The 144,179-nt window shown below is 37.2% G+C and overlaps 1 protein-coding gene across 2 annotated transcripts; it reads left to right on the top strand.

The window, feature by feature from the left end:
- The first annotated feature begins 35,626 nt into the window (after positions 1-35,626).
- On the top strand, positions 35,627-127,485 carry PIK3CA (phosphatidylinositol-4,5-bisphosphate 3-kinase catalytic subunit alpha). 2 transcript variants are annotated; one of them, XM_066347899.1, is made up of 22 exons: positions 35,627-36,039; positions 87,175-87,341; positions 88,398-88,826; positions 89,331-89,540; positions 91,191-91,441; positions 93,123-93,368; positions 94,087-94,172; positions 104,795-104,900; positions 105,411-105,563; positions 105,647-105,781; positions 109,485-109,609; positions 110,570-110,651; positions 111,354-111,518; positions 111,746-111,849; positions 113,614-113,785; positions 117,582-117,688; positions 118,330-118,451; positions 119,259-119,337; positions 123,376-123,546; positions 124,080-124,197; positions 124,305-124,456; positions 125,183-127,485. In XM_066347899.1, exons 3-22 carry the CDS (start codon positions 88,475-88,477, stop codon positions 125,451-125,453), a joined length of 3,207 nt encoding a protein of 1,068 aa, XP_066203996.1. In that variant the 5' UTR covers positions 35,627-36,039; positions 87,175-87,341; positions 88,398-88,474; the 3' UTR covers positions 125,454-127,485. The 2 variants fall into 2 exon arrangements, with proteins under 2 accessions (XP_066203996.1, XP_066203995.1); XM_066347898.1 differs by lacking the exon at positions 87,175-87,341.
- Positions 127,486-144,179: the final 16,694 nt, after the last annotated feature.

Here is a 144,179-nt window from a genome sequence, read left to right as displayed (position 1 = left end):
TAATTGGCTTTAGTCTTGCTGGTAGTCAAGGCTTATTGGCGTTTGCAGGGTCCAACGATGAGAGAGTTTGCTTTCGTGGATTCTCTCTTCTAGTCCCCCCTTCCTGAATTAGCAGCCTGGTGATCCAGCTATAAGGCTGCCACTGCTTCTGCCTGGGGAGTAAGAGGCTCAAAGAGCTGGGAAATCCCCACTCTATCCCCACTCAGTGCAAGGCTTTGGGAAGGGCTCTGACAGTCAGGGCCTCCAGTGTAATCAGGCGGGGGTGGGAGTCAATTGTTGTCAAGGTGACTGTTCAGCGCCTAGCATTCCGTTGGACCTCTCAACCCAGGCTTTCCACACTTTGTAGCCTGTTTTGGCTGGTAAGAAGAGGCACTAGTCTCTGCTTGCGACTAGTGTGGTATAGATCTTATTATCTGCCAAGTCCTTCTTGTTAGCGTTTATCCCTGAATATGGAGGCTCTATCAATCAGAAGTTGCCCCCGCCCCTTTAGCGAGAGGCACTAAAAAATATCACGCCTCTTGTCTTGGGTCAGTGAACTGAGAGAGATCTTATCAATTAGAACCGAGGGTGCGCAGATTTCACGGGTTAAGTTAATTTTAGTAATTGGGTCGCAGCTGTGATCCCGAAGGTATTTCAGGCTGCCTGCGCGCGCCCCTCCCCCAACGCTTGATTGTTAGCTTGAATGGCTGGGTGAGGTGCCCCGCCCGCGGAGAGAATCTCCCAAGTAGGGAATACCGCCCTGGGGCCTCTCCCGCTCCCCGTGCGCGGGCCGCTGGGAACGTTAGTGGTGCTCGGTCTGCAATGCTCGGTCTGCAACCAGACCGGGCGCGCGCCAGCGGCTGCTCGCCGCTCCGGAGTGTGGGCAGTGCTCGCTTTGCAACCGACCCGGGCGCTGCTGGCGGCTCGCGGCGGCGGCTCGCGGCAGCGGCTGGTGGCTGGCGGCGGCCGCTCGCGGCTGCTGCTCGCGGCTCCCGAGTGCGGGATGACTTACCACAGGCACACTTCCTCGCGGCTTGAATGAACGTCCCTGCGGTAGCTTCCTCCACACCCTCGTCTCTCAGATTCGAGTGATAACAGTCCTTTTGCTTTCAGTTTGTGTGGAACTCCGGAATGCTCCGAAGATAAATTTTCCTGTTTCTAGTTGATAAATTTGTTGTGATTTTGGGGAGATCTGTCGAACGCGCTGCTCACGGCGCCATTTCCGTGACGTCACCCCTACTTTTTTTTTTTAATGATACACTTATTTAATGTTGGAAAGGAGGAAGCACACTAACTTGTAATAAGAGTCCACGGCGTCAGGCATTGCACCAGTGGCTTTCACACCCTATTTGATATAAATCTCACAACTCCAATGAGGTATATATTAATTCACCCATTGTAGAGATGAGGTAAACAATTCTGAAATGTTAGATTATAGTTTATACTTATTCCGTTTAGCTCTCTCTGCCCCCGTGGCCTTGGTGTTCACTCAATCAGAACTTCTCAAGACTGCACACAGATTACCTAGGCACCTTATTAAAATGCAGATAATATCTCCACAGCTCTGAAATCGGCACTGAGATTCTGCACTTCTAACAAGTTCCCAGTGATGCTAGCACTGCTCTATACCACACTTTGAGTAACAAAACAGATCATATAAAATTTAAGACAACGTGACTTGTTGAAAGGAGTACAGCCTTTAGAATTTGACCATCTAAATTCAAATTTGAATGCAGATACTTACTAGCCTTCTAACCTATCATGGGTTCTTTCTGAACCTCAGTTCCGTAGTCCGAAATATGAAGAAAAATAAGACCAGCTTTATAGAATTGTTAAGATAAAAAATAATATATCTCCATTACTTAACACATAGTAGAAGTTCAGTATTGATTTGCTTCCCCTTGGGAACTTAGAATATTGCTATAAACCTTAGAGTCATTCAGCCCTGACCAGTTGGCTCAGGGGTAAACCATTGGCCCTGGCATGTGGAAGTCCCAGTTTAATTCCTAGTCCCAGGGCACACATGAGAAGCGATCATCTGCTTCTCTACCTCTCCCCCTTCTTTCTTTCTATCTCTCTCTTTTTCTCCCCTCCCATCCTGTAGCCATGGCTCAAATAGTTCAAGCAATTTGGTCCCAGGCATTGAGGATGGCCCCATGGCCTCACCTCAGGCACTGAAATAGCTCAGTTGCCAAGCAACAGAGCAGCAGCCCCAGATGGGCAGAGCATCACCCTGTAGGAGGCTTGCCAAGTGGATCCTGATCTGGGTGCATGTGGGAGTCTTTCTCTCTGCCTCCCTGTCTCCACACCTCTCACTTAATTAAAAAAAAACAACTTAGAGTCATTCAATATGTGTATTTCTTGGTGGCATTAACAAGAAAACAACTAAAACTGATTGGGCAAAAGACATGGAAGCATCTTAAAGATTGTCTAGTAGCCCAACTTTGAAAAAGGCAGTTGGGCTCCTGGAACCAAGGACTCAGATGCTACCCAGAATATCTCTCTCTCCCTTTCTCTCTCTCTCTTTCTCATTTTCTTCATCTTTTTTCTCCTAGAACAAATGAACAAATGGATTTAATTCTGTTTTGCTGCAGTCTTATTTTTCACAAGTAGGAAGACGGATGCCAATAGTTCCCAAGCCTTACTACAAGATTTCCACCATCATGAAAGACAATCTCAGGCTCTATCTTTCTGTACCAAATTTTAAAACACTTGAGAGAATTTTCTTGGACAAGAGAGGCTAGGTGTCCACCCCTAGATTCATCATCTCTGGTCAGAGAGGAAGGGGCTAAGAGAAGGTGATGTTGCTGTGAAGTACTAGGTATTTCAGTGGGTCAGTTGTAGACTACTACCGTGAAAGCCATTCTAATGCCAAAAGGAAGAATTGGACTAAGAGTCCAGAAACCTGGATGGTTGTCCTGATTGTGGCACTCATTCTTAAGTAACTGGATAAATAACATAATAACTTTGGCCATCATCTTTCCTATTTACATAGTAAGCACTTTAGATTAAATAATATCTTAGGTCATATCAAAATATAAAATTTTATGAGCCTATAACTATATGGTAAAAATGTAAAATATCTTCAAATTTAAGTGTTAGCTTTAAAATATCTATCTAACTGAACCATCTTCAATTAGTATTTTCTAAGCTATTGAAGAACGGACCATTCCAGGATTAGTGTTCTTTAGCATCAGTCCATGTGGCTTGTCAATTGCATTTGAAAGGAGGGTGCCCTTGAAGTTAATGAAACTATTTGTGATTTATTATAACCTCTTCATAGATTTAATGTCAACTTTTTAAAAACAAGACAATCCTACCCTCCTTCTGCTAAACAAAACACAGGCTTGGAAAACAACAACCGCAGGTAATAAAAAGATATCCTTGGTTGCCAAGTTTCAGGTGGAAATGTGTAAATAGAAAATGTGTAAATAGTCCTGCTGACTAGCTTCCAAGAGGTTCCTGTTACTTTAGGGAAATCTATCATTTCATTTATGGATTCATTCATCTGACATATATCAGTTGAAGTCTGGTATGTTTCCAACACTGGTTGAAGTGCTAGAGATAGAGAACAAGACAAATGATTTCTCCGAGTTCTGTGTGTTTATATGATAATTAAGAAGATAAATAATAAATGCCTAATGAAGACATGGATAAACTACAAACATTCTGGCTTGCCCAATCTCTCCCCTCCTCTACCATCAGCCATGCTAATTTAAGCATTTCAACTTCATTTGTCAAGGGACATTGCCTTCTTCAAGCTTCTAAAAGTCACACTAGCAATGAGTTTGTACCATCTTCTGGGTCCTTGTCAGGATGTTAGATCTCAAGTTCCAATAGATAACCTAAAGTCAATAACTTCTTTCTTATCAAGTCTTAAATTTTAGCCACATTGATCAAGAACCTTCCCTGGCTCCTGCTAATACATTCTTGACTAATTTTATAGCTCCTTTGGGGTATGGTCTCTTCCTTCTCATGTCAAGTCCAGCATATCCCTGACAGGTTATACTGTGACTTTGTCTTTAGTTACTGGACTGGAAGCCAGGAGAAAAAGCAAGTGTACATCGTGAGGGAGCCTCTGATGCCTTGCAGAGTAGAGGCCTCAGTAGTGTTCTCCTCCATGAGGAATAGGGGAGTAGGAGACAGGACTGCTAGCTCTGACAGGGAGGGCCACCTCTGCATGCTCTGGGGGTTCAAAAAACTCTGGGGTTATCCACACAAATGTCCTCATCCCATGTGTCAGAGACCCATGTTTCCCACAGCCCTGACCTTGGCATAGCAGTCCTGCCTTAGCTGAACAGTCAATTATCTTTGAAGATTGGTGACTCAAACTATTAAGTCCTGAGTATGGTTTTCAGCAACTTCTGCTCTTTCAATGCAAGAAATAAAGACATTGTGTAGTTACAAAGAGACCCTATGACCTTCACACTTGGTTTTAATGTGTTTGTTAAGTGCCAACATTTCATTATGTAGGGCGTCAATGCAACTTAATGCCAACTAGTCAATTTCCTGTCCCTGTATGCATTGTCTGCCACCACCACCTTGGAACTTTTCAAAATCCTCAATTATTGTACCAGCCAAGGTATTAACAGTTTCACCACTGGGGAAAGTGTCAGTGACTTTGCTGCCATCTTGTGCCAGAAATTACCGTTGCTTCACATACCACCTGAGACTGGGCTGTTACTGCCAGACTAATGGTGAATGATCCAGTCCCCAATCTTCACTGCTAGTGCCTTACTACATCACTTCTGGTCCTTGAGGAAGCAGATACTAAGTGGTATTAGGAATGCAAGAGGTTCTATGAAAGTCAAAGGAAATGAAGCAAAATTGGGCAGAAAAAGCCTTCAAACAACTATGCAGATATGACAATCTTGGCCAATCCAATGGGGATCTCTAAATTAAACCTGCCTTTTTGAACTCTTGCATCTTTCTTTGTTTGTTTGAATATAGAAACAATGTTTTAAATTAGTTATTGCCAGGGAAGGCCCTGGTCGGTTGGTTCAGTGGTAGATCAGCAGCCTAGTGTTTGGATGTCCTGGGTTCAATTCCCAGCCAGGACACACAGGAGAAGCGTCCATCTGCTTCTCTACCCTTCCCCCTCTCCTTTCTCTCTGTATCTCTCTTCCTCTCCCGCAGCCAAGGCTCCACTGGAGCAAAGCTGGCCTGGGCCCTGAGGATGGCTCCATGGCCTTCACCTCAGCAGCTAGAATAGCTCTGATCGCAAAGGAGCAACAGCACAGATGGACAGAGCATCGCCCCCTAGTGGGCATGCTGGATGGATCCCATTCCGGCACATGGAGTCTGTCTCTCTGCATCCCTGCTTCTCACTTCAGAAAAATACAAAAAGAAAACAAAAACAAACAAACAAAACAAAACAAAGGGTAACATAAAAAATTACATATAACTCATATTAGAGCTCTTTTAGGTACATTGTTAAGAGATTTTTTTGTAATATTATATAAAGTCACCTATATATAGTTCTATGAAATAAATTTATTTCATATCTCAGCCTAGAGGAGGAAGTTTTCCTTTCCCCATAAAACTGCTTTGTTTCTAAAGTTAATAAAACTGAATCTTTTAAATTTGATCCTTGTGAAGCCATCCAATAAGGTCGTCCCAATGATCCCCATCTCCTGATATTCACATTCTTGTGTACATCCCACAGTGTAATACAGTTGGTCTGTGTGACCAACAGAATCCTGCAGAAGTGATAATATGTCATTTACAAGAGTAGCTCATAAAAGGTAATATGGCTTCCTCTCTTGCCTTCTCTCTTAAGTCACTAACTCTGGGAAAACCAACTCCCATGTTATAAGAACACTCAGGCAACTCTGTGGAGAGGCATGGTGAACAATTACTGCCTTCTGCCAACAGCCAGTGAGAAACCAAGACCATCAGCCCCAGCAAACAGCCATGTGATGAACTATCTTAGAAGTGAATCCTGGCCCTGGCCAGTTGGCTCAGCAATAGAGCGTCGGCCTAGCATGTGGAAGTCCCAGGTTCAATTCCCAATCAGGGCACACAGGAGCAGCACCCATCTGCTTCTTCACCCTTTCCCCTCTCTTTTCTCTCTGTCTCTCTCTTCCCCTCCCACAGCCAAGGCTCCATTGGAGCAAAAGTTGACCCGGGTGCTGAGGATGGCTCCGTGGCCTCTGCCTGAGGAGCTAGAGAAGCCCCAGCCACAGCAGAGCAACGCCCCAGATGGGCAGAGCATCACTCGCTAGTGGGTATGCTGGGTGGATCCCAGTCGGGCGCATGTGGGAGTCTGTCTGGTTGCCTCCCGCTTCTAACTTTGGGGGAAAAAAAAAGTGAATCCTGAAACCCCAGCTAATATCTTAACTTCAGCCTCATGAAAGACTCTGAGCCAGAACCATCCAGCTACACCACTCTGGGATTCCTGACCCTCAGCAATAAGAAATGTCTGTTCTTGGCCCTGGCCGGTTGGCTCAGTGGTAGAGTGTCGGCCTGGCGTGCGGGGGACCCGGGTTCGATTCCCGGCCAGGGCACATGGGAGAAGCGCCAATTTGCTTCTCCACCCCACCCTCCTTCCTCTCTGTCTCTCTCTTCCCCTCCCGCAGCCAAGGCTCCATTGGAGCAAAGATGGCCCGGGTGCTGGGGATGGCTCCTTGGCCTCTGCCCCAGGCGCTAGAGTGGCTCTGGTCGCGGCAGAGCGATGCCCCAGAGTGGCAGAGCATTGCCCCCTGGTGGGCAGAGCTTCGCCCCTGGTGGGCGTGCTGGGTGGATCCCGGTCGGGCACATGCGGGAGTCTGTCTGACTGTCTCTCCCCGTTTCCAGCTTCAGAAAAATACAAAAAAAAAGAAAAAGAAATGTCTGTTCTTTTAAGCAGCTCAGTTTTGAGGTATTGTTATACTATAGTAAATAATTTATCAACCTGCTTCCTTCTTTGTTTTGGCTGTTAGGAATCCTAGATTCAAATTCAAATGAGACTCTTCTCTAAAATTTATACAATACTCTTAGCATATATTTTTCTGTTCCAATGTTATTTCCTTATATTTTTATTTTTTTCTTATTTCAATTTCCCCTTCTATTTATTTAATTTTATAATATGTGCTATAAATCACCCCAAATAGTTTTTTTTTTTGGGGGGGGGGGGAATAAGCCAAAGTATTTTTATGACCAAATTAAGAAATATAACCAGAGGAAGCTAAAAGGATATAAGCAAAGAAATAAGCATTGCATGTTAGATCTAATTTTAAAGCTATCTTCAAATGGGAAGAAATATCGTTATCTGAGGCTTTCTTAATGGAACATAAATTCTAAGTAGAAAAATTAAAATATTCAACAAAATTGTTATTTGAAACAATGATTATACATTCATCCTGAGAACTGATTCTGAATCACTATTTCATAAAGTAATTTTATCCAGTCTTCTAGAAAGCAAGAAAATTCAGGACAATGCAGTCCATTTTCCATTAAATTAAATTTATTTGCCTTAAATTTGTTCATGTTGAGATTATGTTTTTTCTAATCTCAATGTATCTTCTTTTAGACTATTAAAATGATACTGTTTGTTTTTTAATGTTTCTGATCACATATTTTCCCCCATTTACCCTAGCATTTACATGTTTTTAGCAGTTTTGTCTTATTAAATATTCCCCATGCATGAAACCTCTAAGTAATTGCAGGAACGACTGTTCCTAAAGAAGTACTGAGAGGTGGCAGGGGGTAGGAGGTGGGGGGGGGGGGTAGGGCTGTTAAAGCAATACAAAAATCTCAAGGCAGGGGAATGTTTGAGGAGGGTAAACATACATATTTTCAATACACCCTTTGTTTTCATAACACTAACTACAGAAGGAATGCTTAACCAACTTGTATCTCAGGTCCCTCACTCCTCCTCAACCTGGTTGAGTTTCATTGTTATAGAGCAGTAGATAGGTATCTCACTTTGGACCTTAATGTCCTGTAGTAATACAAGAGATTAGCCAATCCTTTTGTTCACTTATCATATCTATAGTCTGAAGAGTATCTTCAGATAATATATACACTATATTTTAAATGTGTAGAACTGATAAGCATAATTAATCAAATTCCATTAATGGTGGACATCCATTATTATTCCTAAATTTATGTCAGGTTTTTATATACTATGTCATCTTCAAATTACTAGATACAATAACATCATTACTATGAGATGGGCGTCTTATATATATATTTTTGTTTTTGTTTTTTAAAGGGGCACTTAAAATAGTAGGGAACCACTGGTGTTAAATAAATGTGTTGGGGTAGATTAGAGAGGCCTGAAAGGAGAAAATAGAAAAGAAAGAATGATGTGCTTGTATTTTCTTTCACACAATACAAGCTCCTGGGAAAGGTTCTTAGCAGTGATAGGCTCTAAGTCTGAAACATAACTCTTTTTATATTCTTTATAAAGCTAAGTGGTTCTTTACTGCTACTCCAAATAAAGTAAAATTGCCTCTTTTTTAATGGTGAAAGTCTTTTTTTAGACGAACCGAAGAAAGTGCACCTTAAGTCTAGTATCCTATTTATGAGACAGTAATACCAATTTTCATAAATCATAGTAGAAATCAGTAATTACTCCATAAAAATCAAACAAACTCCCATTTCCCCAAGTCATGTAAGTAGATGGTGACAGCCTGCAGCTCCTGAGAGGAGCCAGAATCTCCCCCTCTCATGTGGTGTTCTGAATCCTTAACCATGCTCCTTACGTTTCCTGTCATCTCACCCAGCTTTAGGTTCCCTCATGATAAACTGGATGTGGTCAACTTACACCTATTGTATCATACAGAAACACATTTCAGACTCAATGGGACCAGTTTTGTTTTGTTTTTAATCATGAAAGGATAAGGGATAGGTCTGAAACTATTCTGCTACCTTGAAGCAGATGAACCTAAAAGAAGAATGGCAACCACTTAACTTCCTTATTTCTCCAACAACACTTCTATTTATTTCCCTGCCTCTTCAGGAACTGTTTTCTAATGAAGTTTTGCATTCCCTTCAAATCCAGAAAATAAAAGTTAAGCAAAGGAAATAGCAAGAAAAATCACTGCGTCTTACAACTGGAAAGAACAACAAAATACAAACTCAATGCTTGAATGTGTAAAAAATGAGAGTGAGGCTCAGGATAGCATATGTGTTTTAACTAATGTTGTACCACCACTTAATAAACAGGAACCAGAGTTAGAATCCTGGTCTTCTGGTACCAGCTTAGATTTCTTCTATGTAGGAATTCATGGTGTTAATGGTTCATCTGGAGAAATGGGAAAAAGAATAAAGATAAAATATTCTAATAAAGCATTCCATTCTAACTTGGTAACTATCAAAGGAAATTTTGAGGGGTCCTAAGCCTGGAAGGACATGAAGTCCTCTTCCCAGAGTCTCTTCCATCACAGCAAGTGCTAGCTTCAAAAACAACTTAATGTTACATTGTCTCAAAAGTCTAGTAATGATGCCATGGCAGACCTACCCAGCCAACATTTTCTTCAGGGCCACAAGTTTTCTAAAAGTGAAATAAAAACTAAAACAGTATTTTCCTTCACAGAAAATAATAATAATAATAATAATAATAATAATAATAATAATAATAATAAGAAGAAGAAGAAGGAGAAGAAGAAAGAAAGAAAATAAAGAAAAAGGAAAGAAAGGGGAGCCATGGAAGAAGAAAGAGAGAATGACATAATAGGTATATGACAATTACAGCCACTGAATAAATTAAATGGTATTTTTCCCTGGCCAAGTAGCTCTGTTGGTCAGAGCATCGTCCCAGTATACCATGATTGAAGGTTCAATCCCAGGAAAGGGCACATACTAGAATCAAACAATGAATACATAAATTTAAAAATAATTAAAATAAATTTAATTAAATTTTTATCACTCAATTCACTTAGGGTATTTTAAACGATTGATAAATGATGTAGTACCTCATTTGTAAACATTAAAAATCTTTACCAGGTATACATTAATGAACTTTGAGCAGAGAAAGTATAGGAGCCTAGAAGGCAGCAACACAGGACAGAGCATGTTCCAAATTATATCACATTTCATTGCACTATCTCAGAGTGTTTTAACTTTTTTACTTATACTGGTTACCTTTTCAGTACATACCACTTCTTAAATTTTATATTAGTTGCTTTTACTGACTTAGCTTTAGTACATAGAATCTAATCTAGAAAATCATCATTACATATTATTAAATAACAATATAATTATGATATTTTTTCACTTTTTATTCAAATTTTAATCATGGTTTAAATTTTTAAATGAATTATGAAGGGAAGTACTCAAAAACCAACAGAGTATCATGTTAACTAAAAGCATTACAAAAGAGTTAGGTGAAAGGCCAACAGGTACTTGAAAAGATGCTCAACATCACTCGTCATTAGGGAAATGCAAATTAAAACCACAATGATGCATCACCTCACTCCTGTTAGAATGGCTATCATGAAAGGAGTAAATATAACAAAGTCTGATGTGGAGAAAAGAGAACCTTTGTGCACTATTGGTAGTGCTTTATATTGGTACAACCACTATGGAAAATAATATAGAGGACCCTAAATAAATTAAAAATAGAACCATATGATTCTTCCACTTCTGGGAAGATATCTGCACGTCCATGTTCATAGCAGTATTAGTAACAATAGGCAAGACTTGAAACAACCTAAGAGTCCACTGATGAATAAATAGATAAAGCAGTTAAAGACAAGTATATAAATATGACTCAACCATAAATCCTATCATTTGTAACAACCTTGAAAGCATTACATTAAACAAAATAACTTAGAAAAAGACAAATGCTATATGATGACACTTAATGCGGAATCTAAAAACAAAGCAAAGCAAACAAAAAACTAAAAAAAGAGATCAGACTTGTGACTCCCAGAGGCAAAGGGTAGGGGGAAGGAAGAAAGAGAGGAAAGTGATCAAAAAATAAAAATTCCAGTTGTAAGTAAGTACTAGAGGTGTAATGTACAACATGGTGGTTATAGCTAACACTGCTGTACAATACATAGGAAAGTTATTAAGAGAATAAATCCTAAGAATTCTCATCACAAGAAAAATGTTTCCTGTTCTTTTTCTTTCTTTTATTGTATCTATATGAGAAGACAGATGTTAGCTATTGTGATAATTACTTCACAATATATGTAAATCAAACCATCATGCTGTATGCCTCTAAATTTATATAGAGATGTCAACTATTTCTCAGCAAAACTGAAAAGAAAATCAACATTACAACATCAATTTTATCACACTATATGACAGCAAATAATTAGAAGGGCTAAATGAAGAAAAATATTTGTGTAAAATTGAAGCACTGGAGTGAGTAGAGAAAAATTGGTAAAAATCTGAGAAATAAAACTAGCACCTGGCTGACTCCTGAACATTCTTTAAGATTTACCTTTTAGAAGAACTTGGTTGCTGAGCAATGGAGCAATGCCCCAGACTGGCAAAGCATCGCCCTCTAGTGGGTTTGCCAGGTAGATCTTGATCAGGTCGCAGGAGTCTGTCTCTGCCCCCCACCTCCTCTCACTGTATAAAAAAAATTATTCTATCTTTTATTGTTTCTTCACCCAACAAATTATTAAACAAGTAGACTAGTATAAAGTTCTATGGGAGTACTTCCTCTATGCTGACTGTATAATCTCAGAAAATAGGAAGATTTAATTTGCTGCTGTTGTACAGGCAAGAACCATGTTTTGGTCATTGAAGGCTCCATGTTTATTTACTATGTAACTTTGAAACATCGTAGGTCTTCAGATCTTACATTCAGTTACTTGCTAGATTCCAATGATAACATGCACTCTCATACCTCTGTAGTTTTGCATATGTTGTTCTTTATATCTGGAATTATGCCCAACACCCAACCCCACCACACACACACACACACACACACAAAACCCCTTTCAAGTGCTTTGTCTTTGCCAACCCTTCAGTGACCATCATAACCATATCAGAGTTCCCTCTTCTATGTTCCCAGCATTCTGAGAATGCCTATAATAATGGGGAGTTCTGTGTTATATTTGACTGTCTCCTCTAGACTATAAGTAGTACATCATATTTTTATATAGCCACTACCCAGCTCAGTTTCTCTCACAGAATAGGACTTCCAGCAACATTTGTTGAGTGATTTAGATTTGTTACAGGGAATCAAACTTCTGTTGAGCTCTGATCATAACTTAACAAATGTAGGTATCAATATCATAATTTGGCATGGTAGCATTATGGATGACTTGTAAAAGTGGTCAATAAGCCAGAAGTGTCTACAAGACAAATTAAAGGTCCATGATAATGGGCTCATCCAGCTTGAGTGCAGGCTCACCAACTTGACAAGGGGTTGCTGGCTTGATATGGACTCATCAAAATAATCCCATGGTCACTTTCTTGAGCCCAAAGGTCACTGGCTTGAAGCCCAAGGTTGCTGGCTTGAGCCAAAGGTTGCTGGCTTGAGCAAGGGATCATTGGTATCCCCTGGCTTGGCTTGAGCCCCTAGTCAAGGCATGAATGAGAAGCAATCAAGAAACAACTAAAGTGACTCAACTATAAGTTGATGTGTCTCATCTCTCTCCCTCTCTCTCTCTGTCTCTAAAAATTAAAAATAAAATTAAAAAATGGAGAGAAGAGGAAATAAAAGGAGAAGAAGAAAAAAGATGGTAAACACTGTGCCAACTACTGTTCTAAGCACCTTATCTCATTAAATCTTTATAACAACCTGAGGGTAGATACTATAAATATTCTCATTTTACAAAATAAGTTCTTAAAATTTGAGAAACTTACTCAAAGTCACAGACAGTAGGTAATGGAATCTACAATGACTCCATTGACATTTAGCTTTGTCAGAAAACTACTGTCAGACTATTAAACACCCAATCTACTTGTTATATAATAATATGTAGGTTTTCTTAATGCAGCCTTATAACTTCTTGATTTACCTATCATATAGTTTTTGGAAAAGGAAAATTCAAGTAAAACAGTATAGAATCACCACTGAGTACTCCTAATTTACACTATATTAGAAATCTTTGCCAAAGATGGTGTGGATTAAGGAATTTGAGTACTGGTGATAGTTGACAAAGTCATGAGCAAAACAAACAAAAGGACCTCTAGTAAAACATATCCACAGTAGGCTCTGGAGAGGAGAGAAAGCAGAGGACTGGATTTTTCTCTCTCCTTGCTGGACTCAGGGAGAGTGTTTTATTCTGAGCCAGAAGAGGCAGATAGACTGGGGTGCAGGGGAGAAGAGCTGAACTAAGGTGGGTATAATCAGACTCAGGGTTACTGAGGACTGCTCACATTGCTTGGCTTGCAATTAGCATGTGTGGCCAGTGCTCAGCTTGAGCACTTGCTTCATGGGCAAGTGCTGAGCCCAAAGTGCCTGGCTCTCCCAGCAAGCATGAGCTCCATTGGTGGGTGCTTAACCCCAAAGATCAGCCAATGTGGCTCTGTGCACTTGCTACAGCTAGAGCCAGCACTCTACCAGCTGCCCATGCTCTGTGCCATGTCAGGGAAAACAAAAGTGTGCACACCCAACCTCCCAGATCCCACCTCCCTCCCTAAGCAGAACCAAGAGGGACAGTGGTGGGAGCCTCACAGCTGACTGTCTGGGGCTACTCTCTCCCCTGAGAGGTGCAAGTGCTCTGCTGAGACATGGGGAAGAACAATGGGGAACCTGAAACCGCCACTGCTAAAGCCATAAAGCCCAACAAAAAGCAGCCCCCACAGCACACCCCACCCACCAAAGCCACTGCAACCCTACCTACATCACTGCAACAGGGAAGGTCTGCCCAAGAATTTCACAAAGCCAAACTAGTAGTATAGCAATGGGGAAAAAAATGCTTCCTTGTAGGGTTCTTAATAATACCACTCTCAAATGCCATCAAGGAGGAAGAAATCATACATCATAAAAACACAAGACAGAGACATAGTTCAGATAGATAATAAAAAATCCCTAGGAAAAAAATCTCAATTATATTGAAACCTTGGAGTTAAATAACAGAGAATTCACAATTCAAGTTCTTAAAAACCTCAATAAGAAACAAGAAAACACAACAGGCAATTTAATGAGATCAAAAAACAAATTAATTAACAAAAGGAGTACTTCACCAAGGAGACTGAAACTTTAAAAAGGAACCAAACAGAGATGAACTCAATGCATGAACCGAAAAGTGAAGTAACAAGTTTAGCTAATAGCACAGGCCAGGTAGAGGAGAGAATCAGAGATATTGAAGACAGCCAACTATAGATACTACAGAGAAAAGAAGAGAGAGACTCACACATTAAAAACATGAGAGAGCTCTACAAGAACTTTCTGACTCCATCAGAAAGAGCAATATAAGAATACTGGGTATATCAGAAGAAGAAGAAGAGAGGGAAAACGAAATGGAAACCTATTTAAACAAATAATTGAGAACTTTCCAAGCCTGTGGAAAGAGTTAGAGCCTTGAATCCAAGAAGCAAACAGAACACCAAATTACCTTAACCCAAACAGACCAGCTCCAAGGCACATCATAATGAAATTGTCACAAATCAATGACAAAGAAAGAATCCTCAAGGCAGCTAGGGAAAAGAAGAACATAACATATAAGGGAAAGCCCATTAGTTTATCATCAGATTTCTCAGAAGAAACCCTAAAAGCCAGAATAGAGTGGACCCAAACATTCAAATTACTGAGAGGAAATACCAGCCAAGAATACTATATCCATCAAAGCTATCCTTCAAATATAAAGCAGAAATAAAAACTTTTACAGACATCCAGAAGCTGAGAGAATTTATCACCAGAAAACCCACACTGCAGGAAGTACTAAAGGGGGTTATTTGACCAGACACAAAGAACAAAACAAATCAAAACTAGAAGTAAATGCTCCAACAAGATCACAATAAAAGCAAGGATAATCTGTGACAACAATAACATAAAAAGACAGAGGATAAAGATCAGCAGTAGCAAAGGCAGATAGAGTATAGAAGCATTCATGAGATAATGGACTCCTGTAAATATGACAATTTTTCTTTTAATAACCTAAAGATAACCACTCACAAAAATGCCACTACTAAAACATGTAGCTTAAAAAAATAAAAAATGGGGGAAAATATGGAATACCACACACACACACACATACACACACAGAAAAAAAACCTGACAAAAACAAAAAAGAGAAGAATCAAATAAAATGCAGACCTATCAGAAAACAATACATAAAATGAGTATAGGAAACCCTCAAGTGTCAATAATTACCCTAAATATAAATGGGTTGAACTCACCAATAAAGAGAAAAAGAGTAGCAGATTGGATCAAAAAGCAAAACTCAACCATATATTGCCTTAAAGAGACACATCTAAGCTACAAGGACAAAAGTATGCTCAAAGTGAAAGGTTGGAAAACAATTCTCCAAGCAAATAATACCCAAAGAAAAGCAGGTGAAGCCATACCCATATCTGACAATGCAGACTTCAAGACAATAAATGTAACCAGAGACAAAGATGATCATTTCATAATGATAAAGGGGACATTGTATCTAGAAGACATAACACTTTTTAATATATACACACTGAATCAGGGAGCACCAAAATATATAAGACATCTACTAATTGGTCTAAAAATAGAAACAGACAAAAACATATTTATACTTGGAGATCTCAATACACCACTGACAGCTCTAGGAAAATCAAGAAAAAATTATCAGCCTTAAATGACACACTAGACCAAATGGACATAATAGATATTTACAGGGCATTTTATCCCAGGACTTCAGACTACACATTTTTCTCCAGTGTACATGGAACATTCTCAAGAATAGACCATATGTTGGGTCACAAAACTAACATCAACAAATTCTGGAAGACTGGTATTATACCAAGCATATTCTCTGACCATAAGGCTTTAATATTAGAATTCAACTGCAAAAAAGAAGTAAATAAACCCACAAAAATGTGGAAATAAAACAACATACTTCTAAGAAATAGCTGGGTCAAAGAAAAAATAAAAGCAGAGATCAAAAGATATACTCAGACTAACAAACATGACAATATGACATATCAAAATTTCTGGGATGCAGCAAAAGCAATAATAAGAGGGAAGTTTATATCATTACAGGCTTATCTCAAGAAATAAGAAAGATCCCAAATAAACAGCTTAACATCCCATTTAAGGAACTAGAAAAAGAACAAAAGCAATCCAAAATCAGCAGGAGAAATGAAATAGTAAAAATTAAAAAGGAAATAAATGAGAGAAAAGAAAAACTATAGAAAAAATTAATACAACAAAGAGCTAGTTCTTTGAAAAGATCAATAAAATTGATAAACCCCTGGATAGACTCACTAAGGATTAAAGAGAAAGGACTCATATAAACAAAATCCAAAATGAGAGAGGAAAAATTACCACAGACATCATAGATATACAAAGGATCACTGTAGAATACTATGAAAAATTACATGCCACCAAATTCAACAATCTAGAAGAAATGAATAGATTCCTAAAACTATACAATCTTCCTAGACCGAGTTATGAAGAGTGGAAAGCCGAAATAAACTCATAAGCAGGGAGTAAATAAAAACAACTATCAAAAACCTCCCCCAAAATTAAAGTCCAGGGCCAGACGGCTACACTAGTGAATTCTACCTAACATTCACAGAAGAGTTGGTTCCTATTCTTCTCAAAGCCTTCCAAAAAATAAAAAAAAGAAGCAATACTCCCTAATGCATTTTATGAGGCCAAAATACCCCTCATTCCAAAACCTGGCAAGGACAACTTACACAACAAAAACTACAGACCAATATCTCTAATGAATACAGACGCAAAAATCCTAAACAAAATACTAGTAAATAGAATACAACACATTTAAAAAATAATACATCACAATCAAGTGGAATTCATTACAGGAGCATAAGGATGGTTCCAGGAGCATAAGCATATCAATTAACATTATACACCATATTAACAAAACAAAGAAGGAAACTCATGTGATCCTATAAATAGACGAAGAGAAGGAATTCAATACGATACAACATCCCAGAGTGGCAAGATGGTGATGAAGTAGGCAGACGTACCAACTATCACCTCCCAGAACCAAAGTGGGTTACAACTTAATTTTAAGAACCATCATCTGAAAAAACCAACTTTGGACTAAACTAAGAGGACTCTTTAACCAGGGAACGCCAAAGAAGACACACTGAGACCGGTAGGAAAAACAGAAACGCGGAGAGGGCTGCCCAGCTCCCTGGAGCAAATGGCAGCCCAGAGAGACTCGTGTGGCGGGAAGTGAGTTTAGTGGAAAGGGGAGGGTCCTGAACCCCAGGAACAAAGCTCCAGCCTGCAGCCCCAGAGCCTAGAAGAGGCGTACAGACAGTAGTTAGCTACGAAACAAGTCAGGATACTGTTTGTGAGAAAGAGACTGATTTCTCAGACCCAGGATTCTTCTTAAAGGGACCACGCAGAAAACCTCTCCACAACCACCCACCCAGAGCTCCAGGAAATGAGAGAGAGGAGAGAGGACTGGAGCAGTAGGAAGAGAGTATAATCTAGGAGGCACAGGGAGAAACACTTTGAGGGACAGCCACCATAACCCTGGGCTGAGTCACTCACCAACTCTGAAGTGAATATTTCCCCTGGAAACAGTAATACCAGCAAAGGGAAACAGGACATCAGCCAAACAAGCTCTTCTGTGGCACTCAGAGCAGAGTCAATTAGAAGGAGGGAGCTTTCCGGACTACAGTATGGAGTGTTAGGGTCTGAGCTGTAGCACCACCACCCATAATGCAGAGGGCTCACCGAGGGTGGGTGGCAGCAGGACGCAGAAACATGGTACTGTCAGCAAGGGCAGAAGCCAGTCGACCATGACTGAGGCCCTGGTGTGAGTTCAGTCTTGCCCAGAGGGGGTGGAGGGGATGTGCAAAAGTATGCCCAGCTGTGGGCCCACCTGCAATCCTGCCTGTGGTCAAAGGGCGGGAACCCGGAAGAGGCAGAGACCTGCCACTGAGCAAGGGCGGGCAGGCACGCAATCTCACCCAGCCACCGGAACCGAGGCTTGTGGCCCGATGCACAAGCCAGCTCCTCCCGTGGGGTTGGGGCAAAGCCCAGAATAGGCAGAGTCCCATAACTGAGCATGGGCACACAGCCCTGCCCAGCTGGCAAAGCCAAGGCATGCAGCCGACACAGGAGTACGCTCCACCCACGGGAGCAGGGTGAAAGCTGGGAATCAGGCAGAGACCCGCAGCTGAGCAAAGGAGCTCACCCCTGCATGCGGTGCTGAGGCTTGCGGCATGGGCGGGAGTAGGGCGAAGGCTGAGGCCACCGAGGCTTATAGACCCTGGCACGTGATCACACCCTCTTCCATGGAGGAGAGACGGAAACCACAGCAACAGCCCCAGTGGGCTGGCACCAGCAACGCCCATACCCAAACGCCTTAGGCAGCAATGGCAGAGGGGTGGCAGGCCTGCACACCTAGGGAAGACAGAGGCCACACTCATTGGACTCCAGTGGCCAAAACCTTCTTATACACAGACAAAATGAGAAGTCAGAGAAATGCAACACAAATGAATCAAGAGAAATCTGCAAAAAGGACCTGAATGAGTCAGTTATAATCAAATTACCGGATGCAGAGTTTAAAGTAATGATTGTCAGGATGCTCAAAGATCTTAGAACAATAATAGATGGTCATTACAAACACCTAAATAAAGAGATAGCAAATATAAAAAAGGACATTGAAATAATAAAAAAGAATCAGTCAGAAATGACAAATACAATATCAGAAATGAAGACCAAAATGGAAGGAATTAAGAGCAGGATGGATGAAGCTGAAGATCAAATCAGACTTAGAGGACAAGACAAATAAAGGCAAGAAAGCATAGCAGAAAAAAGAAGAGACTCAAAAAGTCTGAGGAAACTCTAAGAGAGCTCTATGACAACATGGAGAGAAATAACATCACATCATAGGGGTTCCTGAAAAAGAGAAAGAACAAGGGATAGAGACTTTGTTCAATCATATCATAGCTGAAAACTTCCCAAAATTGATACAGGAAAACGTCTCAAAAGTTCAAGAAGTACAGAGAACTCCATTAAAGAGAAACCCAAAAAAATCTACACCAAGACACATCATAATTAAAATATCAAAGCTAAGTGATAAAGAAAAAATATTAAAAGCTGCTAGAGAAAATAAGGCTATCACCTACAAAGGAACCCCCATAAGAATGACATCCAACTTCTCAACAGAAACACTTGAGGCCAGATGGGAATGGCAAGAAATATTCAAAGTAATGCAGAACAAGAGCCTACAACCAAGACTACTTTATCCAGCAAGATTATCATTTACAATTGAAGGAGAAATAAAAACCTTACCGGACCAAAAAAAAACAAACAAAAAAAACCTCAAGAAATTCACTACAACCAAATCAATGCTACAAGAAATGCTAAGGGGCCTGTTGTAAACAGATCAAAGGGGGGAAATAATATAGCAAAAGAGGAATACAGCTTCAAAGAATAAAATGGCAATAAACAACTACATATCAATAATAACCTTAAATGTAAATGGCTTAAATGATCTGATCAAAAGACAAGGGTAGCTGCATGGATAAGAAAACAGGACCCATACATATGCTGTCTACAAGAGAAACACCGTAAAACAAAAGATGCACATAGACTGAAGGTAAAAGGATAAAAAAAATATTTCATGCAAATGGAAATGAAAGAAAAAGCTGGGGTAGCAATACTTATATCAGACAAAATGGACTTTAATACACAGGCTATAGTAAGAAATAAAGAAGGTCACTACATAATGATAAGGGAGCAATCCAACAGGAAGATATAATCATTATAAATATCTACGCACCTAATAAAGGAGCACTTAAATATATAAAGCAGACTTTGATGGACATTAAGGGCAAAATCAACAGTAATACAATAATAGTAGGAGATTTCAATACCCCACTAACATCACTAGATAGATCCTCAAGAAAGAAAATTAACAAAGAAACAGCAGACTTAAAGGACACACTAGATCAACTCGACTTAATAGATATCTTCAGAACCTTTCACCCTAAAGCAGCAGAATATACATTCTTTTCAAGTGCTCATGGTACATTCTCTAGGATAGACCACATGTGAGGGCACAAAAGAGGTCTCAACAAACTTAAGAGGATTGAAATCATATCAAGCATTTTCTCTGATCACAATGGCATGAAATAGAAATCAACCACAACAGAAAAACTGAAAAATACTCAAACACTTGAAAACTAAATAGCATATTATTAAATAACAAATGGGTAAACAATGAGATCAAAGAAGAAAAAAAATTCCTAGAAATGAATGATAATGAGCAAACATCAACTCAAAATTTATGGGACACAGCAAAAGCAGTCCTGAGAGGGAAGTTCACAGCATTATAAGCTTACCTTAAGAAGCTACCAAAAGCTCAAATAAACAATTTGACCCTGCATCTAAAAGAACTAGAAAAAGAACAGCAAGTAAAGCCCAGAGGTAGTAGAAGGAAGGAAATAATAAAGATCAGAGTGGAAATAAATGACATAGAGGCTAAAGAAACAATACAGAGGATCAATGAAACAAGGAACTGGTTCTTTGAAAAGGTAAACAAGATCGACAAACCTTTAACCAGACTCACCAAGAAAAAAAGAGAGGACTCAAATAAATAAAATAAGAAATGAGAGTGGAGAAATAACAACTGACATAACAGAAATACAAAATATTGTAAGAAAATACTATGAAGAACTATATGCCAAAAAATTAGACAACCTAGATGAAACAGACAAATACGTTGACACATATAATCTTCCAAAAGTTCATCTGAAAGAATCAGAAAACCTAAACAGACGAATTACAAGAAATGAGATCAAAACAGTTATCAAAAAACTCCCAACAAAGAGAAGTCCTGGGCCTGATGGCTTTACAAGTAAATTCTATGAAATATTCAAAGAAGAACTTACTCCTATCCTTCTCAAGCTATTTCAAAAAATTCAAGAAGAAGGAAGACTTCCAAGCTCCTTTTATGAGGCGAGCATAATTCTGATTCCAAAACCAGGCAAAGACAACACAAATTTATAGGCCAATATCCCTGATGAATTTAGATGCTAAAATCCTCAACAAAATATTAGCAAACCTGATCTAGCAATATATGAAAATAATCATACATCATGATCAATTGGGATTTATTCTCGGGAGGCAGGGCTAGTACAATATTTGCAAATCAATCAATGTGATTGATCACATAAACATAAGGAAGTAGAAAAACGACATGATAATTTCAATAGTTGCAGAAAAAGCATTTGAAAAAATCCAGCACCCATTCATGATCAAAACTCTCAGCAAAGTGGGAATACAGGGAACATACCTCAACATGATAAAGACCATCTATGACAAACCCACAGCCAACATTATACTCAATGGACAAACATTAAAAGCAGTCCTCTTAAGATAAGGAACAAGGCAGGGGTGCCCCCTTTCACCACTGCTATTCAACATAGTTCTAGAAGTCCTAGCCACAGTAATTATACAAGAAGAAGAGATAAAAGGCATCCAAATTGAAAAGAAGTAAAACTATCATTATTTGCAGATGATATGATATTGTATATAGAAAACCCAAAAGTCTCAGTCAAAAAACTACTAGACCTGATATATGAATTCAGCAAGGTGGCAGGATATAAAATTAATACTCAGAAATCAGAGGCATTTTTATACACTAACAATGAACTGTCAGAAGAGAAATTAAGGAAACAATCCCCTTCACTATTGCAACCAAAAAAATAAAGTACCTAGGACTAAATTTAACCAGGGAGATTAAAAACTTGTGCTCGGAAAATTATAAAACATTAATAAAAGAAATCAAGGAAGATACAAATAAGTGGAAGCATGTACCATGCTCATGGTTAGGAAGAATAAACATCATTAAAATGTCTATATTACCCAAAGAAATTTATAAATTCAATGCAATACCAATTAAAATACCAATGACATACTTCAAAGATATAGAACACATAATCCAAAAATTTATATGGTTCCAAAAGAGAGCACGAATAGCCTCAGCAATCTTGAAAAGGAAGAATAAAGTGGGAGGTATCACACTTCATGATATCAAGTTATACTACAAGGCCTTTTTACTCAAAACAGCCTGGTACTGGCATAAGTACAGGTATATAGATCAATGGAACAGATCAGAGAACCCAGAAATAAACCCACACCTTTATGGACTATTGATATTTGACAAAGGAGGTAAGAGCATACAATGTCTTTGACAGCCTCTTTAACAAATGGTGTTGGGAAAATTGGACAGCTACTTGAAAAAAAATGAGACTAGACCACTAACTTACACCATTCACAAAAATAAACTCAAATTGGATAAAAGACTTCAATGTAAGCTGTAAAACCATAAGCATCTTAGAAGAAAACATAGGCAGAAAGCTCTCCGAAATCTGTCGCAACAATATACATATTTGCAAATTTATCTCCAAGTGAAATAAAAGAAAGGATAAACAAATGGGACTATATCAAACTAAAAAGCTTTTGCACAGCTAAAGACAATAAGAACAGAATAAAAAGACAAACTATACAATGGAAGAACATACTTGACAATATGTCTGATAAGAGGTCAATAACCAAAATTTATAAAGAACTTGTAAAACTCAACACCAGGAAGATAAACAATCCAATCAAAAAGTGGGCAAAAGAAATGAATAGACACTTCTTCAAAGAGGACACTCAGATGTCCAATAGACATATGAAAAAATGTTCAACATCACTAATCATTAGAGAAATGCAAATTAAAACCACAATGAGATATCACCTCACACCAGTCAGAATGGTGCTCATCAACAAAACAACACAGAATAAGTGCTGGAGAGGATGTGGAGAAAAGGGAAACCTCTTACACTGCTGGTGGGAATGCAGACTGGTGCAGCCACTGTGGAAAACAGTATGGAGATTCCTCAAGAAATTAAAAATTGAACTGCCTTTGACCCAGCTATCCCACTTTTAGGAATATACCCCAAATTTCTCCTTTCAAAAGGAGAAATGCGGCCCTGGCTTGTTTGTTCAGTGGTAGAGTGTCGGCCTGGCGTGCAGGAGTCCTGGGTTCGATTCCTGGCCAGGGCACACAGGAGAAGCACCCATCTGTTTCTCCACCCCTCCCCCTCTTCTTCCTCTCTGTCTCTTCCCCTGCCACAGCCAAGGCTCCATTGGAGCAAAGTTGGCCCGGGCACTGGGGGTGGCTCCATGGCCCCTGCCTCACGTGCTAGAATGGCCCTGGTTGCATCAGAGCAACGCCCCAGATGGGCAGAGCATCGCCCCCTGGTGGGCATGCCTGGTGGATCCCAGTCAGGCGCCTGCAGGAGTCTGTCTGACTGCGTCCCCATTAACAACTTCAGAAAAAATACAAAAAAAAATTTTCAAAAGGAGAAGTGCACCTGCATGTTTATGGCAGCATTGTTCACAATAGCAAAGATCTGGAAACAGCCCAAGTGTCCGTCAGTGGACAAGTGGATTAAAAAGCTTTGGTACATATACACTATGGAATACTACTCAGCCATAAGAAATGATGACATCGGATCATTTACAACAACATGGATGGACCTTGATAACATTATACTGAGTGAAATAACTTAATCAGAAAATCTGGGAGATGACGTCAGAGTAATGGCGGGGTAGGAAGCGATACCGGTAAATCTTCCCCAAAACTCAACAAGATCTTCAACCAGAAACAGAAAAACCTATCCTTGGAGCCTCCAGATGTTTCGCAATACACCCAAAGGTATGATCGAGCGAAAAATTGGCTAAATATATAACCAAACCACGAAGGAAATAGGGAGTAAGTAATGCTCTGCCTTCCTCACTAACCTAAACAGGGTGGCTTTCACTGGAAACTGAGAATATAGAAACTAAGGCAGGTAAAGGGGGTGAATAGATCCAGGCCATGGCACAAACGGCCGAACCAGGCTGTGGCACGGAGATCCAAACCGAAGAAAAACTGTTCCTGTGACAATACAGCTAACACTCACACCAAACCCAGACAAAGAAAGACAAGCGGGGCAGCCATTTTACCCGATCTCCTGGTCGGGGCACACAGATAGTGGGCGAGAGATTCCTTCCAAAGCCCCAGGAGGGTGCGCCCGTGTTACCCCACAGAGAGGCAGAGTCAGAGGCCTTTGTGTGGGCCGAAAGCCTCCGGGCCACCCCAGCGCGCTGAGAGAGCCGCACACAGGGAGGGAGTGAGAACGAATTCCAACGCTGGAACTTTTCTGTACGGGCGGGGTTTTCACTCAGAGGGTGAGGCCGCTGGTCTGATATCCTGGTCTGTGCACGCAGATAGTGAGCGAGAGATTCCTCCGAGTGCCTCAGCAGTGCCTGCCCGTGTTATCCCATCGAAGGGCAGAGTCAGGGGCCTTTGTGTGGGCCAAAAAGCAAAATCTCGGGCCGCCCCAGTGCCCTGAGGGAGCCGCACACGGGAAGGGAGCGAGAGCTAATTCCAACGTTGGAACTTTTCAGTGCGGGTGGGGGTTTCACTCAGAGGGCAAGATTCCGGCCTGACATCCTGGTCTGCGCGCACGGAGAGTGGGCAGGAGACTCCTCCCAGCACCTCGGGAGTGGGAGCCCGTGTTGTCACGAAGGGGCAGAGTCGGGGGCTTTTGTGTGGGGCGAGGGTGGAGTCTCAGGCCGCCCCAGCGCCTTGAAAAAGCCGCACATGGAGACGGAGCGAGAGCCAATATCAACGCTGGAACTTTTCAGTGTGGGCGGGGGGTTTCACTCAGAGGGCGAAACTTCCAGCCTGACATCTTGGTCTGCGTGCGCAGATAGTGAGCGAGAGTTTCCTCCAAGCACCCCGGAAGTGGGTGCCCGCCCGTGTTACCAGACAGAGTGGCAAAGGCCAGAGGTCTTTGAGTGGGCGGAAGCCCCGCCTGATTATGCTAGTGGCTTTGACTGACTGAGCCTTACCCAGAGCCCTGCGCTGAGTGGGAAAAGAGTGGGAGTTGCCAGCTCTTTGAGCCTCTTACTATCCAAGCAGAGGCAGCAGCAACCCCATAGCTGGATTATCAGGCTACTAATTGAGGAAGGAAAGACTAGGAGAAAGGCTCCAGGAACACGGACTCTCTCACTGTCAGAGCCTATAAATGCTAATGAGCCTCGACTGCCAACGAGACTGAAGCACAATACATGACATCGCCATAGAGACTTATCAACTGCAAACCTCTACCTGAGCGTGCCAAAGGGGCAGAACCTGGGGTACAGAGTCATCGACCAGGAAGAGGGAGAGAAAAGAAAAAGCAAGAAGATAACCTCTCAAAATCAAGAATAATCTGCAGACTTTATAACCTATCCCATTTTATTATATTTGTTCATTTGTTTCTCTTATCTTCATCCTTGATTTTTTTTTTTTCCTCCTCCAATTTGGTCGTTTAACTCTCTACCGGTCTTACTCTCTCCTCTCCTTGAACTACACTACCCATAAGTGTTACATCTCCTATTATCTTTTCTTTCCTCTTCCTTTCTCTCTATGAGGGTTCCACTCCAAAACCCTTAACTCTCTCTCTTTCTCTCTTTCTTTTTCTTTTTTCTTCTTTTAGTGGTTCCCTCTTTTTGTTCTCTCTCTCTCTTTCTTTTCCCCCTCTATATTAGTTTCTTCCTTTCTCCTTTACGTCTCCTCTCACTCAAACTTCAATAACAAACAAATTATCTTATCTGGGACTCAAACTTATGTTTGTGGCATTTTGGGGGGCTTTTACTTCATCTTTTTAAATCACTAGCAGTGCTCCCATCCCTGGCTCTCCGTTTTATCAAGCTCTTGTTCCACTAAATACAATAGTAATTTTTTAATTTGTCCCCCCATTTTCCTGTTTCCCTCTTATTCCTCTAATCATAACTCTTAGTCAACCAACACCTAAACACAAATCATTTTATTCTTGATCCAAATTTTTTCATTATTTGCTTTTTGTGGGTCCATACACCCCCCTTTTTTTATTTTTTATTTTATTTTATTTTTTTATTATTTTTTTTCTTGCCCCTTTATTACTTTTCCCCAATTCAGGCCCTCCATTACAGGCATTGTTTGTTCTATTAAATACAATATAATTCACAGTTCACCACAAGATTTTTCTCAAGAAAAAGGGGAGAGGAGAGAAGAGGAAAAAAGGAGGGGGGAATAATTTCATTTTTTTAAATTATAACTTTATTTTATTTCTATTTATTTCATTATTAATTTAAAAAAACACAACTTTTTTCAATTTTTTATTTTTTTAACTTCTTATTCTTTATTAAATCTCATTAATACTATCAACAAAACCACCCTCAGATGCCATTAAGGAAGATAAAATCGAATATCATGGATACAAAAGAAAGAGAGTTAACACAGATAGATGAGGAAAAATCTATGGAGAAAAAATTTAATATATTGGAAACCTTGGAGCTAAATGACAGAGAATTCAAGATAGAAATCCTAAAAATACTCAGAGATATACAAGAAAACACAGAAAGGCAATTTAGGGAGCTCAGAAAACAACTCAATGAACACAAAGAATATATGTTCAAGGAAATTGAAACTATAAAAACAAATCAAACAGAGATGAAAAACTCAATTCATGAACTGAAAAACGAGGTAACAAGCTTAGCTAATAGAACAGGCCAGATAGAAGAGAGGATTAGTGAAATAGAAGACAAGCAACTTGAGGCACAACAGAGAGAAGAAAGAGACTCAAAAATTAAAAAAAAAATGAGATAGCCCTACAAGTATTATCTGACTCCATCAGAAAGAATAACATAAGAATAATAGGTATATCAGAGGGAGAAGAGAGAGAAAATGGAATGGAGAACATACTCAAACAAATAATAGATGAGAACTTCCCAAGCCTGTGGAAAGAACTAAAGCCTCAAGTTCAAGAAGCAAACAGAACTCCGAGTTTTCTTAACCCCAACAAACCTACTCCAAGGCACATCATAATAAAATTGGCACAAACCAATGGCAAAGAAAAAATTCTCAAGGCAGCCAGGGAAAAGAAGAATACAACATATAAAGGAAGGCCCATTAGATTATCATCAGATTTCTCAGCAGAAACTCTACAAGCTAGAAGAGAGTGGACCCCAATATTTAAAGTCCTGAAAGAGAGGAACTTTCAGCCACGAATACTATACCCATCAAAGCTATCCTTCAAATATGAAGGAGAAATAAAAACATTCACAGATACAGAAAAGATGAGGGAATTTATCATCAGAAAACCCCCACTCCAGGAATAACTAAAGGGGGTTCTCCAATCAGATACAAAGAACAAAAAAAAACAAAGCCACAAGTAAAAGCTCCAAGAAGAACACAATAAAACCAAATTTAAACTGTGACAACAACAAAAAGAAAGGGGGGAGAGGATGAAGATTAACAGTAGCAAAGGACGATGGAGTGCAAAAGTACTCACAAAATAGTGCACTACAATGAACAGGGTAGGAGCCCTTTTCATTACTTAAAGGTAACCACCATTGAAAAAACCACCACAGAAGCACATGAGATAAAAAAGATAGCAACAGAGGAAAGATGTATGGAATACAACCAAATAAAAACAAAAGATAGAAAAACAAAAGAGAAGGATCAAACAAGACACAAAACTAACAGAAAGCAATCTAAAGAATGGAATAGGGAACTCACAAGTGTCAATAATTACACTAAATGTAAACGGATTAAACTCACGAATAAAAAGACACAGAGTAGCAGAATGGATTAAAAAAGAAAATCCAACTGTATGCTGCCTACAGGAAACTCATCGAAGTAACAAAGATAAAAACAAATTCAAAGTGAAAGGCTGGAAAACAATACTCCAAGCAAATAACATCCAAAAAAAAGCAGGCGTAGCAATACTCATATCTGATAATGCTGACTACAAGACAACAAAAGTACTCAGAGACAAAAATGGTCATTTCATAATGGCTAAGGGGACACTGAATCAAGAAGACATAACAATTCTTAATATATATGCACCAAACCAAGGAGCACCAAAATATATAAGACAGCTACTTATTGACCTTAAAACAAAAACTGACAAAAATACAATCATACTTGGAGACCTCAATACACCGCTGACGGCTCTAGATCGGTCATCCAAACAGAGAATCAACAAAGACATAGTGGCCTTAAACAAAACAGCATGGCATTGGCAGAAAAATAGATGCACGGACCAATGGAACAAAATCAAGAGCCCCGAAACAAAACCACATGTATATGGTCAAATCATTTTTGACAGAAAAGCCAAAAACACACAATGGAGAAAAGAAATTCTCTTCAATAAATGGTGCTGGGAAAATTAAGAAACCACATGCAAAAGAATAAAACTTGATTATAATTTGTCCCCCTGCACATAAAATCAATTCAAAATGGATCAAAGATGTAAACATAAGATCTGAAACAATAAATTACATAGAAGAAAACATAGACACTAAACTCATGGACGTTGGCCATAGAGAACAATTTATGATTTTGAACCCAAAGGCAAGGGAAGTAAAGGCAAAAATAAATGAATGGGATTATAGCAAACTAAAAAGCTTCTGCATGGCAAAAGAAACTGACAATAAAACACAAAGACAGCCAACAAAATTGGAACTGATATTCACAAACAACAGATCTGATAAAGGGTTAATATTCAAAATATACAAAGAACTCACAAAGCTCAGCAACAAACAAGCAAGTGATCCAATTAAAAAATGGGGAGAGGACATTAACAGACACTTCTCTCAAGAAGACATACAAATGGCCAACAGATAAATGAAAAGATACTCATCTTCAGTAGCTATTAGAGAAATGCAAATCAAAACTACAATGAGATACCACCTCACACCTGTTAGATTAGCTATTATCATAAGACAGGTAATAACAAGTGTTGGAGAGGCTGTAAAGAAAAAGAAACCCTCATTCACTGCTGATGGGAATGTAAATTATTACAACTATTATGGAAGAAAGTATGGAGATTCCTCAAAAAATTAAGAATAGAACTACCTTATGACCCAGCAATCCCTCTACTGGGTATCTATCGCCAAAACTTGAAAACATTGGTATGTAAAAACACATGCATTCCCATGGTCATCACAGTATTATTCACAGTGGCCAAGACATGGAAACAACCAAAGTGTACCTCAACAGAGGACTGGACAAAGAAGATATGGTACATATACACAATTGAATACTACTCAGCCAAAGAAATGATGACATAGGGTCATTTATGACAACATGGATGGACCTTGAGAACATTATACGAAGTGAAATAAGTAAATCAGAAAGAGCTAAAAACTGTATATTTTTACACATAGGTGTGATACAAAGCTGAGACTCATGAACATAGATAAGAGTGCAGTGGTTACGAGGGAAGGGGAGACATAGAGGAAGGGAAGGGAGTTGGGAGAAGGGTGTAAAAAGAGACAAATATAAGGTGACAGAAAATGATTTGGCTTTAGGTGACGGATATACAACATAATTGACTATTCAAATGATGGAGTAATGTTTGCCTGAAATCTATGTACACTTATTGATCAATGTCACCCTGTTAAAATTAATTTCCTAAATAAAACAAAAAAGATCTCGAATATATTCACAGATATGTTTCTCTTATAAGATGTTTAATCTTTTTCTTCAATTCACTTTTTTAAATTTTTGTAGCAGGCATTTGTCATTTGTTTGCCTCCTCTCTCACCACCTCACTCCCAGAATCTGTGTCCACTGTCCACTGTCCACTTCCATCTCTTTGGATTTTTATCAACTATCCTGAATAAAAAAAAAAAAAAAAAAGAAAGAAAGAAACTCAGAAGAATTAGAGATGATACAGTGAGGAAAAGAAACAAATAAAAATTACTAACGTCCTGTGAAATTATGGAAGATAGGGCATCTATAAAACAAGAACAGGATGTTATAAAAAAGAATATTCAGAGTGGATAGGTTACTTATCTATTGTTGTATCACAAATTATTCCAAAACTTAGCAACTTACAACAAACATTTACTATATCACAATTTCTGTGGGTCAAGAATCTTGGAGTAACTTAGCTGGACAGTCTGGCTGAAGTTCTCTCATAAGATTTCTGTCAAGCTATCACCTGGAATGCAGTTTTCTGAAGACCTGACAAGAACTGGAGGGTCCTCCAGAGATGTCTCATTACATGGCTGTTGACAGGAGACCTCAGTTTCTCACTGCATGGAACTCTTCATAACATCATTGCATGTTCTTACAACATGGCCCTGGCTTCCCTCAGAACAAATAAACCAGAAGAGCTCCTGGAACACCTCAAAATATTTTAAATTGCATAGGAAGCATTTTTAAATGGGGTATACTGTATAGGTAAACAATGGTTGTAAATTAAACAAGTCAGGGCTATGGAAAACCCAAGATGGCCTTTTGGTTCTTCCTGGCTCCCTGAAATCATCACAGTGTATTTAAGCTGGCTGTATATGAAGGAGCTTATGAGCTGACACTATTGAAAGAGACATCTTACACTATTGCCAAGGTTTGGTAGAGTCACTTCAAGAAAATGTCAAGTTGGTAACCACTTCGTTTTACAGAGAGCTCCTAGGAGAAAAAGACTTTAAAGATCATTTATGTTGCTCCTGAAGAGGACAGTGACATCACCATTTCCCTGCCCACCTCTGTGAAGTCTCAAGCAATTAGTATAAAGGGCTCAAACCTTAAACCTCCAGCACAACACACAGATACAGAGAGAGAATAAACACAGAAGATCTTGGGAGAGGAAAGAAAAAAATATAATTTAATTGCTACCTGGAGATTTTGCATGTTGGAAAAGACATGAAATAAAAGACACTCTCCAATCTCATTGGAAGGGACCTTATTAGGCTCCTAACCTCTAATAGACATCTGGCTACCAACATCAAAGACTCCTTGAGAACAAGAAGCTGTTGATACAGAGGTAGACAGCAATCCTAAGGCATTGATAAGCCCTGAATACTGATGGATTAAATCCATTTTGTTTGATTGTCTTTAATGATATTAGTCATAATACTTATACTTGTCTGAGTTTTTCTATATTGTCCAACTGTTTATAATTATTGAACATGTATAATTGTTAGAGCTCTTTTCATGATTTATGTAAATGCTATACTACTTGCCAGATATAGAAAAGTGAGCCAGAAGGCAAAACTCAGGTCATGATAGTTCACAGGATAGAAATGACTTCAACAATTTTCACACTGAAGGCCTTAAGACCTGATTGCCTTTCGTTTTCCTGTCTATGTCTTTTGGGAAAAATTAAGCCTCAACTCAGATCCCACGGTTATAGTATTGCCCCATCCCCAATAGTCAACAACATGACATCAATACTGACACGCCCTAGGAATGCAGCTTCCTAGGCCTGTGAGAACAAACTAGTGGACCAAAAAGTTCCTCACCAATGCATCCTTCAGATTGATTTATGATCAAAAGGGGTAAGTGTGAATGAAAAAAATAGGTTCTATAGAAAGTAACCTCACAGGGTGATCTGACTATAAATAGTTAACTAGGCAGGTCATAGTGGGTAGTCACAACTCAGTCTTACAACTTCTGTAGTGAAAGGCTTTAAGCCAGCCCTGCCCATTGTTCTTGTGCATCTGAGTTAACATACCTTTGATATACCAGAAGTAATACCCCTCAAAGGGGGTATTAAGCCTCAAGAGAGCAGTTAATCTTGTTAACTATCCTGTAATCCAACCCCCACCTTGTTTTCTCCCGCCTTCATGTATATTCCGTCCTTATTTTCAAAAGCATAAAAGAAGCTGCAAAACTGCTACTCTCTAGAGCATTTGAGATCTTGCTCCCTGGCATACATCATAAGTTTGGCTCAAATAAACTCTGACATAAAAGTTTTTAAGATAAATAAATATAATGCATATACCAACTATGACATAAAGGTCAGTGAAGGGAAGGGAAATAGAGTGACCTATATAATAGCAAGGTGTCTTTCTACATTTTACTTGAAACGATGTAATGTTAACACTCAGTACACTGTGAAAGTTTAGATATGTATACTGTAAGCCATAGAGCAACTGCAAAAAAGAGAGAGAGAGAGAGCTATAACCAAAAAGAACAATATACATAAAAATATAATATTAAGAAATATTCAAACAAGTAAAAAAACTGAAAATAGAAAACAAAGAAAATCAGAAAATAAATAATAAAATAATAGGCCTAAATCCAACCATATCAATAATTACACTAAAAATAAAAATCATATAAACACAGAAATTGTCAGAATGAACTTTTTAAAAAATCCTATGTATTGTCTACAAGTAACCCATTTTAAATATAACAATACAGAAAGATGAATATGAAGAAAGAAAAAGATTGTCACAGAAAAACTAATCAAAAGAAAGCTGGAGTGTCTATATTAATATAAGATAAAATAGATTTCAGAACAATGCTATTACAAGGGGAAAGAAGAAATAGTTCATAAAGATAAAGAGACAATTCATAAAACATACTCTATTTAAGATTTTATTTATTAATTTTAGAGAGAGGAAGAGAGAGAGAGAAGGGGGGCAATAAGCAGGAAGCATCAACTTGTAGTAGTTGCATTTCCCGAGTGTGCCTTGACCAGGCACAAGCCCAGGCTTTCGCACCAGGGACCTCAGCATTCCTTGATCCACAGAGCCATCACAGGTCAGGCAAAACAAACCTATCATGCTAAATGTGTGCATCCTAACAACAGAGCTTCAAAACATACGAAATGAAAAATCCATAGAAGTGAAAGGAGAAATAGACAAATACACAATTATAGTTGGAGACACCAATGCTCCTCTCCCAAAAGCTGTAGAATTAGTAGAGAAACCAGTAAGAAGACCTAACAATATAACCAAGTTATATTAATGTCAATTAAGTTTAATTGACATTTATAGAACATTACACTCAAAAGACACATGTTTGTTTGTTTGTTTGTTTTTTAAATAAGTGCACATAGGGCATTCTGGGGCAAGCCAAACTTTAACAAGTTGAAAAAAACTGAAATCTTAAAAGTATGTTTTCTGACCATAACTGAATTATGTGCTATAAAGTAGTTCACTCTCTTATCCTTTGGTATATTTTTACTCTTTGACTTGGCAATTTTATTCACTCAAAGTATATTGCTTCATAACCAAGTTGACTTGTTTCCAAATTACTTCTAGATTGGTAGTTACTTAAATGCTACTAGAGAATGGGTTGGTGAACATACACATTTGAATATATTATCTTTATTTCCAGTGGAAATAAATTCAAAAGGCAAAAAACTGTTATCATATTTGCAATGTGTTAGAATGGAATAGTGGTGGGCCTGGCTGGTTGCTCAATGGATAGAACTTCAGCCCAGAATGCGGACACCCTGGGTTCCATCCCCAGTCAGAGCACACATGAAAAGCGATCATCTGGTCCCTCCCTCTCCCCTCCTGCTATAGCTCTTCTCCCAGGGCCAGTGGTTCGGTTGGTTGGTTGTGTTGTCAGCCTCAGGCACAGAGGATAGCTTGGTTGATTTGAGTATAGTCCCCAGATGGGGATTGCTAGGTGGATCCTGGTTGGGTTCATGCAGGACTCTGTCTATCTCCCCTCCTCTCTCATTAAAAAAAAAAAAAAAAAAAAAAAAAAAAAAAAAAAAAGGAACAATAGTTTCATCTTGGACATTTAGAAAATTTAGGCTGCAATTCTTTAATTCTGAAGCATTCCCTTTTTTTGTTTGATGTACGGTCTAATAATCCCTATTTCAACTTTACCCGTTAAACATTCTTCTTGCATAGGGCCCTGAGCAATGAGTTTTGTCATAATAGCGCAAATACCTTCGGCAGCAAGATCAAGCACATGATAGATCAATGGTCACTAAATAAACCAAATGCATCAAGTGTGAATTGGGTAGTAAATGCTATTCTTGCACCAGTGAATAATCATATATTTGAGTAACAGATACGTCATTTTCTGCTGACACAATTTCTTAAAGATTATCACATAACAAAAATCATAATATAATTATAATTTTCATTTTTTAAAGATTTTATTTGTCCATTTTGGAGAGAAAAGAGAAGGGGGCGCAGGAAACATCAACTCCCATAAATGCCTTGAGCAAGCCAGCCCAGAGTTTGAACTGGGGACCTCAGCGTTCCAGGTTGACACTTTATCCATTGCACCACCACAGGTAAGGAAAATTATCATATTCTTATTAAAAATTATTTTCTGGAGTATGATTGGTGGGGGGTACAGGGGGAATAAATGCTGATGGACAAAGACTTGACTTGGCAGGGCAGTGAAAATACCATAAGGTGTACAGATATATGTGTTGTAGAATGTGGTTCCTGAAACCTGACTAATTTTGTTAACCAGTTTCACCCCAATAAATTCATTTTTTTTAAAATTGTATAAGGAAAAATATACCTACCAGAATTTTTCCCTACCAAGGACTACCTAGTAATCTTTCATGAAACTGCCTGGAAGCACAATTTGGGAAATGTTGCCTTAAGGTTTACTTTGACTAGTAATTCAACTGAAAAAATAAATAAATTTACTGTTCTGGAGTAACACAGTGTTCTTAAACACTGGTTCAAGAAAAATATTTAGAAACACAGACCTCTGGAATGTGAGATGAAAACCAGAGCTTAAGAAAACACAAGATATACAGAAATATAGCCATGAAACTATGACCACATAATGGAATTGATCTCGTTCACGACGGGCTATGAACGTGTGGTGTCAGGATTCAGCTCTTCTTGATTAGGTGCATTGTAACATTTCTGGGCTGGGTCACTTTCAAGTCCTCTGTTCCTGAAATATTCAAGGGAGAGCCGACGTTTGAGGACTTGTATCACTCCAGTGCCTTTTCAATACAATGAAATACCACAAGGGGGAGAAATACAGCAAAAATTGGCCCTAATCAGCTGTACTCTTAAAAGACAACAGATCCCATTACTCAAGAAAAAAGGATTGTGTGGTATGCAGTACCAAAGCACCACCTTGAATCTGATGAATAACCAAGATGGCTTTTTTGAACTCTCTGTGGGCACCACGCGAAAATTCCACGCCTTCTGAATAGTCAGAATTGAATCCTACAAGCTGATTCATATCTGGGAAAAAAAGAAAAAGAAAAAAAGGCGGGGCAGAGGGCATTTCAAAAGGTCTCCCCTGAGTCAAGGATTGAAGAAGGCTGTCGCTGTGCATTCCTTTTTTGGGATGGGCTACAACTTAACCTTACGTTGCCAGAAGGACGCGCAGTAACGCTTCGTAAAAGGCCTTCTTTCTAGTATCTATTACCACTTCTGGTTAGCCACTGACAAGCCGCGGTTAGCCACCGCGCCCCACTTCTCTAGCCCCCAAACGAGAGGAAATTTCATTTCCTCCGTGGGTGTCAAGTGAATGAACTCACGAGCTCCCGATACCTACAACTTTCTTTATTTCTACCTCAGCCCGCCTGATGCTCGTAGAAACCGACATACGACACCTTTGCCATCCTAGGATGACACACAACTTCATCACCGCAAAAGACGGAGCATTAAACATACGCACGCCAGAAAAACATCCTCAACAACACCCGAACTTCGGGCGGAAACGCAAGGCGCAGCCGCACCAGCACATTGTTACCCGATTTGCCCACTTCCCCTCCTGGTCACGGCAATTTCACTTCCGCCTTTGCACATCTGCTTCCGGGGCTGTGAGAGGCCCAGCCCCTCCTCAGCTCCTACCCTCCTCTGCCGAGGAGGGGGGGAGTCAAGGGGGTGGGGATGAGTTCGTTGTTTGTTTACACGATGTGAGCGGAAAAGGAGACCAATAAAGTTTATTCTGGAAACAAAAGGGAAAAAAACACAGGGGTGACAGAGAAAGGAGACGGGGGCGGGGGCGTGTGGCGGGGGCTAGCGAGTCGAGGGAACGAGAAGGAGAAAGCGGCAGTTCCGGTGCCGCCGCTGCGGCCGCTGAGGTCTCGGGCAGCTGCTGCCGCCGCGGCCGCTGGGCCTGGGGCCGCCGGCGAGGCAGGGCTCGGCCCGGCCGGGCAGCTCCGGAGCGGCGGGGGAGAGGGGCCAGGAGGCGGGAGCCGTGCCGCCCGCTCGCCTCTCCCTCGGCGGCGCCGCCGCCGCCGCCGCCCGCGGGGCTGGGACCCGATGCGGCTAGAGCCGCGGATCCTGGAGGAGCTCGGAGCGTGAGTAGAGCGCGGACTTGGCCGGGCGCGGTCGGGATGGGGACCGGGTGGGTGCCGGGGACTGTCGGGCGCGCCCGCCGAGCTGGGCGGGGGCTATCGCGGGCTGTCTCCCTCTGCGTCGGCCGGCGGCGGAGTTCGCCTGGATCGCCGAGCCCTCTCCCCGGCCTGCCACTGGCCTCACCCCGATGCCGAGACCAGGGCTCCTTTTCTCCCTGTGGCCGCTGTCTCGCTCCTTGTTTCCTTCCTTTCCCATTTTTGGTGATGGGGCGGCTGGGAACTGAGGAAGTGCGCCGTGGGCCGCCGCCCCGGCCACGGTAGCGGGGTCCCCGCGCCCTTGCACGCCCACCCGGCCCGCGGTGGCCCGGCTGCCGCGAGCAGCGCGGCGAGAGGGGTCCCGGCGCGGAGCCGCTACTGGTCCTGAGGGGCTGTCATGCACGAGGACGCTGGCCCCGCCGGCCCGCGCCCCTGCGTTTGCCTCCTACTGGGTTTAAATCGCCCGGCTGGGGCTTGAAAGAAAACCGGTCCCCCTACCCCGCAGTTCCCCTCTCACCCTTCCTCTCGAGATTGTTTTTTTTCCTTTTGACGGTGACAATCAAATGCATTGGATCTTTCATTCATAGACCTGAGACATCGTCTCGTGATTCTTGTCTTTGCTAAGTCTATTCTGTGATGCGGGTTTCGGCTCCGAAGTGGTTCGGGGAGACCGGGTGCGCCCAGGACCGCGGCGGGAGTGGTTTATTTTAGGATGCTGAGGGAGTAGTGGCGACGGCGGCTGGTTACCAGACTCGGGAATCGAAAGCTACTTTCTTAAATGTCAATAACTGGGGAGCTGTTTACATAGCTACTTAAAGGGAAGGGTAAGGGGAGCGCAACAAGAGGAAGCTTTGTGAAAACAACCTGCCTATTGTTGAATGAATTAGAGTTTTGATTTTGTTTTTTGGTGAAGCTTCCTCATTTTAGCGCTGCGCCTTTGTGCACGTGCAGGACATTAGCTGGCGTGATGATGTTTTGAATCGTAGTGTGTGAAACCTGGGAGAACCCCTAGAAAACTTAGGTAGGTAAATTCCTGGTAACTCAAATCGGGTGTTTTCTACGGCTACATTTAAACCACTGCGGGCAATATTGGTGGCACGTTTCCCTGCTGAGAGAGTAGATTCACTGGTTATTTGCTTTCATTGCCCTGAGTAAAATTTATGTGCTGATTGCCTGTTAAGAAAAGACCTGGTAATACTTAGGATACCATGTTGCCAACTTAATTTGCATAAGTTAGAACACGTTATGTCTTTGTTAATCGACTCTTGAAGCAACTGCAGCCTAAGAATTTGTCAGTATGTCTCTGTTCGATTTTGAAGATTTTTTTTTTTAACTAAAGCGTTGAATTCTGGTTGACAGCATAGATCTCTATCTAAATATGACATGTTCTGGAAATTTTTAAATATCAGATTAACTGTAGTGTCATCAGCCAGAATTATCTGAAGAGGGCCCAGCATTATGCGTGTTGTTGTTTGAAGTTTTCTCATCTCGTGTTGTGAGATAAAATTAAATAAAATTTCATCAATAACTTTTTCCAAAAGTTTCTTGTAGGTTTTTCACCATTGCGAATTAGGTGATTTAAATAAATGATAGCACATCATAAGAGTGATAGCATCATGGTGAACAAAGCAAGAAAATAAATGAATATTAACTTAATATTTTATCATTGACTATGAGCATAAAGTTTGAAAAGCATTGCTAACAGTTTTAGTTAAAGAATTAAAAATGAACCACAAGTAAATGTAAAACAGTGTTTTTATATATCTGTTTTTTAAAATTATAAGTAAATTGGACATAGCATTAAAGACCTGTCACTAAATACAAATACTGTACTAGAACTGAAAAATTACATGAAAATGTATATTCTCACAGGGCTAGATCTATATAAAAGGGAGACTGCGAGAGCGGTGGCTTTGCCTGGCCCTGTGTATGGAACGGTCCTGGAGGCAAGGCTTCCATCCTGTCAGGATGAGATCCTCTCCATCCCAAATAAGTATTCCCTTAAAAAAAAAAAAAAAACTAAATTTATATATAAAATACTAATATAATAAAGTATATCATAATAACATTTTCCTAAAACAGTTTACTTTGCGTGTAACTTTCCTTATTAGTAGTACCCTTTATTAAGTAAAAAATTTTTAACTTTTGCTATTACCATTTTAAAAAGGCATTTACTCTGTTGATCAGTTATTTGAAAAGAACTAACTTAATCCCTTTTCATCTCTTTAACAACTAGAGTAGCATTAAATGATCAGTTCTTTATTTTATTATTTTAATATCTTGAATGCCAAGGCTGGCATTGTTTCTTTAAATAAAGCATCATAAAAGATTTCATCTCTGGTGAAAATATTTATGACCTTAAAAATTGTGCAACTTCAGCCTGACCTGTGGTGGTGCAGTGGATAGAACATCGATCTGGAATGCTGAGGTTGCAGGTTCAAAACCCCAGGCTTGCCTGGTCAAGGCACATACGAGAAACTACTATGAGCTGATGCTTCCCGCTCCTGCCTCCTTCTCTCTTTCTCCTCTCTCTAGAATCAGTCAATAAAATCTGGGGGGAAAAATAATTGTGCAACTTTAGCAGCCTAAATCTTGAACTATCATGGTTTATATTTTATTAGCACAGTTATCAAACTGCTTTCTTAAATAATATTTATCTTGAGCTATACAACAGTCTCATAAACAAAGCAGTATTACTATGTCTGAGAAATGATATTTAAATCTATGGTCAGACAGGTGTCAGATGACAGATTCATTGACAAAAACCAATGTTTTCTGACTGCTTTCACTATATCATGCCACTTCTAACTTATTCCAGCCTGCTTTTTAATAGATAAAAAATGTAAGACCCACAGAAGTTTAGTTACTTATGTTAACCTTATATTTGCCATGCATTTTTAATTTCCTATATAGCTTAAAGAGTAGTTTTCGATCCTGGCTACATACAGGCAGTCCCCAGGTTACAAACAAGATAGGCTCTGCTGGTTTGAAAATATTTAAGTATTTATATGCACAGAAAGGTAAAAATAAATACTATGTTAAGACAAAAACCTGTTTAAGTTGCATTTAATATGTAAATGTACCTGTTCCAACTTACATACAAATTCAACTTAAGAACAAAGTTTCTACTGAACCTACCTCATTCATAACCTGAGGACTGCCTGTATTAGATTCACCTAGTAAGCTTTTTAAGAAAACCAGTGCCAGGGTCTCATCCCCAAAATTCTGATTTTATTGGTTTAAGATAGAGCCCAGGCATCTGTAATTTTTTTTTTTTTAAAGTTCACAGGTAATTCTAACAGGTAAGATGATAAAGACCTTGCTTTTAAGGGCCCGTATGATTTGGTTCTTCTCTTCTCTGGTACGGTTCTCCGATCTCCTGCAGCTCCCCTGCTGCATTATATGTCCACTCCGTAACCCATTCTTAACTAGCTGACTCCTACTTACCTTTCATGTCACCTGCTTTGAAAATTCTAGCCTGGGTTAGGTATCCCTGCTTCCTGTTACCATAGCATCTTGTACTCCCGCCATCACAGCATTGACTCACTGCATTATAATTGCCTATTTATTTGTCTTTGTCCTTCACCAGGATGTAAATTCCATGAGAACGATAGGGACTCCTGTCTCAAATACAGTTCTATTCTTATTGCCAAGCACAGTAGCCAGTGCATGAAAGGCACTTTATTAACTGAGTAAACAAGCATACTGGCAACAGACTTCTTTACAAATATGTAATTATGTATTTTAAAAACTTTTTATTCCTGCCAAACATATTTAATAATTTGGTCATTAAAAATGTACATCCCTGAACTTACCACTCTTATGAATTTCACTTGGAGACAGTTGTGTTGTTATAAATTATATACAAATTATATTAAGAGTGACAATCTTAAACACACACACATGCAAAAATAAGGATCATTGTTAACACACAAACAGCACTGGAAATCAGGAGACGAATTCAAATCCCAGTTTCACCATAATTGTTGTGGACTTGGGCAAGTCTCATTCTCTTTGGGCCTCAGTTTTCTCACCTGTAGCACAAAGGAATTGTACTGGTGCTTTATGTGGTATTAGTGTTCTGGCCTTAAAATCCTATAAGCCAGCGGTTCTCAACCTGTGGGTCGCGACCCCGGCGGGGGTCGAACGACCAAAACAGGGGTCGCCTAAAGCCATGGCTTTTTTTGTGTCATTATCTTACCTTTTATTTATTTGGTAATTGAGAGTAACATTGCACACAGTGTAATAATAATGCCTCTGCTGAAGTTTCTTTCTTTTTTTTAATTAAAATTTTTATTGATTTTTAGAGAGAGAGATGAAAGGGGCAGGGAGAAAAGGAGGGAAACATCGATATATTGTTCCATTTATTTATACATTCATTGGTTGATTCTTCTGTGTGCTTTGGGTGGGACTCAAACTAGCAACCTTGGCATATCTGGACGATGCTCTAACCAACTGAGCTATCATCAGGGCAGGACCTGAAGTTTCTTGCTGTAAATCTTATTTTTGTATACATTAAATTGACTTGCCTCCATTTTTTCTTAAGTTTATGTTTAAAGGGAATCTTATTAACAATCTTTTGGGGAAAAGAGTACTGTAATAGAAATTTAAAACTGTGGGCAGAAGACACTGAAATATTAGGGTATAAAAAAGAAATATCGGCCCTGGCCGGTTGGCTCAGTGGTAGAACGTCGGCCTGGTATGCAGGGGTCCCGGGTTCGATTCCCGGCCAGGGCACACAGGGGAAGCGCCCATCTGCTTCTCCACCCCTCCCCCTCTCCTTCCTCTCTGTCTCTCTCTTCCCCTCCCGCAGCGAGGCTCCATTGGAGCAAAGATGGCCCCGGTGCTGGGGATGGCTCCTTGGCCTCTGCCCCAGGCGCTAGAGTGGCTCTGGTCGCAGTAGAGCGACGCCCAGAGGGGCAGAGCATCGCCCCTTGGTGGGCAGAGCGTCGCCCCCTGGTGGGCATGCCGGGTGGATCCCGGTCGGGTGCATGCGGCAGTCTGTCTGACTGTCTCTCCCTGTTTCCAGCTTAAAAAAAAAAAAAAGAAAGAAATATCAGGTAAAATGTGAAGTCTGAGGATTCAGTTTGAAGGCTTGGGAGTTCCCTCATTCTATAGATTTCTCAACCTTAGATATACTGATAATGTTTTATATCTATGTATCATTTACATTTAATCCTTTATTATTTGAATCAACTGATTCTGATTAAGGAAGTTTTAGGTGTTCTTTCTTCCTCTCCTCTACTATACAGTTTGGGAAGTTTCAAGTTATAAAGCTCCAATGGAGAGTTTGTATATTTGTAATAAAAGTGGTAGCTTAGAACTTTTTCCTCAAGTTTATTTTTTTTAAGTGAAATTCTTTTTAGTAAAGATTATAGAGCTCTGGTCTGGCTGGTTGAGAGACTAAATTCCAATCCCAAACTGCTACTTTGTTTTTGTGTATAGGAGATTATATCACATCTTGCCTCTTTTTCTGCATTGACCGATAGGAATTGTAATATGTTACTTGTTAAGTAACTCATATAATTAATTAATAAGATAATTTAAATGATCCCAAATTGCATAAAATTATTTATGGTATAATGTGTATATAGTAATTATTGTTTTAAATTTGTATCTAATACAAGAATATAACGTGTTTCATATTTGGCCTGACAAATATTCATTTCTTCTGTATCATTTTAGTATTTAGCTTGATAATTTATCTAAATTGAACTCATTTATAAAAGGTTAAGTTTTAGTAACTTTGAGCATATAATTACAATTGTTGACAAAGGAATCTTTGTATCAGGACCAGCATTGCCATTTGAAATAAACATGGGGTTTAAAAAATAATAAGAATTCTTACAGACCATGCTTATCTAGTACACTTACGAGTTTAAATATTTGTTTAGCAGAAACCAAAGAAGTCAGTCTGCGATGTGAAAAAGGCTGCATCAGGATGGAATCATTCTGCTCAGATCACAACTCCCTTGCCTAACTCTCCAGGATTTAATGAGACTCAGTGGACAGATATATCTTTTTTTTTTTTTTTTTTTTTTTTATTCATTTTAGAGAGGAGAGGGAGAAACAGAAGGAGAGAGAGGAGAGGAGAGACAGAGAGTGAGAAGGGTGGAGGCGCTGGAAGCATCAACTCCTATATGTGCCTTGACCAGGCAAGCCCAGGGTTTTGAACTGGCAACCTCAGCATTTCCAGGTCGACGCTTTATCCACTGCGCCACCACAGGTCAGGCCCAGATATATCTTTTAAAGTATTATAGAAATCTAAAGCAATATTATGAAGATAATTTTAAGCATGAATTTTTAAACAGGAGAAGGCCATGTTTATATTTATTCTTGTATTCTCAGCACCTAGTATGGTGACCAATAAGCATTGATGGTTTTGGAGTACATCATAACTGGGAATCAAAATACTTCTCTGTCATTTACTAGCTATATTCTTTAAACTATCTGAAAAATAGGTAAATTGCTATGTGGCAATCTCATTTGATCACTTATTAAGTATAGAATTGAAGTATATAAGAACTATATTTCCATAAGTTGTTAACTAGTTACATATTTTTCTTGATATTTGGAGACTTTTTTACAAAGACTGATAGGTTATGGAGAGGCTGTGTGCTGTGGTGAGAACACTGAATCAGGGAACTGAAAAACTGGGTTCCCTATTGCACTGCTAACTAGCTCTTTCGCCTTAGATCTTAACCTTTCAGCACTGGTTTGTTTACGTGCAAAATTTCCAAGTTTCTTTACAAACCCCAAAATTTGAGATTACTAGTATTGTAAAGTTTATGTCTGATTTCAGGGAAGATGAAAGTAAGCCGCTCTTTTGAAGGAGGACAGTTTATCTGTTTGTGGTATTTTCAGAAGCTAAAATCATTTTGTGTGGCTGTTCATAAAGTTGCACAGATTTGAAGGCCCTTGTGTGAAATTCTGTAGTCAAGACATGCTCCCATCAGAAAAGAATGGACTGGAAATATTTTGCCTTCCTTTCTGAAACCACCAGTGACTTTGGAAACTCAGACTTAATGCAGGCATGGCCATTTTGCTTACTAGCACTGAGAGCAACTTAATGACTCATGGACATTGAGAGCAGATCATCCATTGCACACCGGTCGCCAGGGTTATGAAGGCTAGCAAACTTGTCGCAGCACTCTTAATAGCCACTGGCTACAATCCGTGTTAAAGACTCTAGGAAAACACATCCCATAATTTCCTTTGGTAACCAATCCTGCTTCATGATTATGAGAAAATGTGTGGAAATGTTAGAAACCTAATTCCAGAGGCATAGTAAGCCTCTTTTTTTCTAGATATATCCTCTGTTGTGCAGACAAATATAGGGTTAACAAAGATCATTGTCCTTGATTGAAGGTATTTTGCTATTGATTTGTTGCTTCTATAAATGTTCAAATTATTCATCGTCAACTTTTGAATATTTAAACCTGCAAATTGTTAGGTAATGAGATATTATTTAAAGTTATTATGAGTATGTACTCATTTTCAATAAGCTAAGCATATTCCGTGGCTTATTTTTCTTTAAAAGGTTATATTTTTGCAAGTACCTTTCTGATGGACTGATTACAGGTCTAGAGTTGAAAGTACTGTTGCATTTTAAAACTATTTACTACCTATAGCCTAAAAGCAAGTGAATTGTGTTTGCTTTTCCTTAGGAAGTTAATGTCTTTGCAAGTGAAAAACCCTCGGAGTTTTTTTGCTAAATAAATTACTATTCTGTGAGTATAGATTTACGGAGCACGTCACCAACTGTAAAGCAACATTAATGTGGAATATTGTAGGGAAAAAGATTGAAATTAGAAATTATGATAAAGCCCAATCTAAAATCAAACCATACATGACAGCAGAAGGGAAAATTATATTTTCAAACTGTCATTTTTATAGTTACAAATATTAGAAATAATATCTTTTTAATTTAAATCATTTTTGTTTTTCAATTACAGTTGACATACAATATTGTATTAGTCTCGGGTGTACATCCTTAAACATTATGTAAGTTATGAAGTGATCAATAAATCTCGTACCCATCTGACACCATGCATAGTTATTAGAATATTACTGACTATATTCCTTATGCTGTACTTCATATCCCCATGACTGTTCTGTAACTACCAATTTGTACTTCTTAATCTTTTCACCTTCTTCATCCATCCCCCCAACCCACCTCCCATCTGGCAACCTTCAAAGTGTTCCCTGTATCTATGAGTCTGTTTCTGTTCTTCTTTTTTTTTTTTGTAGATTAATTTATTTAAATTTTTATTGAATTTATTGGGTGACATTGGTTAATAAAATTATATAGGTTTCAGATATGCAATTCTATAATGCATCATCTGTATATTGTATTGTGTGTTAATCACCCCAAATAGAGTATTCTCTCACCATTTACCCCTCCTTTATCCTCTGCCTCTCTCGCCTCCTTTCCCTCTTGTAACCCCCATACTGTTGTCCATGTCTATGGGGTATTTTATTTATGTTTTTGCTTAAAGATTCAGTTGTTGGTAACTATGTATTGCCATTTTATTATTCATATTTTTTTAATCTTTTTTTTCTTCTTCTTAAGGAAGACCCTTTAACTTTTCATGTAGAACTAATTTTATTTTTCCTTGTCTGGAAAGTTCTTTATAGTCCTTCAATTGTAAATGACAGCTTTGCTGGGCAGAGTCATCTTGGTTGTAGGTCCTTACTTTTCATCACTTTGAATATTTCTTGCCACTTCCTCTAGCCTGCAAAGTTTCTGTTGAGAAATCAGCTGACAATCTTATGGGATCTCCCTTTAAGGTGACTAACTGCTTTTCCCTAGTGGCTTTTAAATTCTCTCTTTGCCTTTAAACACATTGTGATGTGTTTTGGTGTGGACCTTTTTTGGGACTCTCTCTTCTTGGACATGTATGTCTATTTCCTTAACCAGGATAGGGAAGTTTTTAGTCATTATTTTTTAAAGGTTTGCAATTTCTTGCTCTCTCGCTTCTCCTTCTGGCACCCTCCTGATGTGAATGTTGGTACTATTGAAGTTGTCCCACAGGCTCCTTACACTATCACTTTTTTGTTCTTTTTTTTCTTTTTGCTGTTCTGATATTTCAAATCACTGTTTTGATTTTTGGCGTCATGTACTCTGCTGTTGATTCCCTTCCTTTCACTTCCGCTGGTTCTTTTTTGTAGTGTCCTTTTTTATGCTGTCAAAGTCCTCACTATGTTCACTGAGCATCCCTATATCCAGCCTCTATTTTGCTTAGTTCTTTTTCTGGACTTTTGTTCTGTTCTTTCATTTGGGACATGTTCCTTTGTCTCCTCATTTTGGCAGCCTCCCTGTATGTGTTTCTATGTATCAAGTAGAGCTGCTCTGTCTCCCAGGTCTGGTAGAGGGGCATGATGTAGAAGGTGTTCTATAGTGTCTACTAGCAGAGCCTCCCAGTCACTCAGGCGAAGCACCCCAGGTGCCCCCCCCCCCACTGTGTGGGCTGTGTACACCCTCCTGTTGTAGTTGAGCCTTGATTGCTGTTGGCCTTTCAAGGGGAGAGATTTACCCCCATGCTCATCAGCTTCAAGGACTGGCTGCCACCACCGACCACTGTGGAGGATAAACTGGAGGTGGCTGGGTAGTGATGCTTTGACTTGCTCTGAAACTATCCACTAGTGAGCTGCCTCTGGGGCCTCCCAGGAGGTGCAGGCTTGGCTCAACTGCTACCTGTGTTCTACCTGAGGCCAACCAGCATGATCTACAAAGTGATCTGCAGATTGCTGTTACTTGTGCTGGGTTTAGAGGTGCTCAGGTGAGGCCAGGCTGCAAACCGAGGCCAGCTGCTGATAGTGCCAGGCCTGAGGCTACTTAGCAAGAGCTATAGAGATCGCTCAGGCCAGATGCTGCCTGTTTGAAAGATTGTAGGAAAATCTGAATCATGAGCCAAGACAGGCCGTTTGTATGAAAAGCCACTGGAATCAGCTTGGGCCAGCAAGTTGGGTGGGTCTCAGGGGATCACCAGTGCAGATAGAATAGTGTGAGTCAGGTTGATGGAAATTCAGCTATGGCCCTAGCCTGCTGCCTCTGTGGGGGTGGGAGAGTGTCTCAGACAAGGAATAATAGCCTCTGCCAGCACTTTTGTTTGGCAGAATGCTACCCCTCTCAGCCCTTCAGTTTTTCACTGTGTATCCATGGTTCTTTTAAAGCTGCTCCCCCAGCACTGGAGCTCAGAGCAGGTGAGTCTGAGTGAGTCCATGTATGGGCCCTTTAAAAGGAACTGCCTGGGACTCTAGCAGTCCTCTGTGTCACTCAGCCACAATCCCTTCTGGTTTTAACAGCCAGAATTTATGAGGAGTTCTCTTTCTGGCACTGGAACCCTGGCCTTGGGTGCATGGTGTTGGGCTGGGACTCCTCCCTCCTCATAGGGGATGGCCATACCAAGACACCCCCTCCTGATTTTTATCCTCCACTTGTGGGTGTGGCACTAGCCTATTCTGCATCTCTGCCCCTCCTACCAGTCTCAATGTGGCTTCTTTTTTAAATCCCCTTATTGTAAGACTTCCATTCAGCATGGTTCTGATGATAGTTCTGTAATTTTGATGTGGTTGTGGGATGATGCAAATGCCACATTTACCAATGCTGCCATCTTGACTGGAAGTCCGAGTAACATAATTTTAAGTTATTTTCCATATAAAGATTTTCTTAAAATCTAGTGGCTATTATTTACAGTTGAGATCCTGATACACAGCATCCTAAAGTATTTATGAGATATTTGTATTCTTTCTATATACTAGTTGTAAAAGTTGAACATGACTTTTTCAAAGCACTTGCTATATTTGATCATTACAATAGTAGTAAAACTCAAAGCAATTTAGAATATTAGCAATTTTATAGTGTAGAAGCTGGTTGCTTCTTTGTATTCTCTTCACTACCAATAATCAACTTTCATCTTTCTTAGTATTATTATAGACCTCCAGATTTTCAAAATCACTGAATAATTTTGACTATTTCAATACAAGCCAGATCTTTTTATACTTATGTGATGTTCACAAACACTACTCATATACCAGGGGTCTCAAACTCAACTCAGCATGTGGGCCGCAGAGCAAGATCACAGCCGTTCGGAGGGCCGCACTAGGTCTACAAAAGGCAACTGTTACGCAACACTTTTCTCACTGCAGTTGAAAACAAAAAAATATCAGTACAACAAGCACAATCGTACATGCAGTTTACTCAGTGTCACAAAACGACCAGAAACTGTAGTTCGCATCACAACTGCTGTTAACTAAGCTAATATCTAGCTAGGATGCTAGAGAAATGAAAAATACAAGTAGGCCCTAGGCTTACTTAATTTTATCCAAAATATTTTGAACTTCATGGATTAGTCTGCGGGCCGCACAAAATTGTTCGGCGGGCCGCATGCGGCCCGCAGGCCGTGAGTTTGAGACCCCTGTCATATACAACTAAACACATCTACTAATGTATAGCTACTAACACACAGCTAAATGTATCATGATATGGTTTTTTTTCTTAAGTGTAAATATCAGACATTTAAATGAGTGCATTCCTTCTCCAAATCATTTGTTTCCCAACCAAAATGGGGCAAGTAATTTGAAACAGGACAGAATATTTGAAGTCAGGACAGTCTTGGAAAATCCACAAAATAGGATCAGTGTACTTAAGCTTCTTTTCTTTTCCTTTTCTTCTCCTAAATCTATTTCCATAGTGGTTAAGAGTGTCTGCTCTGGAGCCAGACTGTTGAGATGACTAGTTTTGTAACTTAGAGCAAGATATTTAAGTTATCTGGGTTAAATAGTCTCTGAGTTAGTACGTATTTTCTCATTTGTAAAAGAGGGACACTAATAGTACCTGTGTCATAATATTATGATGAAGATAAAGTGACTAATACATGAAAGCATTTAGAATAATGCCTAGCATTACATATTATTATGGTAAGCACTCAAATACCTGCAGGCTCCCTGACAGCAAGAACCATGTAATCTCAATTTATTTGGGAAATTTAATATTATATTATGAACTGGATTCTCTCTATTCTGTAGATTTACTAATGGACCCAATCTCTGAAGAGTAAACAATAAAGTTGCCTTCTAACAAGCTTCTTGACATAATGCTTGCTTTTTTTGTTTTATTATAACTTTTGAAGTTTTATTATAGCTCTGGAAATCTGAATTGTTTCATACCTAATTCTAAAAGAAGTTAGCACATGGAGATTAAGGTTGATAGGAATGAGGGATTAATGGACAGAGGTATTAAGGTATTACATATAGTCTGATCTTCCTGTGGATTGATTTTACCTATCCATTCCTGGAATCTCAAAGTCCCGAACAGATACCTAAAAGCACTGTGACTTTGAAGCAATATTTGTTTTGTGCTACTAAGCATTTCCTTTCCCTAACTTTCTTCATGTACTAAAGACAGTAGTTGTGTCATATTGTCACATAGTCCGTATGTTACCAGGCTCTTATAGATTTTTCATGTCATGTTTTTTTAAGGTTCTTTGTATCTCACTTGCCCATAATACTTGTTATGAAGGCTTTATTGAATACAGTATGTATTCTTTTGTATATCATTGTTTGCTACCTAGTTTATGCTAATTGAACATTATATAAATCTTATTCATTTATGTGAAAATAAGGAAAGCAACTATATGTTTTGATTATTTTCATCAGTTTAATCTCTAAGTCTTTGCCTTTAATCACTAAGGTAAGCTACCTAGCATCACTGATACAAGTTTCTGTGGCACCATCTACCTGGTTTCAGTACTATTGTTGGTAGTTTATATAAATGAGACTATTTATATTTTATTTAAGTTTTGGTAACTATATATGAGATTACATTGTCTTACCTCTTACTTTTTAGCAGTGTTGTTTAGACTGCTTTTGATAGGCTTATAAGATAACTTGTTCTTTTTAACTTGATGATTCCATAGTTTATATCTCTCATCTGCAAGGCTAATAATAATTTTTAAAACCCATACACTTTTAAAACCTACATATATTGTTATGAATTTATATGGAGATTGCTTTAGAAAGGCTCTGTAATTTTTGGCATAATTGTTCAAAATATTTCATTGTTACTTTAAAATAATTATCAATCATACTTTCATTCAAACATTTTTAATGCATGTACAACTATATAAAATTTAGTCTCTTTTGGGGGATAGTATGCACAGTAAAAAAATCAAACCTGACTGTAGTACCGTTGAAGAGTTTATTGTCCTACTATGTGGTTATGAGTAACCTAGGCATTGAAGTTAAGAATTAACTACTTATTTTTAAATGGCATCATAAAGAATTATACAATAGTTGACAACCTGTGGGGGAAAAATTCCTTTATTCTCTAAATCAAGTTGGGAACCTATGGCTCACGAGCCAGATGTGGCTCTTTTGATGGCTGCATCTGGCTCGCAGACAAATCTTTTTTTTTTTTTGTATTTTTCTGAAGCTGGAAACGGGGAGAGACAGTCAGACAGACTCCCGCATGCGCCCGACCCGGATCCACCCGGCACGCCCACCAGCGGTGAGGCTCTGCCCCTCCAGGGCATCGCTCTGCCATGACCAGAGCCACTCTAGCGCCTGGGGCAGAGGCCAAGGAGCCATCCCCAGCGCCCGGGCCATCTTTGCTCCAATGGAGCCTCGGCTGCAGGAGGGGAAGAAAGAGACAGAGAGGAAGGAGGGTGGGGGGTGGAGAAGCAAATGGGCGCTTCTCCTATGTGCCCTGGCCGGGAATCGAACCCGGGTCCCCCGCACGCAGGCCGGTGCTCTACCGCTGAGCCAACCGGCCAGGGCCGCAGACGAATCTTTAATAGAAAAAAATATTCTCATGTATTACAATCCATTCATTTCCTACCGCTCATGTTCATGGTTGCGGGTGGCTGGAGCCAATCATAGCTGTCCTCCGGACAACACCAAATTTTTATTGGATAATGCTTAACGTACACGGGTCATTGTATGGCTCTCATGGAATTACTTTTTAAAATATATTGCGTTTATGGCTCTCTCAGCCAAAAAGGTTCCTGACCCCTGCTCTAAATGTACACGTTAGTGTGTATATTGTGAGTTACCTCAAACCCAAACTTTAATATCATTATTCTGGGAAAAGGGGACTATTATGGACTTTACCTATGTTATATCCCTTAATCCTCACAATAGTACTTCTATACATAAGTAATATCTCAGATTTCACAGATTAGAAAACTGCAGTTCCACATCTAATCGGTACAGCAGAGTCTCATCGCATTACTTTATATGAATTCTACTATATGTACCCGGCCAAAAGTAAAACCATGATTGAAAGTAATCATTTAAATATTGTAGCGACATCCCACTGCTGAGCTTTTGCTTCAGAGTAAATATGAAATTAAAGGTGTGTATTTGTTGTTGCTTCAACTGGTTTCAATGTGTAGCTGTGAAAACCCCACTGTGTTGACTGTGGTTCTGTTATTCAGACATATTTAATGTTCAGACAACACGGCTTCTCCTACCAAGCATCTAGTTTTTGACCAAAGAAACAGCAACTTTTTCTAGTGCTGGAGGAAAAACTGCTATTTTAGACTTACTGAGAAATTGTATTGCTTTCCAAGTTGGCCATGCTGTTACAGCCACAGCAAGCTATCATCTGTGCATGTACGTTCTCTCTGACACAGGCATACACGTGCATAAGCCCACTTCTTTGCAATACTACCTATATTTTAATTGCATATATAATTTTAGTGTGTGTTCTGGATTGCTATATATGTAATATTTTTCTATGAAACATTTCTTTAAAAGGTGGTGTAGAAAGAAAAGGTGTACATTGTAATTTGATTTAAGAGATTTTTCAAGGAAAAATGTTGACTTTGTACATCCACAGACTGTTGTTTTCATATACCCAGGTTCTAGCACATTGCCATGCACAAGATTTATTGAATAAAGGAGAAAAAAATGTTTAATCACTCAGCTACTTATTTTTAAAAATGTAAATATGCATACAGTGATCATATGTTTCTCAGCTGAAATTTTGAAGGCTCTTTTGAAAAACCTGCTTTATTCCCTAGGTTACTTTTTTTTTTTTTTCTAGATTGGTTACTTTTTAAGCCCTATTAGAACAGTATGGAAATAGAATATTAGAAACTACAACTCTCACAATATCTGGCCCTAATGTGACAACTTGACTTACTGTTATATATGTTTCTTTCCTTTCTTTTTATTCTTTTGTATGTATAAGGATTCATTGAAGAAAAGTCAACCATACTAAGCAGGAGTTATTTTATGAAAACTTGGTGTTTGCTCTTTCACCTAGATAAATGGAAAGGCTAGAAGATAGAAAATGTAAATAATGTTACAAATCTGTATGTTACTCTCACCGCTTTATGTTATATTCATTCCCTTTATACAAACCCACTTTTTGAATGTTCTTTCTAATCTGTGTGGGGAAGTAGAACTTCACCTAGAGCCTTGGAAAGAGAAAACTGTGCTCTGACTCCCATGTGCCATTCTTTCTACCTGGCCAGAAGACATATCTAGCAGGTCAAAAAAACATGATCTCACTTAGGTTGCTGGAGAAAGAAAGGTTTGATGCAGGGAAATGGGACATTTGCTAATAATTCTACATCAGACCCAGAATAGCTAAACTACCTGCTAACAACGTGACACTGAATAAACGACATGTTTTATGAGCCTAAACGTTGCTGCTGAATGGCTAGGGACTGCAAGAGATGTTTCTAGAGTGATGTGTTCCAGAAATGAGCTTGGGCACACAAACTACAGATTTGGAATTCAGATAAAATAGTAACTGAATAAAATAGGAGTAAAAATAATTCAACAGTACATTGTCCTATTTTATGATTACATGTAGGAATGATCCTAAGAATGCACAGATGGCTTAATAAGAAATTTTATAATGCATAGGTGAATAAACCTGATGAGGGAAATAAAGATTATGTCAGTAAATATGGAGAAGAAATTAATAATTTCCTTTTCTCTTTTTAAAAATACCAAGAATGAGTAGAACTTTCCTTACTAAAATATATCAAACTAAAAGCTAAAGTAATAATTACTGTTGAAACACTAGAGAAGTAATCATTATAAAACACTCTGAAACCCATTATCGTACATTATTATATAACATTGTTCTGGAAGTTTTGACCAATAAAATAAGACCAGAATATATAAATTAGAAAAGGAGTAAATATAGAAAAAGCCGAACAATTCCATTTTTAGGGTAATACGATTTCATTTTTAGGAAAACCAAGAGTCAACTGAGAAATTATTAGAATAAAAGTGTAGAGGCCCTTCCTCTCCCCTTTCTCTCCTTCTTCCCCTCCAGCAGCCAGTGGCTCAGTTGGTTTGAGCTTCCTCCCTGGGTGCTGAGGATAGCTTGGCTGATTGGAGCGTCGACCCCAGACAGAGCTGCCAGGCGGATCCCGGGTCAGGAAGTATGCGCCAGTCTGTCTCACTATCCTCCTCTCACTTAAGAAAAGAAAAGAAAAGAAAAAAAGAACATAGAGTAACTAGATTTAAGACAAATACTTTAAAATCAATAGTTCTTAGCAGTAATTATTTAGAAAATGTAATAGGAAAAGCAATCATTTTTAAACAATAATAGAAAATATAAAATTATTTTAATAAGAAATATGTGAGCCTATGTAAAAAGACCTAAAAACTTTAGGGTCATGAGCAGGGCTGAGGGAGGTACCATACAGAGAGATATAAGAAGAATATCATGTTTCTGAATGAGAAACCCAACTATTACAAATATCAGTTTTTCTTAAATTAACTTACAGATTTAGCATAATTCTAATTTTTTAATGTGTTTGAGATATTAATGAGATAATTAATTTTGTCCAAGACACTAAACAGGTAGAAGTGAGATAACTTTTAAGTGAAAAACTAAGAACAGTGACAAAGAGCTAACTAGTTCTACAACTCTATCAGACATCAAAACATACTATAAAATTATGGTAAATAAAATAGTTGGATACTGACATAAGCATTGGTAGTAATATTGGTGAAAGGGGATCAAAATCCCAGAAATAGACATTCTATTTATAATAAATAGTATAATAAAAGCATAATCGGAAGTTAGTAGAAAAAGGAAAACATCCGGTAAACATTTTTTCAGTGTTAGTTGGAAAAACAAAGCTGATTTGAATCTTTATCTCATCTTAAATAGTAAGATAAATTCCAGTAAATTAAAGAGTTGGTTGAAATAAATATGCTTATGCTAATCTCATTTAAGAAAGATATTTATCTAGGTGGGGAAATACTTTTTTTTCCTCTTCTTTTCCAAGTGAGAGGAGGGGAGATAGACAGATTCCCACATGCACTCCCAACGGGATCCATCCAGCAACCCCCGTCTGGGGCCCATGCTCTGCCTGTCTGGGGCCATGCTTACAACCGAGCTATTTTTTTTTTTTTTTTAATTTTATTTATTATTTTTACAGAGACAGAGAGAGAGTCAGAGAGAGGGATAGACAGGGACAGACAGACAGGAACAGAGAGAGATGAGAAGCATTAATCATTAGTTTTTCATTGTGCATTGCAACACCTTAGCTGTTCATTGACTGCCCTCTCATATGTGCCTTGACTGCGGGCCTTCAGCAGACTGAGTAACCCCTTGCTGGAGCCAGCGACCTTGGGTTCAAGCTGGTGGGCTTTTTGCTCAAACCAGATGAGCCCACGCTCAAGCCGGTGACCTCAGGGTCTCGAACCTGGGTCCTCCGCATCCCAGTCTGACGCTCTATCCACTGCGCCATTGCCTGGCCAGGCACAGCCAAGCTATTTTTGAAGGTAGAGGCTCCAGAGAGCCATCCTCGTTGCCTGGGGCTAACACGCTCAAACCATTCAAGCCATGGCTTCTAGAGGGGAAGAGAGAGAGAAGTGTGGGGGGAGTGGAGAAGCAGGTCATCGCTTCTACTGTTGCCCTGACTAGAAATCAAACCTGGGACATCCACATGCAGGGCTGACACTCTGCCACTGAGCCAACCAGCCCGGGCCAATACTTTTCAAACTTCAAAGAATTGGAAGGACTTGTGAGAGGAAAGTTCATTACATTTGACTCAAAACATTGACATTTATTCTGTCTTTTTCTTCTACCCCCCTCTCTTCCCAGTACAAATGAACAGATTAAAAGATGTGCAAACCAGGATTAGGAATTTGTTTTAAAAAATGTAATAGACAAATGTTAATGCCAATTTTATTATTTTGGGGGTGATCAAACCACTTTATTGAGGGGCTTCTGAGGAGGGTCCAAGGACTGAGAAGCCAATGAGATCAAATATCCTCGGTCCAATGGGATCTCTCCAGCTTCACAAGTGCAGAAAGCCATATATTTATTTTTATATTTTTATAGTATATTTTGTTGATTTTAGAAAGAGAGGAAGGAAAGGAGAGAGAGAGAGAGCGCGCGCGCAATATCGATCTGTTCCTGTATGTGTCCTGACCCCCCTGATCAAACTGGCAACCTCTGTGCCTTGGGAAGACACTCTAACCAACTGAATTATCCAGCCAGGGCTTTATCTTTAAATTTTAACATGTTCATACAAATACTTTCAAAAACACCAAGATTAAAAGAAACCACGATCCAAAACCAAAAAAGTACTGTGATTTGTGTAGATCAGTGAGCAAAGAACTGAGATAACAAGTTCATTTTCTAAAGAGGACATAAAAGCATATAGGAAATGTTTTCCCTGACAGGTCATCAAAGAAGTGAACTTCTTTAAGATGCAGTGAAACAGTTTGACTTTTTTGAGTTAGCAATAAGTTTTTCCTGATGGCAGTGTTGCTAGTGAAGGTGCCATGAAATATACTTGCCCATATATTTCTATTGGCAGTCTGAATTGATTCAGTTCTTTTGGAAAGCAATTCAGCAGTTTTTGTGCCTTTACAAATAACATATGCTCACAAAAATTAGGGGATATTTTATAGCTTCATATTTATCTTGAAATATCCTGTAATCTTTGTGAGCAGTATACCGTATTTTTCGCTCCGTGAAAAATGCACCTGACCATAAGACGCACCTAGGATTTTTAAGGAGGAAAATGAGAAAAAAATATTCTGAACCAAATGGTGTGTTAAAATATTTAATAAAATATACCACAATATTTCAACAATGTAAACTCAACAGCAATATTAACAACCATTAGCATTGTTATTAACAAATGAGAAGAGACTTTAATTGTTCAAATACTCTTCTGGTTGTCCGGAAACCCCAGGAACTCATCTTTGCTAGTGTCAGGATTTACAAAGCTCAGTTGCTCACAATCACTGGTATCACTTTCTTCGCTATTTTCACATATGATAGCATCTTCAGTGCCATCTAAAATTGCTAATGCCACATTTTTTGAATGATGTACCACAGTTTCATTTATACCATGGCAGGTATGATTACACTCCCGCTGGTGCTCATTCTACATATGTTTACTGACACAGTGCCCTGCAGCAGCTAAAAACAATGAACATTCACTCCATAACATGCACAGGCATTTTCCCATCCACTTTGGGGGGAGGGGTGCATCTTATGGAGCGAAAAATAAGGTATATATATCTGAGATTGCTGGTTCAGAACCCTGGCTTACCTGGTCAAGGCACATACAGGAAGCAACTACTATGAGCTGATGCTTCCAGCTTCTACCCCCTCTTCTCTCTCTCTCCTCTCTCTCTAAAAATTAATAAATAAAATTTAAAAAAATTTAAATGAACATTTCAGATCCAAATTACATCTAAACTATAGAACAGCCATCATTCAGAACCACCTGAAATCTGACTGAATGGAAGTCCTTCAACTAGGGAATTCAAGAAGAGCCACATTGAGACTGGTAGGAGAGGAGAGATGCAGAATGGTCTGGCCTCCCACACACGTGGCAGATATCTCGGCTGCAAAGATCCCCTCTGAGAAGCGAGAGGTCCCAGCACACACCAGGCCCCCAGCCCACCCAAGCTGTTCCCAGTGGCTTTTCCATATGAGTGGCCAGTCTTGGCTCATGCTTCAGATTTTCCTAGATTAACATTTTAATCTTGTATTTCCATTGCAGCATTATATATAATGAAGGAAATTTTAAAATAGTTCAAGTATTCAACAAGTAAACTTTGTAGTGTCTCCTAGCAATAGGTTAGTCATAAAAGACTTTTGAGTATGAAGAGTTTACAATTATTTGAAGAAATATTTTTTATTTGGAAAGATGAAAATACAAAGTTATACTATATAAGTACAATTACATAAACCAATATGCAGAGGAAAAAAAGCTGTGAAAGAATATATCAAACAATGTTAATAATGGTTGTTTCAGACACAGTTTTAACTATTTTGTTTTCCTCGTTCTTCTGTGCCCCCTTGTATTTCGAGTAGGTATTTCGAACACAGTCCTAGATCTTAATAGACACTTCAGTCCTTATTTAAGTGAATGAATTTCTGTTAATAATTATGAGTTTTACATTGAAAGAAATATGAATACAGTCCATATCTAAGTTAAGAAAAGTGTGAGAAGCTCTTTAGAAAGGAACCTGATTAATATTATCTTACACTTAGATTTTCCAAATTCAGAATTTCTGAATTCTATTTTGTATAATCCTTTTTTCTATTAATAACATCACTTGCCTAAGTTAGAAATTTCTGTTAACCTTTACTCTCTGCTCTCTGACCTGTCAAAATCAACTGTTAACCAAGTTTTGGATATTCTTTGTTAGAAAGGTCTCTTGATGCCATCTCCACCTTTTCTTGTAGTCACTGCCTTAGTTTAGTCCTCCACTATATCACTGACTATCCCAATCAGTTCACTTTTCTCTTTTACTTTCCACACTGCTGACAAAATTATTAGACATGTAAGTAACTAGCAGGATCTTGTGAATGTGCTATAATAAATAGGTTCTGTGGAAGAACAATTGACAGTGCTTTTGCACTGCTGCCAAAACACCACTCAAAAATACAGAATTCAAACTCAGTAATTCCCAGTGGCCTATGTTGCTACTTCTCAAGCTTCGTGTATATAAGAATCACCTAGGGAGCCTGTCAAAACATGAATTACCCAGACCCTAACAATATCTGATTCATTGAGCCCTAGCCAGCTGTCTCAGTGGTAGAGTGTCAGCCTGGTGTGTGGAAGTCCTGGGTTCGATTCCCGGCCAGGGCACACAGGAGAAGCGTCCATCTGTTTCTCCACCCTTCCCCCTCTCCTTTCTCTCTGTCTCTCTCTTCCCCTCCCGCAGCCATTGGAGCAAAGGCTCCTTTAGAGCAAAGTTTGCCCGGGCACTGAGGATGGCTCTGTGACCTCTGCCTCAGGCGTTAGAATGGCTCTGGTTGCAGCAGAGCAACGCCCCAGATGGGCAGAGCATCCCCTCTAGTGGGCATGCCGGGTGGATCCTGATCGGGCGCATGCGGGAGTCTGATTAATTGGATCTATGGGCCTGAGAACATGCATTTTAACAAGATTTCCTGTTCTTGATCCTCATTTATGTGATCCCAGGACAAGATTTGGAGGAACACTGACCCTGGAATAAAGTGCAATCTCATTAATTTACTTTAATTCTCCTCATAATTTGGTACCAGCTCAGTTTTCTGTATGTGATCCATTTTTTTATACTTCCCCTCACTGAACACCTTGCAACCCAGCCATTTTGAACTGCCTCAGACTCACATAGGCCTTTCTAGACTCAGTGCTTGTGCTCATGTTGTTCCTGCCGCTCGGCACCCCTTTCGCTGTGGCTGCTGCTACTCGATAACTTGTTGACTTGATAGACACTCTTCAGCTTCTGTTTAATCTGTACAAAGTATTCCTGGATTCCCTCTCCTAGGCAGAGTCAATTACTCCTTTCTCTCTATTTTTCTAGTTCTATTTATTAAAACAAACACATATGTACTAAGTTTTGCTTGCTTATTTACGTATGTGTCTTCTTCAATAGACTATGAGCCTCTTTGAAGTCAGGGATGTCATTTTATTTGTCTTGTCCCTCTAGCATAATCCTGGCACATACTTATTGCTTAATAAATGTTTGTCATGTGATTTAACAATTCCAATAAAGAAGGCAAGGAAGGAGTGATTAGCTCCATATTTAACTCCAGTTACCCAGTTTGTAAGTGTAGACTTGAGATTCACACATACAAAAACTGGCTTCCTTTCTGATTTTGAACTTTATAGGAAAGGTAGAATATATCACAGTAAAATTAGACACACACACACACATACACACTCCTTTTTAAGCATTTCTCTCCCCCTCTCTGGTCACATATTAGTTGATCTTTCATCATTTTGGTGAGAGAGGGTATTTTAATAAACTTTATCATCATAGTTCTACTTTATAAAATAATATCTATTCCTCCAAGGAAAGAACCAATTATTGGACATTAAGCTGTTTGTCTCGGTTTCACATCCAACCTCCTATACTCTGCTTTGTGATACTTATGTGGCTCTCCTGCAGAAACCATATTATAGTACCCCATGGGGTAGCCACAAATACTTTATTTAAATTTAACTGGTATTTATGTAGGTAGCATCTTATTCTGTAACAATTAAAACAAAAGGGTACATATGTATAAGTATTAACAGGGTTTTCCATCATATTTTTTAAAGCTTAATTTCAAGAGTTTAGATGTGTTTTAGCCTTGCTGTAGACTTCAGTCTTTAGGCGTTGATTGAAATCAACCACCAGCTGCAAAGTTCAGATCCACTATGCCACAGAAAACTGAAGCTATGGCTTAGGCCAAATGTTCGCAATGAAATATTTAGTAGCAACTGTTCTTTTAAAAGAAACATTTTAGATAATTAGAGTCATCTTGTAATATCCTTATACCCAGCTGTCAGCTTTTTATTTTTTCTGCCAATATTTCTAGAACGGAAGTTAAGAAAATGGAAATTAGGATAGCATACTTTGAAATACACTCAACGCTTGAAAAACTATTATATCTTTAAAGATTTTTAAGTAGTTTGTCAGTATCTCAAAAAATTTTATACAAAGCAAATAGCTATAACCTCAAATATTGAGCTGAAATATATACACACACATATGTAGTAATAGGAACATTTGAGAAATTGAAGAATTGCCTCTATGATAGCCACTGGACTTGAAGATTATTAAAGTAAACTTGAGGGTTTTAATTTCACTTTTGACACTTTCTGTTTCTTCATTTTATTGCCATGTTTCACCAGCATCTCACTATCTTTCCATTTACCCTTTAGCTTTTGATAATATCATTCTACTTTAACATACTCGTATCTTCATTTTCTATTACATCAACTTCAGTGATATTCCTGATTCCCCACTATGTTATACAATGATAATAGCACATACACACTCCTTTTTAAGCATTCACGTGTGTGTATGTGTGTGTGTGTGTGTGTGTGTGTGTGTGTGTGTGTGTGTGTATACAGTTACCTTTTACAGTGTCAAGTAATGGTAACATTTACATTCTTTTCTGTAACCATACTTACATCCTCTCATTTTTAAACTATGTAATTTTAATAGTTGAAACTCATAGTATTTACATCAATATGATTACATTAATATAGCTAAGATAGATACAATTATAAAATGTTTCACTCCACAACCAAGTAGAGTGCTAGGATTAGATTTCTTTCTCTCTATGTTTAACATCCTGAACCATACAGAGAATATTCAGCATTCAGTTCACACGGTTCCTCTTTGCATACATTCCCACACATTGCTCAGAATTGTGCTGTTTTGCTTCATATTTTGAACATGATTTTATTAAACGTTGTTGTTTCTTACTAAAGTTTCCAATTGCCTTCCCCCCCCCCCGTGAAAATAAACATATGTAATTAAAACTGCATGTATCCTCAGTTCCTTTATCTATTGCTTAGAACCTAATTCTAATTCCTAAATACATTTTACTTGGGCCATACAGATTTCATCTTCTAGTTTGGGCTTATTACAATTGATGCAGAACTTTACCGTAGGATTGCTTTCTTTTTTTAATTTATATGTTATTTGGTAACTGGATCAGTTACACCATTTCTAGCATCTGATATCTTCCCTTTTCTTGACCTCCAGCTTTGGTTGGCTAGCATATTAACTCACGTGCCATAGAATTGACTCATGACAACTAAAACTCATAGAAATAACTTAATTTTTCTTTACACTTGATAATTTGCTGGGTATAGAATTTCTGGTCAAATTATTTTCCAACAGATTTTAATTGCTGCATCATTTTTCACTCCTGTTGCTATTGATGAGAAGAATATTGCCAGTCAGATCATTTTTCCTTTACATATTACCAATTTCACCCCCTTTGAAAGCTTTTAGGTTCTTTATCTTTCATCATCTAGTATAGTTTTTTTTTGTTTTTGTTTTTAACATTCTGCTTAGTGGTCCCTTTTAATCTAAACATGTAAATCTCTCAAGCACAGAAATTACTTTTTATTTATCTATTTATTTATTTTTTACAGAGTCAGAGAGAGGGATAGACAGGGACAGACAGAAAAGAACGGAGAGAAATGAGAAGCATCAATCATTAGTTTTTCCATGCAACACCTTAGTTGTTCATTGATTGCTTTCTCATATGTGCCTTGACCGTGGGCCTTCAGCAGACCGAGTAACCTCTTGCTCAAGCCAGCGACCTTGTGCTCAAGCTAGTGAGCCTTGCTCAAATCAGATGAGCCCACGCTCAAGCTGACAACCTCGGGGTCTCGAACCTGGGTCCTCCGCATCCCAGTCTGATGCTTTATCCACTGCGCCACCACCCGGTCAGGCAGAAATTACTTTTTAAAATTTCTTTAATTTCCATTCTTCCATTTTTTTTTTCTTATTTCTTCTGGAATAACACATATTTGGTTGTTGACCCTCTGATTCATCTTATATCTTTCTACCCCATTTTTCAATGTCTTTTTGCTCTATGTTCTAGAAGTTTGATTCTGAAAATTCAATGAAATGTTATATCATTTAATTTACATTTTTATTTTAATTAAAGATGAATAATTTTTTTTTTTTTTTGTATTTTTTTCCGAAGCTGGAAACGAGGAGAGACAGTCAGACAGACTCCCGCATGCGCCCGACCGGGATCCACCCGGCACGCCCACCAGGGGCGAAGCTCTGCCCACCAGGGGGCGATGCTCTGCCCCTCCGGGGCGTCGCTCTGCTGCGACCAGAGCCACTCTAGTGCCTGGGGCAGAGGCCAAGGAGCCATCCCCAGCGCCCAGGCCATCTCTGCTCCAATGGAGCCTTGGCTGCGGGAGGGGAAGAGAGAGACAGAGAGGAAGGGGGGGGGTGGAGAAGCAAATGGGCGCCTCTCCTTTGTGCCCTGGCCGGGAATCAAACCCGGATCCCCCACACGCCAGGCCGACGCTCTACCGCTGAGCCAACTGGCCAGGGCCAAAGATGAATAATTTTTATATGGTTATTGGCAATTTGCATTTCTCTATGAACTCCCAGCTCACATCCTTTGGTCATTTTCTATTGGATTCTTTCTGTTTATAAAGTAGGGACTTCTTCCTTTGACAGTTATATGAGTAGCAAATAGTTTTTTTTAATTATTAAAATTCTACCTTTATTCAAGTTGTTACTTTTTAAAATATGAAGTTCTCTCTTTCCTCAGTGCAGTTACTGTCAAGATCCACAAATCATATTTTTATTTTTACTAAACTTTATCAGTAAAGAATCTTATATTGTCATAAATTGCTTCCTGGATAGAGAGAACAGAACCCTTCCTTACTACGGTGGACAAGGTGTGGTGCTCAAAAAGTAAAACACATCCCTGATGGAATGTTGTTTCAATAAAGTTTACTTCTGTCTTGTGAGTTTCATATTATAGCCATTGAATAAAATATATAAATAACTGAGTTTCATAATTGTTCTAACTGCTTGTGGTTCCTGGAAGTCAGCTGTGTGCCATCTCTGATCATGTGGTCCGGAGGTCCCGCAGGCAGCACCTGATAGCGCCTGTCTCAAGTCCAACCAGCTGTGGCCATTTTCTTTTGCCACACTCAGGTCACACAAGCTGGGACTTAGTTCTTGCCTCCTAGAAAATAGTTTTTACTAGTTTACTGGTTTATTTTTTGTCTTCGCCTATGGTTTTTTCCCTTCATACCAGTCTCCCTTCAGGTAATAGTTATCCTAAGTATTAGCTAACAGATTTAGTAGGTTGCTGAAGCACACACATTTCTGTACACACCATATATGCCCCACAATCAAATGACATTCGAGAAATACAAGGGTCATTTTGATATTAGGAAATCTGTAAAACACATATACGCATACATTTTCTCTCATACTCTTGTGCACTCATGCATGCACACACACAGCCTTAGTAAAGTCAGATAGAAAGCTATTCCTTGATATAAAATTGATCAGTTTGACAGTAAAACTGATACATTGTTAGCTAGAATGCAAGAAAAAAGAGATGTAAATATTAAAATAATGAGTTTACACATACTATAGATACTTAAAAAGATAATAGGGATATTTTGAACAATGTTATACAACCAATTTGACAACTTAGATGAAATTGATAAATTCCATTAGTAATTAGAAACCTACCAATAACAACAACAAAATTCAGGCCAGTGGCATAGCTGGTAATTCTGGTAATGAAAGAAACAAAAAAATATCAGTCTTCAGTCTTACCCAAATTTTCAGAAAACAGGAGTCAAGAGAACATCACAAGTCATTTTATGAGGCCAGTATTACTCAGATACTAAAGGTATAACAAGAAAAGGAAACTAGCAGCCAGTTTTCCTCATCAACATACACACAAAAATGTTAGCTTATTAAATCTAGCAATATAGAAAATGGATAATATACATCATAGCCATATGGGATTTATCTCAGTAATGCAAGGCTGGTTTAACTTCCAAAAACTATTCAATGTAATACACCATGCTAATAATATAAAGTTGAAAACCTGTGTTATTGCCTCCATAGACACAGAGAAAGTATTAATATTTGACAAATTTAATACGGATTCATAGTAAAAACTCTCAGAAACTAGGAATTGAAAGCAACTTTTTCAACATGATAAAAAGGATATCTATGAAAAAAGACATCATACTTCACGGTGAATGATTCTATTCTCTTATACTTACAATCAGGAATGAGGCAAAGATGTTTGCTTTCACCACTTTTATTCTATCAAAGTGGAGGTCCTAGCCAGTGAAGTAAGACAAGAAGAAGAAATGAAAGGACATACGGTATAGAAAGCAAAAAGATTTTAAAATTGATTTATTTTTAGGTGGGATATATGTAGAAAGTTTTAAGGAATCTTTAAAAAAACAATAGAACTAATATGTGATTAGTTCACATATTACAAAGATGCCAAGGTAATTCAAAGGGGAAACCATAATCTTTCAAAAAATAATGCTAGAATAACTAGATGACCATTTGAAGGAATTTTTAAAAAGTTCTTTTTTCTTTTTTTTTTTGTATTTTTCTGAAGTTGGAAACGGGGAGGCAGACAGACTCCAGCATGTGCCTGACTGGGATCCACCCGGCTCGCCCACCAGGGGGCGATGCTCTGCCCATCTGGGGTGTTGCTCTGTTGCAACCGGAGCCATTCTAGCACCTGAGGCAGAGGCCATGGAGCCTCCTCAGAGTTGGGGCCAACTTTACTCCAATGGAGCCTTGGCTGCAGGAGGGAAAGAGAGATAGAGAGAAAGGGAAGAGGGAAGAGTGGAAAAGCAGATGGGCGCTTCACCTGTGTGCCCTGGCTGGGAATTGAACCTGGTACTTCCACACACCAGGCTGACGCTCTACCACTGAGTCAACCGGCCAGGGCTTTAAAAAGATCTTAACACTGTCTTCATACCAAACCCAAAAATTCATTCAAAATGGGTACAAGGCCTAAACATAAATGCTATAAACCTCATGCTATAGACTTTTCCTCTAGTGGCTTCCTGGGAAAAGATAACTGAAAGGTAAATTTTCTGAGATTTTACATACTGAATATGTCATATTCTACTCCTACAATTATGTGATATTTTAGATGAGTATGGAATTCTAGGTTGCAGTCATTTTTGCTCAACTTTTAAAGTATTGCTCTAGCTTCCAGTTTTCTATTCAGTAGTCCAGTGTCATTCTGGTTCCTGGTCTTTTATTTTGGTATTTATTTTTTGTCTTTGGAAGTGATTATAATCTTCTCTTCATTCCTGGTGTCCTTTACTTTTATGGCACTATACCTTGGTGTGGTCTTTTCATTTACTGTGTTGTGCATTCAGTAGGTCATTGCTTTCTGCAGAATTACATCCTTCAATTTTTGGAAATTTTCTTGCTAACAGTTTTGTTATTTTCTGTCCTCTGTTTTCACTTTTATTTCTACAATTCCTACAAATCAGACATTAGACTTTCTGGATTGCTTTTAATAATGTTTTACCCTTTCCTCCTATTGCTTATCTTTTTCTTTTCCACTTCAGAAATTTGCCTTGACTTTTTACTTCAAACCTTCATTGAATTTTTTTCTGCTCTTATTTCCTGATTATTCTTTTCTTATTGGTCGCTGTTCTGGTTAATGATGCAATATTTTTTATCATAGGATTTTAATTAGTTCCTTTGACATTTTCTTCTGTCCCATCATTTTTTCTGTTTCTGAGCACTCCTGTTTTGTTTTGGTCTCTATCTTTAATATTGGGGACGTTCCTCAAATGCATGAAGATCCTTGACATTCATATTTAAAAGGCGTTAAAAGTTGGTTGAAAGCTCTGAGTTTGAAGGCAGAGCTCTTGTATGCTAGACTGTGTTGTAGGAAATTCCCAAGTGTCACATTCTTTTTCTCAGTCGGTTTTGTATCCTTTCCTGGAGAAAATTGACCGTGTCCTGTGTTGGGCTGCCTATGGTCTAGCAGGGGTCCCCAGACTTTTTACACAGGGGGCCAGTTCACTGTCCCTCAGAGCACTGTATATGGCAGTGAGGGCCACCATATACAGTGCTCCTCTCACTGACCACCAATGAAAGAGGTGCCCCTTCTGGAAGTGCGGCGGGGGGGCCGGATAAATGGCCTCAGGGGGCCGCATGTGGCCCACGGGCCATAGTTTGGGGATGCCTGGACAGTTAGAGTGAAGTAAGGGGCTTGGAGCTCATTCGACTTTCACATATGCTCTGATTTTAGTCACAGCTGTATCTATTTAAGTCTTGAGTCTCTTGGGTTTAGTTTTTCCAGAACCTATGCCTTCTGATTTCTGAAGGATTAGTAAATCATTGGCCATACTAAGTGGAGTTAGAGACCTAGAATTCTAATAGTTTCTTTTAGTCCTGAAACTTTCTCAGGTTCTATGAGAATTAGCTTCTTATGTATAGGCATTTAAATTTAATGTTTCTCATCTCATCTTTCATTCTTTTTTTAGCTGTCTTTATATATTATTCTTCAGGGTTGCAGTTTTGTAGCTTCATCAGAGACGGTGTTTGGTTTCTTATCTCATTATTTAGAAGTGGTTAGGAACACAACTTTGGAATCAGAAGATATCAAATTTTATATAACACACTGTTCTGCAGTTTTGCCCCATCTCCTTACTGTATCTTAGCAATCTTTTTATATCAGTACATTCATACAGATATACATCCTTCATCTTAATGTTCTCCATTGAATTGAGAGAAAGGAAGGAGGAAAGAGAGAAAAGAATGAATTCATTGTTCCATTTACTTGTACATACATTGCTTGCTTCTTGTATGTGCCCTGACCAGGATTCAAACCTACGACCTTGGTTCACAAGGACGACGCTCTATCCACTAAACCACCTGGCCAGGGCCTTTAGTTATCTTCTTTTTTTTTTTTTTTTTCTTTTTTGTATTTTTCTGAAGCTGGAAACAGGGAGAGACAGTCAGACAGACTCCCGCATGCGCCCGACCGGGATCCACCCGGCACGCCCACCAGGGGCGACGCTCTGCCCACCAGGGGGCGATGCTCTGCCCCTCCAGGGCGTCGCTCTGCTGCGACCAGAGCCACTCTAGTGCCTGGGGCAGAGGCCAAGGAGCAATCCCCAGCGCCCGGGCCATCTTTGCTCCAATGGAGCCTTGGCTGCGGGAGGGGAAGAGAGAGACAGAGAGAAAGGGGGGGGGGTGTGGAGAAGCAAATGGGCACTTCTCCTATGTGCCCTGGCCAGGAATCGAACCCAGGTCCCCCGCACGCCAGGCCGATGCTCTACCGCTGAGCCAACTGGCCAGGGCTAGTTATCTTCTTAAATGTATTCATTTAAGTTTCTTTTTCTGCAAACTGTGTACTTATAATGCTTTCTTATTCATCTTTTTATTGACTCATTTAAGCTATTTATCAGTTGCCCCCCCCAAACTAGCCCTTTGTCATATATGCTGCAAATATATCTTCCCAGTTTGCCAATAGTATTTCAATTTGTTATATGGTACTTTTGCCAAACCAAACTCTCTGACTTTTATGTAGTCATATTTATCCATCTTTTTTCTGTATGGCTTCTCAGTATTATAGTATTAATGTGTAAATAATCCAGTTTTTCTTTATATGAGTGATAACTGATTATATAATGGAAGAGAAAACCCCACTCACTAAATTAACAAAAACGATCACTTATTTAGAAATAAACTTAATAAGCTATAGTAAGAGATAAACTTACATGAAGAAATCTTTTAAAACTCTACTGAGAAGGCAAAGATTTCTTGGATAGGACACAAAAAGCAGGAATCATAAAAGAATATTGTATAAATAGAACTTTCTCAAAATTAAAACTTTTCTTCTTCAAAAAAAACATATGTAAGTGCCTGACCAGATGGTGGCAGAGTGGATAAAGGTCAGCCTGGGATGTTAAAGACCCAGGTTCAAAACTCTGAGGTTGCCAGTGTGAGCACAGGGTTCTCTGGCTTGAGCATGGGATCATAGATATGACCCCATGGTCTCTGGCTTGAGCCCAAAGGTTGCTGGATTGAAGCCCAAGGTCGCTGGCTTGAGCCCAAGGTCACTGGCTTGAGCTAAGGGGTCACTGGTTTGGCTGTAGCCCCCCAGTCAAGGCACATAAGAGAAAGCCATCAATGAACAACGAAAGTGCTGCAACTATGAGTTGATGCTTCTCATCTCTCCTTTCTGGTCTGTCTGTCCCTGTCTGTCCTTCCTTCCCTCTCACAAAAAAAAAAAAAAAAAAAGACATAAAATGACTAGACTTGCTGCTACAGAAGGGGAAAAAATAGAACTAATAAGTGGCAAAAAAATCATATCCAGAATATATAAAGAATCTCTGAATTCAACATTAAAAAAAAAATCAACTACATAATATAAAGATGGGTAAAAGACTAAGACATTTCAGAGAAAATACGCAAATAGCCAGTTAAGCACATGAAAAAAAATTTCCACATCATTAGCCATCAGTAAATGCAAATTAAAACACTATGGTTTTAATTTGTAAAGCTACCACTACATACCCAATAGAATAGCTAAAATTTAGAACACTGACACACACAAAACCTGGTACTACTAAATAGTTATTAGGATGTGGCTGCAACTCTCATTTCTTGCTGGTGGGGATGCACAGTGGCCTACCACTTTGGAGAACTGGTGGGCAGTTTCTTACAGAGTTAAATATAACATTTTCCTTTTGTGTTGGGAGGCCACCAAGACCATGGTGGTTAATTCTTTCACAGACTGGCACAAAATTTCTGACAGACTGACTGGTTTGCAGACTGCACCTGAAAAACACTGACCAAGATCATGGACAGATTCAATGGTTTACTAGGAGGACAAACAGAACTCAGCATATAATCATACTCATGGTTACAGCAAAAGGATACAGTGAGCAACGGGAAAAGTTGCATAGGAAGAAATCCAAGGAGACTAGTTGCAGGCTTCCAAGGGTCGTCCCCCAGGAGAGTCACACAGGATACAGTTAATTTCCCCAACAAGGAATCAAAACATGTGCACTTAGCCAACCAGGAAAGCTTGTTAGATTCAGGCACAAGTATTTGATTAGAGTCTGACCCCTCTGCCCAGCACATACCCACATTTCAGAAGGAAAGCAAGTAGTCAACATAAACCATACTATTTTCATGAACAGTTTAGGTACAGTGAGCCACACTCCACAGGGAGTGGGAACCCTCTTGAAATTCAAGATCTAAGTTCCCAGATACAACCAAGGGATGACTTTAACAGCAGGCGTTTTTAAGGATAAGCAATCAGTCTGCATACTGTATAATTCACCATTTCACTCCTATTGACCAAAAGAAACAAAAGTACATGTCCATTTAAACAAAAACAAAAAACTGAGGTAAGAATGTTCATAGCCAAAAGTGGAAGCAGCTTATGTATTCAACAATTGGAGAATAAACATGTAAGTACTATATATTTTGGACTAATATTTAGTGGCTAAAAGGAACCAATTACTGATATATTAACAACCTGGATAAGTCTCAAAGACAGTGTTATGCAAAAGAAGCCAAACACAAAAGAGTATACGCTGTGTGATTTGATCATGTGAATTCATGATCAATCATCTATAAGTACAGAAATCAAAAGGTTATTATCTGGGAGCAAAGAGAGAAATTAATTGGGAAAGAGCATGAGGGAATGATCTGGGGTAATAGAAATTTTGTATATCTCATTTTGTGTGGTGGTTACATGGTGTAAAAAGTTATGAAAAGTCATCAAACTTAATACTTAAGATACATGCAGTTCATTGTTTGTTAATTATAGTTCAGTAAAAAAATAACACCTGAGGAACTTTGAAAAAGAGACTTAGGTAAGTGGAAATGCATACTTGGATGGGAAGAATATCTTGTAAAAATGTCAGTTCTCCCTAAATTAGTATAAATCAGAATACCAACAAGTTTTGCTTTGTCCTTTGTTTTTGAATTTAACAAAATTATTCTAATGTTAACCAGGAATTATAAACCATGTCTTAATGAGACTGTGAAGGGATTGTAAGGAAGGCTTTTGGGGATGAATTTAAAGGATAATAAGTGTGATTAAAATGACAACAAATAGAAAGAGAGGTAAAGAAAGATCATAGACCCTATTTACAGAGGCAAAGAAGATTGATCCAATAAGTGGGGGATAGGGGATAGATTAGAGCATAATTGTGGTGAGGCTTTGAGTTTCAGCTGTATATAATCTGTAGATACTAAAGAGTCACCATATTATTTTAGTTAAGTAGCAGTGTGATTAGGTATATATTGTACCATTTTAGGTAGCCAGTTCTAGTAACACTGTGGATAATGAATTGGGGAAATTGAATAATGTGTGCTTCCAGGTCTTTTTTGCCTTTGTTCATAATACCCACTTAACCTGCTCTGCCCTTTTCTTTATTCTGTACCTGTCAGAAATTCTTTTTATTCATTAAGCACAACTCTGTTAAAAACGCACACACACCTTCTTCTATAATTATCACATTCTTCCTTGTACATTGGGTAATAAAGTTTGGAACACTATCCTTTACACTTTCATTTATGTACAGGTATGAATGATTTTTTTCCTCTCTTTCCCATCGCCCATCCCTTCACTTTAATTGCCAGTGTCTTATAGATAGCAGTTGCTTAATGAATGCTTGTAGAATTAGAGGCTGGTAAGTGTTCCATATGAGAACTCATTAGAGTCTAAGAGTGATAGAGAAAATGGCCAAAAAAAAAAAGTGATAAATTTGAGGGTGATTTAATGGGTGGAAATGACAGCATGCCAGAGGAATTGAGAATTCCAAAGGCTCTAACCTTGGAGATTGAGAGAGCAGTGATATCATGAAAAATGCCCACATTTGAGTGATTAAAAGATACCAATAAGAATAAATGAAGCCAGAAAAAATATCATAGAAAGATTAATTTTCCTTTTATTGGGGAAATACTTTTAGGGAGTGGAACTTAAAATCATTTATAGCACTAGAAGATGCTTACTTTTGTTACTTTGACCTTTTAACAAGGAAAATGTTTTCAGATGAGATATAAAATATGAACCTAAATACTTTTTAACCTTTAACATTATGGAAATAAATACCCACTCTTTAGAATGTTATCTATGGATATTGCAGTGACTTTGTAATAGATGCTAAGTCAAATAGAGAGAGAGAGAAAGAGAGAGAGAGAGAGAGAGAGAGTGTGTGTGTGTGTGTGTGTGTGTGTGTGTGTGTGTGTGTTTTGTCCTGGTAAAATTGACATCCTGACAGGACAGAGAAACAAAAGACCAGAGCTGAAAATGACTAGACTAAAGGTTGTTTTTCTGTCACCACTTAGTAGATACGGAGAGTAGTAAAAGCATACAAATGGACAGTTCTGCTAGTTTTGGAGTGTTCACACAGAGAAAAGAAACATTGTTCCTTTTATTCAGAAAAGGAATTTCTAGTCTGAATTACTGGTTTCAATAATGTTTCATATTCTGATCAAAAAAACATTATTTTTACCCTCAGGATAATGACTCATGCTTTTCTCAGAATTTTGCTCTTGTAGAAACTAAAATGCAATCATAAATACAGCACTATTATTTGTATCTTAGTGCTAGTGATACTAGTGTGAGTAGATTGTTGATGGCTCAAGACCTTTAGTGTTGTAAAACTAATTTTAACAAATGAACCAAGCATGTTTTAATTAGTCGATTTCTAGAGATGTGAAAGTAGATTTTTCTTTTCTTTTTTTTCTTTTTTGACAGACAGAGAGAAGGACAGATAGAGATAGGCAAACAGGAAGGGAGAGAGATGAGAAGCATCAGTTCATGTTGCAGCACCTTAGTTGTTCATTGATTGCTTTCTCATATGTGCCTTGACCAAAGGGGGGGCTCCAGCAGAGTGAGTGACCCCTTGTTCAAGCCAGTGACCTTGAGCTCAAGCCAGCAACCTTTGGCTTCAAGCCAACGACCTTTGAGCTCAAGTGAGTGACCATGAGGTCATGTTTATGAGTACGCACTCAAGCTGGTGACTTTGGGGTTTTGAAACTGGGTCTTTCTTGTCCCAGTCTGACATTCTGTACATTGCGCCACTGCCTGGTCAGGTGAAAGTTGATTTCTTAAAAACTAACAAGTTGCCCTGGCCAGATAGTTCAGTTGGTTAGAGCATCATCACAAAGCACAGAGATGTTGTGGGTTCTATCCCTGGTCAGGGCACATACAGGAATAGATTGATGTTTCTGTCTCTTTCTCCATTCTTCTCTCACTAAAATCAGTAAATAAAAAGTTTTAAACTATTAATTATCGTGATTTTGTCAAGTATACTATAAAATTAGAACCCATACTTTTATCTTTAAAGAAATACTTTATTTTGAAGGTTTTGTGTCAGAAGGTAAATTTCTGAATTTCATATTGACAGTAGAAATACTTTAAATAATTTTTTCTCTTTTTTCTTTTGCTTCTCAAAATCGATGAGAGTATCAAATTATAATCACATTAGACCTTAAAGTAACTATCAAATAGAGATTATTAGTATTGACTAGATTAAATTAAAAGTTTATGTTCCATGCCTGACCTGTAGTGGCGCAGTGGATAAAGTGTCGACCTGGAACACTGAGATCACTGGTTCAAAACCCTGGGCTTGACCAGTCAAGGCACATATGGGAAGCAAGCAATGAACAACTAAAGTGAAGAACTATGAATTGATACTTCTCTCTCCCCTCCCTTTTTCTCCCCTCTTTCTATAAAGTCAATAAATAAAATCTTTTTTTTTTTTTTTTTGTATTTTTCTGAAGCTGGAAACGGGGAGAGACAGTCAGACAGACTCCCGCATGCGCCCGACCGGGATCCACCCGGCACGCCCACCAGGGGCGATGCTCTGCCCACCAGGGGGCGATGCTCTGCCACGACCAGAGCCACTCTAGCGCTTGGGGCAGAGGCCAAGGAGCCATCCCCAGCGCCCGGGCCATCTTTGCTCCAATGGAGCCTCACTGCGGGAGGGGAAGAGAGAGACAGAGAGGAAGGAGAGGGGGAGGGGTGGAGAAGCAGATGGGCGCTTCTCCTATGTGCCCTGGCCGGGAATCGAACCCAGGTCCTCCGCACGCCAGGCCGACGCTCTACCGCTGAGCCAACCGGCCAGGGCAATAAAATCTTTAAAAAAAAAAAAAAAAAGCTTATGTTCCAGTTTATTTCAACCTAATCTTCCACATAATTTAAGAACTATAATTTTGAGTGTGCTCTTTATGTACCATAATAGATGCTCTCAACTCTGATTTTTTTTCTTTTTTTTTTTTAATTTAGGGATTAGGAATTCTTTTTCTTTTTCTTTCTTTTTTTTTTTTTTTTTAAAGGGACAGAGAGAGAGTCAGAGAGAGGGATAGAGAGGGACAGACAGGAACGAAGAGAGACGAGAAGCATCATCTACTTCGCTGCAACACCTTGGTTGTTCATCGACCACTCTCCTATATGTGCCTTGACCACAGACCTTCAGCAGACCGAGTGACCCCCCGCTCGAGCCAGCGACCCTAGGTCCAAGCTAGCGAGCCTTTTGCTCAAGCCAGATGAGCTCACAATCAAGTTGGCGACCCCAGGGTCCTGAACCCAGGTCCTCCGCATGCCAGTCCAACGCTCCATCCACTGTGCCACCGCCCGGTCAGGCTCAACTCTGATTTTTTATCACATCAAATTTCTCCATCGTGTAACCATCACTGTAATAGCCATTATTGGGTATACACACCAAAGTCTCTGTTAATGACCCCTACAGTAGCTTTCTCCAATCTAGGAACTTTCCCTTATCTCTACTTCAACCTTTGTAATCATTCCCTTTCTTGAGGTTTAGAATTGTAGTTCTTTAAGTTCCCTTTTTCAAATTCTCTTATACCTCCCTCTGTGCTTTTATTTTAATTTCATCAAAATTAGCTAATAAATCATGTGTCAAGCAGTATTTGGGAGAATAGTTTAATGACATGTTAAATAACCAGTTTAAAAGATTTTTATCAGGCCTGACCAGGCAGTGGCACAGTGGATAGATTGTCAGACTGGGACGTAGAGGACCCAGGTTTGAAACCCTGAGGTCACCAGCTTGAGCGCAGGCTCATCTAACTTGAGCGCAGGCTCACCAGCTTGAGCATAGGGTCGCTGGCTTGAGCATAGGATCATAGACATGACCCCATGGTTGCTGGCTTGAGCTCAAAGGTTGCTTTCTTAAAGCCCAAGGTCACTGGCTTGAGCCCAAGGTTATTGGCTTGAGCAAGAGGTCACTTTCTCTTCTATAGCCCCCCAGTCAAGGCACATATGAGAAAGCAATCAATGAACATCTAAGGTGTTCAATGAAGACTGGTACTTCTCCTCTCTCCCTTCCTGTCTGTCTCTCTCTATCTCTGTCGCAAAAAAGAAAAAAAAAGTTTTTTTATCAGTTGGTATGTTTTAAAGGAAGCACTTTAACTTACTACCTCATTCTAAGGTAATTTGTTGTTTAACTGTATGTCTTAGGCGGTCAACTGATGACATACTGAGCATCAATGAACAAAAATGTTAATATTCTACTTACTAATCATTTATATTACTGCTTTTACACAGTTATACCCACTTCAGTTTGTCATTCTCATTTCTCTCATTTTAAGGTATAGTAATTATAATTTTCCAGACACTTGGTACATTGTACAAGATCAAGTGTAAGTGAACTGTAAACGTTTGAAAGGGCAAATGCTGTTTAGTAATACTTCCATTGTTATGTACATTCTGAAATACCTTGCACATATTTTATTGGCTAAAAAAAAGTATGATTTTTAAAACTATCTGTGACTCCACATTGATGTTACTGTCATTTGTAGGACTGCTTCTCTTCGCATCTTGGCTGGGTGATACATGTACTGAAATTAAGCTACCCTCTCTCTGATTGCACTTCTGGAAGTTCTTTGTTCCTTTGTTATTCTAAGTCACTTCAAATTTTACCTTAGTAAAGTAGTCCTTTTACCAGTGGTCAAATGCTGAAGGATGATAAATCACCATTGAAGTTTGTCAATGATTGCTCACAAGGGATTTTTTTCACCATTACTAGTGTAATACTAAAATATTCTGTTATTGCCAGAAATGGAGCAGGTGACAAATTATTTATTAATACATCAGAATATAATGTTATTATTTAGTCTTTATTACTTAAGAAGCCAAGTTTTAAAATTAAGTTTCTACTGTATTTCATGTCTTTCATCTAGTTTTGTAGTATCCAAATAACATAATATTTTATACTCATTGGAGTGTAATTTGAAGAAAATGGAACATATTTGCAAGTAGCTCTTTATGGATTTATGTGCTTACATTAAGTAAAACTGAGGAATACTTGCTTTGGCCAATAAATTTGGCATGTGAAATGGGCAGATTAACAACAGACATTAAGTGATCATTTTTAGTGAAATTTCACAAAATTATATTTCAATGCACTATATGTTCTTTGCTTTGTATCTATTTTTAAGAATGCAATAACATATCAGTAAGTATGGTATTAGAAGAAACAGTACTTGAAGAGATTACACAAATGGCCTCTAAGAAATCAGGCCAAAAACAAAGGTTGAGATTGTGATTTGGGGGCAAAAGGATAATAACAAGGGTAGAGAAATAGACAAAAATGTCTCGGACCTAAGTATTGATAACCAAGGATATTCACTACATCTCAAGCCACATTTTTGCAGTCTAATCTAATCCTGGTTGTATATTAAATACCTTATAAACTAAAATATGCTTTCATGACTGTATTCCACTGATGCCTAATTATGTAATATAGCTATTACGGACTGTGTCTTGGCATGAATGAAACTAAAAGCAAAGTCTTTCTAGTGGTTTTGGTTAAAAGTTCATTAGATAGTATCTGTTTCTACAGAGTATATCACTAAAATTGGAAGAACAACAGAACACTAGCATGGCCCCTGTGTATCATTGATACATTCAAGAAATGCTCCATATTTTTAAGCTAATGTTTTTATTTGAGTCACTAACTGGCAGGCTCTTTTCCTGACTCAAAGCAAATTGATGGAGTCCATTTACATTTTCTCCTCAGCCTGTCAGCATTGGCAGAATCACTGCCATGATCACGGCTGTGCAGTCTAGACCTTGCTTGCCATTTGATTTTGAAAATGTAGTCTTTGTAACAACCAATTACAGCAATGATATGTGAATATCTTCTTTGTTCATTGTTTGTGCATGGTAGTATGTAATTATAGGCACAGATACCATAGCTGCATTTTATGACTCTTGGCCTCAGGAAATAGGGAAATCTATTATTAGAGACCAGAGAACATGATAGAGCTTTATGATTGGGCTCTGATTCTCTCTCCCAAATCAATTTTGCCTTTGGCAGATAGCACAGATCTATTAAGTGTGAAATGTTGAGTTGATCAAAAATAAAAATATGGTAATTTTCCAAAGCACAGAGACCTATGATATCTGGGTGCAATTAAGTGAATATTTGTGTCTGCTAGTAGCCCTAATCAAAGTTGCTAGCTTCATCTTTATTGCACCGGACGAGACTAAGAATTTACTGTTTCGGCCTTTTGGATTATTTTTTTCTTTCTGCAGAGGGATGAAAAGGTACACAAACTACCTGTTCTATGCGAGGATAGAGTGACAGTTTCTACTGAGAAACCTGTAGCTAACCCAAGTTTTGGTTTGCTTATAATGGCAGTGTAGGGTTGACATGCAAGACTCATTCTTTTACATTGTCAAGAAAGACCATAGCCTTCTCACAGCGTTGCGTCAGCACGGCAAGATTGAGCTCCTTCTTTTCCAGGTACTGAGACACAGCTGTACAGGAGAAAAGCAAGTCCTGCTCTGCAGAGAGCTCATCTTCCAGGACAAGGACCCGTAGTGGATGATTTTTTAAAAAAGATTTTTGAGTTTGGGAGAGTCCAGCAGGTCTGCAAGAACAAAAATTACTCTTTGGGAAAAGAAAACAACCCAGTCTTGACAGTAATATTCACCATGTCTAGTATACAATAAAAAATTTCTAGACTAATGAAGAAACAAAAAAATAGCTTCCACATGGAAATAATTCAGTTGATAGAAACTGAGATGGCTGTTATTGGATTTAAAATACAAAGACATGTCAACAGTAATTATGAAGAAGTTTAAAGTCTTGATGGAAAATCTAGACTTAATGGTTGAGGAGATAAGGGAATCTTTTAAAAGTGACATAGAGGAAATTTTAGAAGTGAAAAGTAGCAAATTAGACAAAGCTAAAGAGTACAGTGCTAACAAAGTTAAGGAATTGTCCATAAATAACTCAGAAAATCATAAAGTCATGGAAAGTGTGGAAGAAGCCATAGGTAATACAGACGACACAGTCAGAAACTGCAACATCCATGTAGATGTTATAGAAGAGGACCAAGACCATGGAGAGGATATACTAGTCAAAGAAATGAGAGAGGAAAACATACATCAGAACTTTAAGAATAAAGAGAAAATTCTAAAAGTCTCCAAAGGGAAGCAGTACTTACCTTGGCAGCAGACTTTTTATCAGCAATACTGGACAGTAATAAGCAATGGTGTAATGTCTTCGACATTCTGTGAGAAAATGATTTTGAACCTAAATTTTTATGTCAGGTTCAATTAACATTTAAATATGATGGCAAAGTCAGGACTTTTTCAGACATGCAAAGCCTTACCAAATTCACCAGCCAAAAACTTTTTATGAATGAATTACTGAAAGGTGTACTCCCAGAAAATGAAAAAATAAAGATGGGAAAAGATATAGAATTAAAGAAAAAAATGGATAAAACTTTAACAGTCTCACAGCACATAGCTGGAGGAGCAACCAGACATGGCCTGAGCATTTTATTCATTAAAGAGGTAAAGGTTGCTGAGCCAGACAATATAAAAAAACTCAGGGACTCATGAGGAAAAGGCTTCAGAGTCGAAGGGAAAAGAAGCCCTTGAGGAGGAAGAAGCCTCAGAGATAGAGGATGAAGAGGCTTCAGAGTTGGAGGGAGAAGAAACTTCAAGATTGGAGAAAGAGACTTCTGAGTTGAATGAAGGAGAAGAGACCTCAGGGCTAGAGGAAGAAAGTTCAGGACTGCAGAGGTATGAATAAGAGGCTTTAGAGTTAGAGGAGGGAAAAGAAAGGGCCTCCCTCATAAAGGAGGAAGAAGAGGCTTCAGTATTATGTAATAGAGAGCACTCAACCTTTCAGTGTTCTACTATGGTAAATACAAAGCATAAAGTTGAAATAACCAGTGATAATTTGGAGAATATTTTAACCAAAGAGGTAGAAGATTCTGAGCAAGAGGAGGAAGAAGTCTCAGAGTGGGAATTGGATGTGTTCTTAACATGGGAGGAAGAGAAGGGCTCAAGTAAAAAGGATAAATACTGTCTCCCAGATTGAGGAAAAAAAGAGGCTTCATGTGGACTTAAGGAAATTGCTTATAGTTATTTGGTTTCAGATTCTGAGAAGACAAAATTGGTGAAACATGAGTTAACATCCGAAGAAGCAGACTTAATACAAGAAACAGAAGAAAACTTTAGAAGAAGTGTAATTTCTTCAGAGAGATACAAGAGAAGATTGGCTATTTTAAAAATTACCATCCTGAAAATAAATTACCAGTCTTAGAAATAAAAACCTCAATAGCTAATATAAGTCACAGAATAGACATGCTTGAAGAGAGAATGGACAATCTAGAAGATCAAATTGAAGAATTCTCTAAGGATACAATGCAAATTACCAAACATAATAAAGATAAAGAGACATAGAGGATAGATCCAAGACCTCAAACATTTGTTTGATAGGAATTCCAGAAAAAGATAATAAAGAGAATAGAACAGAGGAAATGGAGAAATAATTGAAGAAAACTTTGCGAGCTAATGAAAGATTCAAGTCTTGAGATTGTCAGTGTCAATCGAATACCCAGTAATATTGATAAAAACAGACTTACTCCTAGACACATTTTGGTGAAATTTGGTAATTGTAATGATAAAGAAAAAAATCATAAATGTTTCCAGAGAGAAGAAAAGAGATAACACGAATAAGAATCAAATTGACAGCAGACTTAACTTTGGATACTCTGGATGCTAGAAGTCAGTGGGGTATCATAAAAGTTCTGCAGGCAAAAGCTTTAAACCTGGAATCCTGTACCCAGCCAAATTGACATTAGATTTTTGAGGGTAAAACAAAGATTTTTTTATATTGAAGAATTCAGAAAATTTATTCCTTATAACCCTTTCTGAAGGAATTACTGGAGGCTATAGTTTAGCAATCCACTATGAGTATAAACGCATTAACTATTTTCTTCCCACACCAAAAATCAACAAGGAAAACTGGAAAATAAAATGCCACATTTTTATTCAAGATGGACAGCTAACAGGGATGAAGGGAAAGGAAGATTTATAAATATACCTAGATGTTGGTAAAGATAAAGGGTATATTAAAATTTTTAGTGGTATTCCTACCTTGTGAGAGAGGAAATATATCAACGTAACCATAGACAGGAAGGCAAGTGAGCAGTGGGGGCAGGGAGTATTAGAAAAGCCTAGAAGAAAAAAGGTGTCATGATGAGTTAAATAGAAAAAAATGCAAAAGTTGAACCCTTATCAAGGGAAGGATATTTGGTTTTAATCAGTTATCATAATGTGAATCTCTAATCTTTATATTAAATATTTTTCTATTTACATTTTTCAAAGAATTTTGTATCTGTCAACTTTGTTTTGATCTTACATGCATTTTTCCCAATCATCAAAATAAAATATAAAAAATTTTGTTATGAAAAAATAAAAAGAAAAACCATAAAGTTTATCAATGGGGTACAGACATGTTTTAATGCATGTGGACACTGGAGGAATAGCAATTGACTGGAAGTCTGAATAATGACTAAACTGTCTTCTTCCCATGACAAGGAAATAAGGTAGCTGTTCATTTTTGGTGAGAGAAGTCAAAGGAAACAGTGTGAAGTGAGTATTTCCAAAAAGTGCATTCACCCTAAGGCATAGTAGCAGGAAGACTTGCCAGAAAGCTATGGAAGTACTCAAAACCATGGAAAGACTTATGAAGGCATTGCACTATGCTAGAAAGAAACAGAAGAGGAAAAGTCACTTGATAAACTTAAAGGAGAGAAGTTCTCATTCCTGATGGCTTATGGAAACATCTTGCCTTCAGCTTCTTTATTACAGGTCTTTGAAAGAATCAAGTAAACGGTAAAGACATGTTGCTAGTGTTACCTTTTTCTAAATGTTCTTAATTTAATTAAAATGTTTAATTTAGATATTGTTAAACTCTTCATGAATTTATCTAGTTAGGCCCTGGATGATGTACTCTTTTGTCTCTACTTTTTCCATAATACCCAAAAGCCAGGAAATAACTATCATTATTTGACAAATCAATTAACTCCAGTATGGTGTTAGCTTCATTAGGGCAAGAAAGAGTCAAGTTATTTTTGGTGAAGCCCCCAGGCTTTTGAAAGAAAAAGAGAGGAGAGTTGGTTTTAATGCTGACTTTAAGGTGAAAAATAGAGCCCCTTTATGTTTGTTTTTTGTTGTTGTTTTGGGTTTTTTTGTGGGTTTTTTTTTAGTGACCCCATCAATCAAGAAAGGAACAATGTGTGGTTGGCATCATTTGTGTAATTCCAAGTAATAAATGGATTTTATTCCTGAAGTACGTGGGACGTGGGTCTCATTTGTAAAGGGGAATTATGAAGCACTCGGTGCCACGAGTTTTGGTTATCATTAGTAATAAGTTTGGTTATAAACTTTTACTTGTAAAAGTTGAGCTTTCAGGACATTTTCTCTTTATGTTTATTTTTAAATATATATTTCTTAAGGCTTTATTTATTGACTTACAGAGGGAGGGAAGGAGCAAGAAGTAATAACTCATAGTTGCTTCACATTAGCTGTTCATTGTTTGCTTGTTGTATGTGCCTTGACCAGGCAAGCCCAGGGCTTTGAACCTGTGACCTCAGCATTCCAGGGCCACACCTGATCCACTGCACCACCACAGGCCAGGATCTTTATGTTTCATGGGAGCTAAAATTCTTGCTTAACAGAAAATGGGAGTAACATTTCAAGAACCTCTTCATAGTTTCCATTTCCTTTATACTAATCTGTCTTCCTTGCTGGTCTTTTCATTGATCTCATTCATTAAAATTTCATTAAATTTTCAGGCAATCAGGTACATAATTAGAATTCTATTTTCATTATCTTGTTGAAGTATGTATACTCTTGGCCCTTAAATGTAGATAGGGTTGTTTCTCTGTTTATAGAAAAGATACTACTTTTGTAACCACTTGATAAGTTAAGTATCTTTTTTTCTCATTAAAATTCATAATGTATCTGATAATCTAAGACTATTTATTAATGTGCACTTCATTACTGGCTCTTATGCTTGTTTACCACTTTTGATTTTGCTGCTTACTCTAAATTCTTTTAACCCACCTTAATAAAGTCCTTGATAATCAAAAGTCTACATTGATATGGACATGGCTGATCTAGACCTTAATTGTTTGTCATAATTTTTAAAAATCTATTAGCACAGACCCTTTCTAAGCCCATCCATGGACCTGATATTACAGGACACTGGTCTTAAATAATTCATTAAATCTCTGAAATAGGTTTTTTTTAAAGATTTTACTTATTGTTTTTACGGGGGAGAGGCAAGAGGTATTAACTCATAGTTACTTCACTTCAGTTGTTCATTGCTTGCTTCCCGTAAGTGCCTTGACCCGGCAAGCCCAGAATTTCAAACTGTCAACCTCAGCGCTCCAGGTTGATGCTCTATCCACTGTGCCACCACAGGCCAGGCTGAAATGTATTTTCCTAACACCTTTCATCGCACTATGTTTAATAGTGAAAATGAACCTCATCCCCTACTAAAGGAATTCGAATTTTCTACATACTGATCATGAAAACTTGATTTCCCACCCTGAAGTTAAGGTCTCTGAATGACTAAAAAGGCTGAGTTAAAACTGTTTTCTCATGATCAGCTTGTAAAGGTCAGTGAAGGACAGCACTTTGAAAGAAGTGGATAATATGCATCCTTCCAGAGCTAGTGTATATTACAGCTGTCCATTTGGACTCGCTCCAACAACAGCTCAGTGACTTTTAGAGGCTCTAACTGGGGCTCAGAAAAATTACTGAAAGATGCTTGCTTCCCATCCATATTAACTGTAGTGAAATTTATTAAAAATCATATTTCTTATCCCTTAAGTCCAATTATTCTCCCAGTGCTTTTGATGACTTTTTACAAGATACCTTTATCCACTTCTTTCTTTCTATTACTATTGCTGCTTCTCTTTGATCCGGCCCTTGTGACATTTTCCCTGAGATAATTTCAACAATTTAGTTTTCTTCTCTATATTCTAAGACTATAGTGACCCAAAGCAAGACTCTATCTTAGACAAGTTCACAGTCTAGCAGGAAGTCAAACATAGAAGTAGATAATTTTAATAAAACTGTATTAAGGCATAATCATGGAAACACATGTAAGAGGCTGGGTAACATTTTTTAAAGGGAGTAATTAACTCAAAATATTTAAAATAACTTTTAAAGAGAGTAATCAGACCATAGAATTATTATTCTAGATTTTCATCGTGTTATTTCTGTAACAAGGTAGAGGCAAGATTTGTTCTCTTATTCTTAATCAAACTAAACTAAATATCTGGTAATTTATTTTTAAAAACAGGAAATCTTATTTTATAGTTAATGAGCAAATAAAGAGATGAACTGAGTTAGCTAGAAAACTGCATGTTAATGTTTTCTTGTTGACCTGTCTAAGGGTGGAAAATATCAACATATATCTAAATATACACATTTATAAATGTATCAGTTAAATCAGATGTATTTGTAAAACCTTTGGTCATTCAACAAACATTCATGCAGCTTCTGTATTTATAGAACACATATCTAAAAAATAAAAGCCGCTTATTTTAGCAAATTATGACTGTTTGAGATGATTAAGCTGCCAATGGAGTCAGTACAGATATCTTCTAAATTTGCAAGTATGTACTTCAATATGGCTTTCTTATTTTCAGTGATTTTCTGATGCACATGTAATATTGATACTTAAATACAAATAACTATTTTAAACATAATGTGCTTTTGAAACTGAAACCTGAATTTAAAATATCTGAAATATATATATAGGATAAATATATAAATATATATAAATAAAATAAATACATATATTTATTGGAATAACATGGATTAATAAGATTACATACGTCTCAAGTGTACAATTCTATGTATTATATATCATGTGTATATCACATTGTGTGCTTTCCACTGAAAGTCTAGTCTCCTTCCACCATCGTATTTTTAAACTCCTTTACCCTCTTCAGTCACTTTATGTATATTTAAAGTAATCAAGTCAGCTAAAGTCACTGCAGTCTTCGGCTGTATTTATAGAGACATAATTCAGTTTTCTGTACTTTGCCTTACTGATATTGACTCTAGAGTATTGTATTAGATGTTGGTTGCCACATTTTGAGATGAACATTAAGCAAAAGAACACATCCAATGATGACAAGAAGATGATAAACTTATTGCTTTAATTGTGGTGAAAGGGAATGGGAGGTAAAGAGACCTAGGAGAAATTCTCATTGCTGTCAAGTATGTGAAAAGATAGAGAAAGCAGACAGAACTCATGAAGAAGAAATAGAAATAATAACCTTTAGGGATAACTTTAAAAGTACTCCACAAATTTTTTTCTATTTGGTAGTCAACTCCCAACAGTGAAAAATATACAATTAAATGACTTCTGAGAAACTTTCCTATTTCAAGATTTTACTTGTAAAATCTTAACTTCACTGGCTAAAATTAATGTTTGTTTGTTTTCTCTCCCAAAGGACTTAGATTGCAGGTGTAGGGCTGTAGTTGTAAAGGTAGGGTTGGGAATAACTTACTAGCCATTGCACCTTTAGAAAATTCTTCCATTTATATAAGGTAATTCTAATACCTTATCAGAGGTCAGCCAATGTTTTTTGTAATGGACCAGATGGTAAATAGTTTAAGCCAGGGGTCTCAAACTCGCGGCCCGCCAAACAATTTTGTGCGGCCTGCAGACTAATCCACAAAGTTCAAAATATTTTGGATAAAATTAAGTAAGCCTAGGGGCCTACTTGTATTTTTCATTTCTCTAGCATCCTAGCTAGATATTAGCTTAGTTAACAGCAGTTGAGATGCGAACTACAGTTTCTGGTCGTTTTGTGACACTGAGTAAACTGCATGTACGATTGTGCTTGTTGTACTGATTTTTTTTTGTTTTCAACTGCAGTGAGAAAAGTGTTGCGTAACAGTTGCCTTTTGTAGACCTAGTGCGGCCCTCCGAATGGCTGTGATCTTGCTCTGCGGCCCACATGCTGAGTTGAGTTTGAGACCCCTGGTTTAAGCTGTGCAGGCCACACAGTCTCTATAGTACCTGTTCGACTCTGCTGTTATAGTGTGAAAGCATCTTTGACAATATGTAAACACAGCTTATTGGCTTTGTTCCAATTAAATTTTATTTTCAAAAGCAGGTGATAAGCTGAATTTGCACTGTGGGCTATAGTTTGATGAAATCTAGAAATACCATTCTAAGTGAAAAAAGACTTTCAATTTAGGAGTTAAAAAAACAAATTGTCAAAATGTCATTGTCTTCTTGGACCGAGAGAGTGCACATCAGATGTTCAAAATATAAATTGCCCCATACATTAAGTCTATAAAAGTCAAATGACAATGAAGAGTCTGAGATCATTTTTTGCCGTTCATTTCTGCTCTTATTTTGTACTTAAAGGTATCTTTACTCCAGCTAAGCAAAACCATCTACATCACTTAGACTGCTATTGCACATCTAACTCTTACCCAGAAATACGGTAAATGCAGGCTTCAGCCTTCAAGTACCCAAAGACTTTTAGTGCCGTCTGCCCAAAACAGTAATTTTTAACAGTAATTTTGATATCAGAACAAGGAAGTATAAACAAAAACCACTGATCATCAAAGTAACTGTTATATTTTGTGTGCCTCTAAGCTCATACAGGAGAGGTTTTCATATATTCATTTGGTCTATTGGCCTTTTATTTATTAGACTGTTACAAAATGATGGTCAAGTGTAGGTGCTCACTAGCAATGAGTAATAGGAAAGGAGGCTGCTACTTCAGGCAGGCTGGCCACAGCTGAGGATGACCATTGTTGCTAGAAAACAAAGGGATGGGAGCATTTTTAAAAAGCATCATCTCTAGCCAGGGTTGGTTTGAAGGCCAAAAATACCCTCAGACCCTTCAATAATACTGTGAAGAACTTTGCTGTATTGTATTTTAGTATAGCACCATAATCAGTTTTATAATGAGGACTCCTCAAGAAAAGGGTAAATTGTGAATTATGTATATTCTTTTAAAAAGCAGGATTGCCTCATTGAAATAACTTAAATAACTTATCAGTAGATACATAAGAATTTAGGAAAACCAATTTACTTCTAAAAGTTGTGAATAGCTGTGACTTGTCAGCATCTGAACACTTAGTCCTGGCACTCTGACACTCTGAACACAAAAGCCCAACAGAGTGTTCCTTGACTCTTAAAAGTGTGTTAGCAGATACGTTTTTGGGACCTCAGACCTCCAGAATGCAGATTCGTATTTTAAATATTTTACAGTGACTTTTTTAATTTTCAAGTAAGTTCTTTCCTTTATAAATAGATTATGCCCTTAAGTTGGGATAGTTCAACCATTTTATTAACATTTAATTTTCTATAGTGTAAAGGTCCTTCTACTTATAATGTTCTATGTTCTGACTTATTAACTTTAGGGATTATTCTCCAAATTAAGGGAATTTTTACACCTTGGTTCAATGTTTACTTAATTCTATCTGATACATGAAACTCAAAGTTTTAAAGAAATCTGAATTTAAAAATCATGGAAAATGTTTCATATTATTTCTTTGCTCAAAATACTTTTTTTTACAGGCTCCTTTTACTTAGGGTGTACTAAGTAAAATTCAAACTTCTTAATGTGGAGTTTGACCACCTTTGTGACCCCTGCCTACCTCACACCCCCTTCCTGTCACACACTTACCTATTCCCATGCACTTCAGACTCAGGTAATAAGACCAACTTGTACTGCTGGTTATAGGCCACATTCTTTCCTAGTCTGTGACTTTGCACATCCTCACATGGCAGTCTAAAACATCCTCCTCATCTAGTGCTTGTGTTCAGGCCACCCCTTCTCTGCAAATCCTTACTAATCTACAGTGGTCTGCTTACATTTTACCTCCCTAATGCCTTCCCTAACTTCCTCAGGCAGTTGGAGAGTTGTCTCCTTTTCAAAGTTCATATTTTGTCTTAAACAATTTTCCATTGTTAAAAGTTGTTCCTGTTTCATCTTTTCCCAATAAACTGTGAGTCCCTCAACAACCAAAAGGGAAACATCTAATTTACCTTTGTTTCCATAGCATCCTGAAGCCTAGAGCTGAGCACAAGCAGATATTTCTCCAAAAACACAGGGTTGGGAGGAGACGGATAGCAAGGGATTTCTCACACCTAAGCTGTACCATTTAAATAGGAATAGTCGGAGTCTGGGGATCTGGAAGCAGCTGCCAGAGTACCAGCATCTGAGCCACTCACGACTGTTTCAGACCTGTGTGTGAGCTTGCTAATGCTCCCTTCCAGTGGCAGCCGTTGGACTTAGCACAGCTAACTCCTTCAGCAAGAGAACCCAAACCCCCTTTTCCATCCGTATCTGGTACCAGTCCTGGATAATTCACAATAGCTTGAAAAGATAATATAAGTATACTTTACAGGTTTATTAATAGTAATATTTAACATTTACTGGGTGCTTACTCTTCAGATCTCTTTGCTGACATGTTTTTCATGTATTACCTTGCCTAGTACAACAATCTGATAAAGTACAAGTTATGGCAAAAGTAGGTTTACAGTTGTGAGTACGAAAAACAATAGATTCTTATATTATTTATTAATTATTGTATTATTTTCCATACAAACAACTGCAAACCTACTGCCCCATCCTGTATATACTATTATCCCAATTTCACAAATGTGGGGGGAAATGAGTTTCAGTGAGATGAATTAGACTCCTCAAGGCCACACCACTACTAATTAAGGCAGCCAGAATCTGAGTCCAGTGTAACTGTAGCACCCATTCTCTTAGGCATCATAAATGAGTATGATCTGACCATAACTGAAGTCCAAATGGGAGCGTACACTTTGAAATGACCTAGACATAGCTTCAGAATCCTTGTCTGGTAGTGAGTAACTTTGTTTCTCTGACCTTCGGTTTCCTCATATGTAAAATAGCAATACCTACCCTAAAAGGGTTATTGCCTTTCTAAGTGCATTATATAAATACGTCATAAATGTTAGTTCCATTCACCTTTTCTACACTTCTGTTCATGTGAGCTCTAAGGTAATGGTTTATGCAGAATAAATCCTGGCATAAGACAGACAAGCATCTTCTGTCTTCTTTATAGTACTACATAATGTCAACCAGTGCTGGCCGTCCAGGATCTCCAGGTGTTTTATGCCTGTGATTGCATTTATCTTCTTATGAGAAGAGTGTATCTTGAGTATTTTATAGTTGTTAATTGCCCATAAGTATACGATAGTATAATAAAGATTAGAATCAATGATCTGTCTACTATGTTAGACTTCTCTTGCTAATTCGTAAGTAACAGGAGACTATCAAATAATTGCCCCCATGATTCCATAACATAGACCTGTTAGCGCCATTTAGCAAGGGAAACTAGAAACACAGCTGCTGTTTTGGTGTGGCTTGTGGTTTGGTTTTGTTTTTACTTGAACTTTTTTGTGCAGGCAGGTCATCATTTAAAAGTAGTCATTTGACATTTTCCCTTGCATTCTTCAAATGTTTTGTATGTTTTAAAAAGCATAGCCGAAGTCACTTCTAAAATTATACATGTAGATTGATCCATCTAGTTTTTTTACTAGTCAATGAATTTTCTTTTAAAAATATAGGAAACAGAAATACTATATTTTAAGTCCTGTAACTTTAGTGGGTCTCTTATAAATTTGAAGAAAAATATTTTTAACTATTAAAAAATAATTTTAAAGGCCCTGGTTGAATACCTCAGTTGGTTAGAGCATCATCCCAATATGCCAAGATTGTAGGTTCAATCCATGGTCAAGGCACACACAACCAATGAATACATAAATAAGTGGAACAATAAACTGATGTTTGTTTTTTTCTCTCTCTCTCCTCTTTCTCTCTTTGCTGTCTGTCTGTCTCTCTCCTCTCTCTCTCTTTTCCCTCTCTCTCTCCTCTTCCCTCTCTCTACCCCCTCCTCCCTCCCCTTTCCTTTCTATTCCCTCTCCCCCTCCCTTCACCTCTCTCTAATATCAATAAAAGTAAATTTAAAAATAGTAATTTTATATTCTTGATTGACTTCCATTTGCTGTATTTCCACAGGTGGTGGTGAGGGCTTAAATTTTCTGCTGTTTCTACTCCTCACCTCTCTCATATGTTAAAACTCTGAAGCATACCATGAAGGCTTGCTGGCAGCTGAGAGTTGGGACAGAAGAAATAGCTGCTCACAGTAGGCCCCGTTGCTCTCTTTAGGCTGCACTGGCTGTGAGGTAAAAGATAGATTGTAGGGAGCAAACCTAGATGCTGGGAGAACATGTAGGCCTTTGCAATGGTCCAGACAAGAAACAATAGTGGCCTGACCCAAGATACTGGAAGTGATGGTGATACTAGAAGTATATAGCTTCAGGAGATAGAATAACGGAATTTGTTGGTGGGTAGGACATAGAGGAGTCAGAGATAGCAGCTTTCTGGATTAGATTCATCATGCTCCTCACTTCTTACTGTGTTTGCTCAATTTTTGCTTATCCTTTAAAAAATTCAGTTTATATGTTATCTCCTGTGGAAGCCTTCCCATTCTAACATCCATTGAGTTGAGTGACAACTATGAGCTCTTTTATAGCATCTGGCACTTCTCCACAAGAGCATTTTTTTTTTTTTTTTTTTTTTTTTGCCCCTGTGAATTTAACTACCGCACACCCAACATGCACATTGTCTTCACACTCTTAACTTTGTCTGCGAGGGCAAGAGCCATGTGGCTTACTCATTATCATATTCCCAGCACCTAATATGGTTCTGGGGACAGATTTTTAGTGAATAAACAGTGCCATTTATCACTATTGTCTACAGTGCCTGGTAGAGCAATCAAATATAGTAGTAAGTTATCTGAGCCTTTTGATTCATTCAAAAGAAGTAAAACTTTTCCATCCCAGCTTCGGCTCAGTAAAATAGAAGAGAATGGTAGAGGTGATATGTGGTGGAAATTTTGGTTTCAGTTACAACTTAAATGTTCACTCTTCCCTTGGCCTCACTCTGTCTTGATAACCTAAATGTTTAAAAAAAAAAATCAAATAAAATGTTTTAAATGACTTTATTAAATATAATTCAAGTGAATTTTCTAATTTCTGCTTTGCCATCAATTCTTTTTCTTCCCTCACAATTCATTATTGTGGCCTAAGTTGGAGCAGCAGTCTCCATCAAAATATTTAAGATTATTATTATCCTAGTTAATTCAAACTACAGAAAATGAGTTTTTACATTTAATAATACCATAAATCTATTCAATAGTTGTTTCTCTTTTAACATACATTTTCCTTCTTTTGGTTTAGATTTCTGCTTTGGAACCACGCACACAGCTAATCCCTTAAAGTAGTTTTATATGTAGAAGTTGTAAAGGATCAGAACAATGCCTCCAAGACCATCGTCAGGTGAACTGTGGGGCATCCACTTGATGCCCCCAAGAATCCTAGTAGAATGTTTACTACCGAATGGAATGATAGTGACTTTAGAATGCCTCCGTGAGGCTACATTAATAACTATAAAGCATGAACTATTTAAAGAAGCAAGAAAGTACCCTCTCCATCAACTTCTTCAAGATGAATCTTCTTACATTTTCGTAAGTGTTACCCAAGAAGCAGAAAGGGAAGAATTTTTTGATGAAACGAGACGACTTTGTGACCTTCGGCTCTTTCAGCCTTTTTTAAAAGTAATCGAGCCAGTAGGCAACCGAGAAGAAAAGATCCTCAATCGAGAAATTGGTATGCTATAATTTTTTACTAAATGTCATTGTCATCCTATTCTAAACACAAATAACTGTGAAACTTTATTTCCTCCTTACTGAAATATTTTGTTTGAACCAGTTAATTACCTTTATAATCTTAAATATATAGAGTTTGAAATAAAAGTCATTACTAATCTAAAGTACTTTTTGACTATTGGGCTAAAGAACTATTTATAACACCTTGGTATTATTATATAAACTTTATGAAGAATCATTTGTGTGGTTGACTTAGATTTTTTATATCCCTATTTTCTTTTATTCTTTTAAAAATAATTGATATGAGTAATGTTTGCTGCCTTTGCTCCAAATTGCTGAATATGTTTTATTAAAAGTATTGGAGTTCTTGTCAACTCTTGCTATATGTATTCATCAAAAATTTTTTAATCCCAGAAAAACTTCTTTACTCTGTTGTGATCTTCCAAATCTACATGTTTATATTGTGTATTTAATAGACTATTATATTCTTATATAATTTTTTAAGGCTTTGCTATCGGCATGCCAGTGTGTGAATTTGATATGGTTAAAGATCCAGAAGTACAGGACTTCCGAAGAAATATTCTGAATGTTTGTAAAGAAGCCGTGGATCTTAGGGATCATAATTCACCTCATAGTAGAGCAATGTATGTCTATCCTCCAAATGTAGAATCTTCGCCAGAACTGCCAAAGCATATATATAATAAATTAGATAAAGGTAAGAAAATGTGCAGTCTGCCATAATTGGTAGACTTCTATGTGTGCCTATATTTTTAAAGTCTTTTTTATCCCATTTAAATGGTAACCTTCTTGAAATCAGGGACTGCTTATACTGACAAGGTATATAATTGAGTGCCAAGTACACGACTTGTGTACCATAAATATTTATTAATTGAATGAATTCTGTGCATTTAGTATTCATCCCTTGGTGAATTGTTTATCTCAAACTAAAGAACTCTGCATTTGAAATTCACTGCTATAGAATTACAGTTGATTATCTTTTTACAAGTAAAAACAAGTATAAATAGAAATATTTAATGAAATTTTAGAAAAGCATTATACAGTCTTATCATATATTCAAAGAAAAATAAATCTTAAATACAGTAAAATATGATAATATGGTCAACTTTTGACACAAGATATCAATTTCTAGAATTAAGTAAACATGAAAATATATAAACTATATTGTTTTTGAAATGAAAATGTTCAGGCCCTGGCTGGTGACTCAGTAGAGAGAGCATGAGTCCGGCGTGTGGATGCCCAGGGTTCTACCCTGGTCAGAGCATACAGGAGAAGCGACCATCTGCTTCTCTCCCCTCACTGTCTCCCCTTCTCTTCATCTTCACCTCTTAAAACCAATGGCTCAGTTGGTTCGATCATGGCCCAGGTACTGAGGACAGCTCAGTTAGTCCAAGCACATAAGTCTGAGGTGTTAAAAGTACCTAAGTACTCGAGTATAGGCCCCAGATGGCGTTGCCAGGTAGATTCTTGTAGGGGCACAGGCGGGACTCTGCCTCACTATCACCCCTCCTCTCACCTAGAAAAGAAAAGAAATGAAAATGTTCAAATATCAGTATTTTCAAGATAACAAAGTGAAGGTTTTTGAGATTATAGAATAGGTTAACACACACTGTTAAATATAAAGTTTTGTTAGTAGAACAAGTTGACATCTTATTATTTCATCCATGTTATTTATAGTAGTTTGATGCAATATAACATAACATCTTTATTTGAAATTGTTTTACTCTAGCATCTTGTTAAAATGGAACACTTTTTTTCATTTTCCCCCAACATTCTTTATAAAAAATTGCCAACATATAAGATAGTTGGAAAAATTGTACTGTGGATACTCAGACCATTCTGACAGTTTTAATCTTTTCATTTTGTCCTCCCTTTTGTGTGTGTGTGTGTGTGTGTGTGTGTCCCTGGCTTGATCTTAAAAGGAAAAAAAGTAAGAAAATCCCTCTTATTCCCTTTCCATTTTTCTCTCATTTTGATTTAGCATCTTTCTTTAAGTCTCCGTGAGTCTTTCCCATAATTACCAAAAACTTTTCCACTTCTAAACCTTCAGTATAACATCGTGAGGTTGTATCTATGAAGTATGTCCTGTAGTTTAGAATGGAATTATATTGGTCTCAGGTACTTGTGACCTACTAGTCACAGTTTCACATGCTTGCCATAAAATGTGAGATTTGGGCATGGTCTGGCAACCCTATTAGATCTGAAGATTTACCTGTATTTTATTAATTTGATTATGAGTCCATTCTTGATTATAGTTAAAGTAATGGTAGTACATACTTTTGAGATTTGTCTCTTGAAAAATGAAGTATATATAGTGATTGCATCTAATAATGTTTTCCTGTTATAGGGCAAATAATAGTGGTGATTTGGGTAATAGTGTCTCCAAATAATGACAAACAGAAGTATACTCTGAAAATCAACCATGACTGTGTGCCAGAACAAGTAATCGCTGAAGCAATCAGGAAAAAAACTCGAAGTATGTTGCTATCATCTGAACAACTAAAACTTTGTGTTTTAGAATATCAGGGCAAATATATTTTAAAAGTGTGTGGATGTGACGAATACTTCTTAGAAAAATACCCTCTGAGTCAATATAAGGTGAGTAACAAGTTTCAAATTTTTAATTTTAAATTTAAAAAGTAATCACATTGAAAACTCTTATCAGTATTTTTAAAACATACTTTTTGAAAAATAGAAAATAATCATAAGTTTATTTTTATATGGTAATTTTATCTCTGAGATAGATGACATTTAATTTGAAACAATAGATGCTATCCTTCCTTTAAATTTTATGTAATTAATATTTGGGGATCTAACTGTATATATATATGTGTGTGTGTGTGTGTGTGTGTGTAGATAAGCTGGTTAACATTTTTGCATTGGTAACAATAGTTATATCATTATTCAGGTACAAACATTTGATTTGGTGACTATTTAATTGTTCTATGAGGTAATATACAGTATCTCAGGTTTTATACATGCAAAATACGCCTCGTGCTTTTCTAGATAGCTCCGGTTCTGTAGTGGAAATTCTCTTATTAGCCAATGGGAATTTTAAATAATACAGAACTTGCACAGAAGGCTTTTCATGTGCCTTTTTTTTTTAAGGGATTTATTGTATTAAGTTGAATATGTGATGTAAGCAATGACATAAATGTGCCTCTTGTCATAAAAAGACAAACATAAAAACGTGGCAGTACACTATCCCCAAAATATGGGGTATTTCATGACTTTTATTTCCTCCCAAGCAATGGCATTAGCTGTAATTAGACATTTCAAAAAATCCATGATTTGCTATTAATTAAGATATACTATTAATGTTACCCTACTCTCTATTTCTATTCATTAAATAAATACAAGAAGCAACTATACTTGTTCCAAGCATATGCTAAGTCCTGATTTATAATACCAAGCAAGACATGGTTCTGGCCTTCAGATTGCATACAGTCTAGTGGACTTATGGGTAAGAAGATAGGCTATTATATTACTTTTTTTAACAAAACAAATGTTTCCCAAGAAATACTGTGACAGAAGAACAAGGGGGCAGCAACCCTTGGATTGGTCATCAATATGACTTAATAGATGCAATGATAGAAGCTTACTAAATGAGGTCACTTTTCCCTTAACAAGTGCAGTGTTTTCATAATGAGTATCCTCTGATCTTTGCTTTTAATTTTTTCTTACAGTTAAGGGTAGAACTATAGTGTCAAAAGCTGACCTCATTTTTTAGTTTTTTTGTACAGTTTATATTCCAACAGGGGCTTGGTTGAGCCTGTGCCATAACCTGACTCCTAAATGTTAGTTTTGTTTTTGTTTTGTTTTGTTTTTTAGAGAGAGAGACAAAAGGGAGAGAGATGAGAAGGATCAACTTGTAGCTGTATCATTTTAGTTGTTCATTGATTGCTTCTCATATGTGCCTTGACTGGGGGGCTCCAGCCGAGCCAGTGACCACTTGCTCAAGACAGTGACCATGGGATCATGTCTATGATCCCACGCTCAAGCTGGTGAGCCTACGCTCAAGCTAGTGACCTCAGGGATTCAAACCTGGGACCTCAGCATCCCAGGTTGATACTCTATCCACTGCACCACCACCAGTCAGGCAATGTTAGTATTTTAGACGTTAAATATAGCAACTGTCTAAGAAATGTGGTCTATGTTTGATTTTTTATTACCTTTGCAGTTTAATATGTAAATTCTCTTATAATACTCATACATGTTGCTTTTAAATGAAAAACTATATAAAAAATGGCTTCTCTCCATCTTCCTTAATCTTTTACAGTATATAAGAAGCTGTATAATGCTTGGGAGGATGCCCAATTTGATGCTGATGGCTAAGGAAAGCCTGTACTCGCAGCTGCCAATGGACTGCTTTACAATGCCATCTTATTCCAGACGCATTTCCACAGCCACACCATATATGAATGGAGAAACGACTACAAAATCTCTTTGGGTTATAAACAGTGCACTCAGAATAAAAATTCTTTGTGCAACCTATGTAAATGTAAATATTCGAGACATTGACAAGGTAAATTCATGTTGATGCTTATTATTTTTATATAAATTATTTGATATAAACTTGTTATTGAACTAAATCTGTTGACCTGTAGTATGTTTTCAAATGTCTAGAAAACCACCATCAACCTCAGCTATTACACAGCTTATTGTCCTTTGTCTATAATTCTAATATCCACAATTTTAATATTCTAATAGTTCTAATGTTCATAATTCTAGGCTCTTAAAACCAAAAGTTTTACAGAATTTGTCAGTAAAGCCTAACCTGACCTGAAGTGAGGTTTTCTAATGTCTTTATTTATCCCACTACTATAAAAATCCATGTATTTTGTTGCAGAAATGTTACATACTTACAAGTATTCTAACTTCTGATAGTATGAAGTAATGTTTAGTATATGTACCAATTTATCTTTCTAAAATATGAAAAACTCTGAATTCCATACCTTGTCTGAAAGTGAGCCTATATTGATTTATTTGTCTGATGTTCACCTGAAAACAGCAACAAATTTGCTGAATCTGCATCAGTATTTACTTATTATATAATGTGAAGAAAAGGAGAACTGAAAAGTTACATCTGAACAGAAACTTCTAATGGAGTCTCTCATTTGTATTAGTTACACTATTTTGATTTTTAATATTGGTTCTGTCTAGTATGCACATATGTGTGCATGAGTATGTATGTTACATTTGCATGTTTGTATATTTGTATACACATTACTTTTTTTTTTTAGATTTATGTTCGAACAGGTATCTACCATGGAGGAGAACCCTTATGTGATAATGTGAACACTCAAAGAGTACCTTGTTCCAATCCCAGGTAAGGAAGTATATGGATTTCTGCCTTCAAGAGTTACATTAATGTTTAACAATGTAATCTATAAAAGATGTAGTATAGCCTGACCTGTGGTGGTGCAGTAGATAAAGCGTCGACCTGGAAATGCTGAGGTCGCCGGTTCGAAACCCTGGGCTTGCCTGGTCAAGGCACATATGGGAGTTGATGCTTCCAGCTCCTCCCCCCCTTCTCTCTCTCTCTCTCTCTCTGTCTGTCTCTCCTCTCTCTCCTTCTCTGTCTCTCTCTCTCTCTCCCCTCTCTAAAAATGAATAAATAAAATAAAAATAAAAAATTTTAAAAAAAAGATGTAGTATAGTTTACATCATTAGTTTTATACAAGTTATATAAATTACAGACATTTGCATTTAGAATGTAAGGACTTTCTCTCAAATCACAAGATCATTTTATTGATTCTCTAAATAATTTTATTTGCAGAATTTTTCTGATTCTCTCTTCCCACTGTATTCAGGAGAGAACAAAATCTGGTTATAGTTTTGTACAGATGATTCCCCCCCCCCCCACCTTGATTCATAAACTAGCATTTCATTCTTTTCTTATCTGCTTTATCATTTACAGTAAGAACTGAGAGTTGGCAAACAACTCTAGGGCTAGATTTCCCTGGGGCAGTTCTCTGCATATTACTCCCAGTGATAAACATGACATTCAAATATATTTCCTAGGAGGACAGGGAGGTCTTAGGAACATTTTAAATTATTACTGCCTAGAAATAACGATGAAATAAAAAGTAGTATAATCCAGTAGTTTGCCATCCTACCATTTCTTTGCCTCTCTCTATAGAATCATTTGGGATAAGAGTTTACCCTGAATATAATAGAAACATTCTAAGAGAACTCAAATTGGTATTAAAGATGGATTTTGTGGACTAGCAATTGAGCTAACAGTGATTCATCCAGAAGTAAATTCATAATGAATTTAGACTGAATTCTAGGAGAGTCAAGAAAAAGTTTTGCTCTTATAATTTAGTTGCTAGAGAAGGCTACCATCCTAGAGGTTAGGTAAAGTTCAAAGAGGTAGTCATCTTCTCTACCTGGAGGAAGGGAAATAGTTTCTCACCGTGCCTGAACCATTAGGTCAGAAAGTACGTCATTCAAGTTAGAACTTACGCTGTGACAACAAACAAGCCCAAGGTCTTTTAAAAAATTTGATAGAATGAAAAAACTTGATTTCCCACACACTGGATAACTGTCACCGGTGAGTGGTGTGGTTGTACAAGGGACAGAAAAACAATATTGGAGAAATAAAAGCCAAATATTTCCAAATTTGATGAAAACTATCAAACCAGAAATCTAAGTTCAATAAGCCCCAAGCAAAAATCCCAAAATAATATTGGGCAGATTTATTCTAGTTGTTTCAAAACCAAAAAGTATACTATCTTTAAATAAGATTAAAATATCAAAATTTAGTGAATAGAAGCTATTTAAAAAGGACTTATCTTTATTTTTTCTTCAAGAATTCTCTAATCTAAAAGGTAAAATCCTCATGGTAGCAGTGTGAATGTTTAAGTAAAATTTTAAACTTTTCTATATTTACAAAAAACTTATTTATAAAAAAATTAGAGATAAAATGAAATTATTAGAAATGAACGTAGATTTTTAAAATTCTTACTGAGATTAAATGTTTATTCTAAATCAATCTGTACTTTCCAATGTACTAGACAAATTATTTTATGATTTCTTCATAAATGTTTTCAGTTATCTCCCAAAATCAATCAATTTGGACTATCTATATAAAACCATTGCCTAATAAAAGAAGAACTTAGTTGGTGTGTGCATGTGTGTGTGTGGATTTGAGAAGAAGCATGCTTTATTTGCATAGTACTATAAACAAGTGCATTTGTAGGATATAGCTCTCTTAGAAAGTATGTAGAATATTTCCCATTAACTCTGAGCAAGTCGGAAGATTTAGAAGTAATAAAAACTCTTAAGTACATTTACTGTGAACGTACTAAATCTTAGAATATTTTTTCTCCCTGCATGTATTGTTTCTTTTTCCTTTAGAATTCCTCCTTGCTAAGTTCCCCATTTTAAACATGTCTTCTCTGTTTAAATAGATCATATTTTTTATCTTCATCCATAATTGAGCAAAGATACTAGAATAAATAGAACTTACTATATTTTACTGATAAAGTTTTCTACCTTAGTTTGGCTAATTAAAAATAGAATTTTTATACCATTTTGTTTATTAAGTCTTATTTTACTTATAATTTAAAAAAGAATACAATTTTGAAGCAGCCATTTGAGTCGATATCTAGCACTGAGCTTTTACAATGGGATAGTTACTCTTCTAATTGATTTACTTCATGTTATCTCATGTAATCTTCACAGCAACTGTATGAGAGTAGGTACTATTAATCACATTTCCAAGACAAGAAAACAAACAAAGTGAGGGTCACACATGCAGTAAAATAGGAGAAACAAGATTCTACTCTAGCTTAGCATGCCTTCTGAGTTCATACTCTTAACCATTGCTATAACCTTTCAAAAAAAATAACAGCTATGTATTTTATTTGGCTCTTTACAGATATGCCCACCAGATATAGACATTATTTCACATGTAACATCCGGTAAATTGAAGGGGTTTTATCATTAAAATTTGAAAGAAAATGTATTATCACTTTTTATAGAAACTTTTTATTCTTTTTCTTAAGAATGTCATGTTTTATTACCTGGGAAATAGTTCTAAGATTCAAATATTTTCTGTTAAGATATCCTTCATTTAGGACTTGGCAGATAATAAGATCTATACTACACTAGTCGCAAGCAGAGACTAGAGCCTCTTCTTCCCAGCAAAAACAGGCTACAAAGTGTGGAAAGCCTGGGTTGAGAGGTCCAACTGAATGATAGGCGCTGAACAGTCACCTTGACAACAATTGACTCCCACCCCCGCCTGATTACACTGGAGGCCCTGACTGCCAGAGCCTTTCCCAAAGCCTTGCACTGAGTGGGGATAGAGTGGGGATTTCCCAGCTCTTTGAGCCTCTTACTCCCCAGGCAGAAGCAGTTGCAGCCTTATAGCTGGATCACCAGGCTGCTAATTCAGAAAGGGGGGACTAGGAGAGAGAATCCAGGAAAGCAAACTCTCTCATCGTTGGACCCTGCAAACGCCAACAAGCCTTGACTACCAGCAAGACTAAAGCCAATTATATGACATTGCCATAGAATCCCATCAACTGCAAATCCCTACCTAAGTGTGACACGGGCAGAGCCTGGGGTACAGAGTCACCGACCAGGAAGAGGGAGAGAAAAGAAAAAGGAAGAAGTTAACCTCTCAAAATCAAGAAAAATCCACAGACTTTACAACTTGTTCCACTAATTTTTTTTTTTTGTCGTTGTTTGTTTCTTCTATCTTATTGCCTTTATTTCCTCCACCTCGGTCCTTCTATTCTCTGCCCATCTTATGCTTCCCTTTTCTTGAACTACACTACCCATGAGTGTTACATTTCATTTCTCTTCTTCATCCTCACCCTCCTTTAAGGTTATACTCCAAAACACTTAACTCTCACTCTCTCCTCTTTTGTTTTTTTTTTTTGTCTTGCTTTATTTTGTCTTTTTTCTCTTCCTATTTTATTTCTTCCTTCGTTTTTCTCTTTTTCTTATTTTTTCCTTTCTATTCGTTTTTTTCTTTTCTCATTTTACTTTCCTCCCATTTAATCCTCAATCACGAACAAATTAGTTAATTTGGGACTCAAGGCTTTTTTGGCTTTATTTGCTTTTGTTTTTATTTTTTTTCTTGTTTGTTTATTTTTGTGGCATTTTGGGTCCTCCCATCCCAAGGTCTCCATTGTATTTAGTCTTCGCTCCACTTAATACAACAGATTTTTACTTATTATTTTTATTTTTTTTCTTCTTTATTATTTTTTTGGTCCTTTTTTCTGGTTCCCTCTTATCCCTCTCATTATATCTCTTAGTTGACCATCACTTACAAGCAAATCATCTTATGCTTGTCTAAGATTTTCTTCCTTTTTTTTTTTTTTTTTTTTTTTGCATTTAGTAGGTCCCTACTCCCTTTTTTTGCCCCTTGAACTCTTCACCCCAAATCAGGCCCTCCATTATAGGCACGATATTTCCCTGAGGAGGGGAGAGGAGGGAAAGAGAAGAAAGAAAAAAGGGGGAAATAATAAATTATTACTGTTTTTTTGTGTTGGGTGTTTTACCTTTTTTTTTTTTTACTTTTTACTCTTTATTAATTCTAATTAGTGCTATCAACAAGACCACCCTCAGATGCCGATAAGAAAGAGGAAATCGAATATTATGGATACAAAAGAAAGAGAGGTAACACAAATAGATGTGGAAAAATCTATGGAGAAAAGACTTAACATATTGGAAGCCTTGGAGCTAAATGACAGAGAATTTAAAATAGAAATCTTAAAAATACTCAGAGATATACAAGAAAACACAGAAAGGCAATATAGGGAGATCAGAAAACAACTCAATGAACACAAAGAATATATTACCAAGGAAATTGAAACTATAAAAACAAATCAAACAAATGAAAAACTCAATTCACGAGCTGAAAAACGAGGTAACAAGCTTAGCTAACAGAACAGCCCAGATTGAAGATAGGATTAGTGAAATAGAGGACAAACAACTTGAGGCACAACAGAGAGAAGAAGAAAGACACTCAAAAATAATAAAAAACGAGAAAGCCCTACAGGAATTGTCTGACTCCATCAGAAAGAATAACATAAGAATAATAGGTATATCAGAGGGAGAAGAAAAAGAAAATGGAATGGAGAATATACTCAAACAAATAATAGACGAGAACTTCCCAAGCCTGTGGAAAGAACTAAAGCCTCAAATTCAAGAAGCAAACAGAACACCGAGTTTTCTTAACCCCAACAAACCCACTCCAAGGCACATCATAATAAAGATGACACAAACCAATGACAAAGAAAAAATTCTCAAGGCAGCCAGGGAAAAGAAGAGTACAACATATAAAGGAAGGCCTATTAGATTATCATCAGATTTCTCAGCAGAAACTCTACAAGCTAGAAGAGAGTGGACCCCAATATTTAAAGCCCTGAAAGAGAGGAACTTTCAGCCAAGAATACTATACCCATCAAAGCTATCCTTCAAGTATGAAGGAGATATAAAAACATTCACAAATACAGAAAAGATGAGAGAATTTATCAACAGAAAGCCCCCACTCCAGGAAATACTAAAGGGGGTTTTCCAACCAGATTCAAAGAACAAAAGAAAACAACACCACAAGTAACAGCTCCACCAAGAACACAATAAAACCAAACTTAAACTGTGACAACAAAGGAAAAAAAGGGGGGAGAGGATGGAGATTAACAGTAGCAAAGGACGATGAAGTGCTGAAATACTTATAAGATAGGGTACTACAATGAATATGGTAGGTACCCTTTTCATTACTTAATGGTAACCACCCTTGAAAAAACCACCACAAAAACACTTGACTTAAAAAAGGTAGCAACAGAGGAAAGAAGTATGGAACATAAACAAACAAAAACAAATGATAGAAAAACAAAAGAGAAGAATCAAACTAGATACAAAACTAACAGAAAGCAATTTATAAAATGGCAGTAGGGAACCCACAAGTGTCAATAATTACACTAAATGTAAATGGATTAAACTTACCAATAAAAAGACACAGAGTAGCAGAATGGATTAAAAAAGAAAATCCAACTATATGCTGCCTACAAGAAACACATCTAAGCAACAAGGATAAAAACAAATTCAAAGTGAAAGGCTGGAAAACAATACTCCAAGCAAACAACACCCAAAAAAAAGCGGGTGTAGCAATACTCATATCTAATAATGCTGACTACAAGACAGAAAAAGTACTCAGAGACAAAAATGGTCATTTCATAATGATTAAGGGGAAGTTGAATCAAGAAGACATAACAATCCTTAATATATATGCACCAAACCAAGGAGCACCAAAATATATAAGACAGCTACTTATTGACCTTAAAAAAAAAACTAACAAAAATACAATCATACTTGGAGACCTCAATACACCGCTGACGGCTCTAGATCGGTCATCCAAACAGAGAATCAACAAAGACATAGTGGCCTTAAACGAAATACTATAACACCTGGATATGATAGACATCTACAGGACACTTCATCCCAAACAACAGAGTATACATTTTTCTCTAGTGTACATGGAACATTCTCAAGAATTGACCATATGTTGGGCCACAAAGACAATATCAGCAAATTTAGAAAAATTGAAATTGTACCAAGCATATTTTCTGATCATAAAGCCTTGAAACTAGAATTCAACTGCAAAAAAGAGGGGGAAAAACCCACAAAAATGTGGAAACTAAACAACATACTTCTAAAAAATGAATGGGTCAAAGAAGAAATAAGCGCAGAGATCAAAAGATATATACAGACAAATAAAATGAAAATACGACATATCAGAATCTCTGGGATGCAGCAAAAGCAGTAATAAGAGGAAAGTTCATATCACTTCAAGCCTATATGAACAAACAAGAGAGAGCCGAAGTAAACCACTTAACTTCACACCTTAAGGAACTAGAAAAAGAAGAACAAAGACAACCCAAAACCAGCCGAAGAAAGGAGATAATAAAAATCAGAGCAGAAATAAATGAAATAGAGAACAGAAAAACTATAGAAAAAATCAATAAAACAAGGAGCTGGTTCTTTGAAAAGATCAACAAAATTGACAAACCCTTGGCAAGACTCACCAAGGAAAAAAGGCACAGGACTCAAATAAATAAAATCCAAAATGAAAGAGGAGAGATCACCACAGACATCATAGATATACAAAGAATTATTGTAGAATACTATGAAAAATTATATGCCACCAAATACAACAATCTAGAAGAAATGGATAAATTCCTAGAACAATACAACCTTCCTAGACTGAGTCATGAAGAAGCAGAAAGCCTAAACAGACCAATCAGCAGGGAGGAAATAGAAAAAACTATTAAAAACCTCCCCAAAAATAAAAGTCCAGGCCCAGATGGTTATACTAGTGAATTCTATCAAACATTCAAAGAAGACTTGGTTCCTATTCTACTCAAAGTCTTCCAAAAAATTGAAGAAGAAGCAATACTTCCAAACACATTTTATGAGGCCAACATAACCCTCATACCAAAACCTGGCAAGGATGGCACAAAGAAAGAAAACTACAGACCAATATCTCTAATGAATACAGATGCTAAAATACTAAACAAAATACTGGCAAACCGAATACAACAACATATTAATAAAATAATACATCATGATCAAGTGGGATTCATCCCAGAATCTCAAGGATGGTTCAACATACGCAAAACGGTTAACGTAATACACCATATCAACAAAACAAAGAACAAAAACCACATGATCTTATCAATAGATGCAGAAAAGGCTTTTGATAAAATACAACACAATTTTATGTTTAAGACTCTCAACAAAATGGGTATAGAAGGAAAATATCTCAACATGATAAAGGCCATATATGATAAACCATCAGCCAACATCATTTTAAACGGCATAAAACTGAGGACTTTCTACCTTAAATCAGGAACAAGACAGGGTTGTCCACTCTCTCCACTCTTATTTAACGTGGTGCTAGAAGTTCTGGCCAGAGCAATCAGACAAGACAAAGAAATAAAAGGCATCCATATCGGAAAAGAAGAAGTAAAGGTATCACTTTTTGCTGATGATATGATCCTATACATCGAAAACCCGAAGGACTCCACAAAAAGATTATTAGAAACAATAAGCCAATACAGTAAGGTTGCAGGATACAAAATTAACATACAAAAGTCCATAGCCTTTCTATATGCCAACAATGAAATATTAGAAAACGAACTCAAAAAAATAATCCCCTTCACGATTGCAACAAAAAAAATAAAATACCTAGGAATAAACATAACAAAGAACGTAAAGGACCTATATAATGAAAATTACAAAGCATTGTTAAGAGAAATCGAAAAAGATACAATGAGATGGAAAAATATTCCTTGTTCTTGGATAGGAAGAATAAATATAATCAAAATGGCCATATTACCCAAAGCAATATACAAATTTAATGCAATTCCCATCAAAATCCCTATGAGATTTTTTAAAGAAATGGAACAAAAAATCATCAGATTTATATGGAACTATAAAAAACCCCGAATAGCCAAAACAATCCTAAGGAAAAAGAATGAAGCTGGGGGCATTACAATACCTGACTTTAAACTATATTATAGGGGCACGATAATCAAAACAGCATGGTATTGGCAGAAAAATAGACACTCAGACCAATGGAACAGAATAGAAAGCCCAGAAATAAAACCACATATATATGGTCAAATAATCTTTGATAAAGGGGCCAACAACACACAATGGAGAAAAGAAAGCCTCTTCAACAAATGGTGTTGGGAAAACTGGAAAGCCACATGCAAAAGAATGAAACTCGACTACAGCCTGTCCCCGTGTACTAAAATTAATTCAAAATGGATCAAAGACCTAAATATAAGACCTGAAACAATAAAGTACATAGAAGAAGACATAGGTACTAAAATCATGGACCTGGGTTTTAAAGAACATTTTATGAACTTGACTCCAATGGCAAGAGAAGTGAAGGCAAAGATAAATGAATGGGACTACATCAGAATAAAAAGATTTTGCTCAGCAAGAGAAACTGATATAAAAATAAACAGACAGCCAACTAAATGGGAAATGATATTTTCAAACAACAGCTCAGATAAGGGCCTAATATCCAAAATTTACAAAGAACTCATAAAACTCAACAACAAACAAACAAACAATCCATTAAAAAAATGGGAAGAGGACATGAACAGACACTTCTCCCAGGAAGAGATACAAATGGCCAACAGATATATGAAAAGATGCTCAGCTTCATTAGTTATTAGAGAAATGCAAATCAAAACTACAATGAGATACCACCTCACTCCTGTTAGATTAGCTATTATCAACAAGACGGGTAATAGCAAATGTTGGAGAGGCTGTGGAGAAAAAGGAACCCTCATTCACTGTTGGTGGGACTGTAAAGTAGTACAACCATTATGGAGGAAAGTATGGTGGTTCCTCAAAAAACTGCAAATAGAACTACCTTATGACCCAGCAATCCCTCTACTGGGTATATACCCCAAAACCTCAGAAACATTGATACGTGAAGACACATGTAGCCCCATGTTCATTGCAGCACTGTTCACAGTGGCCAAGACATGGAAACAACCAAAAAGCCCTTCAATAGAAGGCTGGATAAAGAAGATGTGGCACATATACACTATGGAATACTACTCAGCCATAAGAAATGATGACATCAGATCATTTACAGCAAAATGGTGGGATCTTGATAACATTATAAGGAGTGAAATAAGTAAATCAGAAAAAAACAAGAACTACATGATTCCATACATTGGTGGAACATAAAAATGAGACTAAGAGACATGGACAAGAGTGTGGTGGTTACCAAGGGTGGGGGGAGGGAGGACATGGGAGGGAGGGAGGGAGAGAGTTAGGGGGAGGGGGAGGGGCACAGAGAACTAGATAGAGGGTGGCGGAGGACAGTCTGACTTTGGGCGAGGGGTTTGCAACATAATTTAATGACAAAATAACCTAGACATGTTTTCTTTGAATATATGTACCCTGATTTATTAATGTCATCCCATTACCATTAATAAAAATTTATTATATAAAAAAAAGATATCCTTCATTTTATTTAATACTGATTCATTTAAATGAATAAAACTGCATTATGTATAGAAGTAATTAAATGTTATGATCATAATAGGAAATTTTATTTTATCTTATTTAGTTTCCCTTTTTTATTTGCCTTTCTTATAAGCTTGTTTATTTTTTAAGTATATAGCACAAATTCACAAAAATATACAACCATCATTGCACAGTTCAGTGAGTTATCACAAAGTGAATACCCACATAACCCCTACACTGGCCAAGAAATAGAAGTTACCAGTATTCTAAAAGCCCCTCCTCGTATCCCCTCCCAGTCCGTTAATCTTCTCTCCTCCCTAAAGGTAACTACTAGCTTTCTAACACTATTGGTTAGTTTTGGCTTTTTCAATTTTATATAAATTGAAGACTCAGTGTGTCTTTTTTGTGAGAAACTGGTATTCATTTCCATCACTGTGTATTCCATTTATCTATTCTACTATTAGACATTAAGATTGTTTGCAGTTTTGGGATATTGTAAATAATTCTATTAGCATTCTATGCACAAATGCACACATTTCTTTGATTTTATACTTAGAGGTAGAGCTGAGTCATAGGTGAGTTTTAGTAGATTATACTTTCTGAATTGGTTGTATAAATTATACCCCCCCAGCAGCATAGATTTCCTGTTACTACACATTCTAACCACTCCTTGATATCATCAATCTTTATAGTTTTAGCCATGCTCTTATATAGTAATAGCTCCACATTTTATTTTGCATTTTTTGATGACAAATGATATTGGCTCATTTTCCTGTTTATTGGCCATTTGATTATGATCTTGTGATATGTCTGTTCCATTCAATCTCTGGCCTGTTTTTTCATTTTATTTATTTTTTTCTTGATGGCTTGTAGGATTCATTTATATTCTCTGCATAAACTCTGCTTTTGGTAAATTCTTTTTTTCTTAATTTGACATAGGTGGAATGAATGGCTAAATTATGACATATACATTCCTGATCTTCCTCGTGCTGCTCGGCTTTGCCTTTCCATTTGTTCTGTTAAAGGTCGAAAGGGTGCTAAAGAGGTAAAAGTATTTTAGAAGAAACCATTATATTTACCTTCAGGAATTTGTAATTATACTACTTACTGAATTTTAATCAAGAAATAGATATTATTTTTCATCTAAAATAAATATTTTTTAAAATTTTAATAAATAAATGTATCATAGAAGAATACCTTGGAGAGAGCTTCCAGAATTTATTTTTGATGAGTATGTTTTGATGTCATACTGATACAATTTTTTGAACATGCAAAGTGACTACACAAATACTATTAAGTAATTACATGGAAATGGCTGTCTTGCTTGCTTTGGTTTGTATTTCCTAATAATAATTAGAGAAAATACTTGTGACTTCAATTGGGAAAAAGGAAAGTGAGTTACTTATTCTTTGAAAAACTTAATATGGCTTGTTATACACATTATTAGGGAGGGAGTTGTTGAATTCTCCTTTCTGGAGAAGAAAAGTATTCTGAAATACACCTAATATTTAACCCATGAAGTAGTAAATATTATTGTTTAATTTTTTTTTTTAAGGAACACTGTCCATTGGCATGGGGAAATATAAACTTGTTTGATTACACAGATACTCTAGTATCTGGAAAAATGGCTTTGAATCTTTGGCCAGTACCTCATGGATTAGAAGATTTGTTGAATCCTATCGGTGTCACTGGATCAAATCCAAATAAAGTAAGCTTTATGTTATTATAAATTATAATTTTTTTCCTTTTTATGACAAACACAACATACATGATTTTTATTCCATCTCTTAGGAAACGCCATGCTTAGAGTTGGAGTTTGACTGGTTCAGCAGTGTGGTCAAGTTTCCAGATATGTCAGTCATTGAAGAGCATGCCAATTGGTCTGTATCCCGAGAAGCAGGATTTAGTTATTCCCATGCAGGACTGGTAAGGAAATCACTTGAGTTTTCTTATTATTATCAGTCGTAACCAGAGGATTTGAGTACATAATCTTGGTACAGAAAGGGTTTCATGTGTTTTAGTTACACCATAAGCTCTAGGATAGGATTGCAATACAATACAATTTTCTATATGCTAATATTTTACAGCAGCTCTGCCATTTCTTTATTCAGAGCTCTAGCCTTCCTCCATTTAACAAATATTTATTGAGTGCTGATTCTATGTATATATTTATTGTATGAAATGTACCAGGTAATAAAGGTGTGACCTCCATTGAGTATGCAGCGTAATGGTAAAAATAGACATTAAACAGGTAAAAGCAACAATGTAAGATTATAAACCATGGCAAGTGCCACAAAGGAAAGAACAATAGTGTGCTAAACATGACTAACTGAGGGGTGGGGGAGGAAGGCTAATACTACTGCGCTCTGAAAGACCTCTCTGAAATAGTAACCTGGAAGCTGAACCAAAGTATAAATATACTGTTAGTTGAGCTTGGAAGCAGAGAAAATAGTTTCACCACCATATCCTCGATGCCCTAGAAAGGAGTATATATAAAATAGAATTTAAATATTGATCTAGTTGTCTGATCTTGGACATAACTTTGGAACCACAATATAACTGGATATAAGGACCATGAACTCTCCCTCATTCCTCAAGGGCAAAAGTGTCAGTGCTAAAAGAAGAGATTTTTGTCCTTAGTTATCTTTTTTCCAGTTTCTAATTTATCACTTTTTCTTTGGCCTAGCGATAGGTTATAGATAGATGACCAACCGATGAATATGAGGCCAAGAGGTCCTGAGATACGCTTACCATATTTTATATATTCCTGGCGAAATAACTGCAGCACCCAGGGGCAGCCAGCAATCCCGCACGTAGGAACTTTCAGTAAGGAGTTTACAGATCCCTTTTGTAAACTGAAGAGGAATAATAAGCTTTACCCTTCCTGCCCGTGCAGTTTCAGAGATATATACAAGGTGTTTTAAGTACAAATATATTTAAAGTCATTACTAAATTTTGTCAGATACTAAAAGTACAATTAATGTGTTTTTTTTTAGACAGAGAGAGTCAGAGAGAGGGATAGATAGGAACAGACAGACAGGAAGGGAGAGAGGTGAGAAGCATCAATTCTTCGTTGCGGCTCCTTACTTGTTCATTGGTTGCTTTCTCATATGTGCCTTGACCGGAGGCTACAGCAGAGCAAGTGACCCCTTGCTCAAGCCAGCGACCTTGTGCTCAAGCTGGTGAGCCTTGCTCAAACCAGATGAGCCCGCACTCAAGCTGGCGACCTCAGGGTCTCGAACATGGGTCCTCTGCATCCCAGTCCAACTCTCTCTCCACTGCGCCACCGCCTGGTCAGGCTACAATTAACTTTTTTGACATTAAAAAGAAATTATCTTTTTGATAAATGTAGCCACCATTCTGTAAGTTTAATTCCTTGATGAATTGCTAACATTTATCAAGTGCTTACTGTGTACCACATGCCATACCAATCACTTTTCACATATTTTCTCATTTTGTCTTAAAAGCAGTTTCTTTGAAGGTAGTTTCTGTTATAATCCTTATTTTACCAACAAGGAAACAGGCTGAAGGAGTCTAAATAATATAATGTCACTTTTTAATAAGTATTGAGCATCTTAACCATTCTGTTATAACTAAACTATTCCTTAGTTTTAAATTGGGGTTGAAATACTGATAAGCATCCCCATGACGTGTCCATATCCCTATCTAATTAGTTATACCTGTAACTGGAAGGAAAAAGATGATGTCAAAATTTAATAACACCTTGGATTCACTATTCTGATTGGTATCTGTAAGTGTAAAAATAGAAATGTTACAAATGTGAAGCAAAATAGATGGCCATTCTCTAACAAAATTATGAGGCATCAAAGTTTTCAGAAATACTGCATTTTGACATTCAAGTATGAGAAGAAACAAAAGTAATGATAATGTAGAATCTGTTAGATAATATATGTAAAACCTGAACTCAGAATTTACAAGGTAGATATGTTCCAGGCTCATGCATGACAGTTGATGAGCAAGCAATCAGTTGCATTCAAGGGATGTTACTTATTTTGCATTATAACATTGGTTTTATGATATTTAAATTTTTATCAAGATGTCATATAATTGTTTTTTACCTCACTTTACTCTTCTCTACATTACCCTATATTAAAAATATAAACAAATAAAAACAAGTAAATAATATAAAAGAACTAAAAAGAAGAAGGGTCCATGGACTCAGATTGTAAATGATAATGACTGCTTTTCCTGGTGAATCGAGGGTGAAGCATGTATTTTATTATCTCTTACCTGAACTATTTCAGCAGCCTCCTGACTGATCTCCCTCCATCTACAGAGCACCCAGAATAATCTTTATTAACCATAAATCAAATCATTGTTTAATGATTTAAACATTCATTGTTTAAATAACTTTCACTAAAAATAGAATTGAAACTTTTTAGCCTGACCTGCAAACGTTACATGCTGTGAACATGACCTCCTCTCCTCCCTCATCTCCTGGGCTCCGGCCCCTCACCTCCTTCCTCGCCACCAGGCTCATTCTCTCCTTAAGGCACTTTCATTGTCCCCTGCATTTGCAATAGTTTTTTCCTGATCTTAGTGTAGATGGTTCTTTCTTGTCATTTGGGTCACAAATGAAATAATTACCTTCTTAGAGGCCATTTCTGAACACCCAGTCTAAGGTAGTCCCTCAGTCCTTTGCTGTTATATCACCCAGAGTATTTAAGTCAACTCTCCAGTATTTTTCTTATATGGTCATTTAATTTCCACTATATTGGAGGCCCAGTTAGTATAGGTTCTTTTATAATTTTAAGACCCACAACAGTAAGAGCAAGACAAGGCACACTGAACATGTTTGAGTAAATATGTGTTGAATGAATATTTCTTGATGCTGTTAGATAAATTAACAATGTTTACATATAAAGAAACCTGGACTCAGGTTTGCATGGATGTTTGCTTTCATTTTTAGCCATAAATATATATATAACCCATTCTCAGGGATGTATAATTGTTTTTTATAACACTTTAATATGTATTAATAATTATTCATTATTTAAAAGAAGTAAATACATTCCTTGTGGAATTTTGGAATTATACCAAAAGATGCGATTTTTTTTGTAGTTTCCAAACACACAATGTTCATGGTTTTAATGGGGATATTTCTTCTCCTTTTTTCCCTTACTTATTTTTCTTTTTAAATTTAAAAGCCTCAGAGTGATTATAAGGATGTAGTCAAATATTATGAAAGAATTTACATTTTAATTTTATTATTTTACTATTTCATATTCTCTTATTCCAGAAACATTAGCAGATTAGGTAGAATACTAAAACGGGTCCTCATAAGCATAGGAAGTAAATTATTCACTACTGCCACCTAGTATTCTAATCGTCTTGACCCTGACTAATTTGGGCAGTTACTGTTCTGTGGTTGGTAGTCATGTCGACCAAATAAATCATTGGATTTGTTCTATAAATACTGTCTCAATTTGATTCTTCCCTATCCCTGAAAATAAAGTCTTGAAATGAGAATAGTAAACTATTTCACAACAGTTAATGTGAAATGTAAAGTTTATTGACAGTTGTTTTTTTTTCTTGTAGATCACTTGTGAATCCCAAGTGAAAAAAATATGGCAAAGAAAATTATATAAGGTATTACTTTATTTTACAGAGTAACAGACTAGCTAGAGACAACGAATTAAGGGAAAATGATAAAGAACAGCTCCGAGCAATTTGTACCCGAGATCCTCTATCTGAAATCACTGAACAGGAGAAGGATTTTCTGTGGAGCCACAGGTAAGTGTTAAGAGACTCTGTTTCTTTTTATGTTACAGAAGAAAAGAATTGACTTGGGCTGATTTGCCATTTTTCTCCCAACCCTATTAAAGTAAATAAGGCATAATTTACATGACCTTATGATAAGCATTATCCCTTTTTAAACTCTAGATATTGATCAATATTTCGAGAAAATCATGCTACATTGGTACTAACTTTGCACGCTGAAGGCGTTATTTAAAATTCTAAGCTAAGACTTATTTTAGGATTTGGTTTTCATTTTTCTTTAATAAAATTGAAGAACCAAAAAAAGTATCCTGTAATTTTAGATCAATTTAGTTGGTCTAGATATTTTATTTTTAGGAGTTCCCTCCATTTTCCTTTCTTTCTTACACTTCCTCAGAAGTAGTCATCAATGCCTTATTTTTACTTATGAAGAGATTATCTATCCTACTACTTGGTAAGTGGCACTTTTATTTAAATAAAGCACAAAGTTCATTAAAATGTAAATTCTTTCAGTGACCACAGAAGTGGTGACACTTCTTGTGGTTCAAGTTGCTTAAGTGGGTGATTAAAAGAAGCTATATAATGAGTGTTATCAAATAAATTCATAATTTTTCCTAAGTACTTGTATTACATTTGGATTTTTCTTTTGCCTTCCTTACCATTATAACTATATTTAAGTATATATGTGTATAAGTATATGTGTGTGTATATATACATATATACTGCTCACAAAAATTAGGGGATATTTCAAAATGAACATGAAGCAATAAAATATTCCCTAATTTTTGTGAGCAGTAAATATATGTGCAACAAAATGTTAAACACTGATTTCTTTTGATTTTAAGAAAGGATAGTAATGGGAAAGAGTTTTAAAAGTGTTTGGAACTTTTTAAAGATTGCATTGTTGAAAATTTAGGCATGTAGGCCTTTTGAATAACATGCAAGAATGTTTTTTATTTTATCTTTTCCACACAGACACTATTGTGTAACTATCCCTGAAATTCTACCCAAATTGCTTCTGTCTGTTAAATGGAATTCCAGAGATGAAGTAGCTCAGGTAAATGCATGTTTGAGATTACTGAGTACTTTTGCATGGAACAGGTACATTGGTCAAATTATTTTCTCTCGGAAAGTCTGCGTAAGTACAAGATGAAATGGACTGTTTTAAATTAATAATGGTCATATAGTAGAGAAAAATACCATTCACACTACTTCTACTGAAATAAAGTTAACTAGAACTGAACATTTTAAGCACTGAATTCATAAAGGGGGGCTTTTATCAAAACAAATTTTAAATTAAGAAATTAAGACAATGTTCTAGAGCAGGGGTCCCCAAACTACGGCCCGCTCCGCGGGCCGCATGCGGCCCCCTGAGGCCATTTATCCAGCCCCCGCTGTACTTCCGGAAGGGGCACCTCTTTCATTGGTGGTCAGTGAGAGGAGCACATTGACCGTCTCATTAGCCAAAAGCAGGCCCATAGTTCCCATTGAAATACTGGTCAGTGGGTTGATTGAAATTTATTTGTTCTTTATTTTAATTATTGTATTTGTTCCCGTTTTGTTTTTTTACTTTAAAATAAGATATGTGCAGTGTGCATAGGGATTTGTTCATAGTTGTTTTTATAGTTCAGCCCTCCAACGGTCTGAGGGACAGTGAACTGGCCCCCTGTGTAAAAAGTTTGGGGACTCCTGTTCTAGAGGGTTCCTTCACAACTCTCTTTGCTTTATAAATGGGACTCGCGGTCTCTCTCATTCACAGATGTACTGCTTGGTAAAAGATTGGCCTCCAATCAAACCCGAACAAGCTATGGAGCTTCTGGACTGCAACTACCCAGATCCTATGGTTCGAGGTTTTGCAGTTCGATGCTTGGAAAAATTTTTAACAGATGACAAACTTTCTCAGTACCTAATTCAGCTAGTACAGGTAAAATAATTTAAAACAGAAAAATAATATTTTATTCTAAATACATGCAACTTCCAAAACCTACAGTGTATTAACTAGTTTTATGCATTTTGAAAAACCAGTTTTGTTACCAGTAAAATTATCTACTTTCTTTCTAAAAAATTGCCTTTAAATCCAACCATGCAAAAATTGACCATGATTGATGTAAAGTTGTTTTTATGTTTGTTTGTTTGATTTTAAACACATAGGTCCTAAAATATGAACAGTATTTGGATAACCTGCTTGTGAGGTTTTTACTCAAAAAAGCACTGACTAATCAAAGGATTGGGCACTTTTTCTTTTGGCATTTAAAGTAAGTCAAATTATTTTATTAAATTCTTCAAATACATATATATTACTTACTATATGTATAAGTATGTATACTTATATACTATAGTTTTTATGTGGAAGAGTTTTCCATACTGAAAGTATATTGTACCAATGATGAGTTTCCCCTTAACCTTTTCTCTTTAACATTAAATGAGCAGTAAAATTCAAAACTGAATTTTCTACAGGAATGAGAGCTGAAATATTTTTAAATATTTTGATTCCACTCTAAGCAAAGTTACATTTTCTGGATTAATGTTCATTAATGGTGTATTAGGTTTCATTGTATGTATAGATTAAAAAATCCTGCCTGACCTGTGGTGGCGCAGTGGATAAAAGTGTCGACCTGTGGAATGCTAAGGTCGCCAATTCAAAATCCTAGCTTGCCTAATCAAGGCACATATGGGAGTTGATGCTTCTTGCTTCTCCTCCCTTCTCTTTCTCTCTCTCTCCCCCACCCCTCTAAAAATGAATAAAGTCTTTAAAAAATCCTAAAAGAGCCTTCGCCAGTTGGCTCAGCAATAAAGCATCCGCCCCACATGTGGAAGTCCTGGGGCTTCCTGGTCAGGGGTCAGGGCACACAGGAGAGGTGACCATCTGCTTCTCCAACCCTCCCCATCCCCTTCTTTCTCTCTCTCTCTTCCCCTCCTGCAGTCACAGCTCAGATGGTTCAAGCAAGTTGGCCCTGGGTGCTGAGGCTCAGCTCCATGGCTTCGCCGCAAGTGTTGAAATAGCTTAATTGCCGAGCAACGGAGCAGCTACCACAGATGGGCAGAGTGTCGCCCTATAAAGGGCTTGCCCAGTGGATCTCAGTTGAGGGTGCATGCAGGAGCCTCTCTGCCTCTCACTTAAAAAAAAATCCTAAAAGAAAAAAATATCTTACCTTGGAATTCAGAAGAATGATGATAAAAATCTCAAGTTTCTTACTAGAAAACAGACTAAGAATAAAAAATATTTTGCAGAATAATATTTGATATAAAGATATATCTCATACTCGAAGTTAGGGATGATAAACCATACATTTTTTCTAAATTTAGAAACAGTTGTAATTATATTTTTTTAAAACATGGTAGATTATTTTATTATAGCTCAATCAAATTCAAGTTTTAACATTATTTTTTAAATGTTAAAGTAAGTTAAAAGTATAACCTAAAAGTTGGGTTAAAAAAACTTAAAATTCGAGACAGTATAGAAAAGGAACATGTATGCCCACAGAGCCAAATAGTGTTCACTGAGTTCATAACGCCCTCCTGGTCATTCTTTTATTTTGGGGCCTACTTTCCCCTTTTTCATGTTTATATATCTTGTGCTGAGATAGTTTAATAAAAAATAGTTGAAGCCCTGGCCAAGCTCAGTCGGTTAAAGTGTCATCCCAATGCCAAGGTTGTGGGTTTCATTTCCGGTCAGGGCACATACTAGAATCAACCAGTGAATGCATAAAATGGAACAACAAATTAATGTTTCTCTCTCTCTCTTTCCCTCCCTTTCTTTCTAAAATCAATCAATAAAAAATTATTTTAAAAAATTTTTAAATAAAGTGAAGTCTACTTCATTAAATTAACATTGACCTATCTGAAACCCTTGATTGTTTTGCTTCTAATGATAGGTTTTAAATCATTTTATTGTTAATATGATTATAACATTTACTGGATTTAGAAAGTGGGTTCTTTTATTTTCTTAAAATGATATATATACTCTTTTAAATGTATATATATGGTCCTTTTTTTAAAATCCTGCACTGTTCCTCTAGATCTGAGATGCACAATAAGACAGTCAGTCAGAGGTTTGGCCTGCTTTTGGAGTCCTACTGTCGTGCATGTGGGATGTATTTGAAGCACCTGAACAGGCAAGTGGAAGCGATGGAAAAGCTCATTAACTTAACTGACATTCTCAAACAAGAGAAGAAGGATGAAACTCAAAAGGTACGTGACTCTAGTTTGACTTTGAGACTCCTTATTGCAGAGGAGCAGGGTTGAGAGCCCGATAGCATGAGTGGGCAAAAGTAGGTTTACAGTTGTTCATATGGAATTCAGATAAACAATACAATAAGAAATAAATATTATTTGTGTACTCAACAACTGTAAACCTACTTTTGCCCGTCACTATATATGCAGATCATGGGTCTTAGAAGGAAGCATACTAGGACTGGGATCCATTTCCACTGGATCTCAGCTCTGTAATGCTAGACACATTATTTAGGCTTTGAGATTATTTTACTCATCTGTAAAATGGAAATAATACTTTCTTCATGAGTTGTTGTGAGAATCAAATTATATAAGAGATGCAGAGCGCCTGTCACTGTCCCTAGAACATGGGAAGTGCCCAATAAATATTAGTTCTTTCTTCTTTCTCTCTCTCTCTTGCAGATAATACTAACTTTTAAAAATAATTTTTCCTACTCTGAATCGTTTATTATCTTTTAAGTAATGACCCTGAAAATGAGCAGATAGAAATTAGCTTTTACATTTCTAAATTTAAAATGGACTCTTAGTCACTCAGTGACTATGTCACATGCTCTAGTCATCTGCAGTCTAGCTTTGTGTTATTGTGAAATATGAAATGTGAAGATTTTTAATGATGTTTTCCTACTTATCCTTTATTTAATCCACCATATTTTGTAGTAAAAAGTGGAATTAGCCTGACTTGTGGTGGCGCAGTGGATAAAGCGTCGACCTGGAACGCTGAGGTCGCCGGTTCGAAACCCTGGGTTTGCCCAGTCAAGGCACATATGGGAGTTGATGCTTCCTGCTCCGCCCTCTCTTCTCTCTCCCCCCTTCTCTAAAATGAATAAATAAAATCTTTTAAAAAAAAAAGTGGAATTATACCTCATCTCTAGTGAAATGGAAAAAAATCCCAGTTTCTAAGTGATTCCCCAAGGCCCAGAGAATGTAAATTAGCACTACTGAATTAAATTTTCCAACATCTTCATTAATATTGTTTGGGAAAAAAAGAAAGTTACTGTTTTAATCTAAATGCCTCTGAGTTTACTTTATTACAGTTTAAATATACATTATTAGAAAATAGTTGTACTGTTTCTGGTGCTGGAACTGTGAGCAAGATGAGAGTAGACTGCTGTGAAAGAAGAAAGTTTATTTTAGTTATATTCTAAACAAGGTAAGAAAAAAGAAACTAGATATTGGTTAAATTTGTAAATATAGCCATTTCTTCTAAGCTGGAATTTTATAGAATAGATTGGATATGATATAGTGGATTAATTAGGAACATGAAATTCATTACTCAGATTACTATTGGCTTAAATAGTATTGTGATACAGAACCAAAAATTCAGTCATAGGATTTATGGAATCTAAAAAAAACCAACAAAATAAATGAACAAACAGAACAGAAACAGACTCATAGACACAGAGAACATTTTGGTGGTTGCCAGATGGGAGGGGGTGGAGGGCTGGGTGAAATGGTGAAGGCATTAAGAAGTACAGATTGGTAGTTACAGAGTAGTCATGGGGTGTACAATACACTATAGGGAATATAGTCACCATACAGTAATAACTATGTATGGTGTCAGATGGGTACTAGATTTATCAGGGTGATCTTTTCGTGAGTTCTATAAACATCACTGGGTTGTACACATGAAATAAATATAGTATTTATTGTATGTCAATAGTAATTTAAAAAGAAAAATTTATTTAAAACATACAGACAAAAAATTTTTTTCTTCTATGAAACTCAAATGATAAAAGAAATGCAGTTATAGGACCAAAATCAGTTACTTTGTGTGGTTTTGTGTTTTATCATAACAATGTGAAAGTGTAGGAAGCACTGTGCTAACATTAGGGATGATAGTCATAGAAAAAGAAATGCTTTTACATGATCAAGAGCTGCTTTAGTCAGTGATGATTTATTATGAATTCTTAGGTCCCCACTCACATTTTAAACCTTCAGTAGATAGAGGTTTTCTAAAATAAAATGCACTATTGCATGATGCGTCAGCAGCCGGGGCTCTGATTGGAATTGATTTCAAAGGAATGTTTGGCCCTGGCCTCTTAGCTCAGTGGGTGGAGCATCAGCCTAGTGTGTAAGTGTCCCAGGTTCGATCCCCAGTCAGGGCACACATGAGAGTGACTGTCTACATCTCTCCAGCTCCCTCTCCCCCTTCTCTCTCTCTCCCCATCCTGCAGCCAGTGGCTCGGTTGGTTTGAGCATCAGCTGCGAGCACTTAGGATAGCTCAATTGATTTGAGCATCAGCCCCAGACCGGGGTTGCTGGGTGGATCCCAGTTGGGGTGCCTGCAGAGTCTGTCTCTCTATCTCCCTTCCTCTCGCTTAGAATTAAATAAATAAATGAATAAATAAATAAAAATAAAGGGAATGTTTGTCTCTATATGCTAGAACCTGAGTATAGTGTGAGACTCAGTGTAACAAATGTTTTTACAAGTCCTTTTCCCAACAATTCATTTTAGCCTCACTTGACCTTTTCTACTCAACAGAAAGAGTGAATATGATGTTTTCTGAAAAGCTCTAAAGTAAGGTTATTAAGGCTCTGGCCAGGTAGCTCAGTTTGTTAGAGCATCATCCCAATATGCCAAGGTTGCAGGCTCGATCCCTGGTCAGGGAACATACAAGAATCAACCAATGAATGCATAAGTGAGTAGAATAGCAAATCAGTGTTTCTCTCTGTCTCGAAAATCAGTAAATTAAAAAAAATTTTAAAGCATAAGATAAGATTATTAAGCTAAGATAACATGATGTCTCCATAACTTTTACTCTACAATAATGGGTCAGCAAACTTTTTCTTAAAAGGCCAGGTAGCCCTGGCTGGTTGGCTCAGTGGTAGAGCGTCGGCCTGGCGTGCAGGAGTCCCGGGTTCAATTCCCAGCCAGGGCACACAGGAGAAGCGCCCATCTGCTTCTCCACCCCTCCCCCTCTCCTTCCTCTCTGTCTCTCTTTTCCCCTCCCGCAGCCGAGGCTCCATTGGAGCAAAGTTTGCCCGGGCTCTGAGGATGGCTCTGTGGCCTCTGCCTCAGGTGCTAGAATGGCTCTGATTGCGGTAGAGCAACGCCCCAAGATGGGCAGAGCATTGCTCCCTGGTGGGCGTGCTGGGTGGATCCCAGTCGGGCGCATGCGGGAGTCTGTCTGACTGCCTCCCCGTTTCTGGCTTCGGAAAAATACAAAAAAAAAAAGGCCAGGTAGTACCTGACCTGTGGTGGCACAGTGGATAAAGCATTGACCTGGAATGCTGAGTTCGCCGGTTCAAAATCCTGCACTTGTCTGGTCAAGGCACATATGGGAGTTGATGCTTCCTACTCCTCCCCCCTTCTCTCTCTCCTCTGTAAAATGAATAAATAAATAAATAAAATTTTTAAAAAAAATTAAATTAAAAAAAGTGATTAAAAAAAAAAAGCCAGGTAGTGAAAGCAGCCAATGTCTAAATGAATGGGCATGGCTATAATCGGTACAATTCAATTTATGAACGCTAGCCGCTGATTTGCAGTTGTTGACCACACCCTGTTCTAGAGCCAAAACTGCCTCTGTTGTCGTGCAGAGTTCTGCTCTCAGGAAGGTGCACCCTGCTGCCGCTCTTGCCTCTCTGCCTGAGTTGTGCTGCTCTGTGTTACAGCTTATAGAAACTCTTATAACTAGGATGCTGCCAATCCAACATATAGGTTCAAAGACGGACGTTACAGTGCGTAAAAAAGATTAGTGATTAGTTTTCCCTTTTATGAGATCAATCTCTAACCATGATTGTGCTAATTTATCAGGTACAAATGAAATTTTTAGTTGAGCAGATGCGGCGACCAGATTTCATGGATGCTCTACAGGGCTTTCTGTCTCCTCTAAATCCTGCTCATCAGTTAGGAAATCTCAGGTAAAGTGCTTTATTGGCAGTTATATTGATATATTGAAATAAGTACCCTCTTTGGAAAACATCTTGAAAAAAGTCAAAATATCTATTATAATTAATGATCAATTATGCAGGGTGTGGCAAAAGGAGGTTTGCAGTTGTGAGTACACAAATTACCAAGTTGATTCTTGTCTCATTTTTTATTATTATTTGCCACATGAACAACCGTAAACCTCCTTTTGCCACACCCTGTATATACTTCCCTCTCCTATTCTCCTGCTCTGCAAAGTAAGACTTGTAAAATTTTCTTAAGTTCAGAACTGCTTTATTCAGAATAAGTTTTACTACTTTAATAATAGAGTTTAAAACACTCTAGGGCTAGGATCTCTGGTATCATAAGATAAGAAGTATAGTATCTATAAAACTAATTTCATGATCCTGTATGTGTTGAAAATTCATATGCTATTATATAATAAATTTTTAGCTTAATATTTATTTTCTCTTTATAATCTCTTAGAAATGAATTCATAAATAAAATTGAGTAGAAAGTTTTAAATTTTTATAACACTTCAGAAAGCTATACTATGTGTGTAATTTTAAATTAATCTGAGAGTAAAAGAATAACAAAGCTAAGGTGCCTAGTAAAGTTTTTAACTATTTTAAAGGCTTGAAGAGTGTCGAATTATGTCCTCTGCAAAAAGGCCACTGTGGTTGAATTGGGAGAACCCAGACATCATGTCAGAGTTACTCTTTCAGAACAATGAGATCATCTTTAAAAATGGGGATGGTAAGGAAGAGTATTAATGAACTTATGATGCATGAATTTAGCTATCTTTTTATATACAGGATATTTATGAACCATGAAGACTGTTGAAAGCTATTTATGCATGTGGTTAAAATATATAATATTAAGATGTCTTAACCCTTAGAATATGTGTGCATAATTATTGAAAAGAAGTACTGATTTGGAGTCAAAAGGCCTGAAATGAGTTTCTGTCATTTGTTTAGTGGTGAGGACATTCATTTATTCCATAAATTTTTGATGTGATAGATGATGAGGTTGTAAGAATAAACAGAACAGAACCCCTGCCTTCTTAAAGCTTACAGTCTATCAGGGAAAAGAGAGGTGAGAAACAAAGAATTATAAAAATCAAATTCTAACCGTGGTACCAAGGAAAGGTGGAGTCTGCTAAGAAATTGATAGAGAAGAAGATCCTAATTACTTGGAGAAGAGGCTGTGGGAGAGCAGTGCGAGGACTGTTGATAGGTTTCCATTAGGAAACGATATGTCAGCGCTGAATTCTGAATTCTTTTAACCCAATATTTTAATATAAACATTCAAATTTAAGAATTCAGAAAATAAGTAATTTAAATATTTTAATTTAAAATTTTTGTGAAATAGCTTATTCTGCATCATTATATAGATGAGTTTATGCAAATACTTTAGAAATGGGTTAAAGAATCAAAATATTGCTTTCTTATAGATTGTTTTGAAGAGTAAATATACTATTCATCATTTGAAAACAATGTGATGACATGCTGCCCAATTTGCATTTATGGCATTAAGCGCTGGTACATATTATTTGAATTTCAGATTTACGGCAAGATATGTTAACACTTCAGATTATCCGCATTATGGAAAATATCTGGCAAAATCAAGGTCTTGATCTTCGGTAGGTAACCAATAAGGAAAGTTATCCTGAAAAAGTAAACTATTAGTAAATATTAATTATAAAGCATGTAGAAGCATATATCTATAGAGAAATGTATGGAGTAGTAATTAACAGTAGTTGATTACACTATGGTACTTTGTCTTCCACTTTTTTGGTTTAGATCTTGTAAGCAGGTGAAGACACAACTGCCGCTGGCGTGTCACTATTTAGGAACAGGACATAGACACAGAAGTTGAGTTTAGAAGAAAGTTCCTTTCATAATCTAAAATTTTCTAATTTGAAAACTTTCTAAATTTTCTAATCTTAAATCAGTTTTGCAGGAAAATTTATGAAAGCAAATAATCTTAAAGTGGCATAGTGGTTAAAGTGTCAGCCTGGAATGCTAAGGTCACCAGTTCAAAACCCTGGGCTTTCCAGGTCAAGGCGCAAAGGAGAAGCAACTGCTATGAATCGATGCTTCTTGCTGCCCGCACCCCACCTTTCTCTCTCTACCCCCTCCCTAAAATCAATAAATAAAAACTTAAAAAAAAAAGTTTCTACCATTCTGTTGTTTTCTGGTCAGCCTTCAACAATTATCAGTATTATGTCCCAAGTTTTCTGTCATGCATCATCTTCTAGTGATTTTTGCTTCAACTCATTTTTCCTTCTTTTACTTTGCAAATCTAGAGTAATTCAGGCAAAGGCCACCCTCTCCAAAAGTATTTTTGTGAGTAAGCAGGCATAGGAGCTACAGCAGCAGAGTAGATTAGAGTTTGTTTATATGCTTCTTAGAGATTAAGAATAGCTAGTATATAAAAATGTATTGATGACAAATAGTGGAACCCTTTCATTGCAAAGAAGAAAAATGGACATCTCAAGTAACCTGCCAAATCACAAAGTTTAGTTATCAACTAATTCTTAATTCCTATATCTTCTTAATCTCTCCTGCTTTCCAAAAACAATTACGCTGTTACACGAATCAAGTTTCCTCTTTTGGTATAATGTTCTGTGTTGTGAGAGACCCACGTGCCACTCTCCTACCCCGCAGGGGAGTAAAGTACAAAGGAGAACACAGACTAGACAGTAGAAGAAAGAATTAGCTATGTAACTCTGGTATTACAATATTTAATTGTAAATTAGTGACTCTGCAAAACAGCATCTAAAGTTAAATTAGGTCATTGGAAAGTAAGTTGGATCTTTGGAAAGTTTTAAGTCATAATATTTTTTAAATATTTTCTCAATTTAAGTAAATTTAAGTAATTTTGTTTAAAGTTTAATTTTAAATAAAATCTTAACATTTTTATTTGTACTTGGCAAAACTTAGATTCAGGTTTATGGTGATTTTTTTTTCCTAACAAGCCATATGAGATTATGTGACTCTTTAAAACTATGAACATATTAAACAGTAATAAAATGTAAAATGAGAGAGAATGAGCAGGAGTACAACCTTAAGAAATTCCTGTTTTTACCAGGGCAGGCAGAAGAAAAGATTTCCTAAGAGAAATGTTCAAAAAGATAGGAGGACCAGAGTAAATGATTCACAGAACCCCAAAGACAGGAGAGATTCACAATTTATAGTGTCAGGTACTTCAGGGGATTTAAGAGCATGAGGACTATGAAAAAGTCCTTGGATTTGACGATTCATTGGCAAAGAAGTTAGGTTACAAGGAATTAAATGAGGAAATGAAAAATAAGAGTAGACTATTAGTCTTTAGAAAGGTAGAAAGAATGGACAAGTAGCTAATGATAACAATTGATATTTAAGTGCCAATTGGGGTGTTAGATGCTTTTTCATTTTCTCTTTAAGTCCTGCATCTCTACCCTTGACTACATAACCTCTTTAATATTCTGTTGATGAATGAGATAGGAAGGACCCATAAAGCACTTTTGCTGCATACCAAAGTATGGCTATGTCAAGGGAAAGCATTTGTGGGTTGAATTGTGAGCTGAACTAGCTGCTTTACTCATGGAACACCTTTTTTACTTAATAACTAATAGATAATCTGTGGTTATTCAGACATGAGTATTTGGCAGACATTTTCTTGAAAATGAACAATATAAACCTCTTCAAGGAGAGCAACTGACAGTATTTGTTGTTAATTGTCAAATTTGAGCTTTTTAGCTCAAACTTTGTACCATCCAGTAGGAGCATAATGCCTTCCCCCAAACTAAAGACTTCTCTGATGAGATCAGTGGTATTACAGGGTGGGGCAAAAGTAGGTTTACAGATGTTCATGTGGAATATAATACAATAATAAAAAAATAAACTGCTTTGTGCACTCACAACTATAAATCTACTTTTGCCCCACCCCAGTATTAACAATTGTGATCTTAGTTGGTATAATGAAAAGTATCAACATTTGAAAGACCTCTAGAATGCAATAAATATTTTTCAAATGGCCAATGTAGGAAGTTATGTCATATATGGGCAAAAGTTCCATTAACAAATGGATTTTAGTATAACAAAGTATGACAGGATTATTGATGTGGTTTCAGATTCCATATTGCTAGTTGAGAAATTATCTCTTAAGTTTTGGAATAGTATCAAAAAATATATCTACAATTATCAGGAAGGGCTATCATAATACTCCTTTCTCATACTGTGTATCCTCTGTGAGGCCAGATTTTCTTCATATGCTTCCTTTCATTAAAATCCTTTATTAGACCAAATACAGAAGCCTATATGAGAACTCAGCTCAGCACTGTTAAACCAGACATTAAAGAAATTTGAAATAATAGAAAACAGTATTACTATTTTAAGTTTTTTTTAATACAGTTTTTGGTTTCATAATAGTTGTTATATAACCTTATAATAGTTTGTTATTTTTACATGAATTAATAGATATTTATTTTTTTCATTTTAATGTCTAATATCAATAGATGTAACCCAACCTGACCAGGTGGTGGCACAATGGTTAGAGAGTCGGACTGAGATGCAGAGGACCCAGGTTTGAAGCCCTGAGGTTGCTGGCTTGAGCGTGGGCTTACCAGCTTGAGCACAGGGTTGCTGGCTTCAGCGTGGGATCATAGGCATGATCCCATGGTCGCTGGCTTGAGCCCATAGGTTGCTGGCTTGAAGCCCAAGGTTGCTGGCTTGAGCAAGGGGTCATTCGCTCTGCTGTAGTCCCTCTCCCACACCCCCTGTCAAGGCACATATGAGAAAGTAATAATGAACAACTAAGGTGCTGCAATGAAGAATTGATGCTTCTCATCTCTCTCCCTTCCTGTCTGTGTGTCCATGTCTGTCCCTCTCTCTGTCTCTCTGTTACATACACACACAATAGATGTAACCCACAGAAATAAAAGCTCTTTGGAATCCTCAGTAATTTTTAAGTGTATAAAGGAGTCCTAAGACCAAAAATTTGAAACTGTTGCCTTAAACTTAAAATATTATTTAGATGTCAATTAAACATCTTGAATTTTTATTCATATATATATATATATATACATAATTTTTTTTTAAGCAGGAGATACAGAGACAGACAGGGACAGACAGGCAGGAAGTGAGAGTGATGAGAAGAATCAATTCTTCTTGCGGCACCTTAGTTGTTAATTGATTACTTTCTCATATGTGCCTTGACTAGGAGGCTACAGCAGAGCAAATGACCCCTGCTCAAGCCCCTGAGCCCATGTTGAAGCCAGCGACCCCACACTCAAGCCAGATGAGCCCACACTCAAGCTGGCGACCTTGGGGTTTCAAACCTGGGTCCTCAGCATCCCAGGCCAATACTCTATCCACTGCGCCACTGCCTAGTCAGGCGACTGCATCCATATTTTTAACTTACAATTGTTTATGAAGTTTTAATAGCCACAATAATTTTTCTTAATGCTTTTCTGATATGCAATTAAATGCTTTCTCAATTGTAAGTTATAATGATGGCAAATAATTTTGAGGATTTTTCTAGGAAGGGCTTCCTATAATAAAAGAAAATTTAAATTATGGTAGGGAAGCAGCAAGATAAATTTGCAAATACTAGAGCATTCCTGTATTACCCTATTAAAATATTTGCTATTTTAAAATTTCACCATTCAATTGCAAATGTCTTGCTCCTTTTTCAGAATGTTACCTTATGGTTGTCTGTCGATTGGTGACTGTGTGGGACTTATCGAGGTGGTGAGGAATTCTCACACAATTATGCAGATTCAGTGCAAAGGCGGCCTGAAAGGCGCACTGCAGTTCAACAGCCACACGCTGCACCAGTGGCTCAAAGACAAGAACAAAGGAGAAATGTGCGTGTGCTCTTCTTTCCTTCCTCTTTGAGTTTTTATTAGGTCTTTTAATGGTAGTATATATTTCTGAGTTAGACCATAGGAAAAATATGTTCAACCTTTGACATATTTGAGAATATTTTTGTTTAAAGGATCAGAATTGCTTATAATTTAGCAAAACCCTATACATTCATATTAGGTATCAAAAGGGTGTTTTTCTTATAGCTTACTTTATGTTAGAAAAATTAACATTGCACATTAAAAATTTTACTTCTAATTTTATTACAAGAATTAGAAAAAATTCCTTTTAATGACGTAGTGTTTTTTCACTATAATAAGTGTGCTTTGGTCAGAGAAATGTTCTTAGAAACCTTTGATAACTTTAGAATCTCAAAGTTTCTTACATCTTTGAATATGAATACTTATATAATATATCCCCTACTGTCAGTGATTATTTTCATTGTTTTAATACAGACTTTAACCATCTTTTCCCAGTTTGGACTGGATCACTCTGTATTTCTACAGTATTCATAGAGTTTTCTTCTTCTTTGTAGATACGATGCAGCCATTGATCTGTTTACACGCTCATGTGCTGGATACTGTGTCGCTACCTTCATTTTGGGAATTGGAGATCGTCACAATAGTAACATCATGGTTAAAGATGATGGACAAGTAATAGCTTTCTCTTTTTAAACATTTTGGTATTCTTAAATTTATTCATTCAGGATATTGTACTTCTGCCTTTATCAAACTATAACATAATTTTTTATTTTTGAAAGCTGTTTCATATAGATTTTGGACACTTTTTGGATCACAAGAAGAAAAAATTTGGTTATAAACGAGAACGTGTGCCATTTGTTTTGACACAAGATTTCTTAATTGTGATTAGTAAAGGAGCCCAAGAATGCACAAAGACAAGAGAATTTGAGAGGTAAGCTCAAAAAATCAAAAGCATAAAATAAAGAATTCTTACTGTTCTGTTAAAAACAATTGATATTTTTCAATCAATTTAAATAATAGCTGTTATATTAACATTGTAGCATAAACTGAATGTTTTAATTTATTGGTTTTCTTTATTGTGTAATGCTGTGAAGAAAATAAAAGATTTAATTTATGTAGCTAAAGTCTAAAAGGAAAGTGATCTTTAAACTTCATAATAAATTAAAAGCTTTTACTGACTGCTGTTTAAATATTTGGACTCTACTTTCTCTATATTGAAGTATAGTGCTTAAGACTTTTTAGTCATGCAATTTGAGGAATTCAATCAACTATAATTACTACAGTATGTTTATTTGTAATTTTTCTTACCACCTTATGGTATATCAGTAGTCTGTCTTAAACCTTAAAGAACCATCTATGAAATTTTATTTATAACTCAGTCCTGGCTCTAGCCTAAACCCTAAATGGATTGATTCATACATTTAATAAATCCATGTTAAACTTCTAACGCACCAGGCATTATTATAGGTGTTTACTGCTGACAGCACAGTGAACAGAGTCCTTCTGAGCCCATGGGGTTTACATTCTAGTGTAGGGTAAAGGGACGAGGGAGAGGAATGCTATTTTTTACAGGTTTGTCCAAGAAGGCCTCTCCAATGATGTGATGTTTATAATGCCATTTGTTTTGTACTGACCAAACTGCTCTTATTACTCACAGGTTTCAGGAGATGTGTTACAAGGCTTATCTAGCTATTCGGCAGCATGCCAATCTCTTCATAAATCTTTTCTCAATGATGCTTGGCTCTGGAATGCCAGAACTACAATCTTTTGATGATATTGCATACATTCGAAAGACCTTAGCTTTAGATAAAACTGAGCAAGAGGCTTTGGAATATTTCATGAAACAAATGAATGATGCACATCATGGCGGCTGGACAACAAAAATGGACTGGATCTTCCACACAATTAAGCAGCATGCTTTGAACTGAAATGAAAGCTAAGAAACTGAAAGCTCAATATTGGATTCTATACTGCACTGTTAATAATTGTCAACAGGCAAAGACTGATTGCATAGGAATTGCACAATCCATGAACAGCATTAGAATTTACAGCAAGAACAGAAATAAAATACTATATAATTTAAATAATGCAAACGCAAACAGGGTTTGATAGCACTAAACTAGTTCATTTCAAAATTAAGCTTTAGAATAATGCGCAATTTAATGTTATGCCTTAAGTCCAAAAAGGTAAACTTTGAAGATTGTTTGTATCTTTTTTTAAAAAACAAAACAAACAAAAAAAAGAAACCAAAATATATAGAAATGATGGAGAAGGAAAAAAAATTGTTCTTTTTTTATCTTGCAAATGTTCTATGTTTTGAAATGTGGACTTGCAAAGTCGATTATTGCATTAGGTCCAAGTAAACTGGAGTTCAGTGTTAAATTACATTAAGATTGGAAATAATGAAATTTCTTATTTTTTCATTGCTGTTCAACTTATAGTTTGAAGTGGGTTTTATGACTCCTTGTTTAATGAAGAAAAATGCTTGGGATGGAAGGGACTTGAGATTTTACCAGAGACCTTTCTTTTTTAATAAATCAAAACCTTTGATGATTTGGGGTTTTATCTGCAAAGTTTTGGAAGCAGTCACAAATGCAATCTGGTATAGGGTGGCTTTTGGGGGGTAATTTTCTGGACAGTATTTGCAAGAATCTGATTCTTACTTCCCAGGGAAATTCTGGACGCCCATTAAGTAAATTAATCATCACAAAGAAAGAATGAGCAGGAATAGTTCTTGCTCCAGAATTGTACAGTATTCATCTTAGGTTGATTTTTTTTCTCCTTTTGCAATTGAATTGATTACATTTTTCATGCATGTTTTCCAGAAAATAGAAGTGAGTATTAATGTTATTAAAAAGATTATTTTTTTTATTAAAGGCTATTTATATTATAGAAACTATCATTAATATATATTCTTTATTTCATGATCTGTCCCATAGTCATGCATTGTTTTGCACCCAAATTTTTTAATGTTCATATCAGCATGGTCAGCTCTCTCTTGGTCTATGGATAAGGTTTAGGCATTATCCCATTTACACCAATACTAGTGAATAATTACTTCATGAAAACAGATTAAAATTTATCCTCTTTCCTTTTCTTTCTTTCTGTTTTTACATGAATCCCCTATTTCCGTCATTTTTTATAGTTCAGAATGCCTCATTCATATGAAATTAGTTACCAAAATTAATACAATCTAGAGTATCCTCCTGGTTGCTTAAACTCTACTGAGGCTTGCTCATAAATCATAAATAATACTTTATATTATGGGGAAATAGAAATCATGAATTTTTATCATTTTAGACTACTTATCCAATATCTCAATAATAAAAGTGGGACCTTAAACCATTTTAAGATCATGTCCCATTTCCAAATGGTCAGGGCTCACTTTCCAACTTTATTAAATTGCATATGAGCACAGGATACATTCTTAAACATTTTGAAAACCATTAATCCAAGATGTAGGGGCTAATTCTAGTCATCATTCCAGAATCTGATATTTTACTCAGTGTTTGAAATGAATGATTAATGCCCTAGGAAATAGCTTTAGCAAATGTCCAGGTGCCACACCAGAAAAAGTGCAATAATTTACTGACAGTTTTTTAGGTTAGGCCTATTATTGGAATATAACTTTATAAAGAGTGCACATTGTATACTCTAGTGAAACAGCATCACTTAAATAATCTTCACTTAAGAAATCAGTTACATATAGTAAAAGTCTTGAATAGTGAACAAGGACTCTAATATAAATATTCTTAATATTTGGCTGTTTTAGAACCCTTAAAGGGCATAATTATTGAAGATTTAGGTACTTCACTAAAGCATGTATATAATATTGCCAGCCAGAAAAATAAATCTGAAGATTAGGGGAATTTATTTCTCTAAGCTGTCTTGGAATAGTTAAGAAGAATTTAAACTCTGTTTTAAGGAGGAACCCAATAGATTTTTTTTGCAGATAAAGATTTCATAACTTATTAAAACTTCATGATTAACATTTTGTGTCTTTTAAAGCTATTCAGTTATAATACATACTAACATCCCAGTCCTTCTATGTCAGGGATTGATTAGAGGCAAACTCAGTGAAATGGTACAAATCTGAAACTTTCATGTTAGAAACTAAAGTTTTAACAGAGAACCCAGTTTTACCTGAGTGCCAAAAAAGCTTTGAGCTTCCTTGCACAAAATGTGTACAGTTTTTGCATTTTCCACATCAGTCCCGATAGTCCCCTTTCCCTGGGATTTCTCTACCATTAAAACATATGCCACATACCTTATTTCATCATTGACATTTATTTTCAAGAGTTAATACAACCAAATTAAATATGTTAAAGAAGTGTAAATAAATTTTATAAAGTATAGCTTAAGTAAAAGCAAGTAAATTTTGAACAAATCCAAGCAGAGTTTAAGCAAACAGCATTAAAAATAAGAAAAAAGGGACAGGTAGTTTACAGAAGTCAAAGAACCAAAAACTGAACTAAATGCTACATGGGTGACTAGGATATTTTTCAAATCAGTGACAATGTAGTTGCTTCCAGGTACTCTAGAGATCAATTCCAATTGATCAGTCCCTATGGCCAGCCATCCTTCACTGAATGTGGTATAACTGACATTGGCTCTATTGGCTCTATAATTTCATTTGGTCACATGAGCAGTATTTCCTTCGATGACTATTTTGGAGGGGAAAAAAGCAGAAGTAAAAGAAAGTAAAACCTAATTTGAAACACATTCTAGCAAGAAATAACCAACTGTTTGAAATATATCATGCTTTAACTTTTTATCATATTCTCAGCTATACAAAATTGTTTTATTTTGAAGATTTTTACACTGCTGTTAATTTGAAATCTGTTAATCATATTGTGGAATTTGGTTTTTAAAGAAATATGTTTCTAATTGGATTTTATAATCAAGAATGGAATTTGGTCTCTATTTTCTGATAGAACCTAAGCTTTTTGTGGTTCTTAGTGTCCTGTGTAAAATGTAGTGTTAATCAACTCTGAGGTCTTCCCTTCTGCTCTGCTTTATATTACAAGCCCTTTAGGAAATGGGAACCTGGTGACTATACAATGAATTGTAAAATATTTTAATGTGTAACTTTTTCAACTGTGAAACTATGACTATTGGTTTTTTGATGAAAACAGCTGCTGATAAAGTATTTTGTGTAAAGTGTAGTTCTTATTAATCAGGAAAATAATGATTTGATTATAATGTATATACCCTCTTTGATTTTATTTTAAATGGATTGGTTATTTTTAAATAGGTAAAACACAGTCCATCTGTATTCTTTTTTCCATCAGAAATTGCCTGATTTGGCATTATATTAAAACTATGAGCAGCCTATCTAGTCTAAAGGCACCATGGAAATTTCATAGCATATAAACTTGGATTTGTTTCTTAATGATTTTACAAATCTGTTTAATTCATATCCTGACCAGTAATAGCCCATGCTTGCCAGCTCTTTGAAGAAAATTAATTTCTAGCATTATTTTAAATCCAAGCAGTTAACTTTTTTGAATGCTGTAAGTTCATTTTGTTTCTATTGTCTGCACCAACAGCAGACCTGGGCTGGACCCACACACTCAGAACTCACCTTAAAAAATTGGTTTTGATGTCCAAGACATCACTATAGTGTTTCAGCTTAAAAGGCCATCTGTGGTGTTAATGGATTGTGGTGCTTCTACTATTTCAAAACAACTTTCATACTTCAGACGTGTTTGAGAAGAGAGGAATGTGGAGAGAGGGGACAAAGCAGGGAGGAGTTGTTTGAATGAATTACATTCTTCATATCCTGCTCTGATAAGAAGGCTGAAAGTTGTGAGAGTATATTGTGCATACCATGAAGGAATTAACTCTTCATCAAGGATGGGATTGTGAAGGCTGAACTATAAAGTTCAGCATGGACAGGAAATTCAGATAATAATTCTTGGTGACAGAATAATACAGCTGGGCTGTTTTTTAAAAAATATAAACAAATCATTTTTATTTTTTAATTATTACATTAAAAATTGTAAATGTATCCTATGTGCCATGGCCTGGGAAGCCTTTTTTCTTTTCTATTAAAGATTATGTTCACTTTCTGAAAAGATTTTAGGAGTCGAGTCAAGATAACTATGGTCCTGATAAAATCGGTTTGGTAACTCTACCTCAGAAGGCTAATAAGGAAAAAAAATAGATGTCACAATTCAATACTTTAGGCTCTGTTATTACAGAAATTTGCAAAGTATTGCATTTTAGATTTATGAAGTCAGAGTTGGCATGCCTTGTTTTAATGGCATTAGAGACATTAAGGAAAATTTGTGTAAAAAATTGAGTCATTCCTCCAGCCACCTGGAAAGCTGTAGTGCTAGGAGGTTCATGGTACAAGGTTCTTGAATTTGATATTTGAAACTAGTTGTGTTCTCCCTTCTTGATTCTTAGTGGACTTAGTGTGTGTATATTTGCACACATTTCTATTTGTATACACTGCTCACTAGCTCTAGTCAAGAGGCATTTTTTATAAAAGGTATAAACATCAAGGTTCTAAAATTTAGGAGAGTTTAGAATTTATTAGGAGTTTCCCAAGTTGGGATGTTAGTTTTTAAACAGGCTGTTTCATTCCTGTGTTCCACTTGATGTAGTTTTGGCACTTTATCAGAGCAGTGCTGTTCTATTGCTTAGATACCTTAATACGTTAGATATGTTAGTATTATGGCGATGCTAACTGACATAAAGTGACAGTTATGAGCCATAAGGAAACTTCTGACTTAACTTTTACACAACTACTTAAAAGTTTTAGGGAGGAAAAAATAAAGTCAGTTCCTTGTACATATAGTGTAGTTGGGTAACTGATTTTCACTACCAACTGTAGACTCCATTCCCTATGTCGGTAAGTATGGAAAGGGGCTTTATAAAATGCATTTTGTAAGCTATTTAAGCCTATGAATCTATCTGAAATATTTAATTTGTCACTACAATAATTTTGTGGTTATGCTACAAGCCATGTACATTTTTATGTGATTCTTATTTTTGTTAATTCTTCTAGGTTAGCAAGGAGGCAGAAAATCAACTTTAATATTTTCTCAAAATATCTTTAATGAGACCGAACTCCTTGATTCTGGTGTAAATTTCCAAATGTGGTCATTATTTATTGATTTCATAAGAAAAAAACCCTTACAAGTTTCATTTATATTTCTAATAGTGGTTGGAGAAGTTTGTCTTCATCTGATTTCTAAAAATGTTTTTGGTTATGGAACCTAAGTGTCAAATGCAATCAGTGGTTTAAATGTGATTCAGCCCTTGGATTTAATTGGGTTAAATAAAATCTAAAAGAATATATCCTTTGGAACATAACACTTGAACACCTTGGTGAATGTGGCACTAGCAGAAGAAGACTACTGACACACTTCATGTTGACTTTGGAGGTTTTAGAAAGTAGCCCCCCTTCCCTGTTAGTCCCCATTTACTGTAGCCAGTCTAGTTCTCTATATTTTGTCATTCAGTGAATTGAAGTCCTGTGGTATACTGCATTATATAGGAGAAAAATGTTTTTAAGTGTTTTTTTAATGATAGCCCAAAAACTATTTGACACAGCAAGATGCATGTGTTATTGTACTGAGAATATAGAATAAAACTGTCACTAAATTTAAGACCTCTTCCCAGTCTTGCTGTTCCTGCAAGAAGTCCGGCCTGTGACTGCACTTACTGTGTGTGCTCATCAGAAACTGTCTCTGTCTGCTTTTCTTTAACTTCGCAGTCTGTGCTATCACTCTGTGGATTAAAAAAAGAAAAAAAAATTACTTAGACTTGTGTCCAAACAATCCTTAGTGTACTATATATTTTAAACAAAAAACTGTAATAATTCTATTTTGCCATCTTTTGAATGCTTAAACATGAGCCAGTGTTGCTAATAATCAAATTTTAACTGAATTTGAGTTTTTATCAGTAATGACTAAGAAACATAAATAAAAACCTTAAACTGTTATGCTTTAACAGCCAGTTTTTCTGCCCCAGTAAAGTGATGAATATTAGAGAATATCTTTGGATATTAATTTTCTTTAAGCATAAAAAAGTATATGCTTGTATTTTAAGCAGAAATCTATGTATGCACATACCTATATGAATGTGTTTGTATGCGTAAACAGATTTTTTTTCAAGTCATTTGAAGAACAGAACCTAAAAAAGCGGTTAGAAGTAAACTGATTTTGCTTTCAGCTAAAGTGAACCTTTCAAAAGGTAAGTCTGAGCTTTTCTGGGACCCATAATGCACATGGGCATTGACACTTAGTACTTCTAAGCAATTAACTGCAAATAATCGCTTCAATTTTATTTATTAAGTGATTTGAGTGACTGAATTAACATTGTTCTTTTTTTTTCCGAAAACTAAATTTAACAGGGTGACATTGATCAATAAGAGTACTACATAGAGTTAACATTGTTCTAAATTGACTTTGTTCTCCAAGCATAACACGTCTCTTTCCTGAGCTGAACCAAGTAGCCCCCACACAACTGGAAAACTAGGAATTCAAACACTTTAGGTTTCCCTCTTTCACACACACCAGGTTTCAAATTAGCGGTTTGGAATTTGTTAGGAGAAAAATCTCAAGAATTGCATATTGTTAGATGGGTGTCAAACTTACCAAGAAATAAAATAGAGATGTGCTTTTCTTAATTTAAGAAAACTAACTATAGAAACTCAATTTGCAGACTGATTTAAAACGGGTCGGGAACCTATGGCTCGCAAGCCAGATGTGACTCTTTTGATGGCTGCATCTGGCTTGCAGACAAATCTTTAATAAAAAAAATAACGTTAAAAATATAAAACATTCTCATGTAGTACAATCCATTCATTTCCTACTGCTCATGTTCATGGTTGCAGGTGGCTGGAGCCAATCACAGCTGTCCTCTGGGACAACAACAAATTTTTATTGGATAATGTGTAATGTACATGGGTCGTTGTATGGCTCTCACGGAATTACATTTTAAAATATGTGGCGTTCATGGCTCTCTCAGCCAAAAAGGTTCCCGACCCCTGATTTAAAATGTGTATGCATACGTATATCTTATTACAGGTAAAACTTTAGTATACAAAAATGTACCACAACATGTTAACACAATCTGGACCTTAAATTCATACCATATTAGCCCAGAGAAGGTGGGGGGAATCCTCCCTGCGGCTTTCTGCTCTTGCCTTTATACCAGCTGTCTGATGAAAGGCACTAAGGCTAATTGAATTTTTTTTATTTTTAATAAGAATTGTGTATATTTAAGGTGTACAATATAGTAATTTGATATACAGTGAAATGCTTACTACAGTCACATTAACGTATCACTTTGCAGTTACTGTGTGTGTGATGACAGCGCCTGAGACCTAATCTCAACAAATTTTCAATAGTCAATACAGTAGAGTATTATTGGCTATAGTCACCACGCTGTATACTAAATCTCTGGACTTACTCATAACTGCCAGTTTGTACCGTTTAACCAACATCTCCCCATTTCCCCCACCTCCCTACACCTAATAACCACTGTACTAGTCTCTATGTACTCAACGTTTTTAGGTAACACATAAATGCAGTTTTTTTCCTTTCTATGCCTGGCTTGTTTTACTTAATATAATGCCCTCCAGGTTTACCTCTGTTGTTGCAAATAGCAGGATCTCCTTTTTTAAGGCTGAATAATATTCCATTTTATGTATATATATATAAATATATACACACACATTATAAGCTATAATCAATTTCTTTAATCTGTTGATATATGCTTAGATTATTTCTGTGTCTTGGCTATTGTGAATACTGCTTCAGTTAACATGAGAGGGCTGATTTCTCTTGGAGGGACTGATTTCATTTCCTTTGGGTATATAGCCAGATAAGGGATAAGACTGACTGAATATTGAAACTTAGCAAAATATTTTTGTTATCTAACATTTTTAAGCACCTCTACTAGGTGCCAGAAATGAAGCTAGATGTTTCACCCACTCTTTGTTTATTCCCTAAAATAACCTCATGAAAGAAGAGAGTATCCCCATTTTCTAGATGAAAAGAGAGAGGCTCTAACAATTTGGTTGAATTGCCCAAGAATACATATCTGAAGAGCTGTGATTATGGTCTACAAACTCAGATAAGTCCTAGTCTGAGACACATCCTCTCTACTCTTCCACACTTAGAGAAGAAAATACCATAATTGTTCGTTTTGGGCCAAATCAGTATTGCTCAATTTGATTATTTAGTTTATTTAGTAATTTGTGGCTTAAAATTAATTTCTAAAAGGTTAAATTGGCTTGGGATCAGTGTTTCTGGCTTAAGTACATTTACTACAAAAGCTGCTTTCAAAGTCTCTTTTTTTTTCTGATGTCCATGAACTAAGATATATAATTTTTTTTGAAGCAAGATTTTTTTAGTAAAAAAATTTTTTTTTTCTGAAGTTGAAACAGGGAAGCAGTCAGACTCCCGCATGCACCCTACCGGGATCCACCCGGCATGCACACCAGGGGGCGATGCTCTGCCCATCTGGGGCGTTGCTCTGTTGCAACCAGAGCCATTCTAGCGCCTGAGGCAGAGGACACAGAGCCATCCCCAGCGCCCGGGCCAACTTTGCTCCAATGGAGCCTTGGCTGCGGGAGAAGAAGAGAGAAACAGAGAGGAAAGAGAGGGGGAGGGGTGGAGAAGCAGATGGGCGCTTCTCCTGTGTGCCCTGGCTGGGAATCGAACCTGGGACTCTTGCACGCCAGGCTGATGCTCTACCACTAAGCAAACCAGCCAGGCCTTTTTTAGTAAACATTTAAAGGCACGTTGATTTTTTAGAACAAACTCTGTTTTCAATTCATATTCAGCTTAATCTGGAAAGCACCTGTTGGAAGAGTCTTGTGATATTATTTAATAACCTTGCTTGATTTATCAATTAATGTGTGGACAATTGTTGAGACTTTTCTACGATGTGGATTCTCTAAGGTGAATGTAAATTCCATGCAGTATCCCTGCTTCAAAACACATTTCTAGCCATCCCTCCCACTCTGAACAGAATGTGCACAATGAATAAAGTGAGCTTACAAAAAGGATAATTAACTAGAAAATGTTGAAAGAAAAATTACCTGGTGCACGATAAAGTTAACTACAAATAGCTCTAAATTTAGTGAATTTTCTAGACAGTGGCTTCTCTCCTTTATCATGAATGGAAGTTAAATGGTAGGTCCACATTTTTTGAGATTACAAGATTACTGTCTTCTTACAGTGAATGAACTATTCTTCACCAAGAACTTTTTTGAGAAATGTTTTATGTGAACCTGACTGCACAGAACGAGGCTGGTTGTCCAGTGCTTCATAGGTTAGATACCCTCATCATTTATTTCCACACTGACTACTTCTAGCTGGAGCAGAAATTGGGTCAAGGACAACTACCTTGAGCTCATGTTGCCATGTGGGAACAGAAAGTGCTTCCTTGGCTCATGTGGTAAGAGACTTGGAATAGAAAAGATGGTGAATTTGAATGTATTTATAGAAAAAACAATATATATGAGATTTTTATAAATTTTTCTTTCCCATAGCATACTGAACTTCTTCGTGCTTAATTTGCAAGCAGGCATAATTAAGTCATCAAGTGCAGAAATTGCAGGTAGCTGAAGGCCAAGACTTCAATTTGGCCACCATCTTAAGATTTCTCTGTTCCTTCCTTTGCTTCTCCCCACACTCCAGTTTGAATCGATGCTGTTCCACATAAGATACTCAGTCACCTACCTCACCTCTGAATGTAGTGCTATACTTTTCACACAGTAGAGACAAGGTATTAGGTTAACTGAACCATGCCAACAATCAGGGCACCACCTAGCAGAGTCAATGAAGGCCAGAATAAACAGTGGAAGATAAGCATTAGGTCACACTTTTGTATGAGACTGACATCTTCAGACTGGCTGTCTGGACTATAGAAGCAAGAAAAGGGGGTCCCATTTTTGTGATCAAAGAATTCCTTTATGTCCAGAGCAGTGGTAAGCACATCATTCCTCTCTTGGTGGCACTTCGGTGTATAAAGCACTAAGAATATTGAGGACGAAGAAAAGTGAGGGCACTCCTGATGTCAAGCACTTAACAGTTTTAATTCTGAAATAGTTTCAAAGTGAAGCTATGAGTAGGGAGTGTCAGTCTCAGAAGGTAATGAAACCTATTACATAGTTCATGGAGAAGGGTTGCCATTTCCAGGCACTGAGCAGGGATGTGGGAAAATATTCTTAGAATAAAGATACTGCAGAAGAGGCAATGATTGACTTCATAAGGGCCACGTTCCTGACACGCTTTGTGGACACTCATTCCATGTGCTTTCAACACCTATTGGTCCCTCTATTGTCTTGATTTCCTGTAGTAAAATCTTTCCCTAAAGGATTAGCATATTGAGTCTTAGGCCCACAGAGATGGGCCCTACCTGGGTTCTGGCTCCTAGGAGGCAGAACAATGGGTAAGGGAGCTCTATCGGCTGGTGATTTTTTTCAAAAACAAGCTGGAGGCACTCATAACACTGCCAATAGCCTATAAAAAATGGTTGAGACCTTAAAAATTATTGCATCCAAAATAAAATATGAAATTAAAATGGGTGATTTAGTAAAGAAAACAAAATCTGTCAACTAATACAACTCAACTGATTGTTAGGTGTAAATTTATGCTTTAAACCATGTGAACCAGTTGAATAACTTATTAAAATCAAAATTATAATACAGTGGTCTCTCGTCTATTATGGGGGTTAGATTCCAGAACCCCCTGTGATAGTCAAAAATCCGTGAGGTAGTGACCTTATATTTATTTTATTTATATATTTTAAGGCTTTATAAACCCCACACTCTTATAAACCTTTCCCACACTGTTATTAACCTTTCCCATACTCTTATAAACACTTCCTATGCTCTTAAACACTTTCTAAATAGTTAAGATAATAAATATATAAAAATACCTATATACCGCAAAGTTCCACAATATGCCAAAAAATCCACAATACAAAATCAGATATATACAATTTAAAAATCTGTGATACAGTGAGACCATGGAAAGTGAACCACAATATGGTGAGGGATGACTGCAATCCTTTAAATTTCTCTGATAAGAAATAATTTGTTGATGATTTAAGGTGGACTGTGAGTGCCTTTTACCACTTTTAATCTGATGAGGAGTGGGACCTGCAAAAATAAGATAGCCCAGAAATGACTGTACTCATTGGCTCAGCCTCTAAATTCAAGACAACCATTTTGAAATTGGAATAATTTCTCTCCTTTTGATTTACCCTATTTTTTCACACACAAAAAAATGTTTTAGCTTCATTTATCCTGATTTGACTATAAAAACATTAACTGTAAACATATTTATCCCTAGAGATGACCCTGGGTACTGCACTGTGCTAGAGACAGTCTGGCATGGAAGGGCTGCTCTTACAGGACTTTTTAATTAAAACATTGCCTTAGGATTTGTCCGGACAGCCTCTTCAATATAATGTAGGAGAGTATTCTGACCTGAATAGGTGAGGTTCACAAGCACCTGAAGATAAGGGTACTGGCCCTGACCTTGGCAGTCCAAGCCACAGGTGAGATAAAGCACAGTCCATCCAATCATCCATGATATGTGTGTAGATGATAGTGCAGTTCGATTCTTCAATTTGAAAAAGTAAATAAATGATCTTCACCCTCTAGAAAATTTAGTTCTACATTTCTAATATACTAACCTGAGACATCTGTCTATTTTGAAGTAACATAGGACCATCACAGGAGGCACACAATGATCAGGGAGTGTGGAGAACATAGATATAGAAAATAAATAGTGGCAAATTGCAAGGTTCCATCTCAATTATGTCCCCCCGGCATATTTCTCCTACATCAAACTTACATCAATGATTTTCAAACTTCAGAAGTAGCTGAGTGAGTTCATTAGAATAAAGAATTTGTTTAAATACAGATTCTATGCTTTATACCCAGAGATTCAGGGCTTCAAATCAGATTCATATCTGATTTGAAGCCCAGAAATCAACCAGGTTTTAAAATACAGTACATGTATATATTTAGAGATCCATACTTTGGAGAAGATACCCTAAATACTGTAACCAACAAGATTCACACACACTCAGAAATCTTATCTCATGCTTTATCATGCTAAAATGCACCCTTTGGGAAGAGTCCAACCACAGGACTGTTAATCAACGCAGCCTACAAAAGTTCTTGTAAGAAAGTACAATTCGAGACGACGTCAGAGTAATGGCGGGGTAGGAAGCAATACTGATAAATCTCCCCCAAAATTCAACAAGATCTTCAACCAGAAACAGAAAAACCTATACTTGGAGCCTCCAGATGCTTCGCAATACATTCAAAGGTATGGTCGAGTGAAAAATTGGCTAAATATATAACCAAACCCCGAAGGAAATAGGGAGTAAGAAATGCTCCGCCTTCCTCACTAACCTAAACAGGGCGGCTTTCTCTGGTAACTGTGAATATAGAAACTGAGGCGGGCAAAGGGGGTGAATAGATCCAGGCTGCGGCACAAACGGCCAAACCAGGCTGTGGCACAGAGATCCAAGCCGAGGAAAAACTGATCCTGTGGCAACCCGGGCAATACAAGCTAACACTCGCACCAAACCCAAACAAAGAAAGACAAGCGGGGCAGCCATTTTACCCGATCTCCTGGTCGGTGCGCAGTGCAGTTAGCGGGTGAGAGATTTCTACCTAAGCCCCGGAAGTGGGTGCCCGTGTCACCCCACAGAGAGGCAGAGTCAGAGGCCTTTCTGTGGGCCGAAAGCAGAATCTCTGGGCAGCCCCAGCGCCCTGGGAAAGCCGCGCACGGGAGGGAGTGAGAACTAATTCCAACGGTGGAAATTTTCCGTGCTGGTGGGGGTTTCACTCAGAGGGAAACACGGCCGGCTTCATATCCTGGTCTGCGCGTGCAGATAGTGAGCGAGAGATTCCTCCGAGTGCCTCGGTAGTGTGCGCTCGTGTTATAGCACAGAGGGGCAGAGTCAGGGGCCTTTGTGTGGGACAAAGCGGAATCTCGGGCCACCCCAGTGCCTTGCAAAAGCCGCGCACGGGGACGGAGCGAGACTCAATTCCAACGCTGCAACTTTTCCATGCGGTTGGGGGTTTCACTTAGAGCGTGAGACTGCTGGCTGGATATCCTGGTCTGTGCATGCAGATAGTGAATGAGAGTTTCCTCCAAGCACCCCGGAAGTGGGCGCCCGCCTGTGTTACCGGACAGAGTGGCAGAGCCAGAGGTCTTTGAGTGGGCAGAAACCCCGCCTGATTATGCTAGTAGCTCTGACTGACTGAGCCTTACCCAGAGCCCTGTGCTGAGTGGAAATAGAGTGGGGAGTTGCCAGCTCTTTGAGCCTCTTACTATCCAGGCAGAGGCAGCAGCAACCCCATAGCTGGATTATCAGGCTACTAATTGAGGAAGGAAAGACTAGGAGAAAGGCTCCAGGAACATGGACTCTCTCACTGTTGGAGCCTATAAATGCTAATGAGCCTCGACTGCCAACGAGACTAAAGCACAATACATGACATTGCCATAGAGACTTATCAACTGCAAACCTCTACCTGAGCATGCCAAAGGGGCAGAACCCGGGGTACAGAGTCACCGACCAGGAAGAGGGAGAGAAAAGAAAAAGCAAGAAGATAACCTCTCAAAATCAAGAATAATCTGCAGACTTTATAACCTATCCCATTTTATTATATTTGTTCGTTTGTTTCTCTTATCTTCATTCTTGATACTTTTTTTCCTCCTCCAATTTGGCTGATCAACTCTCTGCCGGTCTTACTCTCTCCTCTCCTTGAACTACACTACCCATAAGTGTTATATCTCCCATTATCTTTTCTCTCCTCTTCCTTTCTCTCTATGAGGGTTGCACTCCAAAACCCTTAACTCTCTCTTTCTCTATCTCTCTCCTTTCTTTTTTCTTCTTTTAGTGGTTCCCTCTTTTTTTCTCTCTCTCTCTTTCTTTACTCCCTCTATATTAGTTTCTTCCTTTCTCCTTTACATCTCCTCTCATTCAAACCTCAATAATAAACAAATTATCTTATCTGGGACTCAAATTTATGTTTGTGGCATTTTGGGGGGTTTTTACTTCACCTTTTTAACTCACTAGCAGTGCTCCCATCCCTGGCTCTCCATTTCATCTAGCTCTTGTTCCACTAAATACAATAGTAATTTTTTAATTTGTCCCCCCATTTTTCTGTTTTCCTCTTATTCCTCTCATCATAACTCTTAGACAACCAACACCTAAAAGCAAATCATTTTATTCTTGACCCAAATTTTTTCCTTATTTGCTTTCTGTGGGTCCATACCCTCTTTTTTTTTCTTTTTTGCCCCTTTATTACTTTTCCCCAATTCAGACCCTCCATCACAGGCATTGTTTGTTATAATTCACAGTTCACCACAAGATTTTCTCAACAAAGAGGGGAGAGGAGAGGAGAGGAAAAAAGGAGGGGGGGAATAATTTCCTTTTTTTTTAATTTTTATTTTATTTTTATTTATTTCATTATTAATTTTTTTTAAAAAAAAAACAACTATTTTCGATTTTTTATTTTTTTTATTATTTTTTTTAACTTTTTATTCTTTATTAAATCTCATTAATACTATCAACAAAACCACCCTCAGATGCCATTAAGGAAGAGAAAATTGAATATCATGGATACAAAAGAAAGAGAGGTAACACAGCTAGATGAGGAAAAATCTATGGAGAAAAAAATTACTATATTGGAAACCTTGGAGCTAAATGACAGAGAATTCAAGATAGAAATCCTAAAAATCCTCCAAGATATACAAGAAAACACAGAAAGGCAATTTAGGGAGCTCAGAAAACAACTCAATGAACACAAAGAATATATGTCCAAGGAAATTGAAACTATAAAAACAAATCAAACAGAGATGAAAAACTCAATTCACGAGCAGAAAAACGAAGTAACAAGCTTAGCTAATAGAACAGGTCAGATAGAAGAGAGGATTAGTGAAATAGAAGACAAGCAACTTGAGGCACAGCAGAGAGAAGAAGAAAGAGACTCAAAAATTAAAAAAAAAATGAGATAGCCCTACAAGAATTATCTGACTCCATCAAAAAGAATAACATAAGAATAATAGGTATATCAGAGGGAGAAGAGAGAGAAAATGGAATGGAGAACATACTCAAACAAATAATAGATGAGAACTTCCCAAGCCTGTGGAAAGAACTAAAGCCTCAAGTTCAAGAAGCAAACAGAACTCCGAGTTTTCTTAACCCCAACAAACCTACTCCAAGGCATATCATAATGAAATTGACACAAACCAACAGCAAAGAAAAAATTCTCAAGGCAGCCAGGGAAAAGAAGAATACAACATATAAAGGAAGGCCCATTAGATTATCATCAGATTTCTCAGCAGAAACTCTACAAGCTAGAAGAGAGTGGACCCCAATATTTAAAGTCCTGAAAGAGAGGAACTTTCAGCCACGAATACTATACCCATCAAAGCTATCCTTCAAATATGAAGGAGAAATAAAAACATTCACAGATACAGAAAAGATGAGGGAATTTATCATCAGAAAACCCCCACTCCAGGAATTACTAAAGGGGGTTCTCCAATCAGATACAAAGAACAAAAAAAAAACAGAGCCACAAGTAAAAGCTCCAAGAAGAACACAATAAAACCAAATTTAAACTGTGACAACAACAAAAAGAAAGAGGGGGAGAAGATGGAGATTAACATTAGCAAAGAACGATGGAGTGCAAAAGTACTCACAAAATAGTTCGCTACAATGAACAGGGTAGGGACCCTTTTCATTACTCAAAGGTAACCACCATTGAAAAAACCACCACAGAAGCACATGAGATAAAAAAGATAGCAACAGAGGAAAGATGTATGGAATACAACCAAATAAAAACAAAAGATAGAAAAACGAAAGAGAACGATCAAACAAGACACAAAACTAACAGAAAGCAAGATATAAAATGGCAATAGGGAACTCAAAAGTATCAATAATTACACAAAATTTAAATGGATTAAACTCACCAATAAAAAGGCACAGAGTAGCAGAATGGATTAAAAAAGAAAATCCAACTGTGTGCTGCCTACAGGAAACTCATCTAAGTAACAAGGATAAAAACAAATTCAAAGTGAAAGGCTGGAAAACAATACTCCAAGCAAATAACATCCAAAAAAGCAGGTGTAGCAATACTCATATTGGATAATGCTGACTACAAGACAGCAAAAGTACTCAGAGACAAAAATGGCAATTTCATAATGGCTAAGGGGACACTGAATCAAGAAGACATAACAATTCTTAATATATATGCACCAAACCAAGGAGCAGCAAAATATATAAGACAGCTACTTATTGATCTTAAAACAAAAACTGACAAAAATACAATCATACTTGGAGACCTCAATACACCGCTGACGGCTCTAGATCGGTCATCCAAACAGAGAATCAACAAAGACATAGTGGCCTTAAACAAAACACTAGAGCACCTGGATATGATAGACATCTACAGGATATTTCATCCCAAAGTTACTGAGTATACATTTTTCTCCAGTGTACATGGATCATTCTCAAGAATTGACCATATGTTGGGCCACAAAAACAACATCAGCAAATTCAGAAAAATTGAAGTTGTACCAAGCATATTTTCTGATCATAAAGCCTTGAAACTAGAATTCAACTGCAAAAAAGAGGAAAAAAATCCCACAAAAATGTGGAAACTAAACAACATACTTTTAAAAAATGAATGGGTCAAAGAAGAAATAAGTGCAGAGATCAAAAGATTTATACAGACTAATGAAAATGACAATACGATATATCAGAATCTATGGGATGCAGCAAAAGCAGTGATAAGAGGGAAGTTCATATCACTTCAGGCATATATGAACAAGAGAGAGCCCAAGTGAACCACTTAACTTCACAACTTAAGGAACTAGAAAAAGAAGAACAAAGACAACCAAAACCAGCCGAAGAAAGGAGATAATAAAAATCAGAGCAGAAATAAATGAATTAGAGAACAGAAAAACTATAGAAAAAATTAATAGAACAAGGAGCTGGTTCTTTGAAAAGATCAACAAAATTGACAAACCCTAGGCAAGACTTACCAAGGAAAAAAGAGAAAGAACTCATATAAACAAAATCCAAAATGAAAGAGGAGAAATCACCACGGACACCGTAGATATACAAAGAATTATTGTAGATTAAGTACATAGAAGAAGACATAGGTACTCAACTCATGGACCTGGGTTTTAAAGAGCATTTTATGAATTTGACTCCACAGGCAAGAGAAGTGAAGGCAAACATTAATGAATGGGACTACATCAGACTAAGAAGTTTTTGCTCAGCAAGAGAAACTGATAACAAAATAAACAGAAAGCCAACTAAATGGGAAATGATATTTTCAAACAACAGCTCAGATAAGGGCCTAATATCCAAAATATACAAAGAACTCATAAAACTCAACAACAAACAAACAATCCAATAAAAAAATGGGAAGAGGATATGAATAGACACTTCTCCCAGGAAGAAATACAAATGGCCTACAGATATATGAAAAGATGCTCATCTTCTTTAGCTATTAGAGAAATGCAAATCAAAACGGCAATGAGATACCACCTCACACCTGTTCGATTAGCTATTATTAGCAAGACAGGCAATAGCAAATGTTGGAGAGGCTGTGGAGAAAAAGGAACCCTCATACACTGTTGGTGGGAATGTAAAGTAGGACAACCATTATGGAAGAAAGTATGGTGGTTCCTCAAAAAAACTGAAAATAGAACTACCTTATGACCCAGCAATCCCTCTACTGGGTATATATCCCCAAAACTCAGAAACATTGATACGTAAAGACACATGCAGCCCCATGTTTATTGCAGCATTGTTCACAGTGGCCAGGACATGGAAACAACCAAAAAGCCCATCAATAGATGACTGGATAAAGAAGATGTGGCACATATACACTATGGAATACTACTCAGCCATAAGAAATGATGACATCGGAACATTTACAGCAAAATGGTGGGATCTTGATAACATGATACGAAGCGAAATAAGTAAATCAGAAAAAACCAGGAACTGTATTATTCCATACGTAGGTGGGACATAATAGTGAAACTAAGAGACATTGATAAGAGTGTGGTGGTTACGGGGGGGAGGGGGGAATGGGAGAGGGAAAGGGGGTGGGGAGGGGCACAAAGAAAACAAGATAGAAGGTGACAGAGGACAATCTGACTTTGGGTGGTGGGTATGCAACATAATTGAATGACAAGATAACCTGGACTTGTTATCTTTGAATATATGTATCCTGATTTATTGATGTCACCCCATTAAAAAAATAAAATTATAAAAAAAAAAAAAAGAAAGTACAATTCCATTTACCTGCTCTACTTCCAAATAGAAAAATGCAAATCAGACAACCTCTCATTAGAAAGCTTACTGGCCCTGGCCAGTTGGCTCAGTGGATAGATCATTTACCTGGTTTGCAGATGACCCAGGTACAATCCCAGGTCAGGGCACACATGAGAAGCAACACTCTGCTTCTCGTCTTTTTCTCCCCCTTTTCTCTCTCTTCCCTTCTCGCAGCCAGTGGTTCAACTGGGTTGAGCACTGGCCCTACACAAGTTGCCAGGTGGATCCTGGTCAGGGTGCGTGCAGGAGTCTGTCTCACTATCTCCCCTCCTCTCACTAAAAAAAAAAAAAGAAAAATGTTACCATGT

This window comes from Saccopteryx leptura, chromosome 8 (assembly GCF_036850995.1).
Source record: "Saccopteryx leptura isolate mSacLep1 chromosome 8, mSacLep1_pri_phased_curated, whole genome shotgun sequence".
In the NCBI taxonomy this organism is placed as follows: Eukaryota; Metazoa; Chordata; class Mammalia; order Chiroptera; family Emballonuridae; genus Saccopteryx; species Saccopteryx leptura.
The sequence above is the reverse complement of the archived record's forward strand: the minus strand, read 5'-3'. Positions and strand labels throughout refer to the sequence as shown.

Coding starts and splice junctions, on each gene's coding strand:
- PIK3CA (XM_066347898.1), top strand. CDS start 88,475: ATGCCTCCAAGACCATCGTCAGGTGAACTGTGGGGCATCCACTTGATG. Junction 91,442..93,122: donor ACCCTCTGAGTCAATATAAG/GTGAGTAACAAG, acceptor AATCTTTTACAG/TATATAAGAAGCTGTATAAT. Junction 123,547..124,079: donor GACAAGAACAAAGGAGAAAT/GTGCGTGTGCTC, acceptor TCTTCTTTGTAG/ATACGATGCAGCCATTGATC.